At 55.9% G+C, this 131,918-nt stretch overlaps 13 protein-coding genes across 15 annotated transcripts; 4 read left to right on the top strand and 9 right to left on the bottom strand.

The window, feature by feature from the left end:
- Window positions 1–2,304: 2,304 nt before the first annotated feature.
- Window positions 2,305–4,082, bottom strand: CSF3 (colony stimulating factor 3). Its single transcript, XM_074162984.1, has 5 exons — window positions 4,067–4,082; window positions 3,522–3,688; window positions 2,982–3,089; window positions 2,687–2,833; window positions 2,305–2,493 (listed from the first exon to the last, which is right to left on the bottom strand). The coding sequence occupies exons 1-5, from the start codon at window positions 4,080–4,082 to the stop codon at window positions 2,305–2,307; spliced, it is 627 nt and encodes a 208-aa protein (XP_074019085.1).
- A 2,545-nt stretch (window positions 4,083–6,627) lies between these two features.
- On the bottom strand, window positions 6,628–11,185 carry PSMD3 (proteasome 26S subunit, non-ATPase 3). Its single transcript, XM_074162821.1, has 12 exons — window positions 10,982–11,185; window positions 10,115–10,305; window positions 9,643–9,780; window positions 9,283–9,419; window positions 9,011–9,201; window positions 8,730–8,833; window positions 8,509–8,623; window positions 8,117–8,236; window positions 7,900–8,003; window positions 7,442–7,597; window positions 7,270–7,320; window positions 6,628–7,145 (listed from the first exon to the last, which is right to left on the bottom strand). Exons 1-12 carry the CDS (start codon window positions 11,157–11,159, stop codon window positions 7,068–7,070), a joined length of 1,563 nt encoding a protein of 520 aa, XP_074018922.1. The 5' UTR covers window positions 11,160–11,185; the 3' UTR covers window positions 6,628–7,067.
- Window positions 11,186–11,705: 520 nt separating this feature from the next.
- GSDMA (gasdermin A) lies at window positions 11,706–16,903 on the bottom strand. Its single transcript, XM_074162974.1, has 9 exons — window positions 16,690–16,903; window positions 16,316–16,526; window positions 15,605–15,770; window positions 15,411–15,504; window positions 14,557–14,592; window positions 14,144–14,292; window positions 13,616–13,766; window positions 12,926–12,999; window positions 11,706–12,369 (listed from the first exon to the last, which is right to left on the bottom strand). The coding sequence occupies exons 1-9, from the start codon at window positions 16,901–16,903 to the stop codon at window positions 12,133–12,135; spliced, it is 1,332 nt and encodes a 443-aa protein (XP_074019075.1). The 3' UTR covers window positions 11,706–12,132.
- Window positions 16,904–18,684: 1,781 nt separating this feature from the next.
- Window positions 18,685–29,691, bottom strand: ORMDL3 (ORMDL sphingolipid biosynthesis regulator 3). Its single transcript, XM_074162787.1, has 4 exons — window positions 29,623–29,691; window positions 25,011–25,217; window positions 23,371–23,522; window positions 18,685–23,228 (listed from the first exon to the last, which is right to left on the bottom strand). The coding sequence occupies exons 2-4, from the start codon at window positions 25,182–25,184 to the stop codon at window positions 23,093–23,095; spliced, it is 462 nt and encodes a 153-aa protein (XP_074018888.1). The 5' UTR covers window positions 25,185–25,217; window positions 29,623–29,691; the 3' UTR covers window positions 18,685–23,092.
- Window positions 29,692–35,856: 6,165 nt separating this feature from the next.
- LRRC3C (leucine rich repeat containing 3C) lies at window positions 35,857–36,636 on the top strand. The gene has a single exon (XM_074162935.1). It carries the CDS (start codon window positions 35,857–35,859, stop codon window positions 36,634–36,636), a length of 780 nt encoding a protein of 259 aa, XP_074019036.1.
- Window positions 36,637–44,225: 7,589 nt separating this feature from the next.
- On the bottom strand, window positions 44,226–50,304 carry ZPBP2 (zona pellucida binding protein 2). 2 transcript variants are annotated; one of them, XM_074162965.1, is made up of 8 exons: window positions 50,217–50,304; window positions 49,368–49,442; window positions 48,647–48,772; window positions 47,989–48,150; window positions 46,951–47,169; window positions 45,679–45,764; window positions 44,912–45,089; window positions 44,226–44,350 (listed from the first exon to the last, which is right to left on the bottom strand). In XM_074162965.1, exons 1-8 carry the CDS (start codon window positions 50,302–50,304, stop codon window positions 44,253–44,255), a joined length of 1,032 nt encoding a protein of 343 aa, XP_074019066.1. In that variant the 3' UTR covers window positions 44,226–44,252. The 2 variants fall into 2 exon arrangements, with proteins under 2 accessions (XP_074019066.1, XP_074019065.1); XM_074162964.1 differs by having other exon boundaries at window positions 49,368–49,448; window positions 50,220–50,304.
- A 7,587-nt stretch (window positions 50,305–57,891) lies between these two features.
- Window positions 57,892–90,135, top strand: IKZF3 (IKAROS family zinc finger 3). 2 transcript variants are annotated; one of them, XM_074162610.1, is made up of 8 exons: window positions 57,892–58,116; window positions 60,881–60,934; window positions 62,198–62,308; window positions 74,894–75,154; window positions 75,847–76,014; window positions 77,722–77,838; window positions 84,104–84,220; window positions 89,432–90,135. In XM_074162610.1, the coding sequence occupies exons 1-8, from the start codon at window positions 58,014–58,016 to the stop codon at window positions 90,133–90,135; spliced, it is 1,635 nt and encodes a 544-aa protein (XP_074018711.1). In that variant the 5' UTR covers window positions 57,892–58,013. The 2 variants fall into 2 exon arrangements, with proteins under 2 accessions (XP_074018711.1, XP_074018712.1); XM_074162611.1 differs by lacking the exon at window positions 57,892–58,116 and adding an exon at window positions 69,886–69,901 and having other exon boundaries at window positions 60,889–60,934; window positions 62,198–62,313.
- Window positions 90,136–97,519: 7,384 nt separating this feature from the next.
- Window positions 97,520–100,145, bottom strand: LOC141474839 (retinol dehydrogenase 8-like). The gene is made up of 6 exons (XM_074162922.1): window positions 100,049–100,145; window positions 99,789–99,950; window positions 99,053–99,232; window positions 98,879–98,972; window positions 98,594–98,777; window positions 97,520–97,759 (listed from the first exon to the last, which is right to left on the bottom strand). Exons 1-6 carry the CDS (start codon window positions 100,143–100,145, stop codon window positions 97,520–97,522), a joined length of 957 nt encoding a protein of 318 aa, XP_074019023.1.
- A 964-nt stretch (window positions 100,146–101,109) lies between these two features.
- On the bottom strand, window positions 101,110–104,626 carry GRB7 (growth factor receptor bound protein 7). The gene is made up of 14 exons (XM_074162701.1): window positions 104,481–104,626; window positions 104,199–104,343; window positions 103,957–104,113; window positions 103,732–103,853; window positions 103,557–103,634; window positions 103,166–103,303; window positions 102,980–103,090; window positions 102,778–102,876; window positions 102,362–102,442; window positions 102,159–102,275; window positions 102,016–102,076; window positions 101,805–101,892; window positions 101,349–101,442; window positions 101,110–101,256 (listed from the first exon to the last, which is right to left on the bottom strand). Exons 1-14 carry the CDS (start codon window positions 104,624–104,626, stop codon window positions 101,110–101,112), a joined length of 1,584 nt encoding a protein of 527 aa, XP_074018802.1.
- A 4,497-nt stretch (window positions 104,627–109,123) lies between these two features.
- MIEN1 (migration and invasion enhancer 1) lies at window positions 109,124–112,196 on the top strand. Its single transcript, XM_074162812.1, has 4 exons — window positions 109,124–109,227; window positions 109,848–109,945; window positions 110,437–110,513; window positions 110,955–112,196. Exons 1-4 carry the CDS (start codon window positions 109,151–109,153, stop codon window positions 111,036–111,038), a joined length of 336 nt encoding a protein of 111 aa, XP_074018913.1. The 5' UTR covers window positions 109,124–109,150; the 3' UTR covers window positions 111,039–112,196.
- Window positions 111,285–122,576, bottom strand: ERBB2 (erb-b2 receptor tyrosine kinase 2). The gene is made up of 27 exons (XM_074162811.1): window positions 122,489–122,576; window positions 119,754–119,905; window positions 119,478–119,664; window positions 118,957–119,094; window positions 118,798–118,866; window positions 118,102–118,214; window positions 117,862–118,003; window positions 117,669–117,785; window positions 117,385–117,511; window positions 117,224–117,297; window positions 117,052–117,142; window positions 116,732–116,931; window positions 116,511–116,643; window positions 116,311–116,401; window positions 116,068–116,228; window positions 115,935–115,982; window positions 115,671–115,809; window positions 115,444–115,566; window positions 115,261–115,359; window positions 115,002–115,187; window positions 114,758–114,913; window positions 114,572–114,647; window positions 114,339–114,485; window positions 114,131–114,228; window positions 113,871–114,041; window positions 113,184–113,457; window positions 111,285–113,079 (listed from the first exon to the last, which is right to left on the bottom strand). The coding sequence occupies exons 1-27, from the start codon at window positions 122,574–122,576 to the stop codon at window positions 112,736–112,738; spliced, it is 3,744 nt and encodes a 1,247-aa protein (XP_074018912.1). The 3' UTR covers window positions 111,285–112,735.
- A 1,778-nt stretch (window positions 122,577–124,354) lies between these two features.
- On the top strand, window positions 124,355–127,682 carry PGAP3 (post-GPI attachment to proteins phospholipase 3). Its single transcript, XM_074162849.1, has 8 exons — window positions 124,355–124,553; window positions 125,337–125,434; window positions 125,521–125,673; window positions 126,135–126,197; window positions 126,341–126,402; window positions 126,543–126,679; window positions 126,786–126,990; window positions 127,619–127,682. The coding sequence occupies exons 1-8, from the start codon at window positions 124,355–124,357 to the stop codon at window positions 127,680–127,682; spliced, it is 981 nt and encodes a 326-aa protein (XP_074018950.1).
- Window positions 127,683–128,773: 1,091 nt separating this feature from the next.
- Window positions 128,774–131,108, bottom strand: PNMT (phenylethanolamine N-methyltransferase). The gene is made up of 3 exons (XM_074162937.1): window positions 130,939–131,108; window positions 130,487–130,694; window positions 128,774–129,352 (listed from the first exon to the last, which is right to left on the bottom strand). Exons 1-3 carry the CDS (start codon window positions 131,090–131,092, stop codon window positions 128,917–128,919), a joined length of 798 nt encoding a protein of 265 aa, XP_074019038.1. The 5' UTR covers window positions 131,093–131,108; the 3' UTR covers window positions 128,774–128,916.
- Between the last annotated feature and the right edge of the window lie 810 nt (window positions 131,109–131,918).

Below are 131,918 nucleotides of genomic sequence, written 5' to 3'. Positions count from 1 at the left end.
CAGCTGGATGGTGACCCCGGGGCTGCCTGACCCCGGTGTGGTCTCAGCTCTTGGCTGCTGGGCCTTTGCAGGAGGGGAGAGACCCTACTTGGGGTGGCCGTGGGTGATGGCTGGTCCTTGGCCATCACCCACCCGAGCATCCTGCCCCTTCCCGCTGCCTCCTGCGAGTCTGGCCCCGAGCTGGCACACGCCGGGTCCCGGTACGATGGTAGACGGGGAGTGGGTGAGCAGGGCGAGGGCTGCCCCGCCGGAGGGCTCGGTGCCGGTGCTGCTCCGCACCGGACCTGACTCGGGCATGAGTCCTGTGCTGAGCTGGCACCAACCTGCCCAGGCAGCTCTGCCCCACGCCGGTGGCAGCGCCCGCTGGCCCAGGGGCGGCTCTTTACCGTTAGCTCGGAGCAAAGAGCAGGACCCGATGCTCTTGGCCTTCCCAGCTCTGTCAATATTTGCAGGCGGCAGCCCCACGCTCGGCGCTTCACCTTCCGGGAAGGGGCTGGAGCGGGAGAAGGGGTTTCCTGTAAGCGCCGATAAGCCAGGGGAGGAAGGAGCGATGGCGCTCACCGGGTGCAGGCAGGGTGTGCGGCCAAAAAACCACGGGCAGCAGTGGCTTCCCCACGGTGGGATGGCGGTGGTGGGCTGGGACAGGGCAGTGGGTGGCAATGGGGCTCCAGCCTCCTGCCTGCCCCTTCCCAGGGCTGGAAAACTGGGGGGAAGGTGGGAACAGGGACCCCTTGGCACCCAGCGGAGCTCGGCTCTGTCTCTGCCGGGGCTGGGCTGAGCGCGGTGATGCCGGTGGTCATGGGACCGGTGGGAGGAAGCGGGGCTGGTGCAAGCCTGGGAGCCCAGGGACAGCCCGGGGTGGCCAAACACCCACGGGGGAGCGGGGAGAGGCCGTGGGCCAGCTGGGGGTGGCAGCGGGGGCTTGCCAGGGTCGGGGGGAGATGCCCAGGTCTCCTGGCTCTGCCGGCTTCACCGGGACACGTGTCCGTTTGCCCATCACCTTGCCCTTCTTGCTGCTGGAAGTCCCGGCCCGTCGTGGTGGTGCCGGGGGGGCTCCAGGCACATCCCGGGTGACTCTGGGGCTGATTCCCCTCCTGGTGCGGTGCCGGTGGCAGGGCTGCTCCCCGGGGCTGCCGTCCTCGGTGCAGCGCAGGCTCCGGTGCTTTCTAGGAATCAGCTCTTGCCCAAGTGGCGCTGCCGGGTGCGGGAGGAAGCTGCCACCCCCCCACCCTCCCCCGCCCCGGGCAGCTGCTTCCCGGCCCCGTGGGGGTTTGTGCCAGGAGGTCCGGGGGTGCCCGTTCCCACTGAGGCTGGGCACTGCGGAGCCCATGCCAGCGGCTGCCGTGGAAATGAGCCTGATCCCCCCTACCCCCCCGTCTCTCTGTCCCCGTGTCCCCACACCTGGGCCACGTTGCGTCCCCCCCACGCAGGTGGGAGACGGCAGGAAAAACCGACCACCTGGACTCTGGAGCAAAAATAGAGTTTGTTTCCATTTTTATTGCGGAGAGTACAAAATACACAAAATACAGTACAAAACAGGGCTCGAGAGCCCCCCCGGGGCGGGCCGTGAAATTTCCCATACACAAATACGGCTGCATGGGCCGGTGGGAGCTGCCGGCGCTGCCACGGGACCGGGGGCTGCACCGGGGCTGCGTGGGGCAGACGGGACCGTGACCCCCGAGCCAGGAAACGGGTGCAAATAAGTTAAAATTGCAGTAACACCGAGTTTGGCAGGAAAAGGGCGGGGGTGGACGCTGGCAGAGCGAAGGTGCTGGGGCTCCCCTGGAAAAACCTCATCCTGGGAGGCTGCTGCGTCCCTACGGCACCTCCGTCCTCCTCCTCGCCTAATGGCTAATAAATATTAATTAATGTAACAAAGCCTAATAGGAGTAACACCGGTTAGATCTGTCCCCGCAGGCTGCAGCCTGGGCAAGGAGATGCTGCTCTGAAGGCTCTTCGTCCACAGATGAAGAGCGTTTCCCCGTGGCCGGGTGGGATGCCACAGGGGAAACTGAGGCACGCGCGGTGCCCCCGGCAGCTCCGAACCTCATAGCAGAGATACGCTTGTGTTTAAATATTAAACAAGGGTGATGCTGTGCACAGAAACCCATGCACGGGTGCCACCGCAGGGCCAGCCGCCCTGCCGAGGGACCGATGGGCGGGGGAGCATCCCCGGCCGGATAAATATTAAATAGCGATAAATATTTAAAAAAAAAAAAAAAAAAAAAAAAAGCAGAAAAGCCGGGCGCTCCTGGGGAGGGTGGCTCAGGCTGGGACGTGAATAAATAGGGTGCGGGGCCGGCGTCAGAGGCGGGCGAGGTGCCGCAGCGCCCGGTACGCCGTCTCCAGGAACCGCTGGAAGTTGGCCAGGATGAAGAAGCCGCCGACCTGGTGGTGGAAGTGGGAGGAGAAGGCGGGGAGGGGACCGGGGGGACCCTCCGTGGGGTACGTCGCCGTGGGGTACGTCACCGTGGCCAGGCCCAGGTCCTCCATCTGCAGCCGGGCAGAGGCAGAGGCATCAGCTCCGCAGCCCGAGATACCCCGGGGAGCGCGGCAGCATCCGGGCGGTGCCCATGGAGCTGGTGCGAGCTCCGGGGATGCAGAGCCCACGTCCCCACCATGCCCTCCCCATTCCCGCAGGGATGCAGACCCCACACGTGCCCACCCCGTCCCCGCCCCCCCTCACCTGCTGCTGGATGTTGGAGGAGAGGTTGGCAGCGTCCAGCTGCAGGGTCTCCACCAGCCCGCTGTGCCCGGGCAGCAGCTCCAGGACGGCGGCCAGGGAGCCATGGTAGGTGCGGAGCCCGTCGCGGATCTGGCTGAAGCAGGACTCCTGCGGGTGGGCAGGGAGGGCAGGGGGTCAGCGGGGCTCGGCACAGCCTGGCCACCACGGCAGGGGCTTCGGGTTGCCCCAAGCAGTGGGGAAGCTGGTGGGGCTGAGACCAGCCAGCTCGTGGCAGGGATGATCTGCCGGCACTCACCGCCTGGAAGGTGCGTCGGTGGCACTGCTCCAGCGGCGCCTGCGGGATGCCCAGGTCCTGCCGCACCAGCAGCAGCTCTTCCTCCTTGCACAGCTGGAAAGTGTCACACTGTGGACGAGGGGGACAAGGTCAGGGTGGCCGGAGGACCCCACTGCCCCCCCGACACCCCATCCCTGGGGTGCAGGACCCCTCCCCAGCCCAGCCAGGAGGAGAGAGGGGATGGGGTGAACCTGCCACCTGGTGAGATGGGGATGGGACAAGAGCAAACCGTGGCGAGGTTGCCCCGGCGGGTGCGTGCCCTGGAGAGGTCCCCACATGTCCCCAGGGGAGCAGTGGGGCTGTGCGTGGTCACCAACCCCGTGGGTGCCCCAGGACCCTGGGGCTGGGCAGGGTGGCAGGAGGCCAGAGCACAGGGGACACCGCTGGCTCCCATCCTTGCGGTGCCGATAAGGGCCCGGGAGGGGAAGGTCACCTTATCTGTGACCCCGCAGCGCCCGCGGCCACCGTCCCCCCACCCCCGCTGCGGCACCCGGGACTCACCACCACGCGCTGCAGCGCGGCCACATCCCCCTTGATCTTGCGGGTGAACTCGAGGTTCTTCTGCAGGAAGAGCTGGAAGTCCTGGTCCCCCGAGAGCTCGCCCAGCGGCGCCCCGTCCAGCGCCCACCACGGCGCCCACAGCAGCGTGCCCAGCAGTGCCAGCGTGCCTGCGGGGACAGCGGTTCAGCGCCCACCCCGGGGACGCCCCCATCCCCAACCCGGCGCTGGGGTCAGGGCTCAGCACCCAGATGTTCCCCGGGGATGGTGGCACCAATGCAGCCCGGGGAAGGGGTAGAGGCTGCCCCCCCACCCCCCCCAAAGCAGGGAGAGGTTCTGGGGGAGAGCGGCGGGGCGCTCCCTGCGTCCCTATGGGGCAGCGGGCTCTGGGTGTGCGGTGACGGTGGGTGCAGCAAGTGCTGTGGGTGCTCAGGTGCGGCAGGTGCTACAGGTAGAGTGGGTTTTATGGGAGCAGTGGGAGCAGTGGGAGCAGTGGGGCAGTGGGAGCAGTGGGAGGTGTGGGAGGTGCGGGAGCCACGGGTACTCACGGGTGAGGGAGCACATGATGCCCGGCTCGGTGTCTCCTCCTCTCTGCGACCGCGGCCCAGCCGGCACAGCTCTCTCCTGCCCCTGCTCTGGGCGGCCTCATCGATTAGGGCATTTATAGCGGGCCCCGGGGATTCACACTGATGTAGCAACAGTGTCGATTGCCTCATTGTCTTAATCACCAACATGCAAATCCCAGGAGCTCGGTGCTCCCGGCCGCTGCCCACACCTCGCTGCCTGCGGGGCTTTCCCGGGGCCTCGGTGCCCCTCCGTGCCGGTGGCGGGCGCCCGGTGGAGCCCTGGCACCGGGGCAGGTTGCTGGGCACCGGGACGATGCTGGTGACTTGGTGACTCATTAACCCGCTGGCAGGGCTCCGGCCACTGCCCAGTGTCACAGGGTCACTCGCGGGTGACCAGGTGGAGGGATGGTGGCTTTTGACAGCCGGTGTCCCTCTGGGATTGTCACCAAACCCAGCCCACGTGGACATCGCCCCCGCCAGCTGCCCGAGCCCCTCACCCCGGTGTCAGGGCCGGCACCAGCGGCATCACCGTCATGCCGGTGGGACCAGCTGGAGGTCAGACCCCCTCCAGGTGAGACCCCCTCCAGGTGCCTGCCCAAGGACACGGCTCAGCGCCCCAGAGCCAGATCCTGCTCCGCTGGGTGCCGCGGGGCTGGGCCATGCTCAGTGTCCCCGTGTGCCATGTCCAGCACTCGGACACATTGGGGGCATGACCCGTCCCCCCCCCGGGGCCAGGGGCCATCCCCACCGGCCTCTTCGGGGAAGCGGCTGCCAGAGCAGCCCCTGGAGTGGGGCCGGCTGCTCCCTGCCCCGTCGCGGCCCCACCGCGCTGACGTGGGAATTTTGGCTCATGCCGGTTTCCCGCAAGTACTTCCAGGATGATCGGCTGGGCCGGTGCCAGCTGGGCCGGCTCCTGCCCGGCACGGGCCAGCTGGGGCGTGGGAGGCACCCACTCGACCCACAACCATCCGGGCAGGGCAACCCCGGGACAAGGCTGTGCCGGGGGAGTCTCGCTGCGCCACAGACCCCCTGCCTGGGCTGGGTCCCTTCACTGTCCTCCTGCGGGCCGTGGGGTCAGGGACGGGGACCCCCGTCCTCACACACCATGGAGCTCGGTGCGCCCCAGGACAGTGCCCAGCCAACAGAGACACCCCCAAACCCCAGGAGCTGCTCCCACCTCCAGCTGGGAAAGGGAACTCGCCCCGGCGGCTGCAGCCAAACCCTGAGCACCAGGCAGGGCCTCGCCCAGCACAAGGCAGGTGTTAACTCTGAAACCTAATGACGACTTCCCTTCTCAAGACCTGCCAGCACTGGTGTTCTGCCCTCAGACTGCATGAAAGGACCTCAGCGGAGCCTGTTCGTGGGATTTCCTGGGAGAAACCCCCCCTCAGCTCTGCCTCTGCCCTCCCCGGAGCCAGGGGAAGCCAGGGCCCTTCCGGAGCGGATGTCCATCGAGGGGCTTTTTCATGGTGCACCCGGGGGACCGTCCGGTTCCCCAGAGTGGAGCTGCTGCCTCAGCAGGTCACTGCTTTCAAGAATCGGGGTGGGGGGGGACGTGAATCAGCGCCTGGTGGGGCGCAAAGCCCCCGTCAGCTTTCCAAGGAAGGAAGTGGTGGCCGGAGCCGAAACCCTGTGGGTGTCAGGGGGTGGGTAGCAGAGCCAGCCCAGCACATCCCCCCCCCAGCCACACGGCCACTGCGGCCTGGCCCCGGCAACTGTCCCGGGCACCCGCCCCGCTGCGGTTCTGCCTCGTGGCCACCCTTCCTGCCCGCGGGTCCTGACCCAGGCACCCTCAGCCCCTTCCTGGCGAGTGCTTCCAGGGTGCCCCTGGGTCCCCCTGGTGCTGGATCCGACACCCCCCCAGGTACTAGCTGGGCTCTCGCCTTCCCTGCTGTGCCCTGGCAAGTGGGGTCTGGCCCGGGGACCCCAGGGGTGGGGATCAGCAGGACAGGCTGTGTCCATCGCTCTGGGGCAGCCCCACACTTCACCCTTGGCCCCTGGCTGCCAGCCCGGCACGGGTGCGCTGGGAGATTCCCAGATTTCCCCAGTGGACGGGCCCAGCTGGTCCCAGCTGCTGCCGGGACCCATCGGAAGCAGCTGCGTGTCCCCTGTCCCTGTTGCTGGTGTCCATGGGGCACGAGCAGGGCCCAGCTGGACCCCCGTGCCTTTCCCGGTGGGGTGAGGGGGTGCCAGGACTCAGCCCTTTCCCCCCCTCCCTGTGCACAGACCCCCACTCACGGTGCTGGTCCCAGTAATCCCAGTAATTACCCCAGTAACCCCCGCTCTGGCCTTTTCCCGTGGCCACAAAACGAAGCAGCTTCTGGGAAACAGGATCCCATGGCCACTGGCTTAGCTCCGGGCTGGCCCACGGGTCCCAGAGCCCCCTTACAGCCCCAGTGCTAGTCCCAGCACAGCCGGGATGTCACCTCTGGCCCCACCAGGGGTGGCCTGGGCCAGAACTGGCCCCCACTTGCCGTCCCCAGCCCCGTGGAGGCAAGCAGGTTACACAGAACCCAACAAACTCACGGCAGGGGCAGGCCAGGCTGGTGTTTTTCCAACTTTTATTTTAAAAGTCATAATTGAAGCTTAACAAAGTTTGACCCCATTATTGTTGCGAGAGCTGGGGGCACCCCACGGTCCCCACGGAGCGGTGGCGCCTGCCCCCCACCTGCCCTGGCCCCGGGAGCTCCCAATTCACGGGCTCGTCTGCGCCTCCACCGGGCTCAGCGACGACTGATCACAAGGAACCTTAAAAGAATGTTTGTTTATTGGGGAATGGGGGTTCCCGCCGCGGGTGGGCAGGGGGACGGGAGAGCGGGGCCTGCGGGCCCCAGGGAACCCCCGTGTCCCCCTCCCACGGTACAGACATGCAGGTATTTATAAAAGAAAGGCAGACGGGGGGGGAGCGGGGCTGCACGGGGGAGCTCCCCTCAGACAGCATCTTCCCTAGGGACAAATAAAAAAATACAGCCAGGCCAGAGGGTCACGGAAAACCGTCATCGTCATCCTCTGCCATCTCCTTTGCGAACTCCAGGTCCTGCTGTTCGCGCTCCCGGCGCTCCTGGAAGGCAAAGGCAGAGGTTGGTGGCAGTCGGGGGGACAGGAGCTGTGTCCTTCCCGTGGCCTCGGTGGCCGCTGGGCCGCGGCACGAGCCGTTTCTGGCAGAGGCTCGGCCGAGATCTCACCTCTGCAGATTCCAAGTCCTTGTTGTAAGATTTGGGTGGGAACCTCATGGCCTGGGGAAAACAAAACAAAAAAAAACCAAAACAAAAAGAAGGGAGAGGAGAAGCTCTGAGGTGAGAAATGCTTTAACTGTGTCCCCTCCGTCCCCCTCAGCCAGGGACCCGCCGCGCTCACCTTGACAGACATGTTGTGGATGTCGAGGCAGAACGAGATGCGCTGGTGGAAGGCCAGCTGGGGCTCCCGGGTGGAGTAAATGTCGATCATTTCCTTCGACTGGACGTAGCCCTTCTCGTGGTTAATGCTGGCCTCGATCACGCCGTCCCGAATGGCCTGCAAGCCGGAGGGCACGCGGTCAGGGCACCCGCTGTCTCCGAGGGCTGAGGCAGCAGTTTAGAGTGAAGGGAGGAGCTGGCTGCTGTGACAGGAGCGCTGGGCTCAGGACACAGCGCACAGAGAGGGGGACTTGGTGTCCTGAGGGTCCCCAACAGCGGCCTTAACCTGAAATCCAGCAACTGCCCCAGGAAGGGAGCGCTGCAGGGAGCGGGCAGAGGCAGGAGAGCGAGGGCAGCTGCAAGAACCAGGGGCTGTGGGCAGCCCGGGACCCCGAGGGACAGGATTTCAGAGGCAGATACCTTGGCGACGATGAACTCCGCATCCTCTGGACTGTCCAGCTGCAGCTTCTGGGCAATATCGGCCAGGGAGATGCGAGAATAGGAGAGGCTGATCATACGGACACCTGTGTGGGAGGAACCAGAGTGGAGCCCCCTGGGCCAGGCAGCCCCGGGCACGCCAAGCCCACGGCACCGCCTGTGACGGGGTCCCCAGACACTCCAGCGACGGTCCCCTTACCCGTCTTGATGACGTTGTGCCTCAGACGAATGATCAGGGTGTAGGTGCCGTCGGCCTGGAACTTGTCCCCAAACTGATCAAGGACTTGGTTGAACTTGGCCAGGTTCCCGGTCCTGACGGCTGGAGGAGGGAATGTGTTAATTGTGGAAAGAATGTGTTAACTGGGGAAAGAGCGAGGACTGGGGTGCAGTGGGGAGAGCGAGGCAGGGCTGATTCCCAGGCCTGTATCCACCCTGGCTTAGGGGCTGCCTCCCCCCTCCCCACATGGAGCCTATGGCTGAGTCCCATCGAGGGGAGAGGAGAGAGACACCCCCCGCTGCTCCCTCAGAGCAGGAGACATTCTCCCAAGACACCGAGAGGGACCGAGCGTGGGCAGAAGCGTCCCGACGTACCCTGGGTCAGGAGGAAGTAGGGCATCAGCGACCGCTTGAGGGAGGGTTGTCTGAACTGGAGCCTGTCCGGGATCTCCCCGAGCAGCAGCTCCACCACGATGAGCAGTTTGTGCACCTTGAGCAGAAAGAGACGGTGAATCCCCGCAGGGCCTGACCCCACGGCGGCTTCCCCCGGGGACCCGGGAGGTACCTGACCCAAAAAACATCCCATCCCCGCTCACTGTCTGCTTGAAGCCGACGGCCGTGTGCTGCGGCGCCTTCCGCAGGGCGTTCGTCATGGTCCTCCGCGCCTCCGAGTACTCCAGCTGGATGGCCTTGATGCGCCCTGCGTTCACACGGGGCAGAAGGCGAGTGAAGCCAACTGGATCCCTTGGATGGAGCTTCAAATCCTGCCTGGAAGCTCCATCTCCAGCTGCTCCAGTGGGTGCTCTGGGGAACCCGAGCCCTCGATCTCGGGTGCAGCCCGAGCCACCGGTGCCACGCGGGACCCTCTGCCTCTCACCTGTGTAATAGAGGTACCGAGCCCACTCGTTGTTGTTGGCCTGCTCGGGAAACACGGACTTGGAGACGAGCTTTTCCGCTTGGTCGTAGAGGTTGTAGTGGAGATAGTTCCTCAGCAGCAGGTTCAGGAGGGTGGCCTGCCCGTCCGCATCGTGGCGCAGCGTGGCTGTCCGTAGCCGAGCATGCAGGAAGCTGCAAGGGAAGGAGAGAGCATGACAGGGGGGAGGGAAGGCACAGCCCTGCTCAGCGGGACGCAGCCAGGAGCCCCCCTACCTCCTGACCACGTCGAGTTTATTCAGGAATTCGTAGATGCGGGAGTGGTAGTAATAACATTTTGCCACCACCAGGTCAAGGGCCCGGCGGTTTTGGGAGCTGATCTTCTGCATCAGGTCGTCAGACACTTTCTGAGCCTGCAAGAGGGGAAGAGAGGTCAGAGAAGAGGAACTGCTGCCCAGGAAGAGCAGAGACTGCCAGGGCTGCGGGGCTGAGCCTGGGGGCCGCCTCCAGACACAGCAGAAGCAAAGGGGAAAGCGCGGGCCACAGACAGGTCCCTGAGGCTCCCCAGACCCTGCCTGGTGCAGGAGCACCACAGGAAGAGCTCGGCTTCAGAACCCACAGCTCAGGGAATCTCACCTCCGGGTATCGCTTGCTGTTCATCAGGTAGATGACGAGAAGCAGCTGGAGGTAGGTCTCCACTTCTGGCAAGAGAGGGGCTGAGGCTGCCTTCCCCGTCCGCGGGCGAAACTGCAGCTCTGCTTCCGTGTCCATGGACTGGGGGAGAGAGACGTGCTGGACCCCTGTCCCTCCTGTGCTGCTGACACCCTCCCAGCGCCCCTCATGCCTCCGCCTCCAGTGAGGCCTGTCCTCAGTGACAGCTCTGCTTGAGGTGCGACACGAAAGCCAGCCCGGGATGCCAGCACTACAGTCCCATCCCTGCCAAGAGCTGCAGCGACCCATCTCATCTCACACGTGCTCCCAAGCAGCGTGTCCCAAGCGTCCCCAAGCCCCTGCTGTTCCCCGTGCCCTCGTGCCCCACACAGCGGCAGCCTGGAGGCTCCTCGGTGCGGGGAAAGGTGTCACCTCTTCCCATACCCTGCCACCGTACCTCCTCCAGGAAGCCGAGGAGAAAGTCCCGCATGGTGCTGTTGGAGGTGAAGAAGCCATTGATGGCTTTGTGAAGCACGTTGGAGTTGAGTCGGCGGGAGGTGGAGGGCAGAGCCCGCAGGGCACGCAGGACGTAGCGCGGCTCTTTCCCCGACACGGCCTTCTCCAGCTGCTTCACGTGCTCTTTGATATCTATGGGAGCGCAAGGGATGCACTGTCAGCATGCACCTCCCAGAGGCCTCTGCCAAAGGATGCACCAGAGCAAAGCCAGCACCGGGATCCCTCCAGGTACGAGGTGCCCCGTCCTGCTGCTGTTGGGTCCCTCTGTCCGCTCACGGCACCGGGGCTGTGTGGCCTCAGTGTCCTGGATGACCTGACCCAAACCCACGGCCATCCCTGCTCAGAGCAGGAGACCGGAGAAAGCCCCTCCAGAGGTCTCTTCCTCCATCACTCCCTCTATGGGCTCCATCCTCCCTCTGCAACGCCATAGGGTCCCACCACAGCATCTCTGTAGCCCCTCCCTGCCCCTCACAGCGACCATCCCAGGGTTCCCCCAAAAACACACCCCCCAACTCTTTTTCCCCACAGCGATCTCCTCATTCCCCTCCTCCAACACCTCCCTCCGACACACACCACCCCACACCTCCCTTTCCCCGCTGGGCTCTCTATCGCCCCTCCATTCCCCAGCCCCCTCTCCTGTAGGGATCTCTCACGGAGGCTGTCCCTGGTCCCTCTCGCCTCCAACCGACACTCTCCCCCCCAGATCCCCATTACAGGCACCCCTCTCGGCTACCTCCCCCCACAGGGACCCCTCTCCAGTCCTGTTCCCCTCAGCCTGGGGCCTCAGCACCACCCCCCCCCTCCTCACCCTCCAACGTGATGGCGTCAAGTTCTCGCTGCGGCTGCCGCTCCCCGCCCGTTTCGGCCGCCGTCGTCGCCGCCGCCGCCTCCTCCTGCATCTCCACGTCGGGGGGGGCGGGCGGCGGCCCGTCGGGGGGGGCCTTGGCCTTGTCGCCGCGGCGGCGGGACGCGCCCTCCTGCTTCATGGCCGGGCGCGCCGGGCCGGCCGTGACACTGCAACAACCGCGGGGCACGCCGGGAGTCGCCAGGCACGACCAGCCGCACCCTCCCTCACCCGCCAGGCCGCCGCGGTCGAGCGCCGAGCGCGACGCCACTTCGGCTCCTTCCGCCGCTCTCGCTCGGGTCTTTCCGCCACGCTCTCGGGTATTTCCGCCCCAGGTTCGGCTGTTCTCGCGCATGCGCGGGCGCGCATGCTGAGGTGAGGTGCGAGGCCCCGGCCCCGGGAGCGGCCGCCGTTTCCCTCACACGGCCGTGAGGGGCCCGGAGGCCGCGGCTCGGCTCCCCTCGTGGTCGGTGCGTGGCGTGGGCAGGCTGCTTGTGCTGGCTGTGACCCCAGAGCCATCGGTGACCGCCCAGGTGAGCAGCACTGCCCCCGGCTGAGGACATCCCCTTTCCCCGGCAGCCTGAGGGGAGCCGGGCCCGCAGGCACGCAGCGCTGCTGAGGGACTGAAAATACCTGCGGATTGGAAAAAAAAAAAACCAACACCTGCCTTTAAGAACAGCCAGTTATTCGTTATGAAATGATTCTCTTTATTTATAAATCAGTCGTCAAAGCATTTGTGGCGTTGTTGTGCAGCATTGTGGTTTGTCCTTCGCTGGCGGGGTGTGTGATTGGGGGGGTTGGGGTGCAGCTCCTCCAGGTGTGGGAGGTCCCGCAGCTTCCTCACGCTGGGGCACACAGAGATCACAGGTGCCCCAGGGTAAGCAAATTATTGCTGATTGATTCCTTTGTGCCTTATCGACTGCGGGGGCAGCCGTGTGCTAGCGTGTTTTAGGAGAAGCAAGATCACATGAAGTGCAGCTGATAGGCTTGTGATTGTTTGAGTTACTGGATTTTTCAATCTGTGTTTGTATAGGAGGAAAGAAAAATCAGTTTTGGTATCTGGCTTCCATAAGGAGCTTTCTTGCCTGAAGTCTGCTTTTTGTAATCATTTCAAATCAGCACTGAGCATTACTCAGAAGATTGAGGACGTGCAGAGACACGCACAGGGATGCTATGGCTGAGAAGGCGTCTTTCTTACAGACAACAGATCCGTCTTTCTGGAGCGTCACTCCACTCATCTCAACCATTGCAATGGTCAATTCTTGTTCTTTCTCTTGCGAGAAGGAGAGCAACCTGGCATCCACCCTGAAACTCCCCTTCTCTGCTGTGTTGTGTTCCAAGATGCTCATAACCTTTGCAACAACAACAAAAAGCAAAATCAGTATTTTAATGCTGCCATCTGCAGAAGTTGTTAAGGAAGTAAATGATCTTTCGACTTGTGAGGTGCTTTACCATCCTTAGGGGTGCATGAAATAATCCACATCTATATATGGGACTTTGCACCCTGAAAGATTATCATGCCCATGTATTCAGTTCCCAGTTTCTTGTGAATTCATTATGTACACACTGCAGTATTTCCCTGTTGTTTTTTTCTAAATCTGGAGCCAAAGAAGCCAGAAAATGCTGGCTGCCGTTTCAAGGAAAATGGTATTCAGCTGTGTCCAGTTTAATGTTTATTATCAGCAGACCAGTTGTTAGAAATCATAGGTCTTCACGTCTTGGGGGGATTTTTCTTGAAGTGAATATTTTGATCCCTGCCAAGTTTCAAGCAATTATTCCTTCCCTTCTTCCCAGCGTTACCTTAAGTTGGGATACTGCTGCCTATATCATCATCTAAATGTTGCTTTATGTAAAATAGCCCCCCCCGCCCCCTTCATTTTGAGCCAAAGGTGATGTATGTTCTCTCACCAGCTTGAGCTGTTGGGGCACAATCTTCTCTTCCAAGGACACCAGCAGTAGCAGCAGCTGATCCTCTGTTAGCTCTGCAGAATTAAAACAGGTTTGTACCAAAAAAACCCACCAAACCCCACCGATGCTTCAGAGACAGCTGGGGAGATGTGAAGGGTGACTCCCAACTGTCTTGCAGGGAATGTGGTCAGAAGTTCTTCAGATGTTTTAAACTAAATGATTAGTTTATCCCCCCTGTGAGATGAATACAGCTGTGACTGGGTACAGATGGCGGTGACATCGAGTGTAGAGACCAAGGGGGGTTGAGGGGAGGTTCAAACCATGTTTTGTGGCAGCCTTGGGAGAAGAACCCTGGAATTTGCACTGCTCTGTCTGTGAGATGGTCTTGCTGTCTTCACCCACGTCTCAAATCTGATCTCAAGCCCTCTTTTCAAGGTCCACGCTGTTCCTGGACCCAGTGGTAACTCGGCGCTCTGCGGCTCTCCAACCGTCACTGAACAGCAGCTGCTACTGACAGGGAAACCACCTTCCTTCCCACAATCTAAGGAATTATTTTAAGTAAATCCTCTGCAGGTCTCTCCCTCTGTAAGTTTCCTATATTCTGTTAGTCTTGTCGGTACAAATATATATATATATATATATATTCTGGCACTACCGGATTTCTCTATGAAAATGTCCAGAACGCCTTACCGTCTAATGCCCCAAGAATGTAGGTGATGGCTCCTGCCATCTGAAGGAGAAGTTGTCTTGAAGAATACTGTAGGATGCCCAGCAGGTCTTTTAATTCTGGGCTTTCTGTTTTCAGCTCACAACTATCAGTTCCACAAAGAACTACCTCCATCTAGGGGGGTAAGAAGAAGAAAAGTCAGGATTTGAGAGAAGGGGCTGCTGATAGTCCCTTCCAGTCTAGCTACAGAAGCATAAGAGCAGTGATGTGATCTGTCTCCCTCCCTAAGCTATTTATGGGGCTGTAATTGAGGCTTTAGCATTCATACCACCTCCAGTTAAAGGCAGAATATGAAATTTAAGTGGTGTGATACAGCCTAGCAGATTCACCTGCAGGTATTCAGGGCGTATTTTAGCAGTTGACTCTGTCCTGAGCACCTTCTTTCTTTGTGCTGAGTGAAGGATTTTTGGATTGATAGTTGTGGTACAGGAGAGTTGACTTCTTGGGCAAGAGGTATGATCATGGATGTCTCTGTATTGAACTTTACTTACTTTCTGGCTCAGTTCTTGAAAGAGATTCGTGTCTCTCATCACGGCTTTGATGGCTTCTGAAAGTATGACAGACACATCAAGAGAGAGCTTGGGGAGAATTTGACAATTCTCTGCAACTTCTGCCTCCAGAATGGCTCCTCTTGAGAAACCTGAAAACCAGAAAAAGTCCAAATATGTCAATTCCAAACTAGGCAATCCCAAAAGAAGTTCCCTGGCACCCCTAAATTTAGAATTTGAAATAATTCTATGAATATTTTCAAAAGCAATTTGCAATTTTGAGTTGGACAGTTACCATGTCTTGGGTAATAGATGGTACTCTACAGAAAACACATTGCCTTTGGAGATTTGTGTTTATTCTGAGAGATTCCATCTTGCCCAAAAAGGGGCCAAGAGTAGCAAAATACATTCCTTACCGTCAGAGACGAGACGTGTTGAGAAAATGTCAAGATCTGCAACAGGATAAAAAGTGCATTGCCGATTTAGAAAAATACTTAAAGCTGGATAGGTATTTTTTTCCCCCCCAGTGTTGTTTTTAAGGCTGAAGACACTGGTATCCCAGGTCTGAAAGGTCACGTGCAAGTCGTAGGTCAGACTGGTGTTTGTGCTCTTCTCCAGCGTGTCTTTCTTCTGCCCGTTCATTTAAAACTGGTTACTCCTAGATCTCATTCCCTGCTGTCCTGTGCCTTATGTTAAGGTCTGGGTGGGCCAGCAAGTGTGTTAAAATACATGGAAATTAAAATGTCAGCTGCTGCTCAGCAAGCTCCATGCAGGTGGAGGGGAATCAAGGCAAATGCAGTCTCTAAAATCCTGCAGCAGGTTTTGTGGATCTCAGTCCTCTCCTTCTCTACTGATCCAGCCTAAGTGTCTTTTACGCTGGTCTTCCCACTGAAGGGTCACCCACCCTTTTTTCTCCCTGGCTCTTTTCTTCTGAGCAGGAAAAGAAAAACAAACAAACCTTTGCCCTCTGCTGTTTTTCAACAGGAGCTCTGCGCTTCCTGAGCCTTACAGCTTGAGACATCCAGTATCCCTCTTTCATTTCCTTCCCAATCCCCCCCCAAAACTGCATCTTTTTCCCAAGTAGCTCTTCTAAGTTACACACTATTCATGTCCCTTTCCCAGGTGGTTTCTGTGCTCATAGTGTGTATGTTCATGTCCTTGCAGATGAGCTACAGGTGGCCATGAGGCTGCCCGATACTTCAGAAAATGCTTTTCCTCTCCTGCGTTGTTTCCTGAATGGAGAAATTGGTAATTTCTGAAAGTTACTTACACCATGATCCATCTGTGATGGCCAGCGGCATTACCCGGAATGCCAGGGTGCAGCCCTTGGGTATAGTTATGCTTTGTTTGTTCTCTCTGCTGCCCTGGTCAATGGAAAAACAAATATATCTGTTAGTAGGTGTGGGTGGCGTGCAGAGGTTTGGGGAGGACTGACTCCTGGAGAGAAATCAAGAGAAATCAAACCTTCAAACAGAATGTGGCGTAAAACCGGGCCTTCAAGCCCCCCCCCGCCTCTGTGGATTCCTTGTAGGTGGTCTCTTCTGAGGTTTCTATTGTTTCATAAACCACGTATAAACGCTGTTGTGTTTTCTGTAGTTGTTGAATGAGGGGGTGATTCATATTTATTTTTCTAAAAGAGAAAAAGGTTGCAAAGTTCTAGCTGGTTTTCTGTGTTATGACAAAAGCACTGTAGTCTGCTCAGAGCCAGAAAACTTATGCTTGCGTCCTTTCTCGTGTTGTGTGAGCCCGTGTGAATATCCTGTCGAGGGGAAAAATGGCGGAAAATGGGCTGCAATTCTTGTTGTCCTCAATGTGTTCCCCTTCTGTGTCTGAGGGGGACCGGGGGCAGCGAGACCATGGCCTTGGCAGGTCATACAGGTGATCTGCCCTGATCTCTGTGCTCCTCTCCAGGTACAAACTGAGAAAAGGTGGCTTGACTCCGTGTTGAGGTGTTCCTGCTTTCTGAATTGCAAGGAAATCTGCAAGCATTACAAAGCTGTTAAGGAATCTTTATCGCCTCTCACTCCCGTTCTCCAGAAGTATTCAGAGTCAGGGAGAATGCACGATCTGGGGTCTTATCTTAGGTTTTGGCTGTTGAAAAACCATCGCATGACCTGGTGTGGGGGATAGAGGAGGATGAGTGGGGCGCACGTTCTCCCTTTGTGTCTGCCTTACCTTGTTGTAGTCAGTGCGTCAAGTTCTTGTATCGGTATGTGGTTCTTCTCCAGCTTGATGGACCACTCTTTGGACAAGGAGATAGCTGTGTTCGCCTCTGCGCTGACAGGTTCAGCAGAAGCGCTTACGTTCCCATCAACCTTGTCGCTGACCCTTTTTGTGACTGTAAATTGCGTTGAACCTTGACGGGCTCCTTTGGGAAAGAGGGACTCTGAAATAATTGGGTGCGTTAGTTTAAGCGTGATTACACAGACTCAGCGTTGTAACTGGTAGGCACGCAACAGAGACGGGAGGTGGTAGAATTCAGCCACAAAGGGTCCAAATGTTTTGTCTGTGGAAATTGTGAGCGTAATATTGATAAATGTGGGCTTTACCTGTGCTTTTATCATCTTCTCCAGGCAGCAGCACCTCATCAAGGCTGTAAAATGCCCGTCTGTAGAAGTGAGATCGATAGAACCACTTTTCCCTTGGTGTCATCACTAGGCTGAGGGGTCTGAAATGCTCATGGTCTAAGATGCTGCGAACTGGGACCAGGTCTGTTCCCGATTCTATTTGATTGACTATGGATTGGGTGACTTTCTTAAACATCCTGCTGCAGCTGGATGAATTTTTGAACCAAAGTGAAGTGCCTGAGGAGAAGAGGCAAGATGAGTTAAGCAAAATGACTTTAAATACAAGCAGAAGGTTCTTACCAAATACCTGTTACTTTTAGTCACTAAGAAATTTTCAAAATCGATAATAGGAATTAGGAGTACGAGTGGAGGCTTGCTAACGAGGCTTGTTAAGACTCATCCCTCTTTGCTGATGAACTCCCAGTCAGTGAGTGGACCGAGAATGTGGCTTGTGGTTCCTGAGGGTACTGGTCTTCAGCGCTGGAGCCTGTGACCCTTCTTTCAATTAAGATATTTTATTGCATATACCAGTATGCACCATAATAATTTTCATTACTAAACTAGACATTGCTCCTTAACCTAGGACCTATCACGGTCCTAAATGCTTTAATCTTTTAATTAGTGCGTTGCCCTGAAGTACGTTTATAAAGGAGAAAGCTTGAGCCGTTTCTTGCTGGTTTTCACTGTGTCTGTGTTTTCCCCAGGCATGTTGTTGCCTGGCAGGCAGGAATGGGTTAGCGTTGTTTCGAAATACAGCATTAAAAAAAGTGGTTTTGTTAAAGTCTGACTTGCAAGGAAGTGAAAGTGCTGGGAGGTCACTACTGCATTGAGGGAGGGAGTAGGAGAGCTTGTTCTATAGCAAATCTCCCCCAAAATATATATATATATGTGTGTATATATATATATATGTATATAAAGAAGTAATCCCAGCAAAGCAACTTGTGTACGGCCCTGGGGCTCTGCCTGTATCCCCCGCGGAGGAGAGCTGGGTGTCTGAGAGGCAGAAACTGTTGCAGCTTGGTTTTACTCCAGAGTTGGTTCAGCTGCTTGCTTCGGTTGCTGTACTTAAGACTTGAAGGAGGACTTTAATCTACAAAGGAAAAAACATCCTCTACTTACTGAAAAGCAGAGGAGCTTTTCAACAAGGGTCTTTCCCCTCTTCTGCACCCCACTTTATCAAGTCTTGTTAGAGAGGAGATGCTGATCCCTGTTTATAGTTCCGATGAATGGATGGAGGGATATATTCCCTCTCCCTCATACCCTGCAGGGGCCTGACTTAGTCCGATTCTTCCAGAAAGACTGTCGCATCCCAGAGGATGGTGTGTTCTCCAGCTGGAGCTGGGGGAGATGGTCTTGTGTGCCTAATGTGGGATCATTTTAGTAGCGCCTACAGGACTCATTCCTTGGGAGACTTCAAAAAGAGAAAAACTGAACAAGAACACTGAACGGTTTGCTCCACCCCTCTTCCTTACCAAAAGCTTTTAAAAATGTACTTGCCTGTTTGTGGAGTCAGTGGCTTCTCCTCTATGGTCGCGGCAACGTGCAGGGCAGTCGGCTGTGGTTCTGAAGGGATACGAGCTCTGTAACGCAATGGGGCGCGGCGAGATATTCTCCCCTCCTTTCTCTTCTGAGATCCGGAAGTATTTGCTAAATTAGGGTGCAAAAAGCCTGTTGCTTGCATAATTCTTTATCCAGAAAGTTGCAGTCATTGCCCTGAGTCAACTTGTGGTGATTTGTTACAGTGGCTGTGGGTAACTTGTTCTACAGATGCATCATTCCTATCAGATTTGTTTAATTTTTAGTGTGATTCTAGTTTTCATTTATACTTCTGATCTGTTAGGGTGAGGAGCAGCGTGTTCTGGTTTAGGAGGATTTCACTAAAGCCGTGAGACAGGTAACTAATTAGGTGGGGGGGGGACAAGGGGACAACATTATGTTTCTGGTGGCGCTTTTATAGGAATCAAGCACAAGTTTTTACATTAATACTTACTTTATTAGTTTCTCTTAGAATACTGTACAAAGGAGTAATAAAAATATTCACACTTTATTTTAGAAAGTTCTCTACATGAGACTTCTGTATACACAGCAAAAAGAAGGGCTACTGGAAAAAAACCCCTAAAACTATGTACAATTTCAGAATGTTCCATTAAAAAAACCCCAACTAACTTAGCTCACTGAAACCAATCCAAGGAGGATACACATACACAAACACTTGCATGCTTAAAAGATATAGGCAATGATAAAGCAATGTAAGTCACAATAAGAAATATTAATATGTTAACAATGGTAACCAGCTGCTGTCCCCTTTTCAAGGGCCAGTACCATGCTTTATTAAAACAAACAAAAAATTAAACAACAATTTAAAAAAAAAGTACTTGGGATAAATAGCCCTAACTCTCAGGCTTTTTTTTTTTTTTTTTTTTTTTTTTTTTCTTTTTAAAGGCTTTTTCCTGCAAAGGGTTGGACTGTGTGTATCCTGTTAGAGCTGTGTGAAATGAGTCCCAAGGCGGGATCCCTAACTCGGAAGCATCGGGCTGGTGGGGTGCGATTGTGTTCTGACTTGCCTGGCACAGTGACTGTCACCCTGCATGGTCTTGAGGCTTGGTCAAGACTGGGCAGAGGGATGGCTTCTGCCAGCACCTGTGAATGGTTCAAGTGGTGGTTTTCTAAAGATTTTCTCCTTCCCCATTCATTGCAGAACAAAAAAAAGAAAAGCATTTTAAGTACCTGCTTCTCTAGTAATTGTTTCTGTGGCAGGATGGAGCCTGCCTTTAATTCTCCAGAAAACCCTAGTCACTGTACAGGAAGCCAGTACAAGTTTGAGAGGAAAATCTGTCGAGTGTGATATGATCAAAATCCCATTTAAAATCAATAATGATCAATTATCTCCTTCACCACAGGTACTTGGAGAAAATGCTACAGCCTAAAAGAATGAACGGACAATCTCTGCATGCACGTCCTGGTTCTCCACAGAAAAGGGAGGCTTCACCCTTGGATCACGTTAGCTGCAAGTACACGTCCGAAAATCCCTCATCCTGCCCACACTTTCCCCATCTCCCTTTTCTCAGAAATCAGTTATCCCATGACAGCGTTAGTGTTTTGATTATGCTTGAACTTATGCGTGTCCAAGATTAGCCTTCGAGTGCTGAACTGGCTTCTCTATTAATTTAACAAACACAAACCAGAAGTGGTTTCAGTACAGAGTTCCAGGAGACCTAGAACTATGTCTGTTGTTTCCACCCCACTGCAGAGGAGATGTGTCACCTTGAAATTCAGTCGGGTTCTGCTGGCTCCTGTGACACCGGCAGGAAGGAGCTGCGCAGCCGGCACACGAGGGAGGCTCCACCAGCAGTACCCAGGTAAACCTAACAAGTAGCAACTGCAGTTTAATTACAATTAACTTATGGTTTCTCTTCTATTTTTGATTAATTCCGATATCTACCCTTAAGACAGGATCTTAAGGAAGATACTTTTGGCTGCATAATTGTTCAAGTAATCATTAATCTTATGTAGATACTTAACACACCACATTATTAACATTAAATCTTTCTTCAGCTCTCTCACTTCTTTCCATATTTCTCCAGTTCTCATTTATGTTTCCCTTGATTGGATTAACTGTGTGAGTCCAAGTTCACTTCAGTTATTCCGTGGCAAAAATACTATTCCTGTGTTGTAAAGAATGTCCTTTGCCATGTCACATACCTCTGTAATGGCTATTTTAATCACTTGTGTGAACAAGGTAAATCAGAAAAGCTTACTATTATAATTAAGGCTTTGCCTAATGAGAAGTTTTAGACTTCAGGCTTTAAAAACTGCCTTTTAAAGAAGTTTATAATCCCATTCTGTTTTACAGTTGATCTTTAATTTAACAAAACAGAATCAGATGTCCATAGTCTCAGTTAACAGCACAAATAACATGCCTGAACCCTCAGCTGTTGTAATGCCAAGGCCTTCAAGGAAAGTATGTGAAGTGCTGTACTTCATCGAGAAAAAGCTGACCCTCCCTTCAATTTATATTAAAGCTAAAAATATCAAAACTGCTTTGACTTTGTGTAATGTGCATATACTTAGAAATAATCAGTATATGTCTGTCTATGTAGGAGTAACGTTTTCAAGCATATAGAGACTGTTTCTGTTGCAGAGAAGCTGACGGTTTTGCCCTTGTATTCTACCAAAATAAATAAATAGCTTCCTTTCCTCTGGAGATTTCCCCTGGGCGTGCGAGTCGTGTCTGCGGGCAGACATTCAGATCTGTTAAGCAACATACAGTCTGTGTTACGGGTACAGCTTCAGCCTCCTCTTAAGGACAGACCCTGCAGCTCCGAGGGCAGTGCTCGTTCTGTAGGCAGGCCGGGCACTGCCACTCTTCATTTCTTAGTCACTTCAAAAGTATTTGGCTGACTGATGAAATATCTCTTATTTTGAAAACAATATTCTTTTTTCCAAAAGTCATTGTCTAGTAGCTTAAAGAGTATATTAGCTTTAGGGTCTATAGTACCTTAACTAAAGCAGCAGTCCTTATTTCATGTTGGTTAAAAGGTTTAACACCCCCCCATCAAGTAAATTGCACATCTGTCAACCTCCCCCGCTGCAGAACAGCACTTGAGTATCAAGCTGGACTCTCTTCTCTTCCTACCTTCTTCAAAACTCCCTTTTCACTTCAAGTATTTCCACATTTCAAACATATTAGGTAATGATTCTCTGTGCATTCCAGCAGCCCTCTGAGGTACGCTAAATGTTTTTCCCTTCTCTGCAGCGGTCCAATAGGAAGTCTGAGATAGAGAAGTAAAGCAGTTTGCCTAAAACTATGCCTGGAGTAGTCCAAGATCTTACCTGCAAACCTGAAGTTCCCCTGTCCGTGTCCTACGCTCAGACCATCAAACAGAACTCAGCTATATCCGCTATGACCTCTAAAGCTAGAATTGGCTAATGCAGGAACAAAAATAGCATATTTAAAATGTTTATACCATTGTCAAAAGTGTGAGACAATATAAGCACTAAGACAACAAAAATACAGGCTTTCATGAGTCTACGGGGGAAGCACAAGGAAAAAAACCTCATTTCATCTGGCACACAACCCAAAAGAAAAACCGATTGCTTTGAACACTAGAAAGCTATTTCAGCCAGGAAATCTGAACCTGCTTTATCTGGCTGGTAACTTTAAGGGGAAAAAGGCTCAATTTTGTTCCTATACTAAATAATCCTTCTGCTGGTCGCTATTGCTCTCCCGCAGCTCCCTCACTAAGGGGCTGCTGCCGCAGCACTTGTGCCTGGAGCTGAGTGACAGACTTCCAGGTGAGCCAGAAATCAAACTCTCGCTTCCCTCTGGTCCGGTACGGAGTTAAATCCACTGGCAAATCCTGGTAACACATACACAGATTTAGGAGACTGAGGAGTTGGCCTGAGGAGAAAAATTCCAATTATAGTCACTGATTACAGCAAGCAGCTATCATTCTCTCGTTTGGCCTGTATCAATCAGCTTCTCCTGTGCTCACGCAGTCTCCGTGTGCCAAGGAGCTCAGTGGCATTTATTGTCCATCATTAAAATGGCCTGTGCCCCAGCCCTTAATCCAAAGCTCTACTTCCTGAGTGCTCACCATGCTTAAAAATTAGCGGTTTTGGGGTGGGGAGCAGAGTTCCCCGGGGAGATTCTGGTACAAGCTGAAAATAACGAAGTATGATTTAGGATCTATTGAGCTTTTTTCCTGAACCACGCGAATGGTACCGTAGAAAACTGAAAGCTTTGTCAAATTGCAGGTCGTTCCTTCCTGTACTGTTTTTAGTAGAAGAACTTCCTTTCTCAGTGGCGTAAAAGAAGATTGCAAAATAAAAATCTGTCATTCTCTTCCCACTCCCCCTCCCACTCCCCCACCCAAAAATGGAAACTCAAACCCTGAAACAATCAAGTATTGGGAAAGTCTGGCTGTATCCCTTTGAATTTCCCCCACATAGCGCTTAAAGCACCTAGCTTCAGAAAGGGAAATATATCGTAAAGTGCATTTACCACAGCAATAGTACCAGCACTAAAAGCTTTTCCCCTCATCCCTATCCTCCTCGTTCCATGTCTGGGACAGATGACGGTCTCCCCAGAACTCATCCTTGTTGTACCTTGAAGTCTCAGTGTATCTGCATCTAGTTATGACACTGGAATAAGAGAAAACCCAGCGTCAGGCATCCTGCTCTGCGCTAAACTCTACTCTGGAGCTTGTTTAGACTTATTGGGCATGAGGATCCAGCATGCGGTATATGTCTATTGGATACTGCATTTAAACAGCCGCTGTGAAACTATATCCCAGTGTGCGTGGGGGTGAGGAAGCAAGACTAGAGAGAAGGAAACCCCCCCCCTCTCCCCTGCTCCTCTTCCATTCGCTCCAGCCACAGGGTTTCAGTACTTGTTGATCCCAAAGATCCGGACTCCGTGAAACTGAGGCAGTTTGGGGATCAGGACGCTCATAAGGGAGATGGTGTTGATTATGAAGTGTATCCGGTCATACTTTGTGTAAAAGCTGGTTAGAAAATACCTGGAAAGGAGGGGGAGAGAGAGAGGGTGGGGGGGAAACTGAATTACAGCCCTGCATGTTTTTGTTTCCCAGGACGGCACGAGCAGCAGAAGCGTTGATGGGTGCCAGCGTGTGAGGCAGCTCGGCTGCCCCGAATACTCACAGGACGATCGGCATGATGGTCAGGAACTTGCGGGACGCTGTGAACTGCACGCCGTAGTCCATCTGCTCCCAGTGCGTCAGTAGCCGAGCCTTCCCCTGGTCCGGAGTCTCAAACGGGGTTCCTTTGACGGTGTGCAGGAAGATGTACATGCTCTGTAGCAAACAGAAAGGCAGCGTGAGGCACACGGAGTGTTCTCTGCGCCACCAGGGAGGTGTTCAGCTTCAGCAGGAGCTTGCACCAGCGCGCCGTTCCGCTAGAGGGATGATGGTCGCAGCTGGGGAACGCGCTGGAACTGGCAGCGAGAGTCAGGGAGGAAAGCCGGCCGCTAGCTGGGGCTAGCTCGGGCTCGGCTGTTAACGTGTGAGGCCTCTCGTTGGGCCCCTGGGCACGAGCCAAGAAGGTGGTTGCAAGATTACAGCACGGGGATCTCTGGGATCAGGAGATTAGCACGGACTCGCTCTACCGTGCCAGAGCAGCCCTAAACCCTCTCTAAAGAAGCGCTGGGAGAGCTGTAGGCAGCGAGGCTGTTACCGCTCCGATTATGAGTGAAACTCTGGAAGTGGGACACAAGTCACAGATAAACAGTAAGTGTCTGGCTATATCACATGTCTCTAAGCATAGCCATGGCTGGCCTTTAAACTCCTTTCTGTTCCCAGGGCCTAATTGTTTAAGCTGCCAGAGGAGGGGAAGGAGCTGCAGGAAAAGCAGGCAGCTTGTGAACTGGGCTCTGAGCAGCTCCAGTCGGTGGGTTTGTGAATTGTGGTTTTTTCTGTTTTTATTTTTCGCCCTGCTAGAGATGTAAATAACGTTAGCAAAAGGGTCCCCAATACGGATGTTGTTTCTGTCTCTGGAATATTCTTAGCCCGAGGTGTTATTTAAAATAAAGGATACAAAGGCAATCGCTGCCTCTCTGAAGTATTTTGTCCCCCATGGCTGAAGATGAGAGGTCTGTCCTCAGCCGCAGGACCCCAGCGTGCTAGGACTCGCACAGCAGGGTGGCAGAGGCACAGAATTGAGCAGTAAAGCCCAGCTCGCAGGGAACCGGGGTGCCCTGCACCCCCAGAACGTGCATCTGGTGCTTCCCTGTGCACCCCAGCACAGCACTCTGGCACCCACTCCTTCGGGCACCGGATCCTTAGAAAGGGAGAAGCTGTTCCTGGACTAATCTTTCACTTTAAGCAGAACAAAGTTTGCATTTTAATCTTGGTTTTGTGGGTTTTTGTGGTGTTTTTTTTTTTTTTTTTTAAACTCTGATGAGGCCAATTGAGATTGTATCAACGCAAGTAAAAGCTGTCCTGCCAGGTTCTGTGGCCTGGCACAAACCCTTCCTCTGCTGAGGGGGATGTGACAAAGGGACTTACCCTGCAGGCAAATGAATTCGGTGTCCCCTCTGAGCAGCCTCACCAGATGTTTGCTGTCTCATCCCTACCTAGGCTGGATTTAAATATATGACCTAGAGGCAAAGGTGCAGTCTGAGGGGTGAAGCTTGAGTAACTTACCCTGAATCTTTGGAAATACAGAGAAAAGAATGGTTTCAACAAGAATCCTACTAGATTGCTCTCAGAAAAAAACCCCAGCTGGTGCTGAGAGATCACCTCTCCGGGCCCCGGGAAGTCGAACCAGCCACACTGTTCCCTTACCATGTTGTGGATGATGTTGGTAAGAGTCCAAACCACGGGGACGCTGAAGAAGGGGATGCTCAGGAGCACGACGTGCAGCAGGCCGATGCCGAGGATGTAGGACAGCCAGATGCCCCGGCTGTTCATGACGCGGGTGTTCGGATTCACCTCGCTGTGTGCTGTTCCCACATTCATCTTGGCTCCGGTGTCACACGGGCACCCCTGGAACTAAAGCAGAGTCAGGTCAGTGCTCGGATCACGGTGCCCTCCATCAAGATTGCCCAGGTGAGCTCAGCACCCTGTGGCTGTTCCAGCAAACCTGAAATCTGTTGTTTTCTCTAAAAATCCCAAGTCACTTCTCTGCCCCTCACAGATCTGACGTTCCTGCGGGGAAGCTAAATCTGGGAGTGGCTGAGATTTGGGAATAACGTGTGGGAAGCCCATCTGTGACAGAAGCTACTCGTGATCTGCTGAAATGTTTTCTTGGAACCGAGAAGCCAAGGTTCAATCCCGCGATTGCCTGACGAGACTCAAACCAATACTTTTAAGCGCTTTTCTTAAGTCATTATCACTGTGTTAATCGTGGAAGCACTCGGCACATGAAGCTTCTTACGTGTTTAGGGGTTCAGCGTACTTTAGACTCAGAAAGAGAACACAAGTATTTGCAGAGTAAAGGCACGGCAGCTCTGTTATCAACAGACCTCCTAATTAGTTCTACTAAATTAACAGGGTTCTGCGCAGCTCTAGAGGCTTTTGCTCTCCTTGTCTGGCTTATGTGTTTTGCCTTCCAATTTAAGACTTAGGAGGAGGGGGAAAAAAGTAACAAAAAAAAAAATTCCCCTGCAGGGAAGGAGTGAGTTTCTTTTCGAGGAACATAAAAAGTTAAGAGGTAAGAAGGAAAAGCACATTGGGGGGGTATTTCGGTAGCAAGAGCTGCAGAAGAGCTGCCTCTTCCCCTACCTGGAAGGAGCCGCTGCTGCGTAGGAGGAACAGAGAGATGTTTTTCTAAACAATACCAGGAAGGCGAGGAAGCAAGACAGTGTCATCCTCCCCGAGCACGTCTTTGGAGCGGTGCCCTACGGGCAGCACAGGTATCAGAGCCGCTTTTTGGGCGGCCGCACCGATAGCGGCAGCGGCACCAGTCGGCTGTAAGGCTTTCTGGGAAGAAAGCTTTACTAGTTTCCAGGGATTACAGGAAACGGCCCAAATTAGAGCCGCTGTAAAGCTAAATTTCTTTACACTGAGATCAGGGAAAATCATCTTTGTCCCTGTCCCATGGAAATGTAGTTTCATTAGATAATAGGGTCTGTCCCTCCTTGTCCGGGGGACCCCAAGGCGAGAGCTGTTTCCTGATGTGTTTTTGCTGCTTTGGTTCCCACAGCTGGAAGACGGCGTCGCTGCTCTCCCCTGCTCTCAGCCTTCCGTCTCGGGAGGCGATGCCGAGCCAGATCCAACATTACTCTCTGGCTGTCGCTGCCAGCTGCTCCGAGTTCCCTCCCAGAGAGCGGAGCCTGGCTTCTTTCAGAAGCTGCCGTTCTCCCCTCTTCATTCCCAGGGCGAGGACACAAAGAACGCTCAGCCCTGCAGCTCCTGGGACGTTGGGAGTATCTTCCAAACATCTTTCAACCGTGTGGGCGGCTGTTGGCTGGGCGCTGGGGCAGCTCCGGTGAGGCAGGGCTGCTCGCCTGCCTCCGCTACCCAGGTGTCAATCGAGAGGATTATATCCAAAGAAGGTTCTTGTTACCAGAAAAGAGGTTTGCAGGTCTGCAGAGTGCTCGTTTTCTTGTCACCCATCTCCTGGGTCAAAGGATATTCCAGAGAAAAGCCTGAAGCTTGGTCTGGAAGCGGGATGTGGAGCCGGAGTTTGGCACTTCAGTCCTGGCAGGGCGAACGGCCCATCCTTAACCTGCTGTGATTCCTAAGGGCTTTCAGAAGGAAATCTAGGGATCACTAGGGGAATTTAGGGGACATCTAGGGTGAGGCATAACACAAGTCAAAAAAAGTCATGTTGTTTTAACAACCACCCCCCCCCCCCCCCAAAAAAAAAGCAAACACCCCTGTGGAATGCATAAACAGGAGCGCTGTTTGCCAGACATAGGAAATAATTCTGTGAGATATTGGTACGGCCTCGGCTGGAACACTGTCCAGGTCCGGGAGGAGCTGGAGGGAGTCCAGGGCAGAGCAGTGAGAAGGAGCAGAGGTGTAGGAAAAACATGACCCGCGAAGACAGATGGAAGGAGAGGGGTTTGTTTAGTCTGGAGGAGGCTGGAGAGAGGCCTGAGGAATAGTCTTGGAACACTGGCGTGAGGACTAGTCCTTGGACCCCGGAAGGAGCGCTGCCCTGAGGAGGGGGACAAGTGGCGCAGGGGCGTTAATTGAGACTTGGGGCAACTCGCTAACGCTGAGGGACTGGCGCTGGGATGGGCCGCACTTGGAAAGCGAGTGGTGGTCGCACTGGAGGCTTTAACATCAAGTTTCCTTAACAGTGAAAAAATTAAAGATTCCCCTTTGGAGTGGAGGGTTGACCTGGTGGCCTCTTCAGGACCCTCTTCCCTTGAAATCATGCCGTTACCCAAAGGCTACTGAAGCTGGCAGCCCTTCCTGCCCGCCCCACAGCCAGAGCTGTGCCCTGCCTCTGCGGTAATAAAGCGGAATTTCCATTTGGGGACAACCACATTAGTTTCAAAACCTAACGGGCAACTTCTCCTTGGTCCCCTCCGCAGACGGGGGCAGTTGCAGACCTGCCGCTGGGTGGCGAAGGGCCAAGCTCGGAAGCCGTGCGAGAAGCAGTTCTCCTCCCCGTGCCTCAGTTTCCTCGCTTGTAAAAAAAAGGACGAGACGGGGTGAAACGCCAGAACGTACAAGAGGTCGATTCGTTCGTGCAAGAGAGATACGGAGATGTCGAGCATCTGGTCCTACCAGGAGGACAATCCTGTGTGCTCTTCCAATTCTGAGCCTCCCCACCTTAAAGATACTTCCTCGGCGGGTCTTCTCCAGTTCGGAGCTGGTTTTTGCAGCTCTGTGCCCGGACTGCGCGCGCAGCCCTGCTCGCTGTTGCACAAGCCTGGCAGAGGGAGCGCGGGCTCCATCCCTACCCCCATCCCGCATCCCGCGGTGTTCGCTTTCTCGTTTCACACCTGGAGGAACAACACGGCGGGAGGAACCCCGGCTCTCCCCCGCAGCAGCTGGCTGCGAAACTTTGCTTTCCCACTGGTGCAGCTGGGTGGGTTTTTTTTGGGGGGGGACGGACAGAAAAGCTTTTAATGTTTCACCAGAGCGAGTGTGAAGGTCGGGACGGCGCTGACGTTGGCTGGTGTCCATCCAAGGAGGGGAAAAGTCGCAGCTGTGGTCAGAGGCACGCAGCGGGCTGGGATGGAGCCCAGCCCTTCCTCTGCCCCATCCTTGGCGTCCCGTCCCCAGCTCTGCTGGGAGAGACCCTCGTCCCGGGGCTCGGAGCGAGCATCGGGGCCACCAGCTCCGCGTCCCCCCGCTTCCGAGGAAAGGGGGAACAAAGCCACAGCAGCGTTTTCCCGCTCATTTTGTCATCCATCGGCTGCTGGAGGACCCCCACCTGCAGCACCCCAAGGCGCAGCTCCTCATTTTGCCCCCGGAGGAGCGTGGCCGCCGTCTGTGCCCGTTCCCTCAGGTTCCAGGGGCCCTCCGGCCCTCTCCGTGCTCGGCAGGGACCCCGCTCTTTCCCGGGGTGCCACAGGATCGCACCCCGTTCTGCCGCAGCCCTTGGCAGGAGCTTCACCCGGGACGGCGGAGGGAAGGAGCCGGGCGCTTATCTCGGTGGATCTTCCCCAGCGTTCAAGCTGTTATGATCCCGCGGAGCCTCCGAGGAGCCCAGATCCCTATCTCTGGCAGCAACAAGCCATCGCCGGCTCCCAAGCAGATAAATATTTTAAACCCGGCTTTGCGAGATGGCACCGGGGTTTGAAGCGGAGCACGGAGTCCAGCAGAGCTGCGGGCGAAGGCGGCTGGTCGGGGGGAGCCGAGCCAGAGCTTCGACCGAGACGGACCCCAAATCCACTCCTGTCCCCCTCCAGGAGCTCCGAGGTGCCACCGCTTTGAGCCCCGGAGCTGCCGGGTTCCTCCTCGGGAAGCCGGGAGAGCAGCCAGGGGCGGAAAGCGGGGGGCTGCGGAGCTGGGGTGCAGCTCCAGGGAGGGGAGAAGGGGGAGCCCTCCCGGGCGGGGGCGGCAGCGGCCGGGCCCTGCCCCCCCTTCCCCTTTTCTGCGGAATTTAGAGGGAAAGTTTGGAGGCCCAGGGAAGGCTGTGCCTCCGGGCGCTGGGGGTCCCGGACCCCGCGTACCCCCACTCGGGGACCCGCACCCCGCGGTGCCGGGGCCTCCCCCGCTCCCACCCGGGCTCCCCCGGGACGGCGGGGACACCCCCCCCTCCCCCACGCCCCGCACCTTCCTGGCTCCGTCTCCGCTTTTTGGGGGTGTTTTGGGGTGTTTTTCTTTCTTTCGCGACGCACCTTCCCCCGCTCCCGCCGGCCCGGCCGCCGCCGGCTCCCGGGGAGAGGGCTCGGCCTCCCCCCCGCCCCGGGCCCACCGGGCTCCGGTCCGGCCCCGTTACCCACCGGGGGGGAGCCCGGAGAAGGGGCCGCCGCTCCCGGCCCGCACTCACCGCTGCTCCGCCCGGCCCGGCCCGGCTCGGCTCGGCGGGGCCGGGGCTCTCTCCGTCGCGCACCCCGCCGGCCCCGGCTGCGCTCCCGGCGGGCACCTCGGTCCGGTCCGGCCCCCGCCGCCGGCCCCGCGGAACACCGGGAACTGTAGTCCCGGCAGCGCCGAGCGCGGCGGCCCGCCCCGGGAGAGGCGGGGCCGGGGCCGGGCTCAGCGCGGCCGGAGAGCGGAGCCGTCTCGGCACCGGGGGGCGACGCTGGGGAGGCGAGGGGGGGTCCCCTGCCCCTCCGCTGGCATGGTGGGCGGTGGCTCCTCTGGCCACGGCATCCCACCCCTGATCCCCCTGATCCCTCCCGATCCCTCTGATCCCGCTGATCCCCCTCTGATCCCGCTGATCCCCCTCTCTCCGATCCCACCTCTGCCCACCCTGAGCACCACTCGGGGGGGCTGCAGCCACCCCGCTCTGCACCCTGGGGGGGCTCAGACCGGCCTGGGGTCTTCCACCCCGCTCAGGGAGGGTCATCTCCCTTCCCTGCCGCTCTTCCCAGTGGAAAATCTCAGGAGCGGGGGCTGTGGGAGCCACCTGGGCAGGCCGGCAGCGTGCTGCCCGGGATGCCCGGCCAAGGTCAGGGGCTGGGAGCGCTGGATTCCAGCGCTGGAGGGCGGGGGGGGGAGGGGGAGACCATCTGGCCCCGCTTTTGTTTGCACAAGCATCAAAGCGCATCGCCTGGTGCTGCCACGGCCCCTCGGAGCGCGCGGCCATCTGTGCCGGGCTCTCTTTGTGCTCGCCAGCCACCGCCGGCAGCTCTTTCGCCCGGCAGCGGCGCGGGGCGCAGCGCCGTCACCCAACGGCGAAGCCACTTTGTGCCACAAACCCCCCCACCCGGAGCCACGCAGGGGTCCCGGGCCGAGCCGGCAGCGTGGTGGGTGCCCACGACGCAGCTCTGCCAGTGCCGCTCGCCGCCCCCCAGCCTTGCACGGCCGCTCCCGGCCCTCCCTGGCCACTCGGCCGAAGCCCGTTGGTGGGGTTTTGGTTTTGGTCCCCGCACCAGCGTCCCCGCGGGGCTCCCGGCCGAGCTCTGCATCCCCACCCTGTGTGCATCCCTCGGCACCAGCCGCGCATCTGGCTCCGGGCTCTCGGCCGGTGGTCGTGTGCCGGTTGGGCATGGCGAGGGCACGGAGACCCCACCGGCTACCAGGGCCGGGGTGGGTGGCCTGGGTGCCACGCGCTGGCACCGCGCTGCCGGCAGGGCACCGGGGATGATTCCCGGAGCCAGATCTCCCCGGAGCTGCTCTGGGAGAACCTCGGGCGCCACGGTACGTGGATAAAGCAGCCGCAGGGCTGCCCGTGGGCGCTGCGGCCACTGGGCAGGAGAACCCCGTCCTTGGCCAGCCTCTCCGGCGTGTGGGGCCGGGGGATCCTGCGGGAGCGGGGGGTGGTGGCGGGTGAGGTGCGGGGATGCCGGCGTGCGGAGGCGGGGGGGATCCCGCGGGAGCTGGCCCTGCTTTGCAGGAGAGCCACGCACGCACGGCAGCCTCTATTTTTATCCCCGCTCCTGCCTGACTGAGCAGCTCCCCCTGCGCGGTGACATCTAATTTAGCAGCTTCCCCGCACCCCGCTGACTCCGCACGTGAGGGGGAAGCACAATGCGACAGCTATTTTTAAACGCCCATAAATATTAATCCCTCTCTGTGATGCTGCAGCAGCCTCTCGCTGCCGGCGTGAGTGCAGGGAGGGGGGGGCACCCGCTCCGTGGGCTCCCCACACCGGATTCACCCGCCCAGGGAACCCCGGCACTGGGGGCGGGGGGTTCCCCAGGAGGGACGTCCAGCCCCATCCTCAGCCCACGCCGGCAGCTGCCTGGACCGGCGTTTCCCCGGTGCTCAGCGGGGCTGTTTCCATACGGATTCCCATATGGATTCCCAGGCCTCGCTCGCTCCCAGCCTCCCCCCCGTGCTCCCCTCCCGCTCTCCCGGGCTGCCGGTCCCGCTGCCCGGTCGATGCCGGCTATATTTAGCACCGCGGTGGCAGCAAGAAGCCGGTGCTGGCTATTTTTAGCCATTCCCGCGGTGGCTGCGGGGAAGGGTCCGCGCGGGGTCGTGCTGCACTGCAGGTGCCGGGTTTTTGGGGCTGGCGGGTGCCGTGTGGGACACCTGTGGGACACAGCCCTGGTGCTGCTCCCGCTCCCGGGGTCTCTGCCCGCTGCCGCGGTGACCCACCACCTCTCCTGCCCCTGTGTGCCACCACGGCCCCTTGATGCCCGCAGGCCCTGTCCCACGGCGGGTGTCTGTGCCGTCCGGAGCCGGCCCCAGCACCGCTCCCGCTCCGTGCACAGCTCCCGGTGGCACTGGGACTGGCGATGGGCGGCACGGGGCTTTTCTGCTCCCCAACCAAATGGGGAGACGCCAGCGGAGGTGCTCCAGAGCACTGACCGTGGCTCCCTGGCTGCTGCCGGCCGTGTCCCAGGCCAGCCCTGCCTGGTGACCCCCTGCCCCAGCCCGGCTTGGCTCGGGTGATAGAATCACAGAATGGTTTGGGTGGGAGGGGATCTTTAAAGGCCATCGATTCCAACCCCCTGCCCTGGGCAGGGACATCTCCAACCAGACCAGGTTGCTCAGAGCCCCGTCCAGCCTGGCCTTGGACGTTTCCAGGGATGGGGCATCTCCCACCTCTGGGCAACCTGGGCCGGTGTCTCACCACCCTCAGTGTAAAAATTGGGTCCCAGCCCCAGCGATGGACAGACCGGCTGGGACATCCTGAGCATGGACCTCATCCACAGCCCCACAGCCCCTCCGCACCCACGGCTGCCCTGGCGTGTGCCGACCCTCCATCCCGGCATGTGCCGACCCTCCATCCCGGCGTGTGCTGACCCCCCATCCTGGCTAACCCTCGCCGGCTGCGGCACCCTGAGCTGGGGAGCCTGGAGCAGACCGGGCACCTGCTTCCCTGCCAGCTCAGCCCTGGCCCCGTGCTCTCCTCCTGGCCGCAGCTGGAGGATGGGGGTCTCCCCGGGGGAGCGGGGGGGGGGTCCCGGGGGAGCGCCTGGCTGCGGCCCTGCCTGGCTGCGCTTCTCCCGTCAGCTTTTGTTCTCCTAATTGAGCCGAGATCCAGGCCAGGCGCCCGGTAAACGGTTTATCCTCCCTGAGCAGCAGGAGAATGTCAGCACGCAGGGCTGGGCTCTCCCTCCAAGAACCGGGGACCGGGCACCGGTGGCCGCCGCCGTCCTTGCTGTGGCACAACAAGGACACGGCCCCCGGCCCCGCCGCCCGGTGTCCCGCCGGGACGAGCAGGGAGCAGCCCCGGCCGTGCCCCGGGCACCGGGGGGAGGGGGGGGGGACGGGTCGGAGCATCGGGAGCCCTCGCCCCCCTCGGCGGTCCCGGGCTCACCGGGCCCGGCCCGGTAACGGCGGCCGCTCTCCATGGTCCTGAGCCGGGCCCGCCGGTGTCCCCGGGGCGGCGGAGTCCCCGCGCAGCGCCGAGCCCCCGCCCAGCCCAGGGACCCCCGGCCCGGGCAGCTCGGGGCTGGGCTGGGGGCCCGCTCCGGTTCCCCCGGGGGGGGGTCGGGCAGGCTCCTGCCCGCCTGCTGCCCGCCGCGGCTCGGGTTTCCCCGAGTAAGCGATGCCGGTGGCGGGCAGGGAGGGAGCACCGTGAACCCGCCGCGGGGGGGAACCCCTTCTCCCCGAGGGGCTGGGGAGGGGCGGGGGGTCCCTGGGCCACGGGGGGCGGTGGGGACAGAGCCGGGGGGTGCGCAGCGCCCGGGGGGGGAACGGGCCGGGGCCACCGGGGCTGCTTCCACACAGTGGAGGGGGGGACGCGGCGTGGAAGGGGGCGCGGTCCCCCCCGGGAGACGCTGTCGGCGGCTGCCCCGGGCTCGGGGGTCCCGGCAGCTCCTCGGCCGGGTGTCCCCGGTTCCGCCCCCCCGCGTCTGCGGTCCCGGGGCAGAGCTTCTCCCGGGGGCGGGTGGCTGGAGAAGAACCGTGTGCGGGGCCGGGGGTGCTCGGCGCTGCACGGCCCCCCCTGCGGGGCGGGCCGGGGGCGGGGAGCCCCGGGGAGGCCCGGGCGGAGGATCCCGCCCACCGGCCCCGCCGCCGCCGCCGGCTCCGGGCCCGCCGCGCTGCGCGGGGCGCGGCCGCTCCGGCCCGGGGCGCGGGGCCGCTCCGCCGCCGCGGGGCTGCGCACGGCAGGTGAGTCCGCACCGGGACCCCCCCTCCAGCCCCCGGCACCGACACCGGGCAGGGCGGGAGCCGGGGAGGGGATGGGGGGGGGTTCCCGGCAGCGCCGCGCTGAGCTGAGCTTCCCCCGGGGAAGCACCGGGGCTTCCCTCGCCCGCAACCCCCCCGGTGCCGAGCGGGGCCGGGGGGAACCCCGGGCATCCCCGGCCGCGCCGGGCGTACGGCGGGTCCTGCCGCCCGCACAGCCCGTCCTGTGTCCCCCCCGGCACCTCAACCGCCCTCCCGGGGGCTGGCGGCGACCCCCGGGGTCGGGCTGGGGACCCCCGTGCCTCGCTGTGGGCTGGGGACCCCGGCGTTGGTGGCAGGGGGCCGGTTGTGCCCGTCCTCGCTGCGGTGCGTGATCCGGAGCACCTCCGCTGGGGACCATCCGAGCCCACCCCGGGGCCCTGGGGAGCCACATCCCACCCGCGGGGGTGTCCCGGCCTCCCGGGTCCCGCGGATGAAGCACCCCCTGTCCCGGGCCCCCGGTCCCCGGCTCAGCCCGGTGGCTCTCCCCCGTGCCCGGCTCCGCGCTTGCCCCCGGCAGCGGGGGGTTGGTCCCGAGGGTTCAGTGTTTGCCCCAGGTTACTTCTGGCAGACTTGGGGGGGCCGGTACCCCGATGTGCCAGCGAAGGGCTGGGGTTCCTGGTGCCCTTCGGCTGCTCTGAGCCCCGGTCCCCGCTCGGGGACCTTGGGGAGCCCGGGGGGGGCCGGCAGCGCAGGGGTCGGCTCCGCAGTGGTGCGACCTTGGGGTGTTTCGGCGCGGTCGGGCTGCGTTACGGTGCCCAGCAGTCGGGGTCCTCCCCCGGGTGGGGGTCCTGGCTGCGCCGCCAGGGCCACCCCTTGGGTGGGCACCTCTGCCCCTCACTGGGGACCCCCCAGTCAGCACCTACAAATGGGTTTGCGGGTGGCAGGGTGCCCCAGGGAGCCGGGGGGTGCTGGGGCCAGCTGGCAGGCTTGCCCAGGACGTGCCCGGGTGGCACAGCATGGGGCTTTCCGCAGCACAGAGCTTTGCCTGACGGGGTGCCACGGGGTGCCCTTTTACGCTGGTGTCTCCTGGGGTGGTGGGGAGAGCTCTCGCATCCTGCTCGATGGCTCTGCCGCTGCAGCTCTGCCGGGGACAGCCTGGGGCCCCTGGACATGGTGGGACCCAGGGCTGGGAAAGCCGGGCATCGCGCTCGCAGGGCTCGGACGTGGCCCTTATCTGCTGCCACCACCCTGGGAACTCGCTACACGCTCAGCTCCAGCGAATTTCCTTTTTCTGTTTTTGTTTCTTTCCTGCTGACGTTTTTCCCCTCCGGAATAAAGGGCTGGATGGGGACCATGGTTACCGGGTGGTGTGGGCAGCCGGGCCCCGCGGCCGGGGTGGCACCGGGCAGGGGACAGCGGTGCCCAGTCACCCACCTGCACCGGTCCCCTCGGAAGGGGAAAACCTGACGCGTGTCTGCCTGTGCCCCGGGCGCTGCTGGGGAGCGGGAACCTGCTCTGCCTCTGCCCACACGTGTTTTCCATCGTGTTCCCCGGGGGCTGCCTGCGGCGGCTGCTTGCCGGGAGCCAGGGCTCGCCCGCTGGCGTGTCCCTCCGGCCGCCGCCGCAGGATGTGCTGGCCTTCTGCGAGCGAGCGACCAAACCGGCAGTGACCTTGGTGGGGCGGGAGCTCACCCCCGCCTCTGGCTCAGCCCAAGCCGTCTCCGTTTGTTACAGCCCAGCTGCCGGCACGCGGGAGATGGGCCTTCCCTCGGCCCCTCGGGGCCCGATCCTGCCACGCAGGAGCCCTGAGCGAGGCTGCTTGTGGTAGAGGATGGGGGGATGAGTGAGCCCTGTCCCTGTCCCTGTCCCCGTCCCATGGTCAGGCTGTACCAGGCGTGATGCTCGCAGCTGGCACAGCGCCGGTTCTGCCTCCTGGCACCCCTGGTCTGACCCTGTCCCCTTGCTGTCTCCGTCTCAGGTGCACCCAATCCAACCAAAACCACCACGGACGAGAGCCACCGGGCCAGCGGCTGCGTGAGAAAGCCAGCGTGGTACCATGCCTGCGGCAGAGGGGGTCCTCCTCCGCTCGGTGACCATGTGGCTGCTCCTGCAGAGCCTCCTCCTGGCCTCTTGCCTCCGCTCAGCTGCTGCGTTCCCCAAGGGCTGCTACCCCTCGGAAGAGGAGGGGCTGAAGACCTTCCGCTGCAGCAACGCTCGGCTGACCGAGGTCCCCAGAGACATACCCAACGACACCAACAAGCTCTTCCTGGACTCCAACCGAATCCCGTTCCTGCCCCGCGACGCCTTCCGGGACCTGCCGCTCCTGCTGGAACTGGACCTGTCCCACAATGCCATCACCAGCGTCGAGAGCGGGGCTTTCCGGGGCCTGGCAGAGCACCTGCACTCTCTGGACTTGTCTTCCAACAGGCTGGTGTCGGTCAGCAAGGATGCCTTTAGCAACCTGAAGGCCAAGGTCAACCTCTCCAACAACCCCTGGCTGTGTGACTGCCGGCTGCAGGAGCTGATCCGCACGGTGGACCTGGTGGCCGGCTCCTCGGGCGGCATCGTGTGCCACTCTTCCGCGCAGGAGGAGCACGTCGGCAAAGCTTTCCTGCAGGTGATCGCCGACACGGACTTCTGCAACGTGTACAAAAAGACCACGGACATCGCCATGCTGGTCACCATGTTCGGCTGGTTCGCCATGGTGATCTCCTACCTGGTCTACTACGTGCGGCAGAACCAGGAGGATGCCCGGCGGCACCTGGAGTATCTCAAGTCCCTGCCCAGCAAGCAGCGGAGGTCGGAGGAGTCGTCCACCATCAGCACCGTGGTGTGAGGCACCGGCATCCCGCAAGACACGGGGACGCACGGAGCTGGGGATCGGCCGCTCCGCAGGCTTGCCACGGCTGCAGGAGCAGTCGGCAACCACCGCCATCACACAGAAAGAGTCGTGGATGTTTTGTTCTCCCCGGGGAAGCGGCGTCTGGCAGCGGGAGCCGTGTCTGGTGAGTGCCAGGCTCTGGCGCAGCGAGGGGCGAAGCGGCTGCGGTCGGGGGCGGTTGTCGGCGATGAGCACAGAGCGGCCGCAGCACCCGCTGCCTCCGCGTTACGAAGGACCGGAGAGAACCCCGAGCATCCCCCGGCACGTGGCTGCTGCTCCGACCGACCTGGACATTCAGACTCCATTTAAAACTTTTATATTTCCTTTGCCGAGATCCCTCGGGGCATTAACGAAACCAGTGTTTTAATCCCTCCCCGGCTTTACCCTCGGCTGCCCGAGGGATGTTCCCGGCAGCGCCGGTGCTGGCTCCCTGCCTGGCCGGGCAGCGGGCAGGGCTGGGCCATGGGGAGGAGTGGTACGGCCAGGAGGCCAGTGCCCTGACAGGTCACTGGCCCCCGGAGGGTCACGGGCTGTGACCGCAGCCCGGCGGGACCGAAGGACAGGGCGGGAGGCAGGGACACATCGGTTGGGAAAGGCAAGAGGCAGGTTTGGGGTTGCCCTGCTCTGGCCACCCCCTCTCCTGTCTCAGCCCCCACTGTTCCCCGCTCCTTTCCCGGTGGAGTGAGGGGTGTGGGGGTCCCTTCTCAGAGATGGGGTGTCTGGGAGGCAGCCCCAGCACCTTCCCTCTTGGAGCAATGAGTTTCTGTATGAAGCAAATGGGGAATAAGAAGGAAGTGGGAAATGAGCTCCCTCCATCCCTCCACCACCGAGGGATGTGGGTGCTGATGGAGGGGCACAGAGGGGTCCAGGTGGTGGGTCCGGCCCTGCCGGGATGTCGGGGGGAGCGGGTTTCCCCTCAGTGCTCCCCGGGGACACCAGCCTGCTCCCATCTGCCGCCGGAGGAGAGTTCCAGCCCTCACTCAAGGGCTCCCAAGGCTGCCGACCGGTCACTGTGACGGGAAGCGGGGATGGAGGGAGCCCCTGCGGCTCCTCCGCCCTCTCCCCACTCCCGCGCCGCTGGCAGGAGCCTGAATCTCCCTTAAAATGCCCCAAAGTCCCTTCTTGACACTTCCAGTTATTGGGCTGCAGGTTCCTGGGGTCGGTAGGTAGAGGTGAGGCCAGGGGGGACGGAGGGGGCGCAGGGGGGGGTCAGTGCCCACCTTTGGGTGTGCGGGGTCCGAGCGGCGACTCAGAGCAAGGCCAGGGCAGACACAGCCGCTTCCAGCCGAGCGTCTGGCCCCTGCGAGAGCCGGTTGGGCTGGTTTTGCCCTTTTTTTTAGAACCAACTGAAGCGAAATTGCCTTAATTCACCAACCAAAGCTGCTTCAACACCCTCCGTGCCAGGCCAGACCCGGCCCCGGCCGCCCCGGTGCGGCGGGGGATTTATTGCCGGGTCTGGCGCAGGGAGGGCTCTGGCCCCCGCTGCTGCCCGTCCTCCGGTGCCCCGGTGCCGGTGGGTGCCATGGGATGGAGGTGGCCGGGGCAGCGGTGCCCATGCCCTTCCTCAAGTGCCTCCTCTCCCAGCGCAGACCAGGGGCTCTGCCACGCACAAACACCTCAGCCCCAGCTCCGATCCAGGCGTCCCCCCCCAGGCCCCGGGCCCGCAGCCCCACGGCAGCTCCCCCCACCCCAACACAACCGGCTGCGGGGAAAAGGGGCTGGGGGGGACCGGACCGAGCCACCGTCACCGTGACCCCAGACGCTGCCCCCCACCCTAGCCCCCCCCCACCGTGGGCATCGCTCTCGTGCCCGCGGCGTGTGGGGACACCTGGGACCATCCAACCCAATATGTGTTTTGTTTAAGGGACCTTTTACGTTCTTACTTTATATGACAATAAAGTTGGCTTTTACTTTGGAGCCCGTGCCCGGCCTGTGCTGTGTGTGCGTCTGCGGGGGGCACAGGGCGCTGCGCTGGAGCCACCCCTGTCCCCATCCTGGCCCCAAGAGAAGGGCGATGGGCGCCCACGATATCTTCCCAGAGCCACCTCCGGCTCTGCTGGGTGTTTCGGCAACACGATACCCGGTCCCTGCGGTAACCCTGCCTTCCCCTTCAATAAATGAACACCCGGCGGCTCGGCTCCCGCGGTGCGGCTCAGGTCACTGGCACGGTGCCGCTCCCCGAGCCGCGTCCTGCCGGGACGCCGTGGGGCCATCTGTGGGGACCCTGTGCCTCTCCCTCCCCTCCTGTCCCCACCGGAGCAGACCCGGGCATCGCGTGGCACACGGGGAGGGCCCACGATGGGCAGGGGGGACAAGTCCTTCCCGATGCCCGTGGTCCCCACGAGGGCCGTGGCACCCGCGGTGGCCCCGTTGCTGGTTCACTGGCACCTTTCCCTGCCCGGTGCCTGCCGAAGCGGAGGGTGAAACCCGGGACCTAACGCGGAGTGACAGCTCCCGCTGGCGGGACATTAACCTTGTTTGTCACTTGGCTGTCTCCAGACGCAGCGTGGCACGGTGTGACCACGACAGCCCGCAGACCCCGGGCTCCCGAGCAGATGGCTGCCGTCCCCCGCCCCGGTTCCCTCCCCGGGGACCCTCCTCCCGTGGCCCTGGGAGCAGCTGGGGAGGGATGGGGGATGCAGCGGGACTGGCAGCCCCGGCTGCCACCCCATCCCCGGGGTCCCACCGGTGTCCCCCCATGGGGCTCCGTAACACAGAGCCCCCAGGGGCCAGCCCAGCTCTCCTGCCCAAGGAGTAATTAGGATGGAAACCACCAGGCTCGTTACAGCCTATGCTAACGAGCAGGGGGGAAAGGAGGTGGATTCCGGTGGCAGCCCCCGCCACGAGGGAGGTCGGCTGGTTGTGGAACTGCCGCCGGCCTGCGGGGAGGGACAGGGGGGATAAAATATATAAGAAACCTTGTCAAAATCTGCAATAAGCTCCAGGGAGACAACGTGGCCTGGGACGGGCTGAATTGGACCGGATTTATAATTAGTAATATCTGATATTTAATCAGGTGTTGCAGGGAATAGGAAAGAGCAGAAAACTGGGATTACGGGACTATTTCCAGGGGGTGCCGGAGGGGTCTCAGGGGGATCACGAGGAGGTGTGGGGCCAGAGCCTGCCAGGCACCTCCCATCCCAAGGAGGGATTTTCCTCCTCTCACTATTTACTCTCCGGCGGCAAATTGCCATGGGCAAGCTCCTGCCGGGGAGCTGGGAGCCGGCGCTCGGTGCTGGGAGGGGGGCTCGGCATTAAAATCAACGCTTCTCCTTAAACCAGGAAATATAATCACCCATTTTAATACCGCATTTCTGGGTAATGCGTGCCCTGAGGTACTGTAGATTTATCTGCTGGGATCAGCAAGGGGAGAATTAGCAGCGTGACCTCCTTCTGTACCGCTCCAGCACGCCCGTAAATCTCCGTTATTAACTTCCAGGGTGCTCTGCCCACCCTGGAAAGTAATTACCTGGGCGGGTAATTAACTGGCCGGCAAGGGGAGGGCTTTTCTTCCTCTGCGGGACGGAGGAAAACGTGTCACTGGGGCAAGATTTAAGAACCGGGTCCTCGCTGGTGGTGACGCCTCTTCTGCCCGTCTGGCCCCGAACCCCCCGGGAGCTTCAGGGACCGAGTGATGCTGCTGGGACACCGGGATCCGCGTCGCACCCGGATCCGCTGGAAATTCGAGGGTTTATTGAGTTCTGGCGGGTGGCCCGGCTGCGGGTCCGTCCTTCCAGCCCCGCTGAGGGAGGCTCTGCCCCACGTTTGCTCTCGCAGGGGATCCTGTGTTTTAGGGGAAAGGTAAAGCCGGGTTTTCCTCGGCCCGTGAACGAAGCGTGTTCAGCGGCCATGGCCCCAGGCTGCATCCGGAACTTCTAACTGATTAGATTTAGAAGAGGGAAGGAAGGATGTCTAATTGTTTAATTTCCACAATTATAAAAATATTTATAAATAATTAGAACCGATGGCAGCAATTATGCTGTGATTAAAGCTGGTCTACGCTTCATCAACAGCCCTTCAGTTACGGAGCCCTATTTATTTATTTTCATCACCAAAAAAAAAAATCCATTTTTGGTGGCGTTGCTGCCAATAATGAATCCTTCTTATTCACTGCCTGCGAAGGACTCGCTAATCCGATGCTGCTGCTCGTTAGAGGAACGGTGCTGTGCAGAAAACGCGGTGGCTGGACTCGGGCAGGAGGAAATTTAATTTGGGTGGAAAGGAAATGGGAGCAGAGCTAAAAACCACCAGGTCTCTTCTGCAGATCTCCTCTCAATCTTTCCCCTTTCAGTTCAAAGCCATTACCCCTCGTCCGACCGCAACCAGCCCTGCTAAAAACCTTGTCCCCATCTTCCCCTTTAAGCACTGAAAGGCCGGGAGGGACGACACCTTTCCCTGAGCCGGGAGCCCCAGGTGTTCCCATGGCTCAGCCCTGGTCCCAGGTGTGATGAGTTGGTGAGATGGGCTGTTCTCAGGGCACCTGCTCCCCCTGCCTTCCCTTCCCACAGCCCCTCTCCTTATCTGCTGGGCAGACTGGTGATTCTCGGCGCCTTGAAGTGACCTGCAGGGCGTCGTGCTGGCATTTTGGGCAACCCTGTGCCCTGTGTGACTCTCTTCGACTTAAATTCAGAGGAGCAGCTCCCTCGTGGGGTAACGGAGATGCTGCAGGGAGTCACCAGACAACCTTCCCACTGGGTGGAGGTGTCACCGTGACACCGGCTCTGCAAGTGAGTGTTTTAACATCTGCTTGTTAAGTGTTTCTCAAGTGGTTTGTTCCAGGCTGGGAAAAGGCTGCTCCGATGTTAAAACAATGGGCTGCGGGCGGCTTCCACTTGGCAGATGATTATTTTTGTCACTCGTGGATGTTTCAAAGCCCTGGAGAGCTGTCGGTGCGGCGCCCGCGGGGAGGGCTGAGTTACCGGAGGCCTGTGCGGGGAGAGGGGCAGGAAGTTTTAAGCTCTGAATTTGTTATTTGAGAGAATTCATCCCTGCTCCCGGGCTGCCCTGATCATCCTCTGCAGAGAGCAGGATTAGAGGTGCCTGGTTGGGGCAGGTTAAGGCAGGGCTGAGCCTCGCAGGAGTGACCAGGGGTCCCCCTGCTGCGTCGAGAGTGTTGGCTACAGCCCGCGTTTCCAAGAGGAAAATGTGTAAAAACAGAGCAGAACAACAAAAAAAGAGGATTAAAAGCCAGGAGGAAGTTTCTGGCAATTCCTCGTGAGCTATCACAACTGGGGGGGGGTTAGAGAGGGGTGGTAGAAAGTAAAGGTGAGGTGAAGCGAGAGCTGATCACGGCGATTTGTAAAACCTGAAGGGCGAGTGGGGTTCGGCAGCGCGGGAGAAGGGAAGGGAAGGAACTGCCAGGGACGGCGCATCATAAATAAAAGATTCTGCCGTGTTCGGGGCGAAGGCGGAGAGAAAACTCGCGCAGGAAAGGTCAGAGTGAAGCCGTTTCACATCAGTCTTTCATGAAAGCCTCCGCAGAATTAATGACACAAACTCCTCTGCAATGCAACGCCGAAACATTTGACCTATTTTTCTACTTTTTAAGGCCCCCTGAAAAACTTGAGGCGCCGTAAGAGCTTCCTAAACCTCCAGTTTTGAGCAGGAGGAGGGAGTAAGCGTTTGTTGTGACTCGTTTGTCATTGCACTTAATACCTACTTACTGCTTTTTTCCCCTGTAACAATTTACGCGTGTGGCATTCCTCTGTTGTGAAATAGGCCAGGAGACAGCGATGGCCGAGCCCGACTGCTTAATCTGTATAAGCCTGCGCCGTGCACACAGTGTCCAGTTGGCAGCTCAGATAATCAGCCTACGGGCAGTTTAAATGCTCGTTACAGTACATTTTCTTCGTCGGTATTTAATAAGTAATGATTCTGAAAAGCTCGGAGCGTGGTCTGTGCCCGTACCATCTCCTGCTGTGTCCCTGTCAAAAGGGATAAGTCAAACTGGGTTGAATCTGGTCGATTTTTGGATGAATACCCACCAAGGAATTTCTAGACGCCATAAGAAGTTGTGGTTATTGAGTAGGAGGTGCTCTTTTGCTTGATTTAGTCCTGCATAGTGCAAAAAAAGAAAGGAACGGCTCTGTGCTGGGAATCCAGGCTGGGTTTTCCATGGCTGGGTGTGTGCAGAGTCCCCTTTGGTTGGATTTGGGGGGGGTTACACCACCCTTGCATGAGTGGCTTCAAAAGGGGCCGCGTTGGCCAGTTGTGCTTCACGATGCAAAGGAGAAAAGGAGAGTGAGAGTTCTCTGGTGTCCCTCAACAAAGTGAGGTTTGAAGGCAGTGGCTCCCGGCACGGAACAGCTTATAAAGCTTAAGAATGAGTTTTAAAAGCGTGTTTCTGGTGGCTCCACAGTGGCCTGGGAAGCCTGTGGTGGGCTGGTTGCTCCCGTGGGCTCGAACACACAGCCTGTGCTCTGCACCTTCTGGGGCTGGTGAGAACTTGGTGTTACTGGTGAGGTTCTGGAGAGTAGCACAATAATCTTTACTAACAGCCCTTTGTGAGCAAAATGATGAATTGCCGCAGATCCAGCAGCGAACCTTCAAAAGCAGATCGGAGGAAGTCTTTCCTGGGAAGGAAACTTTCCCATTATCTCAGTGCTTTGGCAATTCGTGTCTTGACTTGTTACTCATCCGGTGAACTTGTTGGGAATTTACAGCTGGAGTAAGAGGATCATCTGCTCGTACAGCACCTGGGGCCGGCAGAGCTCTGCCGCCAGGATTTGATGCAGCTGAAGGAAAAGATGCAGCAGGAGGCAGGCGGAGGGGGCTCTCCGGCCTCTCCTCTTCCCTCCCTGGGATGCACCCGCTTCTTTCTGGGGAGCAGTGGACAAGAAGAGAACCGTGAAAGCCGGGTCCTTAATTCTCCTGACTTCTGGGCTGTAGAACTTGTGATTAACCTTCTCTCTTGTTTTTGGGACCCAACTTCACTTCCCACTCATCAGCAGAGCTCCTGCTGGTAGCAGGGACACAGGAAGCCCTGAGCGGGTCAGGGTCCAATTTTGCCCAGAGCAGGCTGGAAAACTTCACACACACAGAAAGAAACGGGGAAAAACAAAGGGAAGGCCCTTTAATGCTTTTAAATTGCGAAGATTAAATACTTCTATTAAATCAGCTAGAAATTGCTCATAGAGACTCTGGCATATGTCATTATGGTACATAATTCCACTACAACTATCTGCCATCTCTCCCTGAGTTGTTTATAGCTCCTTTATGCTCCTGGAGCAAACCGTAGCACAGAGCTGCGGTGTGTCTGGTGTCACCACCGAGAAACAGACTCTTTGCACCAACAGCCATGTGACAAACATCCTTTTTTTTTTTTTTTCTTTTTTTTTTTTCACTGAATTACTCTTACCTTGCGTGACCGCTTCATTTTAGGCATCACTTTTACAGTCTAAGTGGTCCCTGAACACAGGGAAATCTAGGGGTGCCTGAGTGATGCTGTTTTGCGATTGTTCACAAAGGCGTGTAGGATTCCAGAACTGGCAGCTAAAAATGAAAAGAACATCACAAAAGCAAGAACGCTTTCACAGCTGCTCGTTGGTTTCCCAATTTCTGTTGTCAGTTTATTAGCAAGATGTTGCTCCGTACACTTTGACTTGAGGCTTTGTACAAGTCTGGCAGGTCACTTCATTGTTAGGGCTGTAAGTTCCGGGACTGCAAATCACTGCGAAGACAACAGAGTCGGCGTTTCAGCCAGTTCCCCTCAGCCTCAGCCAGGGTTAGGACCATCCCACGCCACCATCTGTCTCCCCAGTGCTGTTGGTGGGATCCCGACCTTCCCAAGCTCCTGAGCCTAAAGCTAAATACCCCGAGTAGTACCCCTGAAGCTAAATACCCCAAGCTCCAGAACCAGCCCTGGGTGCTGCTGGCAAAAGATCTTTTAAACCAGCTGCTTGTTTTCAAGCAGCACTAGCATTAAGGTAATTCTTTCTCATTCGCTCTATAACCTGAACAGTCACTCACCAGTGGCTACTAAGGAAAGAGAAAACCCACTTCATCACTTCCACTTACTCTATTTGGAAATATTTACACCTATGAGCGCACTAACAGACACCACCAGCTTGTTTTCTACTCCTATCCTTTTTTAAAAAACAGGAATGTGAATGTCTTTCCAACAGAGGAATGGAAATACCACTTTTGACACTGATATTTACCAAATACTCTTGAGAGAAACCCGTAATCAGAGCTAATGAGCTGTATTTAAACCAATGCGTTTGATATTTACCGCAGCAACTGGCGCAGTTCTTGTGGGTGATATCGTTTTTCCCGAACCCTGGTTGACAGCTGTCGATGCGGATCACTGAGAAACTGCTGTCCACGTAGTGAATTGTAGGAATAATTCGAAACTGGCGCTTCAAAGCATATGTCTGCTTATGGAAAAACTCCCCAATTCTCTCTCTTGCCTAAAATTCAGGAACATTGGAAGAAAAAAAAATAGTCAGTTGTTTTTTCCCCGATTTTAAAAACATCAGTAAATACTTTATAGTCCTGATTCCCACACACTGACCTGTCACCTTAACTGCGAGTTTTCCTTTGGCTTCACAGTGCCTGGGATCAGACCCAGTACCTGATACCGTGGTTTAACATTAAGAAGCCAGAGAGAACAGATTCTAGAAATCAGCTACAGTAGACTCACTTTAAACTGTGTTCCATTTACCAAATCATAAACCAAAGATTCAGTTTAGAGATCTAGAAGTTCAGTATACTAATATAATGTTTCTAATGATTTATTCTTAGAGGTAAATATAAAGGAAATAATAAGCCTGTTGTGGTTTTTTTTTTTTTTTTAAACTGTCTGGATCAATTTGACTTTTAAAAACCAGTTTTCCATCCTGAACTGATTTATTTGAAATCCGTGAATCGTCATTCACCATGATATTAATCCCATAAAATCTGGGGGAAGCTGGATTACTACCAGTCCAATCTGTAGATGCTAAGGCAGAAATTTGTGCTAAATACACGGAGGAGGCACAAGGGTGGCTGACACAGAACCTCTCGAACTCTCATGTTTGTCGCATCTTCACAATCGTAAGGAACCTGGTGGCAAACTTCTTTCCATCCTGGTGCAAAAGGACTTACTGTGGGCATGTGGGGGGAAAAAAGATACATTACATGTGTTGAAGAATATATTACAGTAAACTCAAACAGCTCAAGCAGGTATCTTTAGGTTTATTTAAAAAAACACTGACATTTTAAATGCATTACTGCTTTTAGCATCCCATGGTGCTCACTTCATCCTATCGTACCCTCTTAATTTTGTCTCTAATTTGTGAAGAATGGTGGGTTTTGGTTTTTTTCCACCTGTCTGAAGTCAAGGTCATGTTTTGAAACAGGTCTTTTGAGTGGGTGCATTTGAATGTTGAAAAATGAGTGACCAATAAAAGGAGGGGGAAAAAAACCAGATTTGTTCCTGTTGGTTTCTATCCTGTTACTTAAATTGCTTTGTTCCAGTAAGAGTCAGAGGTTAACCAGAAAAATAATATGGGGAAAACCACACCAAGCTGACAGGAAGAATGGAACGAAATTCTCACATAGTACCCTCAGGTTACAGAGAGGGCTGAAGTTTTATGTAAACTTAAAACCTTCGGATCCTTGGTTTGTTCTGAATGTTTATTGACGTTACTGAGGGGAAAACAGCCACAAACAGCCACAAAAAGGTTCCATAACCTGTTGGATGGCCCCTCTTGGGGCACGATGAGAACAGATAGAGGAGAGAATGTGCTCAAAGCGTTAATGAATAACTTCCTCTCCTCCGTGATAAAACATCTCTAAATTAGGGCAGCCATCAGGGCTGATTTAACTGGTTTTGCAAGGCGATATAGCCACATCAGTATTACCATAAGGGAACTGTGAGGCTCTTGCTTTTAACCTCTGTGCAGTTTCCTAGAGTCAAGCAAAACCACAGAGCTCACAGACTTATTAAAAATCAAATAATGAAAAGAAAATATGACCATTTTCTTTTTTTTTTTAAATAATAATGGGATCTCATCAGCTATCTCCTTTCAAGAATCCTTCCAAGCTGCACACCTTGAAAAGTCATGTTTCTCGCTAAGGTTGGGGGAGGTACAACGCTACAAATTTGACGTATAAACTGCATTTTAGCTCCATCTGTGGGCTAGTGAGAAAAAATACAGGGACTCCGAAAGAAAGCAGGGGAAACAGCTTCTGAAGGTACACATGGCTTTAGTGTATTTCAGACTTTGTTTATAGTACTCTCAGATTGTTCGCAAAAGTAAACAACAAACAAACACTGAAATCTGTTACCTTGAAAACTAACAAACAATTCATGCAGGAGGCCTTGATCTGGGAGCTTGACAGAATGGCATTTGCAGGAGGACTCTATGATGTGACATGTCAGATCAGAGATGATGTTGTTTAAGATTTTCTTTAGTTCCTCAAAGAAGAGGCCGTTAGCCGCTAGCTCGCACTCCCTTGTAGTAAAGCGAACAAATACCTGATATGTATGGTCAGCTTCTCTGTACGCTTCAAGAGAACAGTTTGTGTGTGAGTTCCGGGGTTTAATCACAAATTGAATCTTATACAGATCGTCTCTATCTTATCTCTATCAGTGTACTTTGGATCTGAAATACAGGCTCTTATTCAAAAGTAAACAAATAAATAAAGCTTACTCATTAACTATAACAGAACAAATCTGTCCTTGTCGCAGCTGACTCAAATAGTAAGAGACGTTTTAGTTTGAAATGTACAGGAATTTGTGTTTACGTTACCAGGAGCTGCTCCCAAATATCAAAACCAAAAAAAGGAGGCAAATAGTAAAATTACACAGAACTAACTTGTCTATAAAACTGTGTAACTGAAATGGATTGGGATTATGCAATTATGGCGTAGGAGTAAACATTTTTTAAAAATTATTTTAAAAGTTAGTGTTTCTTCAGCATTTTTGGCAGTGTTATTTTGTGGGCGGGGAGGTGATATTGGTGAGCAGTGGTTCCGAATGGTGGAAGAAGGCTGGAGTGTGCAGCTGGGGCAGAGGGCCTCAGACATGAGCTTCCTTTTCTTGGATACCACTGGAATTACTGTAGTTCACTTTGTTCTTATTAAGGGTAGAGATTATTTTATTCTTTGAGTGGCCAGATAATCTTGGTAGCAGTTATTTAAAACTTTTTCCCAAACTGGGAGGGAGTGTGTGTATGAATAAATACATATATAAAAAAATATTTTCTATTCTGGGAGAAACTGTTAACTAATTATTTCTTTTAATCAAGCCTTGCAATAATCGCGCACTTCACAAACCCACCGAAGGCGATGTGCATCAACTTACTAGTAGGTTAGCAATCTTACCATACACCATAAAATGATATGCCTCAAACATTTCTCTTTCTTCTTGTGTCGTAGTTTCTATGATTTTGTGAGAAAGAGTGCAATTGTAGGCTCCAGACATAGACTCCTTAAACCCCATCACCATCAGCTTTCCTGTTTCTGTCAGATTCACATACTTTTGCCCTAGAATAGAAACAGGAAATACTTGATTACTGGAAATGTTTGGTTTCTGATGTTCAGCTCATTTAGAACATTTGAAGATGAGATCTTGTACGTAATGACACTGATTCCTTCTATCTCAAGCATTTGAAAATTTTAGTGGGAGAAGAGAAACGCAGTCTAATGTCAGAGCTCATGGAAAAATTTGACAAAGGACTAAGTGACTGTTTGGACCCACCATCCTATTGTAGGGCGGCATCAGTAGAAACAAGGAAAATATGTGATTTCATATACAGTAATCTACTTAGCCATTTGTGGTTGACTTTTTCCCTTGTAAATAGAAAACAGAAACTATTTCTCTACCTCGGCATATTTTCCCGATTGCCTTCCCACCCCTCAAGGGGCTGTTACTAAGTTTGTGAAAAAGTACGGTACAAAGCCTGTTCTACTAGTGACTGGGGAAAAAATGGCTAAGGCAGGCAGGGTGGAAATCCTTTGTAGTCCGAACAAAGCCACTAACCTTTTAAACTTTTTCCATCTGGACCAACCCATGAATACTTGGGATCTATTAGTTCTTCATGAGAACGAGTCAAATCCATGCATACCAGAAACGGGCTGTTTGTGAACACCTTAACATAAATGGTAACTGGAATACAAGAGGACAAGGTGAATGACATGGAATGAAGTCGCCAAAATACTAATTGAAAAATAAATAAATTAATGTAACGTGAAGCTTATTTTTCGTGTCTGGGCTTGGAAAGTATAAAGTCACTGGTTTCTCTCCGGTTGCTGTTATTAATATGACGGAACTGTCCACGGCGCGGCGGGTGCTGACTGTGGGGAGGAGACAATGTCCCTCCCGCGCTGCAGAGTGACAAAAATCACCAGGTTTTCAGCCTGTTGCTGAGCAGGACCCTCGTTTAGATGTTAAACTTTCAGAAGCGCTCATAGCGCTTGGGGCAAAGCGCTTATAGCAGCCCCGAAGGTTGCTGGTCGGACGAGATGATCTAAAAGGTCCCTTCCAACCGGGGCGATTCCATGATTCTATGTATTTCCAAACCCATTTCAAACCCAAATTCAAACCCCTATTGGGATCGTATTCCGGAGTTCCCCAGCACCGTGTTTGGCGAAGCTTGGTGGTGTCGCTTCTGTGTGTGGCGTTGTCTGCATAGTTTTAAAAAGTCCAGTAAGAACTAAAAAAACAAACAAAAAAACCCAAAGATTAAAAAATACAAGTTTACCTTCATGTTTGATCCTGCCAAAAACATAATTATTTCCTATCAAATCAACGGAATTTTGCTCTTCCGTAGGTACGGCTCTCACTGTAGGGAAAAGGACTTTAGAATGTTACAGGGAGAAATTTAAATGCGTGATTGTTAACTTTTTATTTTGCCTTAGCGAGTTTCTGTCTCTTCCCTTACTTTTTTTTTTTTTTTTTTTCCCCTTTCTCCTCGCACCCTTTTCTTAAAAACAAGAGCTCTGACTTGCCCGTTTTTGTTGCTTTAGTGCCCAGGCTGCAAGCCTGGCTCTATAGAGCAGGTTCCAACCGAGCTGAGCCTTTCTCTTTACAAAAAGCCGATAAAATAGTTATATTTTGTAACTAGCAAGCTAAGGCTCCCCACGACGACCCCGAGAACCCCAGGATGGGTACAACACGGTGCCCGTGGGAGGGGTATCGAGCCTTGAAGCAGCTGTGAGCCTTTGCCTTTGGGGAAGAGGTGGGCAGATGTCTGGGCACGGGGGGTTTCCGTTACGAGAGCCCTCGGAAGAGGGGAAAACTTGTGACAATTTGTGCTTTTTCAGGCCACGGTGGCACCCCAGGCTGGCCCCGTGTGACCGCAGCCATCCAGGGCTGAGGTAAGAGGGAGAGGGCGCTGCTGGGACACACACCCCCCCCCCCGTTTATAAAGGGTTTTTATGGCTGAGGGAAGGGCCTGCAGAGCGCAACCGCTCCCCACAGAGGGCTGCCCCCGGCCCCCTCCCTCAGCCGCCCCCCCCTGAGGAACCGCCGCCGGCTGTGGGGGGGTGTGGGGGGGAGGCCGACCCCCCCCCCCCCGCCCCCATCACCACCTCCCTACCTCCTCTGGGACCGCCCCAGCCCACCACCACGGCCACCGCCGCCGCCATCCCCAGCAGCGCCCGCGGGGGGGAGCGCGGCCTCCCGCCGCCCCCCGCCATGACGCCGCCGCCGCGCGTCACCACCACCCCCCCCACACACACCCCCCCCCCCTCACCCCGGTCCTCGGCCCCAACGGCCGCCGCGCGCGCGCCGCCCAACCGCCCTGCGCGCGCCCCCGCCCGCCGCTTTCCCGCCCTTTTTTCCCTCCCCTCAGCGGCGGGGCCGGGCCGGGCGGTCCCTCGCCCCTCGCCTCACCGCAGCGCTTCGGGCAGGAAGGGGCGGGGGGGGGGGGGGGGGGGCTGTCCCCGGCTCCTCACCCTTCTCACCCACACCCCGTGCCTTTTAAACGTTCTTTTATTATTATTTTGTGGGGCTTTTTTTTTTTTTTTTTTTTTTTCCCCTCTCCTCACAGGCCTGTGAAGGGCGGTGGGGCAGCCGCCCCCCCCCGGGCTCTGGTCCTGTCACGCCTCAGCGCCAGGCTTGAGAAACTACCAGGCTGCTCCTCCACAGCGCGTAGAGAAATTTAGTTGGTTTTGGTTTTTTTTTGTTTTTTTGTTTTTTTTTTAACTCTGTAAAAGCGGCGTTTCCAGCTGTGTGGGCAAGGGTAGGAAACTCCAGGGGGACGGGGCCTGGTCTGTCTGCTCCACGCACCCAACCTGCCCCGAAACCACAGGGACGGCCTGGCTGGCGCCTCCAGCTCCAGGTTTTGAGGTGCCGGCGAGTTGTGCACGCCAGGGTGTTCTCCAGCTGCAGGTTTCTGGAGCAAGTCATTACGGGACACGTACTTTCAGCTTAAAAACAAGAAAAACATTCCTGCCGCTTGCTGTGAGAAAGACTGAAAAATAAGAGCCGGGCATATCCTGTTGGCTCAAAAACAGAGCTGAGCGCCACATTATTACTTGAAGCACTCAGTGGTTTTTAAGTCAGTTACATGTTTTGCAAGACTTGCTTATGTCTTTTAAGCTCTTAAAAGTAGAAATATTTTGTTTCTAGAGTGGGCGTTATAAAAATACTCGGGAAACAGCTGAACAAGGAGAGGAGGGAACTTCCATTTGACCACACCGCACATGGCGAGACCCCTCAAGATCAGGAACTGTGGCCAAACCTCTGGTAATTAGCTAAATCATATTTATCGTGCAGCCCCAGGCTACGCCAGGGTCCAAAATTGATGTGATAGTATTTGCATAACAAATACAGAACCAGCCAACACAGGAATGATAGTTATTTTTGTAGATAGCTGCAAAAGTTTTAATTCAATGCTTCCATGTAAAAAACCCCACCACCTAAGTTATGAGTTTTCTTTAATAAAGCATACCCCCCCCCCAAAAAAGAAGTGTGAAAAAGGAGGTAGCAAATTATTGATAGAAAATATTGTCACTCAAGCCTGGTGGCGTTTTAAATTAGCGTCCCTCTCGTTTCATGTCTTGCAAAACTCATTGCTCTACTAAATGTGTGCACTGCCTCATTATCGTACTTCTCTCTCTTTGCAGGGAAGCGGCCACGCTTTCTTCTTCCTTAGACCAAGATTTAACTCTCAAGCGGTTGGTTAAGGTGTAAGAACTATGTCAGGGTTTTCATTTTTAATTTCCTTGAGCGGCTGAGCTGTTCATAATTAGGACCACCTCAAAAGATCCAGCGTTCCCATGTGTTGAATGTTTTCAGTTTTACTCAAAGTTAACATTTCACGCTTACCCCATGTAGGCAAAATGATTCAGTTTTTAACGCGTCTGCTATAAACTAGTCATATTTCAGTCTGAACGTCCTCTGTTCCTAAGGATGTTTATAGCCTGTTGTCGTGTAACTGTCCTGCACAGCCCATCGGTCCCCAGCTTGGTGATTATTATAAAATAGTATCTTTACTATAAAGCTTTGTCTGCAGTTTTGAATCTTTATGAACTCAGGCTCCTGGCCTGTGTCTTTATTCAAATGACTCATTCCTTTTCCAGTCTATATTTCTAAGTTACAGACTGATAAATTGTTGCTACAGATTTGTAAACTTGAGGGGGAAAAACAGCAGGTTATCTTTTAAGAACAGGGTAATGGCATAGGGGCAGGATTTGACAGGGCATAATGTGAAGTTGTGTATTTATGCATTACTAGGTGTTTTTCCTAACAGCTAGAAGTCCTGTCAGTAGGAAAGAAGAGGAAAGAAAATCTATTGCAAACTTGTTGATCATGGTGTGCACAGATATTTGATCATTACAAAGGCAAATATTGTATCCTAGGAAATAAATAGAGATATTTCCAGGAGTACAGGGTCATGCGAGTCTGGGTGTTACCCGGGATGCAGAACACAAGTTTTGTCTCTCGTCTTTAAGGTGGGCGACCTAAAGCAGAGATAATGCAACGGATAATTCACCATGATGAAGATGGTGGTATTTTGTATAGGCTGGCAAAGCCAGGTCTTCTGATTCTGCCCTTGATACAAAAGCAGAGAGAAGACATGATTGAGTATCTGATGGTAAATGTGAGGGGAAAGTAAGGGTTTAAATGAGAGAACAAGTCTGGCAGTAAGAGAACATGGGCCATGAATAATTCTGGGGTGGAAAACAGAATCACACAGTAGATTCCAGGGCTTCCATAAAGTTCATAGGAGCAGGAAACCTTCCTAATTATTAAATGGTTCTGGAGGGGGAATACAGAGATTGTCTGGAACAGTGGAGAATGGAGAATTAGTCTTGATTATCCCAGCTATCTTTTATTTTTATTTTTTTTTAAGATTCTATTTCCAGGATCTTTTTCCAAGTGATGGAAAAGCATCAATTTAAGAAGCAGTCGTTGACACAACGCAGAAATTAAGTTGGAGAATCACGTTTCCATGCTGTCTTGCTGTCACACACCTGAGCTGTGGGAATACGCACTCGCTCTCTGGTTTTACCTTTAACGGATCAGGTCAGATCACGAATTTATTTGCCACTTTGTTAACTTCTAGAGCCTCAAGTGTTGTTACTGATTCTTGGACCTCTTTGTGGAAAACATGTAGCAAAAGAACAAAAATGCATTAAGCCTCCATCAATCTTCTCACCCCAAAACATAATTTTCTTAACTTTTAAAATGTAGCCGGTTTAAACGGCCAAAAGAACCTCAACCCAAAAGCATAATGTGATGAAATAAGTATAAAACTGTAACAAACAGATGCAGCAATAGCCCCGAGGGTCCCGAAGTGCCCTGGTCATGCTGAAGATCATCAGCGAACCTTCCATCTACAGCGTCTTGGGGTTGTTGTTTTTCCTTTTTCTCTCTGGCTCATCAGAGTTCAGAGCTGCAAACACAAAAGTGTGGTGTTGTCGAAGCGCGCCAGGTACGGCCTGTTCTGCGCTGATGTTCTCTGCTGATCTGAGATCTAGGCCAGCTATTATCTTTTTAGGCCTTTTCTCGGTAAATAGCTGTGGGCTTTGGGTGAAGCCAAATGCCAGGAGTAGTGCTTAGCTTGCAGATGAAGTGGAGGCTGCCTCGGTCTGGCACAGCTCGTGCTTCCTCGTGACTTGTAGATGGGTTCGGGTTGGAAGGGACCTGTAAAGGTCACCTGGTGCCACCCCTTGCCGTGGGCAGGGACATCCTGCACTGGGTCAGGGTGCTCAAAGCCCCGTCCGAGCGCTGTGTAGAGGGAGGCTCCTTTCAGACTTCCATCTTAAATGTGCAAAAGTTGTCATTTAACAATCCCCTGAGCACTGCGAGCGAAATTAATCTTCGCTTTAATTTATTGCACGATCTTGCAACTCGGTTATTTTCAAAATAGCACTGCTATTTTGATAAGAAAAACAGCTAACTTCGCGTAAGTTTTATTTTACTCTTAGCTCTGCCATCTAACGTTAATGTGCAGTTTGAGGAGTGCGATCTGCTAAGGAATAATGCAAAGAAAGCGGCATTCGTTGAGCAGCTGAGGCTGCCTCGGTGCGTTTACACGATGTGTACAGGGAGCCAGGACAAATGGCACACGAAGGAAATGAAGTCTGTAGAAAAGAAGCCTCTCTTTCTGGTGCGTGGGCATCGTGGCGCGCAATCGCCCCCCTCTTCCCCCGCCCCAGTTCTAATAAAGGCTGAGGCTGCTGGGCTCTGGGCTGTAAGGCAGGGTGAGTCAGACGCCTGCCAACGCGACATAGCTGTGTGTCGCCCTGCTGAACTCTCCATATGAATAGCTATTGTCCCTTGAGTGACCTCACCCCAGTCATCACAAATGGCTTTCCCGCCCTATTTTGGGTGTTAGTGCTTGCTTGAAAGATGAAGGGCTCCCTAAAACGCCAAGTAGTATTTTTGACTGATGGCCATAATGGGTTATGGGCCCATTTGTCTCGCTGGCGACCCTTCTGCAGAAGGGGCTGTCAAATGGCTTCCCACCTGGGAGCTGAGGGGAGATGGGGCACACTGCTTGTTGGATAACGCTCGCAAGTGGAGGTGTGAGTTGGAGGGGACAGTTGACCAAGCTCAAGATGTGGTGGGCAGCTGGGGATCCATGCCATTGCCCAGCTGCCTCGGCCCTGAGGGTAGGGTTGCTCCTGCTAGGTTGGTTTATTGCTCCTGGAGCTGCTCCCCTTGTCCCGCTCCTGACAGTATCCCTCCCTAAGGACCTGCTGTGGCTTCTTTGTGGAGCCGCCTCTGATGGTGGGGAAAGAGCTTATCTCCCATAGAATCCTAGAATCACTTAGGTTGGAAAAGACCTTTAAGATCATTGTGCCCAACCGTTAACCCAGCACTGCCAAGTCCGCCTCTAAAGCATGTCCTTCAGCACCACGACTGCCCAACTTGGTCTCATCTGCAGATTTACTGAGGGTGCACTCGATCCCCTCGTCCAGATCATCGGTAAAGACATTAAACAGACCCGGCCCCGGTACTGAGCCCTGGGGAACACCACTTGTGACAGCCACCAGCTGGATTTATCTCCATTCACCACCGCTCTCTGGGCTCGGCCATCCAGCAGGTTTTTCACCCAGCAAAGCGTATGCCTGTCCAAGCCATGAGCAGCCAGTTTCTCCAGGAGAACGCTGTGGGAAATGGTGTTGAAGTACTAAAGTGCGGGTAGTCAACATCTACAGCCTTTCCCTCGTCCACCAAGTGGGTCGCCTTGTCACAGAAGGAGACCGGGAGGCTCAAGCAGGACCTGCCCTTCGTGAACCCGTGCTGAGCGGGCTGGAGGTGCTCCTTGCAGTCCCATGCCGTTTGTCCTAGAAGAATGGCTGGGGGTCTCCCTCAGCCCCCCAAAACACACCCTCGGTGGCTGCTGTCGCGGGTTTCCCCACCGAGCAGCCACCCCTCGGCCCCGGCGGCGAGTTCCAAGGCGGGCAAGCGGCCGGGGCCGGGAGCGGGTCGGCTCCGCCGGTGGCCGCCCGGCGCCGCTCTCCGCCCGCCGAGCGCCGGGGCCGGATGCGACGGTGCCCGGGGGAGGCGAGGCCGGGGCCGGTGAGCTCCGCTGACAGTCCCCGGGCGGGCAGGTGGAGCCGGGAGCCGCGGACGGAGCATGGAAGGTGAGAAACGACCCCGCTCTTTCCCCGTCCCGGGGGTCGGGGAGAGACCAAGGTGCTGCCCCGTCCTCCCGCCGACCCCCCCCCGCTCCACCTCCCGTTCGCTGCCCGGCTGCGGCGCGGTCTGCGAACAGCCTGCAGCCCCCGGAGCCGCACGCTCTAATCGCGTGTTGCAATTAAGCAGGAAACGAACGGGGCTTTTCTCCCGTCTCTCTGTTTAATTTCAGAAGCAGCACAACGCGTATGATAAAGTCGGGCTTTAGAGCCGGCTTTATCTACTGTTCGTATTCTAGATTTTAACGAATTAAAGGGCGTGTTGGTTTCTTTTCGCTTGTAAAACCTGCATGTAACTTTCCGAGCCAGCAAAAAACGAGTTGCAGGTTAAACTTGGGCTACAGCGTAATTTGCTTTTGAAGAAGAGCAAAATGAATGGTGTTTTTAACAAGCCTGACAATCAAGCATCACTTGATTTATCTCAGAGGTGGATATTCTTATTTCAACTCGTCGTTTTAAGGACTTGAATTTAGATTCTGCTGTGTCTCGATGACTTGAGGGTTTTGGTTGTTTTAAGTTAGATGCAGTTGTCTATTTAAAAAATACATTCTCTTTTGCTAAAGGTTTTTAAAATGTTTGTATTTAAATATTTACTGTCATAGAATCTGACTCAATTGAGGCTATCTCTGCTTGACAGATGTAACTTACGAAAGAATGGGTCTGGTGGCAGTTTGGTACTTAAAAATGCAGCCTCATTTTCTTGGTCAAGTCAGGACAACTGTATAGCTCTTGTGGGAGAAGAAAGCTCTTTAGTTATGTCAGTAATTTGAGTCTCTGATTAGAGAATAAGGATGTTTCTGCCACTAAAACTGAGATTATTTGAGAAGCCTCTTTTTGTGTTCCTATTTCTTGTATGTTTAAAGTTAACATGCAAATAATCCTTCAGGGTTTAGTTCTGTATGTGGAGATTATGAGGATCAGTTAATGTGCCTGAGCTCGTTATGTTTGGGATGAAGTTAATGAAAAAGGCAGTGATGTGCTCTATCATCTCTGGATCCAGTAACTGCCAAGTGTCTCTGTTTTCATGGCTCTTGGGAAAATCTTGGTTCCACTGGAGTGGATGGGAAATTTCCCCTTAAGGACCAAGGGGTAACGCTTCTGTCCTGGAGTTTCTGTGCTCAGTGCGAGGAGGCTCAGTACGGTCACTGACCGGGAGATGGGCACTGGCAAGAGCAGGAGTCTGGGACCTGGGTCGAGGAAGCCCCAATCTACAATCTAGTGGGTTGTATCTCTTCACGTCTGGTTTATTTTTGCAACGATCACAAGAACTGATCTCATGCTCTCATTTCCATTTGCCGTACTGGGATGAACATGTTGAATTACCAGAAGATGTTCTGCTGATTTCAGAAGGTCATATGCTACAATATGAGAAAAATGTTACCCTTAGTGACACATTTCTGATCAGGATTTCTTGCCAAAAGGACACGTGCACTTAAAACACCCGTGTCATTTCAAACATTACATGGCGCTTAAGAGCACTGAGGTGTTAGAAACCCTCGTATTAAAAATGCAAAGGGTTTATTTGGTCCAGGTACCTTCTTCAGAAAGCCAATGAGACTGTAAATGCTGAAGAAGGCCGTTCAGTAAGGAAATTAGATAGGCTTTCTCTCTTAGTAATATGGTGTGGGCTGAGGGTGAAGAACGTGCTGGGGTGACACAGGGTGACAAAGGCACTGGCTCTGCTGCGAGCATTTAGGGATAAGGCTGTGGGAGTCTGCCTGCAGAGCGGAGGCCAAGATTGGTGTGTGTTTTACTTTGGCTTGTTTGTGCCTCTTAAGATGGCACAGAGACAAGGAAACAAGCTGTATTTGCTCCGTACGCTCTGGTAGAGGGACTAAGAGTATATGGGATTCAAAAAGATGTCCCCTTCGCAGTGCTGTTGGGTTGAAAAATGCAGCTGGCAGTAAAAAGGCAATGTTCTGGTTTCCACTTTGGATGCAAACAGGTAAGATTATAATAATTCAAGAAGTACCTCCTGTTCTATTGCCTACAGCTGTATTGATGATAGAAGGGTATTAGTGTTACCATTTACTTGAAAAACATTGATTTTAGGGGGGTTAAAGTACAGGTAGACTGTTTTGTTGCTTCTATTAACTGGTCAAATACCAGGATAAATTGTATTAATACATTAAAATGCCAGAGCACTTTTTTAGCAAGCTATTTGAATATTTTTGCTCACTTTGGCTATTGGCGTAGAACACAGGATGGCTAAGGATTGGTTTCAAAAGCACACGAATTTTACTTCTGCTTTGTAAATGAAAATCGTGCGTCAGCCGCAGCGCACCCAGGAGGAGCCTCTCCTTTCCATGCACCCTGGTCAGTGGATCTCTCTGAAGCTTGGGAAGACTAACGAGTTCTGTAAGTCATTTCCCACCTTGTGCTTTTCTGAACGTTAGGTAGAAATATGGTCTTATTTGTGCAGAATTGGGGATGGAAGCTTCCTAGACCTTCTCCTTCTAGCACACTTGGGGGACACAGTGAAGGATAATGTTTTGCTTGGGAAAGAGACCTGAGGTTAAATATTAAGAGACCACTAAGGCTGTAAGAAGCTGCTTGAGACTAATCTCATAAAGAAACCAGGTACCGATGAGTGGATGTTGGAGGCTTGAAAGTGATACAAAGACTGGGATATTTCTCAACAGAAAAGAGAAGCGTTACATGGCGTGTCGTTGTTGTTATCTTCTCAGAAGGATGGTCCTGCCCAGCAGCCCATTGGGGACAGGAACAAGTTATGCTCAACGAAATGTAAATAAATACGCAGAGATGATCTCAAAATTAAACAGATGAGTGTCGGAGGACTGGCTGAACGGGTCTTGCTGGGCTGTCGCAGGGCTCGGGCAGTACCATTGTCCTGGAGCTGCAGTTGGGAGCTGCTCAGGGCTCTTCACCGACTGCTCGGGGTGTTGCACTGAGCCCTGTACTCAGAAACCTGTGCTGATGCGATTTACCCAACAAGCTATAGCAAGGTCTGCATCCTTAGAGGAGTGACTGCGCTCGGGAGACGTCCTGGTTTCTAAACCGATATATTTATACCAGAATACATGCAGGATTACCTGCTTTGAAGCAGCCGCGCAGGGGCTCTAACTCTTCGTTTCAAGACCTCCTGGCAACCCTAGGGAAGGCAGAATTGCTGCAGAGTTTCCAAGCCACACCTCTCCTCCCTGCCCAGCACCTTTTTTTTTTTTTTTTTTTTTGCTTAATCCTGGGGTTTTGACCAGTTCAGTGCTTTATCACCCAAATGGGGCAACCGCACAGGATTTCTGAATGCAATTAAAGTTGAATTCAATTATTACAGAATAATGGGGATTTCGTTGTCTTGCCCAAAGCTTAGTTATTTGCACAATTACAAGGTACAATTTGAGTAATTTAAGTATATTATTGCAATATAAAATTAAAATCAATACTAGAGAGAATTTTGTTCATGTACCCTGTGTTTACTGATGTTTCCCCATCATTATTCACAGTATAAATTGGTCTGTTTGCTTCTCTGGACCGCTCTTTTCCTGGTACAATAAAATGAAAGAAAGACAAATTAAGAACAGTAACTATGGATTTCCTTGATCTTATTTATTTATTTAAAAAATGCAGATTTAGTAAATATTTGAACTTTTTGTTTTTTAATTCTGTGAGCATTTATGACACGAGGCAACATTTTTTTAGCTCTATTAAAAGACACTTAATGAAAAGCTTGCATTCATGCTAAATTTGCATGAAAGGATAGGAGCCCTAATTTAATTTTAGGATATGTTTCATAAGTGCTAATAGCTTAACAACTTGTCTGCAGTCAGGAGTTCCACCCTGAAGAGCTCAGGCCACTGCTGGATGGCTTGAATCATTAATAACTCCATCCTTAAGTGCATTGGTTTTATTCTTGCTGCTCTTTGGTAATAGCTAGCTAGGAGTAATGGGCTCTACATGTGTAATGTAACTCTCAGACCCATTATTGAGAAATGGGAGCTGGATGCTTTCATGTAGGAGACAACAAAACCAAACATTTAAAAAAGATTTGCTGGATAGTTCTCTTGTTGCTTTTTTTTTTTTTTTTTTTCTTCTCTGAGTTTGCCTTTATTTAGTTGGAGGCATCAGGATCTCTGTTCGTGCAGTTTTTTGGGTAGCCTCATCTGCTACTGGGCTGCTTTGCTGCAGAGTTAACAGGGCTTTACATTCTGACGTTGCAGAGACCACAAAAATGTTCCATATGCAGTGGTGGTAGAGATAGCTAATTATGGGGTAAATGTCACTGGTGGTTAACACCTCAGGGCCACCGCGGGTGTATTTCTGTTATGTAACTGCCAGGAATGAATTTTACCAGTCCTGGAGCTATTATTTTTTTTTTTTTTTATGTTCAAAGATGATAAAAGATTTTCTGGTATGAAAAAAAAAAAAGGCAAAAAAAGCAGGAGGAAAGAAAGGAGGAAGGAAGCAGGGAGCTGTGACACGGAAGGCTTGTATCAGTGCAAATCTCAAGACAGCAAGGTATTGAGTAAAGAGTCAACTGGACAGGTCCGATCTGTGCCTCCAGTTAAACTCGCCGGCCTAAATTTGGGCACTGGAGTGGGAGATGTAAATACCTGCAGCTCGTGTTGTCTTCAGAGCGGTCAGCGCTTTTGCAAACCAGGGCACATATGTAGTCCTCTAAAATTTTTTTTTAAAAATTCCTGATATATGATCCCTATAACAATTTTTAAATGGGAATTAGACTTGCATTCCCACGAAAACCAAGTAGATCTTGTGAAGACAACAGGGTTTTTGCTTTGTATTGGAAAGGGAATGTAAAAATACTTTGTGTTTTTTGCTTTAGAGAAATTCACTTCGTACAGAGTCACTGCCGCTGTGCTGTGCTCATGATGCAAAATGAGATGTTAAATCGAAAGTGTAAGTTATCCTGGTCTATAATTTTTTTAAGTTAGAAAATGCTCAATCCCTTTTCTGGGTACGTGCCAGTGCTCAAGATATGAAGGAGTTATACAATGGAACATAACAATTATTTAGTATTTATTTCTTTGAGAATTTTTCAGTTTTGCTTGCAGTCAAGAAAACAGGAATTTATAAGATTATAATGACTGTGTCCTGGATGGTACTAAATGTTAAGCACCTCAGACTGCTTTTCTGTCTTTTGCAGATTCACAGGCAGGTATGGACCTAAGTAATTCTCAGGAACAGCCCATGGCCGCAGGTACCGTGCCCTTCAACTTATGTTCTTTCACCCTGTCTTGCAAATTTTGTATTTAAATGGAGAAAAATATATGTATTGCAGCTTGGTTAGATTCCCGGCACATTGACTAGCACAGTCACAAATAAAGATGGACATTAAAGGCGAAAAGTAAGTTCTAGAATCGAAATAAAACTGTGGAAGTTCAATGTAATATTGGAAAATGATACTAAAGGAAATAAAAGACTGCGCAGTAGGAAAGGAAACGTTTTCAGGAGCAAGCTGGAAGTTTTGATTAGGGAAGCAAGAATAATGTGATTCTTTTGGTTGGCTGCTTTTCTGAAAATATGAAAACAAACCTCTGGTGTGAGTCAGACAAGTGTTTTACTTTCTTGTTAATCGAAAAATAAAACTTTTTTTTTCAGATCCAGTGTGATATTTAGCTTGGGAAGGATTGGGGTTTTTACTGTCCAGCTGTTAATAAGTTAAACAATTTTAACAGCAATTTCACAGGGTTACTGTGAACTTTAAAAATTCACAGGATTGTTGAAAGAAAACACTGTCAGTTTCTTAAACAAAATACTGATCTGAAACTTACAGAAATATGTGTAATATTGAGTTGGTCTGTAGCATGGATTTGACGAAAGAGGCTTTATTTGAAAAACTTCACCCAAATAAATTTCACTAGAGTTAAAAATTTTGGCTTTATTTCAGAGGAGAGAGGCTGGGATTTCTGGGCCATACTGCTGCCACAGTGAAAACTTTCTGATAATGTGGATGTTCAAAAAGACGTGCGTGAAACAAGCAGAGAAGTGCAACTGGGTTCAAAGAGGTTTCTGATGGAACGTGACTGAGCGGTTTCCTGGCCTGGGGCCAGAATGATTAATATTTTGCCCAAATGAACAAAGTAGAGCTGTGATTCCTTTTCCCTGCTCTGAAGAGCTTGCTTGCTTACCTGCTAGCAGCAGTTGTCGGAATACATATGATATAGAGAGTTACATATGCTGGATTTTATTCCTGTTTTGTTGTCATTTAGAACAGCCTAAAGAATAATTAAATCTGAGCAAAAGCTTGAGATTTAGGTGAAAGTGTGCACTGTGTTTGAGAGTTTGTAAAGAACTTCGGGAAGCAAATCTGTTCAACCAAATTGCAGCTAATTGTCTATAGGAAGAACATTGTGAGCAATATTGGGAGTTTGCAGATACTTTGAGGTAATCACCTGGAAATATTCTTCAAGCATAAATAGTTAATTATTGGTTTGTTGTTTGGGTTGGGTTTTTTTTTCAGAAGGACAGGAGGCTTTGACAGACTGTAATCTGAACAAATCCCAGGAGATGGAAAGTATGGATAATGGGGAAGACATGAAGGAACACAATCAGTCTAATGAAGAAGCAGGAGGTAAAGTGCAGATTGAATTCTGAAAAATAATAGTTATAATTTTGTCTTTTTATTCATCTGATAATGCAATGAGAGTGATTAGAAGGTTTATTCTGGATCATGGCTCTGGTTTTCCCACATGTCAGTAAAAGGAATAACAATACAATTAGTTTAGAGCATTTCAACATGCTCTAAAGGAGGAGCAAGTGTTTTCCATCAGGGAACCTCGTGCATTTTATAAAGGTCACTTTTACAGGATCTATGAAATATGGATAGCAAGAGAAAAAAGCATGTGCATATGGTGAGCTCTTTTAATGTGTGTTTGTCTTGTAGCATGCAAATTCTTAAAAGTAGTCTGCATATGAAGAATGTGTGTGCTAGGACAGCACTTCTTATTGATGATGTTCACCTACTCTGATATCTGAAAAATAACTTGGCAATTTTTTTTTTTTTTTTAAAGAAAGGACAAATTACCTCAAATTCATAGGACAGCTCAGCTCTGTAGAACTTAAAACTGTAGCAGTAATCCTGTACTTTTAAACTGTGGGTGAACAGAAGGTTGGTCAGTTTACCATGTTTATTGTTTAAATTGAACAGTAAATGCTTCCTATACAGCTCTGAAAGAAGACACAGGTATGAATAAAATATTAAAACAAGATATACTATTTTTTGTTTAAAAGTTCCTACATAAATGCATATTTCCTTATCTTAAAAAAAACAAACCTACTAGGCCCTTTTCACTTAATAGATAAAAGCAGCAGCTCCTGGACTCAGCAGTCGTACGGGCCCTCAGAGTTCAGGATTTGTGTGTGTATCTGACATAGATGCAGAGCAAGAGACTTTGAATTTCCTCCTTGATGCCAAAGCTCATAAACTGAAATCACAGCGTTAATAAACATTCCTGCCAGTGAGCTGAGTGTGTTCATTTATGCCAGTTCTCAACCACAAACAGTGAAAAATGCTGCCTGGTAAAGGATGTGGTATACGTGTACTGGGGAAAAGACATACAGTATTTTACCAGTTTCACGTTGCCTTTCAAGTACTGCGTGTCCATGGCAGTTCAGCAGTGTCAAGACAAATGATGTCTGTGGCTTTGGTTAGTAGATTTGAGGTAGTGTTTACGTATCACATGAATCAAGCGAATCACCAAAGAACTGTCTCTGGTTTGGTTGCCCAAGTAGCCTTGGTTGTTCCCTGTAACATGAATGTGATTTCTTTATTTTGTACTAAAATGAAATGTTCAGAGGTTAAACTTCTTGCATTATTAAAGATTAAACCTTTTCTATTTATTAACAAGGTACAGAACAATATAAAACACTCAAGGGGGTGCTGCACTAGCAAGAGTCCATGAGGAGGGTGAAATTAATCTCATTTAGGTGTCTCCAGCACTGGTGTCTAGAGGTGTTGTGGTATCTGGCCTTTCTTGACAGTCGATGGAGAGCAAGAACACAGATTTTCTGACCAAATTTGAGTGTCTGATTTAGGATGAAATGCCTCGTGTTCCCAGAGTAGCAGCTTCTCAGCAGGACTCTGTTTATAGTTGGTGGAGAGTAGCTTAGTACAGATACCTGCTGTGTAGAATCTAGCTTGGGCAGGTGAGTTCTGCGCTGCTTACCCTAAAAAGAGAAGTTTGATGTTTTTATTCACAGAACGTGCAAGGCTTGAGCCTTTTCTATGTCCAAGGCATCTGATCTCTCTTTTAGATCCCACAGTACTTAAAATACTCACAGCTGTGTTCCAGCTCTTTGTCCATCCCTTATGCCATTTCCACTTGTGCCAGCTCATTTCTACCTCTGCTTTCCTGGTGGCTGTGCCTTCCGCTCCTCCTCCTCACTGAGCTGTGGATACAGGAAGCCAGGGCAGGGTTTTTGACCGTACAAGAGGAATTGCTCTAACTCCTCCCCACCAGAAGCCCTGTCTATTCCCCTGGCATGCACAGCGTCATGGCATCAAGCGAGTCTTTTTTCTATTCCTTGACTGTGCCCTTCAGCTTCAGTACCATTTCTCAGGCTTTTTTCCATACATTTATGTCAGGTGCAACTTAAACACTTGTGAGAATGTTTATATTGATACTCTTATATACCATTAACTTTTTATATTGTTGCTGATCTCCTAAAGTCTCTTTACAATTTGTTCGGAAATGCAAATACTGAAAATTCACATCTCAAAGACAAGGCTATAACTATCAATAAAACTTCAGGTCTTTAATAGACTCCCTTACCGTTAGAGCATTCGTTCATTATAAAGTGAGTATGAACCTACTCAGTACCACAGAGCTCTATTTGGGTCTCACTATAGGAATACAGAGGTGATTGCTAGGAGAAAGCCGTTTTAAATGCACAAAAAAGATAGCGATGGTATCTCAGTGTAAAATGGCACAAAATGAAATACATATATTGTGTTTACTTCACTGCTTCACATAGAGTTCTCTACAGTCATTCTGATACCGGAAGCATAATAAATCTTAAATATTTAATCATGCTGCGCTAGAACTTTAGACTGTGCCTTTATCAGTAGGTGCATTTAAATTTATTCCTAACAACATCAGTTCAGTTGTTGTTGGATACTAAAATTCAGAAATAATCTTAGCTTTCATGTCATGCCTGCTGTAGAAATTGCAGATCAACAGTAGCAGCGACGTTAGTCACCGAGCAGGCCTTGTGGGTCAGTAACTATCTGTCTGTCTTCTAGATAAGTGAAACCACATTCTGACAGTGCTGCCTTGGTGGGAGTATTATCATTCGGGGATCACTAACCCTGGTAAAAATGAATATATAGTATTCTCCAGAATCAGAGAATAGAAATATCGCTAGTAGCGGTGATGGCTTTTGAGAAATGGATTATGTCCTGCCAACACCTGAGAAGTCTGTTTATTTAAAGAAAGAAAAAAAAAAAAAAAAAAAGCTGTATTTGGCACTTTTCCAGGTGTGATCACTAATACCCTCATTGCAAGAGAAATAATGAAAAACGTTTGTGTGGTCCTCATAAATGTCAATCGTGATATTCGTGATCCACCCCTTTTGTGAGTGAGTGATTCCACTTCAGCATCTTCACAACTCATCGTTGGTGACAGTCTGCAGCACAGAAATCGCGCCTTTTTTTTTAATCCTGAAGCCCTGCGTGATCCATGCCCACGGGGTTTGTTCCATCTGCTGAAGGCCATCATAAGAACATGAGGCCACTGACTCATAGAGTGAGATGAAGCCTTTGATACCCTGCTTTCCACTGCCTTAGTATGTCTGTAGCGTGTTTTTCTTCAGTACAATTATGTCTGTTTTTTCCATGTTTCGCCGAACATTGATAGTAAGTAGTGATCTTCCAGTGGCTTGGACTGTACGGTTTTGTGACTCTTGCATGATTAACAGGTGACACTCTAAATACACCGTGGGGACTTAATCATGAGACTTTGAGCAGAAGTTGGAGCCTGATCATATCTAGACGTCGTCTAACTCTAGTTTGGAGCCATTTATGCTCAATCTGCAGAAAGTGGTATTGTGACCCTTTCAAAGGGCTGCAGAAACTTCATAAAGGCACTAAAGAAACTAGTGTATAGGGCTGAGATGCCATCACAACTGGTCCTCTTTTCGGTATTAAAAAAGTGCACTTTTTCAGCAAACAATTCCGTATTTGTACTTCTCCGAGCACATGCCAAAGCGCTGGTGGACGTGTTGGTCCTTCTGTCTGTGCTGTAACCGACGGAGGTGAGATGCCGCTCAACGAAAACGATCCACGTCCTATTATAGACCCCTTGTAAAGGGGTCATACATATTTACATATATACATATTTGTACTATGATGATTGCTAAGTATAGGACAAACAACCAGGCAGAAGGCGAGAGTAATATGTTCATTAAAAGCTTGATGGAGAACAAGAGAGAAAAAAAAAATAAAAAAGAAAGAAAAAAGCCCCTTTTTTTGCCTCAAGGGAATGGAGGCTGCATGCTGTGGTGCACATGGTGTACGCTTGTCTGCAACCATAAAAATACGCCGTTCCCATGGTGCTTCCTGTATCTCGTCTGAAAAGAGACGAGCAATGAGGCAGACAGGGGAGGAGGCACTTAATTTCCCTCCTTTCTTTATGCGCCCCCAACACTGTTACTTCTGGTGGCCAAAGTTGAAGCATCCTTAATGTAAAAATTAAATAAATAGGAAAGAACATGGCTTTTTTTTTTTTTTTTTTTTAAGGGAGTCACAGTCAAGCACAAGCATTTAATTATGTCTTAATTCCCTCATCTGTTGAGGCAGACAACTTTTTGGGTGTTATGAATGTTAGTGAGCTTTCATGGTTGTGAAATAAAAAGAAATAGAAGCCACATTTGCGGTTTATGGATGCTAATTGCTGCTGCATTTAGGTGTGTGAAAGGGGGCGGTTAAAAGGCTGGAGTGAGACAGGAGAGGATGACAAACCCTCGCTTCGGCGCGCACTGAGGTTCCAGTGGTGCTGCTCGCACACGCACTTATCTGCTCGAAAAGGAAGTGCCGTTTTTTATCAGAATATTACATCTCCCAAGCCCAGATCGAGCCCTGCCGCTCATGGGACTCAGGGGTTATCTCACAACATCAGCAGCACTGTGCTGCAGAACTTCATTTAACAGGGGATTTCTGTAAGTGTTAAAACCAGGCAAGGAGTCTGTAGGGCTTAACTGTGTCAGGTCTCTGCTTGGGTGGCTCCGCATGAACTGAAAGTCGCATCTTGAGTGTTATCAACAAAAGATCCTCTTGACTTTGTTTTAGCGACGACGACGACGGCGCTGTAGTGTCAGCGGCAGGAATGCTGCCAAGCACGTTCGGTGACATCAACAGCAGCCAGTTGTGTCACCTCAGCCTGTAAATGATTGACATCACCTCGGACTATCCTGCGGGGTGGGTAGCCCAGGGCTGACACACAAACTCGGGTATTCCGATTGCACTTTTCTGATTATTTCAAGGCAGGTAATTCCTACTCTAATTAACCCATTATAGTTAGCAGAAAACAGAACTTGCTTTGGAGATGCCCTGGCTGTCGGCGTAAGCTGTCAGACCAGACAAGGTCTGGAAGGAGAATGGGTGCAGCGTTACTCAATAGACGATGGGCTCCTTTCTGTAACTTTTAAAACTGATTTTTTTCTTCAGTTGTTCTACAGTGGGCATCTCGGATTCATACAAAAGAACTCCTTCAAATTAAAGGTGGGAGAAATACTTATTCCTTTGGCATCGAAATAAAATGCAGTCCAGGGCAGATGAGTTGTGGTGTGTTCCCCCTCCTCGTCCCCAGCAGGAAATAAGTGAAAATGAAGAAAACGGCCCTAGGAACTCAAATCACATGTCACTGTAGAAAATAATCCATTTTTAGAAGTATGGGTTGGTGGAAAGGAAATCAGTTAATTAGGATGACTCACATTTTGCCCCCAAACCAGGCTGTTCATTTGGCACAAAATGTGTGAGTTTAAGGGGCAGGTTTGCTACTGTTTGTGCTGCTGGAAAGGTATCGGAAAGGAAAAATAAATCCACAAGAGTCCAAACTTCGCTAAAATGCAGCAAATAGTTCCATGAGTGTTGGAATCGATGAAGCTGGGTTTCCAGTGGGGTTGTGTCTTGTTGCTGGTGTACGTTTCTATACAAGACCAGGCTAAAAGTCAAACACAAGTGCTTAGTTATAAAAACCTCAATTTGGAGAGAATGTACTTGTAATCTACAATCCAAGTCTCAGAATCTGGATTCCAGTAGTAAATACTACTGGAATTTTTTTTTTTTTTATAGTCAAATCAAATCAATACACTCAGTTTTGTGAAGATTATGGTGTTCAAGGATTTTGAGCAACATCTTAACCAAGCTCCTGTCTCCAGTTCATAGGTGTTAAAATTCCATCGGTGTTTATCACATTCCCCTATCCTTCATATTATATTATATTTTTCTCATGTAAAACATAGCAGTATATTGCATTGTAAGGAAGACTTTTGGGAGAGGAGTTAAAAAAGGCTAAATGAAACTACACTTTCAACTTCTCGGATGTGAAGTTGATTTGAAAAAGCAGTTGACCAGAGCCCATCATGCCTGAGTGGTCGTATCAGTAATAGGTCCCTTGTTATAACTAAGGAAGGCGATTATCTGAATTTAACATGTGGCCTTTTTCAGTCTGACTGTTAGGTCCAGATGTTCTCTGATTAACTGTCTAATTGAAGTCTGATTTAACGGTTGTGATTGTATCTGGCTTTCTGGACTTAAGGAATTGTAATTTTAGAAATGTTTTCTATGAGTGATGTTACCTTAACTCTAACAGAAGGGAAGAACTCATAGTTTCATTTTTTTCTTTTTTTTTTTTTAAGAGGGAAACTTTAAAGATACTAAGATTTGAAAGGATTGTGTTAACAGGTGTCATAAACGAAACAAAATTTGTCTGGGACAGGCTTTGGGAAACCTGGGGACTGTAGGCCCAGGAATGCGAGATGGATCAGATGTCGCCCCTGAGCCGCTGTGCTCCTGTGCAGCACTGGGGGTATAGGCAGTTGAGGAAAAGCGGCAACCTATTGCCACGTTATTTAATTAAAAAAGATGAAAATAAAATCCTGTGATAGTTTTAGCATAGGACTAACCACAGTTTTGTAGCCCCCAGTCGTGTTGGCTCAGGTAATAACATTCTGCTTCCCAAAATTCTGTTTGTTGTGTCAGTTAAATGCAGTATTTTTCATTTCCTTCCCTAAGCCGTGGCCTGGTGCCGCCCGGCGCTGCTGTGTGCTTGTCCTGTTTAACTCCAGCTTTGGCAGCACTCGGGTTTGGATTATGCTTTTCCTTTATCACTGTTTTTGTTAGTATAACTTTATCATATTTTGGAAACCTTTTGAACGAAAATCCTAAAAAACCCCACTAGATTATTATTAGGCAGAAATTGGTAATAGATGGGAAATATCAGCCTGAAATTATAGATTTATACAGGAATATACATCTTTATAAGAAAAATCCTACTATTTGAATAAGATGCTTTAAGAACCAGTTACATAATTCCTGGCTCACATGAGCTTGGAGATGATGTGTGTTGTTTGATTATTTTTTTGTTGTTGTTGTAATTAATTGTACAACTAGACAAATTATACTGTTTTTTAATGACAGAAAGACACTGGTATTAATGAAGTAGAAAATACACATCCGAGTGCTTGGAAAATGATGCCTGGTTTGGTGGTGTTTTTTTTTTTTCCTTTCCAATTCTTAGTGCTACATTTCAATTTGATTTGTTTCTATTTTTGTTTCAAGTCACAATAAAAACAAGGAAGCTCATTACCATAGAGCATACACTCCACAAAGGGGAATTATGAAAGTTTCTCTCCTATTTTTAGAAGTGAAATTTCCACCAGGTGCATAGTGCACTGCTTCATTTAGGAGTTACCACTCGAGTATGCTTTATAGAGTATCTGAACAAAAGAGATGCTTGGGGGTTGTACAAAAATGGATAGCGAATGATAGGACTCAGAAAATACTGGAAGGCACAAAGATAATATAAAAACGAAGCCCATATGTCCAAGTAATAATTTTTAGTAAGTCAAGGAAGTGAAATCTATGGATTTCCAGTGAGTTGTAGAATGAAAGCCCTGAATGCGGCTCTTGGGGTTTTGGGAGCAGAAGAGCCTGCTTTGGCCCGTAGTGACACAAAAAGGGACCTCAGCTGTGGGGACACCTGAGTGGGACCTCTCCGGCGGCATCCGCGCTGTCTGAGGGAGCACTCCTGTATTGTCACCGTGTCTCCGTTACTGGTGCTGCCCCTGCTCCCTGGCCGGGAGCTGATCCGCTCCTGGTGACTGCTGCTTCCTTTGTTGGCAAACAATGATCTCACAAAAGCATTGCTGCTGCTGTAAAAGGGTGAGATATCGATGGAGTCAGTGGAGGAAACAAAGCCAAATTGGGCCAAAAAGGCTTGAGTTCCTTTCCCTTCCCTAGAACTGAATTCTTCAGTGGTGGAGAAGACAGAGATAGAGGAAAGCTGTTTTATGTCTGACTGTTGCCTCCATTAAAAAAAAATAATATCTTGTTGCTATTGTATCACTTCATATTTTATAATTCCCCATTACTTACAGTCTCCAAATTTTCAGTACATAAATTTATGCCATGTGGAATTGTTTTCTTCTTGTTATTTAAGGAAAAAAAAGCTTAGATACAGCATTGATTTTTTTTTTTTTCAGCTTACAGTTGTGCTGGGATGTACTGCAAACCTCGCTGTATTCAGTAAGGAATAGGGGGGGTGTTGCTTGGTGACATCTCTTCCCCTACAGTGCGTTAATTCCATTGTAGAGGTGTTTTTCATAAACATGCAGGATTCTGACTTTAATTTGGAAACTCCGCTGACTTTTTCAGTTTCCCCACGTACGTCTGCTCTGTTTCAGGCTGGTTTAGGTGAAGGAATCGCGCCTTCAGGGGAGGGGACCAACTCTAGTCTGTGTACGCTAGGTTTTGGGTTTATACTGCTGTTTCTGGGGACAATTTGTGGAGATAACGGCGATGAATCATCAGTTAATACCTGTCACATCCAGGTAGTCACAAGAATCCTTCAATATGCACACGTATAGACTCCCTTCTTGTTCTTCGGCATCTGAATCCTATTAACAGCTGTCAAAACCTGGTAAACTATTTATATGCTTTCCCAATTTGTTTAATTGGATAGTTAGGAAATGGCATACAAGAAAAGCTTTTCTTTTTTCTTTTTTCTTTTTTTTTTTTTTTCCTTTAGTCTGGCTGAACATCTGTAGCATTAGGGGCTCATTATCTCTGAATTGGCATAGCAAATCAGCAGCATCATTAAAATGCCACATTAAGATGATTAAGTTTCTTTGTTATCCAGTTGACTTTTTGCATGTGCTGAGGATTTCATGATTATGACCCCACTCCTTGTAAAACACTTGAGCAACATCACCCTTTTGTGCCGTTGTCTTTAATAGCTTCTGTTTTTCATTCTTTGTGCTTTTCATAACACTGCTGGCAAACTTTGCTTAACAGCAGGACAAAACTTACGGTCTTTTCTCTATATTTGATGCCAAGGTCTTGGATTAAATATAGTAATCAGGGGGTTTTTCCTTCGGAGACTTCCTCCTAGAGACAATAGCTACAATAACACTCTACCTTGTCCTAATTGTTGGCTGCTATTGACTTCTCTTTTATTCATGCATTTTATAGAACATATACAAACACTGTTCGTGTGGTGACTCAGTCTGAAGTTGCCACCACAGCTTTATTTTGGATTTTTTCCAGAACCCATTGTTTTTACAGTGTTTCAGGTGAAACAAAAATATTACTCTGGAGTATGTCTTTCATCTTGTAATCATCTCCCCAGGAAATGAAACCATGTGCATCAGCCTTAACGCATCACACTGGTACTTTGTTGTGTAAAATCTACATTTTTTTTTTTTCCTGCAGCGTATATTACCTTCATTAACTGCCTCAAGAAAAATAGTTCCCTGGCTTGGACACCATGAATGTTTTTTTCCTCTTGCAACCTCTTTGCTTTCCTAAGCACTTCTTGTTTCAACTGGGGGAACTTTGTTAGTGTTGTTGGGATAACTGTTTTTCCTCAACTAAATTTCCCTTTTTTTTTTTTTTTTCACTTGAAGTTACCGCCACCTTCCTCTTGGTTAAGTTGGACCAGTCTGGAAACTCCCTAATCTCATTACAATATGTTGATACGATTTTTTAAGTGAGAGATACAAACCTTTCCACGCAGCTGCCAATCTCCTGATCTCACAGTATTCCCTGTGCGTGCCCGTACACAGAGCAAAAGTCAGGGCTGAAAAAGGAATTTGGTTGCTTCAGAACCTCAGCAACCACCTGGTTAATTTTAGGGTGGCCTGTGCTGAGCTGTCTTCTCCTCAGACTCTGGGTGGCTGTCAGGAAGGCAGAGGAGACTCTATGAACAATAATGGGTGTGTTAGGACAGAAAAATTCCAACCCTTCTAACATCTATTTGGTTAAAAAAAGCCTCTTCCCTTCTGTTGTCTGTTGTCATCAGAGGGTGAACTTTTCCGTTGAGGTTCCTCAAATACCCACGTGCAGACGGAAAGTACTTGGTGGGATGTCACTGGAGCAGGGGTGGTGTTTGCTGGGGGGAGGCAGTGGTGGAAAAGCCGTGACCAGAATTCAGGTGTGTCCTTCTCCGCACAAAAGTATTGTGAGCAGTCAGCGTGCGATATGGAAAATGCAGAGGTCGTTATTTTCCTCGGTGGAACCATGGGATGGCTTGCCCAGTTTGTGCCAGTTGGCAAGCGCTTGCCATGGGGAACTCAGACCAGCCTTCATGCTGTGCTGCACTGGCGCAACTCCGTAAAAAAAGAGTGAAAAGCTGTGAGCTATGAACTTGCGGTGAGAAACAGTAGAAAACGGTAAAGAAGCCGTCTCAGTTGGAGGTTACAACCAGCCTCTGCTGCCAGGCAACTGCATTTGATGCAGACGAAAAGGTGAGACGTTGAGTAGAAAGTGGGAATTGAAATTGTTTCTGAAAGTACCAACAAGGTGCAGCTGCAAAGTGTACTTCCTTCTACCATGCTGTGCAGGGTGTAGCAAATTATTTTGGAACTGCCTCCTTTTGAGAGGGAAAACAACCAACCAACGAACCATCCAAAAACCCTTTTTTTTTCTGGGAGAAGAGATTCTATTGAAAGCCGCTTTCACCAACTGGCAATATTTTTTCCTTAGAGTGATGAAATGGATGCATAAACTAATTTTGAAGGATTCTTGATAGCAGGATCACCCTTGCACCCTCACGCATGAGGCTGTCAGCAGAAGGTACCTGGGGAGGAAACCCTGTTTTGGTGGAAGGAGGAATCCCCGGGCTGGGAAGCAGAGCTGGTCCTGCAGAAGGTGCAGAGAAAAACGGCCCATTTGGAGGTGACTCCAGACCTCCCCGCGACCCTCTGAGCAAACACCCAAACCTGCGTGAGCTCTTCTGGGACCAGGGCAGTCAAATCAAACTCTAAAAAAAACCATCAAGGCTAAGGGGATAAAAAAACACTCAATATGGGGAAAAAAGCCATCCTTCCGTGGATATCATCATCTAGGGAGAGCAGCAGGAGGAACCTCTGAGTTTTCCACGCTACTGTGGATTCTTGCACAGGATGAAGAAATTATCACCCACCTGTTTCTTCCACCTCCCTTCAACCCAAAGGGAGATGGATCTGTTGGGCTTAGTGCAAACACTTAGCATTGAGGAGTGATTTTTATCACTAAAATATAGCTGAAAATTTGGATTTCATGAAAGTATTGGTTGCCAGATCTGTATTTTTCAGTGTTGCTTTTATGTTGCTACCTCTTTTTCGCTGTCACCCATTGTTTGTTCTTGGCATTTGATGTGGTTTATTACTCAGAACCAGAGCTAATACATATTCAGCAGTCCGTGTTCTGTACTTTGGAGAAAGGACAAGTGATTAAGTGCCATATTTAACTGTCTAACCCTCAGTTTGAGAGAGGAGCAGGTGGCCATGAGAACAATACTTTCAAACAGGAAACTATGTATTTTATCTCTTTAGTGCTTTTCTTCACTTGGTAGCTTGAGGCATAACTCAAGTTTCAGCCATGGCCTGGCTCCTGTCTAGGTGGAAAAGTCAGCTTTAAGCAGAAAAAAAAGCTTGTCCTGTCAATTAGTAAGGATTTGAATACAAGTGCTGGTAATGCTGCAGTTAATAGTGGAAAGGAAATTCCACAACATAAGTTGGGAATCATCAGCTGTTTATACAGTGTGACCAATTTGCTTATATTTTTACATGGGAGCATTATTGTTAGTAAATTATTAGCTACTTGTTACCTCCTCCTCCTGTCAGGAAATTGCATTCATTTTAGGCAACGTCTTTGGTTTTCTCTGGACATGGCTCCAGGTGCAGGAACCTGTTCAAAGGCCGTGGATGCTGATCTTCATGAGTCCGGGTTCTTTGTCACACGCTCCCAATGTGACTTCGGACAAATCTTTTAAAGTTTCTGGGATACATTCATTTATCGGGAAGTCTTTACCCAGCCTCTGCTGGTTTTACTCACGTAGTAACCGTATGATCCAGGTGTCAAGATTATGGGATGCTCCTCACACATTTGAGATCTTTGGATAAAAACTGCAATTTGCAAGTGAAAATTAGAAATATTGGTTAGGGTTAACTGATGAGAATCGATACCATGGGAGCACTGGAAAGTCTTATTCTGGATCAGACATATTTCTTAGGCACAGGAAGATATAAGTATCCTTTTTTAATTTGTGTCTTTCTGTATTTCCAGTTCACAGGAACAGCCCGAGACACTAATTTCTATAGGCTAATTGTGGGTTGTGGGAATAAATATTTTCTTTTGAATCCTGAATAGTACCCTGTGATCGCAGGAGAAGTTCATACTGTATTATACTTCTATAATTTGTAGAAGGAAATTATGCACCGAGGGTAATTAACAGGCAGGTCAATATTTTTAAAGGTATCTAGCTGTGAGTATCATTAAGTGTACATAACCCACGATGATTCATGTCTCAACTGCATTTCTTCATCTTTGGGTGTTTAAGTAAAGCTTTTAGGAAGATTGATAATGTAATTTTATGTAATTTTTGGTGAGTTTTTTCTAAGAAACTTCATTGTGCCAAGATGAGCATTTTTTCACTTTTGTGCTTTGTTTTACCTGCAGATGATGTGGTTAAAGTGAAAGGTGAATACAGTGAGAGAGAGGAGAATGCTTTAAATTCAGAGCCTATGGAAAACCCAGAAGAAAATGAAATGCCTTACACCTATCCCAGAGAATATAACGAATATGAAAGCATTAAACTGGAAAGACATTCTGGTTCATATGACAACGTCAGGCCAGCTAGTGGAAAAATGAATTGTGATATCTGTGGATTAGCCTGCATTAGCCTCAATGTCTTGATGGTTCATAAGCGTAGCCACACTGGTAAATATCCCTCTATTATTCTTGTAAGAGCTGAATATTGAAAGGAGGATAATTTGTAATCTAGATTACCTATTTTTAAAAAGGATACCAAAATCAGGATTTCCTTGTTCAGTCTGTGATGCCACATGTGAACCCTAACAAGTTACTCACATTTCTGTGCCTCACTTTACCCATCTTTCTTCTTACCAGGATTGAATGTTAGTAAAAACATGTTTGTGAGGCATTTTAAGAATTTTGGATGAAAGGCACTATGTCATTTAAGTATTTCAGGCACAAAACACAAGTTAGATTGGTTTTGTGCTGCCATTTCCAGTCGGTATATGTATTTCTCTTTGTGCTGTACTTTGGCAACAAACAAATGAGCATCTTGGGTTTTGACCTGCAGTAAGATAAGACCTTTTTTTTTTTTTTTGTCTAAAAATTGCTAGCTTGTTGGAATCAGCCTCCTCCAGAACACTTATTTCCATGGAAAAACTGTACAGCGTTTTCAGTAGTCGTACATCTGTTACAAGATGCTCTGACACCAGAGCTGCGTGTAACTCCCACTGAAGTCAACGGAAGGGCTGTGTGTGTTGCTATAGAAAGAAATTGATCCAGTACCTCATTCTTTCCCCTTCCAAAAAGGAAAGGGTGTGAGGATAGCATGATACCCACATAACCATTAAATGTCCTTTTTTGTATGTCATTTTAAGGTGAACGGCCATTCCAGTGTAATCAGTGCGGAGCTTCCTTTACTCAGAAGGGTAACCTCCTCCGCCACATTAAACTACATACAGGGGAAAAACCTTTTAAATGTCATCTTTGCAGTTATGCCTGCCAAAGGAGGGATGCGCTAACAGGTCACTTAAGGACACATTCTGGTAAGTGACTTCAAAGACACTTCATGTGTTTTACTTGTGTGTCACTAGGACACTGGGCGTGGAAAGCAGAGAGTCAGTCAGCAAAGTTTGCTCGGCCGCTCTGGTTTTGAAGAGTCGCCGGATCGCAGTGACCGCTTGCTCTGCCTGCTGTGCTGATGGAACCATCTCAGGATGCGGCCGAAAGAGGGCACGGGGAAACCCGCTGCCGCAGCTGTGTGCTGTGAGAAACCACCAGCCTCCATGCCTGCTCGTACAAAAGAGCTCCCTTGGTGTTTTCCAATGAGGAGCGAGGCTATGCCAGCAAGCTCTGAGTCTGAGGAGTAGCACGAAGATTTGCTTTGCTGGGACTTCCTTCCAATCCTGTCCTGAGCTGCTGGGATAGCTCTGGGAGCACAATCCAGGACAGCAGGACTCTACAGCCGGTTAACGCCTCGCTGTTGCATAGTGCCATTCATCTGAAGGTCTTAACATGCCCAACAAGCGCCAGTGGTTTTTCTCAAGACTGGTAGGGTGTTCTGTCCATTTTACAGATGGGAGAAGTGGAGGCACAGAGCTGAGGTGACTTGAATAACAAGCCAGGTATAAACTGATTAGTCTTAGTTCCCCCAGTTCTGCAGGAGCCAGGTTGTGCTTACTCTTTGATTTGTGTCTATCCTGCGTTATACAGGGGCCTAGAAAGAAAACATGTGTTCTCAATGACAGATGTTATCTCTGCACTGCACTTTACAGGAAAAAAAAAGTTCAACCTCACAAAGAACCAAAGTTAAAAATGAGATTATCTGACATGGATAAATGAGATACTGATTTAATCAAGACCCAGTACAGTGGTGGTGACTGTCCCCCCACCAGCACAATGCTAAAAACATCATGCTTCAAACACATCGTGTGGTTATTGTGACTGAAGTTTTCAAGAGCTGGCTTATTAAATAGTATAAGGAAAATCTCTTCACGTGAACCGCATAATAAGTGAGCAATTGCATTAGCAGCAGGGAGTATGGTCTTTTTGCACAGCATACAATGCAACGCTAGTTGTATTTGTGCTGCAGAGGGATGATATTTTGCCTGGGTGTGTTAGAGGATGTCTGTTCCCAAAACAGTCATGAAATAATTGAGGAAGTGCTTCCGGTCCTTGTGTCTGAGGCTCTGGGGAAGGCTGCGTGGGTATCTTGAGTTTCAAATAGATTTGTTTTAGCTTAAATGAATTAGGAACATAATTCGCTTTATAATAAATGCCTTTGGAAATGAAATGAACCTCACACATGGTTTTGGTTTGGTTTAGCGGCATCAGTTTTGTGAAATCCTTGAAAAATCCTGCATAGCCAGGGCCTAGGTGAGGCAGTTAGGACAGTCGCAGTCCCGGTTTAGCAGTGGTAGAGTTGGTCTTCCCCAGGGAAGTTAAGCCGAGAGAAGTTGTCAGCCAGAGCCGGGCTCTGGGAACCCGAGCTCCCAGGGACAGTGTCTAATTGTTAGTCCTCTTCTTTTCTGGGGCAGAGCTTGGGGCTGAGGAGGGCCCTACGGGAACTCTGCGTGTCCAGGGGGGTTCACCCTCATTTTGTGATGATGACACTGCTCATCAACTTAACAGAAATTTAAAGCATTCTCCATGAGCTGAGCATACGCTATTAGTAACTGTATACTTGAATGGCAGGGAGACAGTGTTCTAGTCGTCTCTTGTGGTTATTTTATGCTGCTCTCTTATTTTTCTAGTGGAGAAGCCGTACAAGTGTGAGTTTTGTGGAAGGAGCTACAAGCAGAGGAGCTCGTTAGAGGAGCACAAGGAGCGGTGCCGCACGTATTTGCAGAATGCGGGCATGTGCGATGCTGGTGAGTTTATAACGTTACAGTGTTTTGGGGTTTTTTTTGGTACATTTCAGTTCTTAAAAAAGGGCATCTGGTAAGCTGTTAATTCACAGCCTGAGAACAGTTTTTACTACAATCATTTTCAATAACCTGAGGGGCTGTAACGTTTTATAAAAGGGTCTGGTTTAATGCATCCCTCAGGCAACTAGTTAAAGAATGCTTTTATTTTAATCACTTTTTTATTTCACAGTTACTTTGAATAAAACCTCTAAAATACCTTGTACGCAGCATTTCTGTAGGTGACTGTAGGTTTCTGTAGGGCAGTAAGTTAGATTATTCCTACATTAATGCTATTATGTGGCTTATTTTATTGGATGCCCATGGTTGTTGACAGCAGTTGTCCACGTGTCTCAGTCCGCTTGATGCTTCCTTTTCTTTAGAATAAGATCTGTTGGTCAGAATCAGTTAGAATTTGCAGAAGTTTTAGTGGCATTGATCTAGGGCATGGAAATGGGGTGATATCCTGGAGATCCCTGACCGATCAGCTTAGGGAGGGAGTGAGAGGTAAAGCAGTTATTTGAGTATAGAACTGTCTTTGAAAAAGGCTGAAAATAAAATGGATCAAAACACAGTTTTCCTTATTTTCCTTTTTACAGTCTCAGTGCTGCAGTTCTGAAAATACTTCAGTGAGAAAATAACTGCCATAATCTTTTAGCCAGCTTCACCTGAATATTTCCATTCCTAAAATGAACTTGTGTGATTTAAGTCCCACAAGATGCCAGTAAGTCAGGAAAGAGTTACTTTTCCCATTCAGAGTCAGGGAGTGGTTGTGGACTCCCGAAAGATTACGGGACTGATCTGTAGCAGAGCTGAGGCTACAATTGTAGAATTCAGGTTCTATGCAGCCTACAAACAAACAAACAAACAAACAATAACTTTAAGGAATTGAGCTTTCTACTTTTGATTGTGAATTTCAAATAGAATTTTCTTTACAAGGAAAAGTTTAGACTGAGTTTTCAGGGAAGAAAACTAAAATGTAAAAATACACGTAGAGAGATGACAAGGCCCTTTAATAATTTTTTAAAACAGAATGTATTTATTATATGATTATCAAGCAAAGATTCTGCAGGTGTCATCACAAGCTGGGCCTGAAAACCAGTGTGAAGACTCATTGATATTTGATGATGGTAATGTGTGTGCAAGAGTTCTTACCCCGTGCAGAGTGAGTCGGTTGGTGGATCAGGCTTTATGACACATACACACAAAAACCGCCATAAAGAAACAAAGATTTAACGAAGTTAGCCCACGAAAAACTATAGAAGTCTATCTTCTTTTCAGCAAATGACATGTTTTTTAGAGCATTAGTAAAAGTAAATGGTTATCAGAATGTCAGCAGGTTTTGGTTTTCATGAGAACCCTACATACTGTAACTGTGGTTTTATGTTACAGTACGTACTCCCATGATGGCAGTCGCTCTGAGATGTCCACCATGTGAAAATGGAAAACATGAGACCTACTATAGATTTCTGCTTTTAAATGATTCTCATGCTTTATATTCATTTCAGAATAGCAACAATTCACTTATCCCGAATCTGCTGTGTAGCACTCACAGCAGTGGTACTGTCTGCCTTAAATTGGTCACAGAGGAAATGTGAATTTCCAGTATGACGTGATGTGGCCGCACCCTATGCCTTTAAGACCTTCGCACTTTTAAAAATATTGCAGTGTTTTTAGTGGAGTAGTAAGTTTTATGAAAAACAGGAACCCCGGTCTTGCTGAGGCATTTCCATTCGATTCTCTGGCATCAGCACTACGTTAGGTGACAGAAGCAGTGAGAGGGAAGGCTGGAAAGGGCCTCAGGAGCTCATTTACTACATTTGACTTGGTTTTTTTTTCCCCTAAGTGTAGCATTTTGCACTTGTGTTTAGTCAACATCATTTTTTGATTTCTGACCATTTTCCTACTTATCCGCATCACGTTGAAATTTGGTGCTTTTCTGAAGTCCTTGCAGCCTTCTCACATGGAGCCATCTTTCAGCGCAAGTATGCTCTACATCCCATCGTCCAATTGTTAATTAAATGACTGAAAACCATTCTAGTTACTTTTTAGTAGGAGGTTTGCACATTCCAAACGTAGCAGTGTGGAAATATCTCTGAAAGAGAGGTTTTAGGTAACCCTCTTGCCAGAGCGTTGCTCGGTCCCTGATAACAATCTCTGGTCACATTGTTCTCATTGCACAATAACCCACCTCTCTGTTCCACTCTCCATTATTTAGTGACCACATAGAGATGCTACAGGAAGCAATGCCTCTAATTTGAGCTCAGCTTTGTACTTGAGGGTTTTGTTAACGATGCCCGCATGTTCTAAAAATTATACTCACATTTATGGTGTGACAGAAACCACATTATGGAAACAGTTCAGTACAGGCTGAATGATGGTGTGTTCGTGCTCTGGGTTGGGAGAATATCCGCCCTGTGTACCTCTACAGAGTGACGTGGTGGCCAGGTAACAGCACTGTTTTAGAGAGGCGGCTCATCAGCCAGCGATTCCAAGAAAACCTAAGTAGTCATTCAGAATGGATGAATCACATTTGCACAAAAATTTTTCTCCTGGAAGTATTTTATAAACATAAGATCTGTGCACACCACTGAGGAAGGCAACAGTCCTCGGATGCGCCCCAGAGACACCTCGGGAGGGGACCAGGGAAGGCCATGGTCAGTTGCCAGCGTTGGCTACGCAGGAGGAGGTGACCCGGCTTTAAAAGTGGTCGGGACGTTGGAGCTAAACCCCATCCCACCACTGCATGAAACACCTCGGTTGGGAGCTTGACTTCCCGTGTAATTCCAGAGGCACACGTGAGACACTGGTCAGATCCAAAGCGAAGGGAAGAGGGTGCTTTATTTGCTCTGCAGAGATTCTTTCAGCATCCTGAGAGTTTCAGCTCTTTTCTGGCCACGCAGCTGAGCCATCGGGAGTATTTAGCTTGCAGGACATAGCAGGATCTCACGCTGAAATAGGTGAAGTGCTTTGGAAGTCCACATTTTCTTTATAACTATTCATTTTTTCTCAGTGTAACTTTGAGCAAAGCACTTGGCCATTTCTGTCAGTCCAGCCTGAAATGTATTTTTAGATACATGTTATAGTTAGATAATTAGTTCTTTAAGCTAATGTCCCGATGTGCAGCGGAATCATCCGGTGGGTGAGGTAACTGAAGAGGGAGACAGGGCATGACTATTTCTCTCGGTCAAGAAGCCTTTGGTGAACTTTGAGTGGTTAAAAACAATGTTTCCTAAATACTAAATATTATTCTTGGATTGTTTAATAAGTGATACAGAAGAAGGAGGTGGGTGAGATAATTTTAAGTTAGCTTTTGGGTAGAGAGCGCAGTGTTGTGGGAGAGAACCAGTGTAACCCCCTGTGTCTCAATGGCAGCAGCTACTGCTCCCCGAAGGCTGTAGTATGAAGATATTGTCAAAGGCCTTTTGTGGCCCATAAATAGAGATATTTTTTTGTTCCTTTAGGAAAAAATGGCCGTTAGCAAGGAGTAGAAAATCTTAATGTGAAAGAAAAGCATTAAAATAAGATGGCAGACAGACATCAAGCTGGAAGATTGATATTTACAGCTGTCCCAGAATGTATTATGTAGGTCAATAGTTACTGTCTCTTCAGCAATCTCGTCTGAGTAAAGACTATTGTTACCTCCGCAGGAAGCTGCTTGTCTGCCCTCTCGACACTAATTTAATAAAGTTCCCTTGGTGGCACATAAATAACCTTGACGGGACGAGCAGTCACCGCCAGTGAGTTCGTAGGGCTGGCTGAGGGATCTACAGAAACTTCACTCCTGGAGTTCTGCCGGAAGATAGGGAAGAAGATTCTGAAAGTGTGAAATTAAAGCTTTAACAGAACATGAGTGCAACTCATGGAGTTAAAGGTTGAGAAAAGGAGGAACTAGAAGAATAAGGAAAGCGAAGAAGTGGTAGGGACCAGGGCGCTGCTTTTCTGACATGGATGAATCATGTTTTCTTTCTTCTTTTTTCAATTTACAATGTAAATTTTTGAATATACAGCACTGTTTGTATCATTATCTTGTTCAGGGTAGTTGTGGGTTGTTGGGGTTTTTAAAATTTAAATTACTATTATTAATGACTTGTGCAATGATCCTGTCAAGACTAAAGCTTTCTGGGTAGGGGCTGGTTCCAACCTTGAGCTGCAGTTCTCTAAAGATAATATAAAGAGCTCAGAAAGCACATGCCGGGTTTTGGAGCGTGAGAGTTAAACAGAAGTTCTGAAATTAAAAATCTCATGACCTTATTCTCAAGAATTAACTAGAGCTTCTGGCCAAAATCCAAAGGGATGATTATGTTCTGCCTACATGACTTTCCCTTATAGTTTCAGCTTAATCTGATGTTTTGTCTCACTCTGTGTAAACTCTTACGTAGCGTCTTGGTATTTCATGCTGGAAGCAGGTGCCTTTTAGCAGTTGATGAATGTATTTATGTAAGTCTCTAAACATACTAGAGTAATTTGGAATAAAAACCAGACCAGAAAAGCAGTCTGTTATTACTTTAAGGCATGCCCTCTGTGGTCTGGTTATCATCTATATCATGGGGTTCCAGCCTGATGAAACAGGGCTCGGGCAGAGCTGGGTTGGAGCCCTGTTATCCCATCCCTCCTGAGTCATGTTCGTAGCCAGCGGTTGTGGCATCGGGGACTTATGAAGTGCTTCACGTTTTCAAAACGCTGAACAAACATTAACAAATAGTTCTGGCTGAGGTTTGGTGAGTCATGGTTTGTGCTGACTGAAACTCCTATGATATCAATAAGAGCAATAATAAACAGGTAAAGGAGTGACTGGCTCTGAAATGTACAGGGAAGCGCTAAACACTGGGCTATGGAAGGATGATACTGTATTTTTATCACTTGCTGTACTTCGCAAACTGCAATTTAAGTCCAATTCTTAATAAAACTGCATTCAGCAGGACTGAAGTGATACCAAAGTGCTTGTATCATTTTCTTTCTCTCTTACATAGATTATGCTTCCCATATTGAGGTATGCTAGTGCCATAGTGCAGTAACACAGCAGCCAGGATTCTTTCACGGTGAGATTGGATCCTTTGTATTACCTTGGGAGAGTAAATCACCCTTCCTTGTCTTCCTTTTCCTCTACTTGGGTACCAACTCTTACGTGGGTCTGGTTTTCACCACAGAGGTCCCTAAGGCTGAAACTCTTAGTGCTACCATTTAATATAAAAGTACCACTGCCGGTACTTTGTTCTTCAGGCAAGAGCAAGCTTTTTGGGGGGAAGCCGCAGCGGTTACGTTCAGTATTAGTCTGGCAGTAGTGATATGAGGTGGCAGTCCCTCAGCTGGGCTGAGCTGGCCCTAAAGCCTCCCCGAGGTGAGAACGAGCAGTAATTTCCCCGAAACGATGGGCACCGGCAAGCGTGGCTGGAGGAGAGCTCTGGAAAACGGGAAGATCCTTAAACCAGCCAGTGGCCCGGTCTGAAGGGAGGGGTCATAGGGCACACATGTCCTTTTCCTAAAGTTAGAAATTCTGGAGGTTGCAATGAGCTTTAAAACACCTAATGCTGATGCTTACAAGTGTGCCAGAGAGAAAGGTTCTTCATGAGTTTTAGCTGTAGCGTTTAGTGATAATGACACCTGAAAAAAATAAATTAGAAGTGAATATCGAAAGATGATATTCTTTTTCTTTTAATGAAACATTGGTATGTTTTATACAAGTTTCTAAGTGATTAGTTAAGACATGTAGGTATGACTGATATCTAAAACGTGTAGCAAGAGCACTGAATGTCTGACATTGGAGTTTTGCAGCGCTGTGCCCGTCTGCAGGTGTCACACAGTCTTACTCAGAATAAAAAAGAAAGGCTGACAGAGGTTCTCTCTCCATCTACGTTTTGTAACCAACCCTTCCAGCCAGTTTATTTTACACTTCCTCTTGCTAATGAAGATGCTGGGTTTGTATGGTTTGTGCTCTCCTTGCATGAGCTGGGGACTGCAAGATCCGTCTCTGTTTCTGTGCTTGGTTCCACTGACCGCAACTGGTGCCCAAGACGCAAAGAGCAAGAACGACAGAAAAAAGCAAAACAAGTTTACATCAGATCTCCAAACTGTTTCCTCCCAGTTAGTGTGGCAAACTCCGGAGATTAAACCATTCATCTCTTCCTTTTTTTTTTTTTTTTTGTCTTTTTTTTTTTCCTTTTCACCTACGTGTTGCTTTTTGTTTTTTGTTTGTTTTTCTTTTTTTTTCTTTTCACATTTTCCAAACTAGCAAGCGTGGAGGCAAGGCACATCAAGGCAGAGATGGGGAGTGAAAGAGCCCTTGTGCTGGACAGGCTAGCGAGCAACGTGGCAAAGCGAAAAAGCTCAATGCCTCAGAAATTTATTGGTAAGAACAAAAAACCTTTTCATCTGCAACAGTTAAATATGTGCAAGTTGGTAACCTGTAGTACAATGCCTCTGCTTATTTTAAATATCCTTCTCGAGTTTATAATCTAATCTAACGCAAAAGAATAGAAATAAAGTAACTTGGATTATTCTGATAAGTTTTTAGTGATTTGTTGTAGGGTTTTGATTAAAATAAAAAAGAATATATTCTGCTAGATACTTAAACTGGGTGGGAGCTGCTATTGTGCTTTGTGTCTGTGCAGGCAATGTATAAATATATTTTATGAGCTTTTGTGTGTTGTTTTCTGTCCCTGTGCGTTTGAAATGTTCTCTGCGAGGCTCTTCACAGGGAGAGAACAGGAAGGCTCGATGCTGTTGGGAGCCGAGAGCTCTTTCTAGTCAGCAGGAGCTGAAGGTACTTGCAGGCTGCCTGTGTGGAATAAGGCCTAGAGACAGAAAAGTATTGGATTTCTGTTAGTCAGCCTGCTGAATTTGAATATGATTTTAAAAAAAATATCAAATCCTTTCTTGTGGTAATTTAAGCAACAAGATGTTTCCATAGCATTTTCTTTGCATTTAATTTTATAGGATCAGAGTTTTGCATGCTGGGGATCTTGAATACTAGTTTGGCAGGTTTTGTGTTTCAGCGAACGCCTGATCCTCTCGGCTACTCTTGTCTCATTAACTTGCCTTTTAAGAAACTAAAATGCAACTCTTGTGTCCTGAGCAAAGACCTGCCTTAGTCAGCACCTCTAGAATATTAGTACTAATAATGCCTTATTTGTTATATTCTGTATGGTTATGCGAGGTACCGACCGCTTATTTTTCTTGCTGTACCCTTTCCCTTCGGCTCGGGGGCCCGCGTGGCGGTGGGTGTTGACACCCGTGGCTGGGGAGGGGAGAAGCGTGGGGCTGGGCGTGCGGGCAGGGACCAGACCTCTCACACAGACCCACCGGAGGGACCTGCTCGGGACCTGGCTCGAACGTCCGGGGCCAAGGGCCAAACCTAGGTAGAGGTACGCAGCTAAATCCATAAAAGCAACCTTATTTTTGAAGGTAACGTAGCTCTTGCTGGATTTGGTGGGTAGCACTGGACTTTCATCGGTGAAAACTGGTAACTTTGATTTAGGACGTCTTTAATATAGCTTGAGAAAGGTCACCCTGTTATACAGGAACAAAATAACCCCAGCACGCTCCCTCGGGGTGCCCTTGGGTACTTAATATTGAAACTGTTGACTGTGTGATTTAGCCCTTCCATGTCACGCTGTGATTCAAACAGTCATACTAATGCAAATGGCTTTCAAAATCTTTAGCTACCTTTTGTTCTTTTAGCACAGAGATCGGCTTCACCCTCTCTTGTTTTACAAGGGCTGCCAATTCAATCTCTATGGGTTCTCTTAAACGCATCCTGCAGCAGGATGCAACCGCTCAGCACACGCTTAAAGTTAAGTTACCAGTGTTTTTCTGGTTTGTTTTACCAGCGTGCTGGTTATCGGATGGGGTAGATCCTTTTTCGACTCGTGACTGCGCTCGGTAGCGTGGTCTGCTGATGGCATGAACCGATAGCGCGTCCTGCATGGGGTTTTGTGGAGGAGCTGGAGGACCCAGGGCAGTTCACCTCAAGGGACAAAATAACCCGTTTCTGAAACTTAATGTTTTCTAGAACTTGTGTGGTTGGCATGTTCTTGTTAGGTAACACGTGAAAAACTCACTCCCTTGGTGCCTCTTCTCCCTGGGAAGCACGTTTGCAGGAGCAATGTCCGACCTTGCTTTGACTCCCGTGACTTTCTGAACTGTGGGTGTAGGAGTGCGAATCTGCCGGGACAGCTTTGTGATTTCTTGGGAAACGGCGTTCCCAGAACGGCTGCTGATTTTTCATTTTGGCAGGAAGAAGGGACAGAGATGTGTACTAACAAGGCAGCTTTGTTTGGCTCGTTTCTGTGAATGAAGTCTATTGATCAGAAAAAAAAAAACCCCAACCCTTTGTTATTATTTGAGGGGGCTCTGCAGAGATTCCTACGAGCACCGGGAGTCTCGCCCGCTTTATTTTTTCACATTTTCATCTTCAGGAGCCACCTCGTGTGCCCAAGTCTCAAACAGGGACACGGATCAGCAGACCCTATGTTTGGCTCTTAACCCCTGCACTGGGCCCCCCTCCAAAGGCTTCTCCTCCAAAGATTTTGTCCTCAGCTTCTCCTATAGTTAGGAGGGAATGAGGATCCGAATGGAAGTTGACGGTTCTGCGTTTCTTATTTTGCTGTGGATTTCTATTTTGTATGCTTATGGCCCAAAGCTCCAAACCCTGGCTTTTTGGACTTCCTGGTTTGGTTAATGAACAGATTATTTCTTTTTTTAAACCCAACAAATGAAAATAGCCCGGCAGAGCAGATACCCAGGCTGGTGGTGCTTCGCTGCTGTATGAAACCCTCACGGGGCTGTACCTTCGGTTGACACAAGGTGAAGTAACCAGGACCTTTCTCCCCGTTTACACCAACTGACCCACACAACTCTATTTCTTCCTTTTTAAAAACCAAGTTCTCCCTGAGAGCAGGAGTAAAAAAAAAAAAAAAAAAACGAACACCTTAATTTCCCATAGTGGTAGAAGTGCTGGTGCGGTTCTGACACGGTAACAGCCACCCTGACCCCCGGGTGTACGAGTTCTAATGAGAAATTGGCCCGCTTTGGTTAACGCGGCGGCAGGAAGCAGGTTCACTCCCTGTTTCCAGGGTCTGCACCTCGTCAGGCTGCAAAAATCTACGTACGGTTTAGGGTAAGCGAAGCGTCGCCGAGCAGCCCGTGAGCGTGTGTCACACGCTATGGCTCATGTGTGAATTTTGGAGGGGAAAGCTTTTGCATCGCACTGAGACAAGAACATTAAAAAAAAAAAAAAAAAGAGGAAAGGCGTCGTGCTAAGCAGTGGCTGCTTTGTACGGGAACACTAGAGAACCTGTACATTTCATTTTTAATGCAGTGTTTTTCAGTTTCAGCGGCTTAACTTGGAATAATCTGTTACGTTGTCCTGTTGGCTACAGGAGAGAAAACATCCGCTGCTTTCGGCACGGTCCATCCCGCTCACCCCCCGGTCTCTGAATACTCCTTTCCCTTTTCCTAAATCATTGACACCAACTTTCTCCTGGCTGGTTCCTGTCATTTTTGACACTGCTCTGGCTTTTTGTCTCCCTCCGTGGAAAGGTTTGCTGTATTTCACGAAGGGGAGACAAAATAAAGAATGAAGAGGGGTCCCCCCATCCGCTTGACTGCGCTGCGGTGCTTGGCGTTCCGGGTATAGGATTAGCACTTTCTGCGGCGCTTTCATGCAGATTCAGTCTACCTAAATATAGGCATCCTACCGAGGTATCGAAATGAGATGTGTGCTTGGCTTGGGGTGTCTGCAGAGACTGCGGGGGGGCAGAGAGAGGGAGAGAAGCCATTCTTTAGGTAGTGCCTTTTCCTCCCAAAGTACCGTAGAAACGTCGCAGGCTGGTTACAGCCCCATTTCGTGCCCTCTCGTATAAGGAGTCCCCACCTGATGTGCTGTGGCCTTTTAAAAATGTACAGCAACATGAGACATTAATGTATGTCAGAAGAGCATTTGGGTGTTGCATTTCATTTGATGTAACTGGTAATTTAAGCGAGACAGACTGGGCTATTGTGGGGACTCTCTACAAAGCCACCATGATAGTGGAAGAACAGAATATTGTCAGAGCCTCACTGATCATACGTTGCCTTTTTTGTGTCTTACCTTATGGCAGTGAATCCTAACCCCAAATTTATAGGGAGTCCTGTCTAGTTTTACTTTTGTTGCCTTTTTTTTTTTTTAATTTCAAATTTGTTCACATCTTTCACTTGCCTGGAGCTGGTTTTATGAGTCATACAAATGTGCTCTATCATTTTGTTTCCTTCTGGGTAAGGCTGGATAGCGAGTTTTTGTTGAGGGTTGGGAGCAGTTACACTCTTGTGGTTCACTAACCTTTTTTAGAGTGTTTTATAAGAGAAACGTGAGCTCCTGGTTTTCTGCCTCTGCAGTGAAACCTAATGAGTTTCATATACATTGAGTCATGGTGTTGACAGGCGACTGATAAACATCTGCACCACTCCAGTTACCGTAACTAAAAGATTAGTGGATCTGATGTTTGCAAGTCACTTGCACATGAAACATTTGGCCTGGTCCATTTTTTACTTTTTTTTATAAAGCTAGGAACAATTCTACCTTTTATGTAACCACAGAATTCGGTTACTTATTGCTAGACGTTCATAAAAAGACGTGACTTTAGTCCTTTTGGGGAGCAGTTTTATTTCCTCCTTGCAGCCGGCATGGAGAAAACTGGTTGGGATGTGCTGCCCAGCCCTCCCTCCCCTGCCCGGTCCTTGCTGGAAGAGGCATGAGCGGAATTTCAGGTACAGTCTCTTCACTCTCCTCCCCTTCTGTCTCGTCTAGAGCTTTCAGAGCTCCAGCACACCCAGAGAGGAACGCGTTTCACTCCTCTGCCGCTCGCCCCGTATCAAGTCACCCTAAATGTGGTGTTCTGTACGTACACGCAGAGCTGCCCGTGTTAGATTGTCTGAAAACCTGCGCTGAGTTCAAAGAGACCAGGCATGGTGTGGGAGGGAGCTGTAGTTGTCAGAGGGCAGTGGGGAAAAATGGCATCAGTGTCCAAGGACAGATAAAAAAAGACTCTCTCAGATGGGTAAAAGTTGTGAGAAGTGCATCAGACCTCAGCCGGGGCTTGTCTGCGGTGTTCCTGTTAGAGAGGGCCATGCTTCTCGGGGGACAAGTCAAGAACAAAAGGGTGCAGTCTTGGTACTGGAAATGGACTATTTTGGTTCATTATCCGCTAGCTCTTTTACAAGTATTTTCATTAATGATTATTTTCTAGAAAAAAAGATGTGAGAAGTTAGTCTATGGAAAATTTGATAATATTCTTCCCCTTAAGTCCTAGAATAATTACAAAAAATTAATGATGATTTGTCCGGTAAATATCCTCACGACCTCCTCTATTAGATCCTTTTGCTTTCAAAGCTTTAAAAAAAATAACAGAGGCCCCCCCAAACTCCACCCAAAAGCTATTTGTGTGTATGAACAGCCTCTTTCAGCAGAGAACATTTCATGCCTCTTTACTTTCCATAGACTACTGCCATTCAGAAAGGGCATCACGGAGTTTAAACGCTTCTCTGCCCACCCGGGTAATTTAATACCTCTCCTCTCTTGCAGGTGAGAAACGCCATAGTTTTGATGTTAATTATAATTCAAGTTTCATTTACGAGAAGGAAAGCGACATAATGCAAGGGCGCATGATGGACCAGGCCATCAACAACGCCATCACCTACCTCGGGGCCGAAGCCCTGCGCCCCCTCGTGCAGACCCCGCCGGCTCCCACCTCCGAAATGGTCCCCGTCATCAGCAGCCTGTACCCCATCCCGCTCACCCGCCCCGACCTGCCCAACGGCAGCTCGCAGGACGTGGAGAAGAGCCACGGCCACCTCAGGGACAAAAGCCTGTCCTCCGACAGAGGTCTTTCCCCAAACAACAGCGGCCAAGACTCCACAGACACTGACAGCAACCACGAGGAGCGGCAGAATCCCGCCTTCCATCAGAGCCAGGTCATCCCTGCTCAGGCCCGCAACGGCCTCCAGTCCTTGAAGGATTTCCCGAGGCCGTATGACATAATCAAGCCACCCGCCATATGCCCCCGCGACGCCTTCAAGGTCATCAACAAGGAAGGGGAAGCCATCGGCGTCTACCGCTGCGACCATTGCCGCGTCCTCTTCTTGGATTACGTGATGTTCACCATCCACATGGGCTGCCACGGGTTCCGCGACCCCTTCGAGTGCAACGTCTGCGGGTACCGAAGCCACGACCGATACGAGTTCTCCTCACACATAGCGCGAGGGGAGCACAGGGTAGTGCTCAAATAAAAGGACCCCTTTTCCACGGTCAAAGGCTTTGCTTTAGATCGGAGGGGAGGCTTGTTTGTTTGGGTTTTTTTTAATTAGTATAAAGAAATATCTTGAGTATTTTTCTATGCCAGTTTTTACATGAGTGTCACAGGAAGACGACACCTTTTTAAACCTTTTCTTACCAATAATTCAGTGTTCTGTAGCATCTCTGCCCTGCTGCTGTGGTGAGCGGTACTGTACACAATACCATTTTTATACGAACTTTATTTTTGTGAAAAATAAGAGCCATTTAGGATGTTTTTATTTTTTTAAAGTGCGTTTGTTTTTATAATGTGTGCTTTGACTCAGCGCAAAAGGCTTTTTTTCATGCTGTGCTGCCGGTTTCCCTGCTCGGTCGGATGCAGAGTCAGAAGGGCACAGGAGGAGCTTGTTCTGGCTGTTCCAGTCCCTGTGGTCTTCGAACGGCTGATCACCCAAACGAGGAGAAAAAATAATCTGGGAGGGATTATTAATTCCTCTTTAAAGGTTTTCCCCTAAATCTCAAAGAGCATGCAGCCCCACCACACTTTCATTTTTCTTACCCCTCTGTTCACTTTCTTTAAACTCACTCCCACATGCGTCTTACTCAGTAACAGCAAAAGAAGAAATGAGCCCTGTTTTGGGGCCGGGGTTTTTTACCGGTGAGCGTTTTTGGGATACCCAGTGAGCTCACTGGTTGGCTCATCCATGCACTCTGGGGGAAAATCCAGATTTTTCACTGTCGGAAAGTCCTCCTTTCTGATGGAGGCCGAGAAGGAGGATGAAACCCCGCTGCGCGTTGTGTCCCCGCTCAGCAGGAGCGGTGGCCGTGCCCTCCGGCCGGTGGCCAGCCCTGGCAGGCGGCGTCCCCGGGCTGGGAGCGGGAGTCACCCCGTCCTGGCGGCAGACACCGTGAGAATCTGCATACAGCAGTGTGTGGGAGCTGACGGCTCGATCACACCGTCTGGTTTTACGTGGGGATATCCCTCGGAGTGAAATGTGCTGTTTTGCAAGATGAGTATTTACCATTACTTTGAAGCTGGTTGTTAAAATAGTTCTTTTAATCTAATCGTTGCTCCGCAGCTGTATTATTAGTCACGGCGCTGAAGATAGGAATTTGATAACAATTTTGCTGAGTGAATGTTTATTCTTTGCAAAGTATTTTTGTATAATGTAGTTAAGTGTGTTCTGATGGACGGTTTTGCATCCATTGTATGGTTTGATATCTGTGTTGCTTTTGTACTTTTCCAGTGTGGCCGTGCCCATATCCCTGGGGATCCATCCCTTTCCGTGAGGGAAGGCAGGGGCACAGAGACCCAGGGGGAGAAGCCGAGGGTCAAGAAACGCTGAATTTCTCCCTCTGACCTGGGCTCACTCTTTTGGCTCAAATACTTTCTCCCTCCCTGAATTTTAAGGTATGAAAAAGGAAATTATATTAATTTTTCCCGATAAGGGTACGTCTGAAGAAGGATAAATTCGTCTGCGGAGTGATTGGCTCCAGTGCTGTGGAAGCGCTCGATCCTGCTGATCCTCGGGGGGAAGGAGAACTCTTTTGCCACCTTTTGTGATGGTTATAAAATAGATTTAAAGTCTTTTCCTGGAACCGGTTTCCCACCGTGAGGCACATAACAGTCAGCGGGTGGATGTTGGTTCTTCCCGCACGACCACCCGCTGTCACGGCGTCACCAACGGTTCCACCAAGGGCTCAACCCGCTCGGCTGAGGATCTGCCTGGGCTTGGGGATGCTTCAGCCAGTTCCCCAGCGTGAATCGTTCCATAACTCCATCTCTCCCGCTGCCTTCTCCCGGGGGAAGCGCCCGAGTTCCACACACATCGTGGGATGATGAAAAGGCTCCTCGTGGTTCAACAGAAACGAATGAGGTGACGCAGAGTAAAAGGTAACTTGTCACCTGCACAGGAAGCTCCTCGGGTGGCCCAGCGCATGTCACGCAGCATCCCTGGCACCCTTCTCACGCCGCCACCCGCTCCTTGAAAACACTCTCCGGATGACTGTCCCCCTCTGCAGCCTCTCAGCCACCTACCCTTCCGTCCCAGGTGAGGTGAGCAATCCACCGCTGCGCCTCCGAGCGGCTCCGCTCAGGGTTTTGGGAAGGAAAGAGGGAGGTTTTCGCGGCGTCTGGCCCAAACAGCACCGTTTTCCCCCCACGGCTCGGGCAGAGTCCACGTTTTGAGATGGGCTCAACCGAAAGTAGTTCCCGGCTCCGTCTGGAGCTGAGGAGCCGTCACCCCGTTACAGCTCTGCTGTCGAACAGTCGCATGTTGTGGAATTTCAACCCAGTCATTTATTAAAAAAAAAAAATATATATTTTTTTTTTGACGAGTGCTGTTTATCTGCTGCGTGATGCTCGCCCGGAACCGGGGCCAGAGCTGGGACTGTGTCCTCGGAAGGGGCTGGAGACCCGGACCCACCAACCCCGTGTGGTGCCAGAATCAGCCCCCTCCGTGTGTTGGGGGTCCCCCCTGGTGCAGCACATCCCATGTGTGTCCCCCCCCGAGCACCCTTCCTTGGGTGACGAGCCCCGGCTGGGCCAAGGAAGCCCCTTGGGTCGTGCCCACGGGTGGAAGGGCTCAGGCAGGTCGCTGAGCTCGGAGGAGCTTCACAAATCACCTCATCCGGGAAAAGAGAAGGGGAAAACCGGTGGCATTTGTTATGGGCCTGATTTATTCTGCTCCTGGTTGGGTTATTTCAGTACGAAACACATTTCTGTTTGAACCTTTCTCTCCGAGAGCGCTCCGGCTGCTCCGTCGGCCTCGCTCCGTGTCCGTCCTTACCGCTGAATTACACCGGAGCAGCGGGCGGCACGGGGGGGCAGGGATCGGGAAAGCGGCTCCTAGCACCGAGAAACGAGCCTTAAAAGTGCATTGAAATTTTTTTGAAAAAGTCGTTAAAACTCTGATGCATTGAAGGGACCCAGGTGCGGAAGCTGAGCCAGAGCGAGGGGGAATGGGGCCGGAGCCGCTCGCTCCTATCGCCACGCGAGGAAGCCGGTGCCCGGCGTGGTGCTGCCGGGCCGGTGGCCAGGGCTGTGGCCAACGGAGCACCCACCGGTGACTCAGCGCTGATACCCTCCCAGATGTAAAGATAACGGGGGCGGTTCCTCCCACTGCTCGAAAATGGTGTCGGGCTTTAGTTTGGGTCAACGAGCGAGCGATTCGGTCCAAGGAACCCTGCCCTTCCCTCACCTGGGGGTGTCACCGCTTTCCTGCTCTCCCCATGAGCTCCGGACACCAGTCCTGGGGGGGGGGTGGTGGGGTGGGGAATGGCCCCAGTTTGCCCTGGTAGAGCGGAAGCGATTCCCGCGGGATACCCCTGGGGTGACGTGTCTCCAGGCGCCGTCCTCCTCGCCCCGGTGTCCCCGATCACGGTCACAGCGAAGCCGGGCCCCGGTAGAAGCGTGGAGGAGCCCCGAGGTGGTGGCCTCGGCCGGGTGCAGAGCCACGGGGCTGGCAAACGGTTGTGTCCGGCTCCCTGCGGGGGATCCATCTGCAAGTGACACTGGGCCTGTAGCGGGGGGGACACTGCCCTCCCCCCGGCACGCAGGGTGTCCCCAAGCGGCCAGCGCTGGGGAAGGAGGACGGTGGAAGGGCCACGCGCCCCTCAAATTCCTCCCCGTGCACCCACGCTCTCGCCGCTCCCCCCGACGATGCCTGTGGCCATCACTGGTGTGTGTCCCCCCCCCCCCCCGGTGATCTGCGCGGGGACAGGTCTGTGACTCCCCCCCCCGCAAGAAGCGTGGGGTGAAGGTGATGCTCAGCCCCACGGTGGCTCCAGTGGGTGTGGGGTGGGCTGTTTTTTTCCGTGGGGCACCGGGGGCTGCGCCCACCGAACCGGGACACATCACTCAGACGGAAACATCCCGGGGGGGGTGCCGAGGGGGGGGAGGCTCACGCCGAACACCCCCCCCCACATCCCACCTCCCCACAGCCCTTTTTTTAGCACCTGTTTGAGCAGGGTGACGTTGTTCACGCTTATTTCATACTCTCCCGACACCTTCCACCGCAAGAGGCTGGACGGGCGTGAAACACCCAAAAGAAAAAAGGAAAGGAAAAAAAAAATAAAAAAAGCAAGTCAGAGAAGTCAGAGGATCCTGTTCTTTTTTTTTTTTTTTTTTTAATTTTATCTTCACTTCCTTCCCAGCCCGGGTGAAACGCAGGCGCCAGGAGTTATTTTCCCCTCGCCCTGACGCTGCCGGGTGGCTCTGAAGGATGCCACCTCTCTCTGATGGATGCCACCAGGAAGGGTGCCAGCGCCCGCAGCCCCGCGCCGGCCCGGGGGACGGGGGACACAGCCAGTCTCGTGGTGTATCCCCGGCCTTGGCTTTTCCCTAAATAAGAACAGTTTTTGGTGCTAAACACCCCCTCCCCCCAGCCCCCTTCTGCCTGGAACCAGAACCCCTCCGAAGCGCCGGGGTGGTGTTACGACAGAGCGATCCTTATCTGCCGATAGGAGAGGCCGGAATTGCGATAGCGCGGGGAGGAACTCCTTCCCCCGGTCGTGTCCAAACACGCTTCGTAAAAAAATCTGAAAAAATTCAGGCTTCGTAAAAAAGCCTGAAAAATCCCTATAAAACTCGTGTCCGGCGCTGAACTGCCTCCTCCGAGCATCCCGGCTGGCTCCTGCTGCCCCTCGGGAAGCGGTCGGGGCCCCCCCAGGGCTGGCAGCGCCTGGAGGGGAGAGCGGGGTGAGGAAGGACTGAGTCACCGGGGCCACCTCCTCCTCGTCCCCATTCTCCAGCCTTTCACCGAGTCACGCTCCTCCGCGTGGGCTGGGTGGCCCTGCCAGCCTCCCGCGCCCCCCAAAACCCGGGGGGGGGCAAGGCGTGAGCGGGTCACGGGGCCACCTCTGTGCCCCCTTCCCTTGGCGGGGGGGGGGGGGTGGGGGCGCCGAGTGACAGCAAGTGGGGGGGCCTTTCTCCAGCGCTGGCACGGCCGAGGGGCAGTTGGTAGCCCTGGGGCACGTGGGCTGCGAAGTGGGGTCACCGTGGCGGGGGCAGCGGGTTCATGTCACGGCTGATGGTGTCACCCCCCTCTCCGCCCCCCCCACCCTCGCTTCGCCGGGAGGGAAGTGAAGCCCCTGGGGACCCGCGCGCTCCTGCGCCACCGAGCCATTCCCTCGGCGGGGGTTATATCTGGTGCCACATTTGCATCGCGGCAAGTCAGCGCACCTGGGGGGGCAACAAAACCCTCGGGGGAGTGCGGGGACGGGGAGCGGCTGAGAATTGTCACACGCAGGGTCGCCGGGGCGAGGAAAGTCCCGGCAGATGATTGTTTTTAGAAGAAAATGCTTCCCACCCCAGCGGCTTCGGCCCCTCGGGGAGAGCCCCCCTTTCCCCCCCCCCACCGATCCCCCCAGTGGGGACACGGTGAAGGGTGGGATGGGGACGACGCTCCTCGGCTGGGGGGGTGACACTCCTGAGCTCTGCCCCGGTGCTCCACGACCAGAGAAGATGCTCCCAGGCTGGAGATGATGCTCCTCAGCACGGCCCAGGTGCCCCCCACCAATGGAGGAGCCCCCCCCCCCCCCCGACCCACCCCAGGCCACAACAGCCCCCTGTTCCCCCACCGCTTTGCCCAGGACCCCCTTCCCACCACGGGCGCTGGTGAGATGAGGGGGCCGAGGCCATCGCAGCGCTGCTGTGCCCCCGACACCCGCTGTCCCTGAGGGGCCTTGGGGACAATCCTGTCGTGTGTGTCCCCCCCCCTGCTTCAGCCCCGTTGCTGCTTCCCTGGGGACTGGGGGACACCATGGGGCTGGGGGTGTCTGGGGGCTCCTGTCCTCCCTCGGCCCCGTTTCCCACGACTCTGGCTCTGAGACGGGGAGGGGGGGCTGAGCCACAGCCGGGCCCCCCCCTCCTTGCTGCTCCCCAGGGCCAGACGCAGCCCCCCCGTCCCTGCCCCCCGGAGCGGAGAAAGTTAGTCAAATTTGCAGAAACCGCAGCTGGGGGGGGGGGTGGGGGGGAGGCTGCGTCTCTGCCGCCACTTTGATGTCACCCCTGCACGTCCCCCAGGTGCTGCGCCGTTGCCATAGCCCCGCTCCCCACCGCCCTTTGCCATTAACTTGTGCAAAAAGGGGGGGATAATGCAAAAATATTTCCTCTTCCTGCCCCCCCCCCATCTGCTGCCACCATCCTGTCCCCAAGGTGCCCAGAGCCGGCCGGGACCGGGGAGGCCACGTGCGTGGCACGGACTGATGCACGGCGCTGCAGCCGCCATCCAGCCCCTTGCAGCTGGGGCTGGGGGGTCCTGGCAGGGTTTTTTTTTTTGGGGGGGGGTGGGGTGGGGAAGGAGGGGGGGGGGGGGGCTGCACAAAGAGGGACCCCGCATCCATGCCACACGTGCATCCCTGCACCTTCCACCCCCAGGACACCGTCGAGGCCGTGGGGTGTCCCCGACTCCGGTGCGGCCGCCCCGGGAAGCGCGGTGGGAGCCAGGAAGGTTTCTGAGAAACGGCCCCGCGGGGTTGAATCATGCCGGGGCCTCCCTGCGGTTTCCCCCCCTGCTCTCACCTCCCGGCGCAGTCACGCCAGGCGCCCACACGCCAGCACCCTGCGCCCAGCCTTGGGGGGGGGGGGCACAGGCTGCACCCCCCCTCTGCTGTCACACACACCCCACCCCCCCGAGCTGCAGGGGACCCCCCTCCCCAGGGTGCTGGGGTCCCCCTGGTCTCATCCACCCTGCACCCCGCAGCCCCGCGCCCTGCACCCAGCCCTCTCCGTGCAACCCACCCCCACCCTGCACCAGTCCCTGCAGCACCTTTTGGACACCCCCCCCCCCCGCCCCGTGCACCCCCAGAGCTCCCCATGCACCCTTCTCCCCTCCCTGCACTGCCTCCTGCACCCGGCGCTGCAGCCGAGCCGCCCCCGCAGTACCCTGCAGCCCCCCCCCACCCCATGCTGTCCCAGTGCCATGGGGCGGGGGGGTGACACCATCACGCAGGACCCCTCCCACCACAGGGCATCGCTCACCCCACTGGGGAGCCCAAAGGGAAGGAGGATGTGGCCATTGCTTGTGGCCAGGTGGGGACAAATGGGCCAGGTCTTTGGGGTGTCAGGGGCTGGAGGGGGGGGTCCAGGAGAGGGAGGCAGGCGGTGGGGGTGGGGGGGCCAGCTGCCAGCCCTTCCCAGCCCCGTCACGGCCGCTGCGCTCTGGGAGGAAGCCGCTCTGCTTTTTCACCCGGCGCTGGTTAAAAATACCACTCCCGATTTTAATACAGCGGCGGCGGGTGCTATTTCAGGCTGGGAGCAGGAAGCGAAACCCCACTGCACCCCCCCACCCCCCCTGGCACCCCCCACTCCTGGTCTCCGAGCAGCCCCCCCGGGGCGAGCCGCTGTGCCCTGAGCTGCTGGTAGCCACCCGGGGGGGGCTATTTGAAGCCCAGGAGGCGGGCGCCCTCCTTCACCTTCTGTGCCTTCCATCGGAGCAGGCGGATGGCGCGCAGGCTGAGCCGCAGCACCGCGTCGTACTTGAACACCAGCTTGTAGAAGGCGTCGGTCATGAGGGCGCCGCTGGGGTCGGCGTGTTTCAGCGCGGCCATCGGCGTGTAGGCCACGTTGGTCTGGTGCCGGAAGGGCGGCCGGGCGGCCTCGATCACCCGCAGCGTGTGCTGCACGTGGGGATGTTATTGTCCCCTTCCCGTCCCCGTCTTCTCCTCGTCCCCATCTCCTTCTCCTCATTCCTATCCTGTCTGCATCCCCATTCCCATCCTCTTCCCATCCCCATCCCATTCCCATCTTCATTGCGTCCCCATCCCAACCCCTTCCTATCCCCATCCTCATCCCACCCTCTTCCCATCCCCATCTCCATCCCACCCTATCACATCCTTAACCCCATCCCATCTCTCCTCATCCCCACCCTCTTCCCATCCTCATCCCATCCCCGTTCCCATTCCCATCCCAACCCCTTTCCATCCTCATCTCCATCCCCCCATCACTTCCTTAACCCTGTCCCATTCTCTTCCCATCCCCACCCTCTTCCCATCCTCATTCCTATTCCATTCCTATTCCCATCCACATTTCTATCCCATCCCTTCCCTATTCCCATTCCCATCCCCATCCCATCCCTATCCCATCCCTTCCCTATTCCCATTCCTATTCCCATCCCAGCCCTTCCCCATCCCCATCCCTTCCCAATTCCCATTCTATCCTATCCTATCCCATCCCCATCCCCATCCCCATCCTCATCCTCATCCTCATCCTCATCCTCATCCTCATCCTCATCCTCATCCTCATCCCTGTTCCCAGCCGGGCTCAGCCCCATCAGGATGGAGCTCAGGGAGGGGAGGAAGGAGTTATGAGGGCAGGACCCCTGCCCCACTGCCAGCTGGGGGTCGCTGCTCCTCATTAGGGCTAATTGGGGCTTCTCTAAACAGCCCAGCCCAGCCAGGGGCTGCCAGGCAGGGTGGGGGGGGGTGGGAAGAGGGCAGCCCCCAGTCTGTCACCTCCGCGATGTCCTCGGGGGTCTGGCCCAGGCTGGCGAAGACATCCTTGGAGTTCCTCAGGTAGAGGTTGGTGAAGATGTCGGCTGTCTCGGGGTCGGTCCGCGAGTAGTCGGCGCGTTCGGCTTCCTCGTACACCTTTGCCTCGAACTCCGTCATCACCGGCCCCGGCTCCACCAGGCTGATCCTGCCCAGGGGGAGAAGGGGGCGCTGGGGATCCCGGCACAACCCAGACCTCCCCCCAGCCCTGGGGTGGAGGGGACACACCGCCAGCCCCCTGGCACTCACGCCACGTTGAAGCGCAGCGCCTGCACCACCAGGCTCTCGCAGAAACCCTCCACTGCGAACTTGGAGGCCGCGTAGATGTCGTTGAAGACGATGCCTGGATGGGGTAGGGAGTCCCCGTCAGGGCTTGGGGGGTGGAACTGGTCCCACCAGGGCACCCCAACCCCCTCCCCCTACCCTGCAGGCCCATGATGCTGCTGATGACCACGATGTGGCCCCCGCGGCGCCGCTTCATGTCGGGCAGCACCTCCTTGACCAGGCGGACGAGGCCGAAGAAGTTGGTGTCCATGAGGCTCTGCATGGCCGCCAGGCTCTGGCACTCCAGGGGGCCCGCCATGCCCACCCCGGCGTTGCTGACTGCGGGAACGGGGTGTCAGCGGGGGGGTCCCCTGTCTTGGGGGATCCTGTGCCCCGTGCTCAGAGGGTCCTCGATGCGTGGAAGGTCCCCAGCATGGGATGCCCTGGGTGTGGAGGGTCCCTGGTGCAGGGGGTGTCCCCAACACAGGGGGTCCCCAGTGCATAAAGGGTCCCTGGTGCGGGTTGTCACTTGCATGGAGGGGTCCACGGTGCATGGGGTCAGGGGTCCCTGGTGCTCAGGGTGTCCTTGTCACAGATGGTCCCCCAGTGCGTGGACCATCCCTGGTGCACGGGGTGTCCCCGGCTCAGAGGGTCCCCCAGTGCATGGGGTCTGGGGGTCCCTGGTGCATGGGGTGTCCCTGACACGCAGGGCACCCACCATGGGGTGCACGGAGGGTCCCCACCATGGTCCAAGCTTGACATGGACAGTCTCCAGTGCAGGGGGTGTCCCTGGTGTGGGGTGTCCCTGGTGCAAGGGGGGTCCCCAGCACGGGGCTCCCCAGTGCATGGGACCAGGGGGATGCAGTGGGAGGGGGGGGGGGGTCCCAGGGCTCACCCAGGACGTCGATGTGGCGCCCGGGGATGCTGTCGAGGCAGGCGCGGATGGAGCCCTCATCACAGACGTCCAACTGCTTGATCTCCAGCGTCCGTCCCAGCGCCGGCCCCGCCGCCGCCGCCAGCGCCCCGCTCCTGCCCACGTTCCTCATGGTGGCAATCACTGGGGGCACAGGCGGCTCAGCCCCTGCGTGGGGTCTCCCCCCAGGAATGATGGGGTCCCCGGGGGGGTGGTGTGTGGATTCCCCCCACCCCGCTCACCTCGGAAGCGGCGTTGCTTGTCCCGCGCCAGCCGGACGGCCAGCGCCAGCCCGATGCCGGAGGAGCAGCCGGTGATCAGCACCGTCTTGGGAGCCATGGCACGGCCGCGGCCCTGCTCCCCGACCCCCCCAGCCTTTAATAGCAGCTGGCCCAGCCCCCCCCCCCCAAATCCAGGCCTTTAATCCCCCCCGCCTCCTGCTAATCCCACCAGGATTTGCCGGCGGCCGCGTGGTTGAGCCGCACGTGGTGCCCGGGGCGCACAGAGGGGCCTTTGTGCGGGACCCGGGGCACCGTGGGGGCACAGAGGGACATGGGGACACTGCCAGCCCCGTGCTCGCCAGCAGTGGGGGGCTCTGGGGATGGACACCCCCCCCCCTCCCCAGCACCCCATCTTTTCCTTTAGAGGGGGTGAGGCAGGAGCTCTGAAAAAATAACCTTTATTCTTACTGGTATAAAACACGTCACAGTTCGACTGGCCTCGCGGGGACATGGGGGATGCGGCGGTGGGTGACACCCCCCCACACCCCCAAGGACCCCAACTCTGGAGCTGGAGACCCCCAACCCGCCTGACCCAGGGGTGTGGAGTGCCGGCACCCCATGGGGACACTCGGGGCCGGTGCTGGGGAGGGGGAAAGAAAGTGCTTGAGTGTGGGGGGGCCCCGGTGCCACCGGCACCCTGGGACCCTGCGGGCAGAGCTGGCACCGGGGCGCAGGGCTGGTGGCAGAGGAGCCGTCCTTTGACCCTGTGCTTGCTGTGCCAAGCTGGCCCCAGTCCTGTTGAGCCACACCAGGCTGTGCCATGCCATGCCGGGCTGTGCCAAGCCCTGCCATGCTGGTCATTCTGGGCTGTGCCAGGCTGTGCCAAGCCTTTCCAGTGGTGCTGGGCTGCGCCAAGCCCTGCCTTGCTGGTCATACCAGGCTGTGCCGAGCCGTGCCAGGCTGTTCCACACCATGCCATGCCGGGCTGTGCCAGGCTGTGCCAAGCCGTACCAGCCGGTCATGCCAGGCTGTGCCAAGCCGTGCCATGCCATCCGTGCCACAGGGTGCCGGTGATGCCGTGCTCAGAGGGCCACGCAGGTGCAGTAGTGCCGCAGCTTGCAGGGCAGGATGCCGCGGTTGATCTGGTGAAACTCCACGAGCTGGATGAGGTCAGCGAAGCGGGTCTGCCCATCGTCCATGGTGAAGTACAGCCGTCCCTCCTCCTCGCTCTGCCCGGGGGGGTGTGTGGGGGGTGTGGGTCAGGCCCTGGCACCCCCCAGCACCCCCAAGCCCCTCCCAGCCCCCCGCCGCCGGCACTCACCGGCAGGATGAGATAGTGTTTGACTCTCTGCAGGTGGCACAGGGACAGGACGAAGCCCTTGGGGTTCCGCTGGCTCTCCCGCACCAGGAAGACACTGCAAGACCCGGGGAGGGGGGGGTGTCACTGCTGGCCCTCAGCCCCCTCTGCCACCCCTGTGTCACCCCTGGGGTCCCAGGTACCTCCCCAAGCCCTGGGGTTCTGTACCTCCAGGAGCCCTGTGTCCCCCTGGGGGCCTGTAGTGTCCCCCTCCAACCCCAGGCTCCTGAACCCCTGGGGGGTTCCAATCCCCCTAGGATCCCTTGCCCCCACAGCAAGTCTCCCCCCATCTCCCAGGGGTCCTGCATCACCCCATGAACTGTAGGGCCCTATAACCCCTGGGGTGATGTACACCCCAGGGCTCTAATGTGTCGTTCCCCCCAAACCCCAGGGACCCCAGCCCCCCCGGTGTCCCCGTACCCGTCCACCAAGCCCTGACGGCCGATGAGCTGCTGGGTGTCCTCCCGGGAGATGCGCCCGTGGAACCAGGGCTGGGTGCGGTGGATGGCTGCAGGGAATCGGGTGTCAGGTGTGGGGGGAACTCCCGCCCGGGGCAGGGACCCCCCCGGGGCAGGGACCCCCCCGATCCTTGACAGAAGCAGGTGGGACCCCGTGTCTGGGCGCTGCTCACCGGCGCTGAGGGGGGAGCTCTGGCAGGCTGCCGGCAGGCTGTACCGGTGCGTCGTCTTCTTCTGGCCGTGCAAAGCAAGGAGCAGACTTTAGGATAGGTTTGGGGGGGTGGGGGGGGCTTTGCACCCCTGCACCCCAACTCACCCTCCAGGCCTGCGCCTCCTCCAGGGCCACTGTCAGCACCTCATTGGGGTTCTCGATCACCCGACCCGTGCACCCCGAGAAGTCCATGGCCACCAGCGCGTTGTCCGAGACGCTCCGCTGCGGATGATGATGAGGAGAGGGTGTGACTGGGGGGCTACCCACGGGATGGGGGCCGCAGGGGGGGCATGGGGGGTGGCACTCACCAGGGGTGTGGGGCCAATCCAGGAGGGCTGGTTCAGCCGCGCTTGTGCCTGCTGGTAGTTGCGGTAGAGCTGCATGCCATACTGGGAGGGGGAACAGCCCTGTGAGTTGGGGGGGTTCCTGTGGGACCTCTGTCCTGCAGTGGGGTGGGGGAGCATCCGCCTGGCACGGGGATGGGGACCTCCACACCCACCCACTGTGGGCATGGGGACAGCTACATCTACCCAACATGGGGATGGGGACACCTATCCTGCATCCTTTCTAGCACGGGGATGGGGACATGCACCCAGCATCTCCCCCGCATCCCCCCAGCCTCTCCCAGCAACCCCCAACATCCCCCCAGCCTCTCCCAGTATCCCCCCGGCATCCCCCCAGCATGCTATGGGGCTGGTAACACCTCGGCAGTGCCGGGCCCCACCTTGAAGAGGCGAAAAGCCGCCATCCAGCAGCTCCGGCTCTGCTCGTCCTCGCTGCAGAGCAGCTTCAGGCCCTTCACGCCGCTCCGCACCTTGTAGGGCTGCAGGGAGAGACCAGAGCCATCACGGGGGGCAGAGACCCCTTGGCAGGGGAAGGCACACGGAAGGACCGGGACCCCCCCAGCCAGGCAGGGACATCCCCACCTTGATGCAGAAACCAAACTCGGTGGGCGTCCCGTAGAGCTTCTTGCCCTGTGTCACGTAGTAGATGTTGGACTCAGTGAGGTCGGCAAAGTACTGGAGGTGTCGGGGGTCCTGGGGTGGGGGAAAACATCAGGGTTTGTCCCCATGTACCCCTCCCCCCAGCTGTGCCCCCACCCACCCCCTCACCTTGGAGGTGCCCTTGGTGGAGTAGTAGAGCCCCGAGCGGCGCAGGGAGAAGTAGAAGCGCTTCCAGACCTTTCGCCCAGCCTCCCGCAGCTGCAGGAAGCCCTGGACCTCGGGGCAGCTCCCGGAGTTGAGGAAGTTCTGGGGGGAGATGAGGGCTGAGGGGCCCGCAAGGGTCCCCATGGCACAGCGGGGTCCCCCATGGCACAGTGGAATCTCCATGGCACAGCGGGGTCCCCATGGAATGGTGGGGTCCCCGTGGCACAGCAGGGTCCCTATGGCATGGTGGGGTCTCCACGGCAGAGCAGTGACCCCACGGCACAGTGGGGTCCCCATGGCACGGTGGGGTCCCCATGGAATGGTGGGGTCCCCATGGCACAGCTGGGCACGGTACCTGGATGAGCTCGGAGTGTGCCATGCTCTTGTTCGCCTCCAGGCAGCTGGACACCATCACCTCGGGGAAGAGGGACTGCTGGGGGGGACAGGGGGGTCAGGGACGACCCACGGGGTGCTCAGGGTCCCTGTGGGGGATCTCCTGGGCCCCCGCGGGCTTTGCTCCGGCCACGTACCGCGTTGCTCTTGAAGAGCTCGTACTTGGCGAAGTTCTTGCGGAAGACGAAGCGGCTGTCGGCGCCGGGGGGCCAGGAGCTCTGCACCTCCACCACCGACTCGTGGTCCTCCAGGCACCGCTCTGCAGGGGGGGACGGGGCTCAGTGGGGTGTCCGGGGAGGGGTCCCAGTGCCACCCCCGTGCCACGCCACGTCGCGCCACGCCGTGCCGTGCCGGCAGCTCACCCAGGGCCAGATGTTGGTGCAGCTCGACCAGTGCCCAGCTGTGGTCCTGCAGCGCCCGCGTCCTCCGCACCAGCGTCTCGCAGAGCTGCCGTGCCGTCGTCCCCGCCGAGGCCTCCAGCGAGCGGCAGGCGCCGTCCTCCCCGAACACCTTCACCACCTGCCGGGGCGGCCGTCAGGGACCCCCGCATCCCCCGGGGGGCTGAGCCACCCCCTTTTCCCCAGCCCTCTGCCCCCCAACTCACGTGGGAGGTGCCTTCGCGGGGGGGTCCCTGCCCCAGGGCCGGGCTGCTGAGGATGGGCGAGTTGGAGGGGCTGCAGAGCTCGGGGAAGGGGTTGGGGATGCTGGGCAGGGACGAGGCGCGCGGTTCCTCCTCCGGGAGCTGCCGGCTGTGGGCAAAGAAGGGGTGAGCTCCCCCAGCACCGGCTCCTGCGCCCCCATCCCTATGCCTGTGCCCCCTCCTCGATCCACTGGCCCCCCCCCCAACTTTCGTGGGAGAGACCCGGGGTCCGGGCCCCCCACCCACCTGCTGCCGTGGATGAAGAGGGGCTGGGAGCGCTTGAGCTCGGGCAGCCCCTCGCCCCCGTCCCGCTCGCTGGGGACCCCCTCCTGCTCCGCGCCGCCCGGCCCGGGGGGCTCCCGGAGGCTGCTCTGCTGAGCCCCCCCGTCCATGGCATTATCTGGGGGGGGAGGAGAGAGAGTGGGTCCTGCACCACAGGAGGCTCTGGGTCCTCATCCGCTGGGCAGGGGGTCCATGGCCATGGGTGGGCAGCCCCCATGGGATGCCACACCGGGCTCCGCATTGGCCACCGCAGGCAGTGGGGGCCACGGTGCTGCCGGGGGCTGCCCACCCCTGGCACCTGCCCCGGGGGTGTTTTGCCGGCACCCAGACAAGCGGTGAGTCAGTAGCGTCGCTCAGCACCACCCTGACTGCCCCTGGCCCCCCGCGCCCCATGGGGGTCCAGCCGAGCCCCACACACCCCATGGGGGTCCGTCTGAGCCCCCTGTGGCTGCCAAGGCTCGGGGTGTCCCCGTCCCAATGCAGGAGCTGGGGGACAGGAGGGTGAGCACAGTCCCTACAAGACAACCGAGAATCCCCCCACGCCTCCCTGCCCCACGGGGACCCTCTCCAGTGCCCCCACGTCACCACGGAGAGACTGGTGGCACTGGGAGACACCAGATGAGCTGGGATGGGGACGAGATGGGCTGAGCCGAACTGGACCAAGGCAAACTGGGCTGAACTGGGCTGAGCCGTACCGGGGCCGAGCTTTACCAGGCTGAACCATGCCAGGCTGAACCATGCCAGGCTGAGCTTTACCGGGCTGAGCCATGCCGGGCTGAGCTGTGCCAGGCTGAGCTTTACTGGGCTGAGCTTTACTGGGCTGAGCTTTACCACACTGAACCATGCCAGGCTGAGTCATACTGGACTGAGCTTTACCAGGCTGTGCCATACTGGGGCTGAGCTTTACTGCGCTGAACCGTGCCAGGCTGAGCTTTACCGGGCTGTGCCGTACCAGGGTAGAGTTTTACCGGGCTGAACCGCGCCAGGCTGAGCTTTACCAGGGCTGAGCTTTACCGGGCTGAGCTGTGCCAGGCTGAGCTTTACCAGGGCTGAGCTTTACTGGGGCTGAGCTGTGCCAGGCTGAGCTCTACCAGGGCTGAGCTTTACTGGGGCTGAGCTGTGCCAGGCTGAGCTTTACCGGGCTGAGCCATGCCGGGCTGAGCGGCGGCGGGCAATGGCGGTGCCGGCGGTAGCAGGAAGCGGAGCGTGGCGGGGGCCCAGCCCAGACACCTCCTCGGGTCCGGCCAAACCAGTTCTGGCAGCCGCTCCCAGCTCCACCTCACCGCGCTGGCATCCGGGCCGGGGCGGCCGCGCCGGCAGGCCGGGGGCGAGGGAGCCAGCGCCCGCGCCCGCCGTGGGAACTGCCCCGAGCTGGACCGCCGGCACGGCCCCCCACGCTGCGGCGTCACCCCTCGCCCACGGCCGGTCGCCGGTGCCAGCACCCACGCGGTGCCGCCATGCTCAGGGGGACGTGGGGACACCGGCCGGCGCTCCGGTTTTGGCCCCAAAATGATTCTCAGTGGGGCCATAGGATGTGTACGGCTCTGGGCCAGTCCTGTCATGGCTCAGCACGGCTCGGCACGGCACAGCACAGTTGGCCCCGCCACCGGTTGCCTGGGCCAGGCAAGGGACCGTCCGGCACGTGGCACACGTAACACACGCGTGGTGCCCACAGCCATGCCGGCGGCACTCGGTAGCCACGGGCACGCACACGCCAGTCCCCACCATTCCCGGGATGCCACGCGGTGCCAGGTTAATCATTCACCCGCTGTCCGTCCCTGTCCCTCTCACCCGCCTCCTGCCACCTCAGGGTCCAAGTCCATGGCTGATGCCATCTCACGGCTGCCACCACCATCCCCATCTGATCCCTGTCCCCACCATGTCCCCATCCCTGCCAGTACGGACCCTCTACTCCATCCCCGCTCCCCCTGCCCTGGCTGCGCCGGGGGGGCTGGGCTGGTGTCCCCCCTGCCTGGCTGGTCCCTGGGGTGATCCCAGGGACACGGGGGACAGCCGGGGTCATGTGAGGTGATGCTGCCCATGGTGGGACACAGTGCAGGGCCACCCCAAGCCACACAGGGGACACCAGAGGGGCTGATGGGGGACGTGATGGGGCCCCTGGGATGGTGGCACAGCCCTGCCACCAACCCAGCAGCCCACGACCGTGGCCTCAGGTCACCCCGATGCCAGCCCTGTCCTGGTGGCCGTGATGGGACTCTGACAGGGTGGTGATGATGGTGGGGGACACAGGGTGTTCCTGAGGTCTGGAACAAACAGAGGGACCAGGGCCTTGGGGCTATGGGACAAGGGGACCAGGGCCACCAGGGTTACGGGACAGGGGACTGGAGGGTGTCAGAAGTGTAGGGCTGGGCCCCAAGGCCACCAGGGTCATGGAGCAGGGGGACCAGGGCCATTGGGTTTAGGGAACAGGGTCCCAGGGCCACCAACATTAAGGGATAGGGTCCCATGGCCACCAAGTTTAAAGGACAGGGTACCAGGACTACCAACAGTAAGGGATGGCATCCCAGGGCTGGCAGGACCGTGGGGCAGGGGGACTGGGGGATGTTGAAGTCATGGGATGGGGTCCCAGGGTCACCAGGACTATAGGGGAAGGGGGACCAGGGCTATGAGGGCTATAGGAAAGGGGTCCCAGGGCCACCAGGGCTATAGGGAAGGCAGACTGGGACCACCAAGGCTATAGAGCAGGGGGACCAGGGCCACCAAGGCCATGGGAAGGGTTCCAGGGCCACCAGGGTTATGGGTTAGGGTCCCAGGGCCACCAGGGCTATAGGGATGGGGGACCAGGGCCACCAGGGCTATAGGGCAGGGTTCCCAGGACCATCAGAGCTGTAGGGCAGGGTTCCCAGGGCCACCAGGGCTAAGGGATGGGGTCCCAGGGCCACCAGGGCTATGAGATGGGGTCCTAGGGCCCCCAGCTGTGGGCAGGGCTCCCGGTGGGTGCTGGGGTGGTGGGACAGGGCTCCCCGGGCCATGGGCCTGCGGGGCTGGGGGTGCAGAGGCTGGGGGGTGACGGCAAGGCCGTGCCGGGGCGGCAGAGGAGGAGGAAGAGCTGGGAGGAAGGTGGGAGGGAAGGCACAGGGGCACAGCCGGGGGTCTGGGGTCACGCCAGCGGGACGTGGCCACCGTCCCGGGATGGCCAGCAGCCTAACAGCGCGGGGGGCCCCCACCCCGGCCCCGCTCCTACCTGCAGGCGCCCGCCGCGTCCCGCCACCCTCCCGCCGGACCGGGGATTCCTGTTCTCCCCGGCTTTATCTACCTGCGCCAGCTCCCGCCCCCGCCTGACATCATGCCGCCCCGGGCCGGCCGCCCTGCACCCAGCCCCCCCACCCCGTCACCCAAGGGTGCCCCCAAACACCCCCCCCAGCCCGGGGATGAGGCACCCAGCCTGGCCCCGTGCCAGCACAGGGGGTGCCCAAGCCCCCACCCCCAACCCCGAACCCGCATCCCACCACCCTGTGGTGGTGATGGGGAGTTTCCCACAATGCACTGGGGTGCCCCCAGGAGCAGCTGAGCTGGGGGGGGGACACCCTCATGGTGTCTTGGGGGTGTGGGTCCGGCATGGTCCAGGTTGCCCCCCCCCCCCAAGAGTTCTCTGGCCCCAGGCTGTGGGGTTTGGGTCGGGGGTCCCCAGGGACACCACATGTGGGGGGCTGGAAGGGCCCCATGGGGTGGGGTGTTCCCACGGGGTCAGCCCAGGGACTGGGGCCGGTGGGGACACAGTGGGGGTTTGGGGGGGGGTCTTGGGGGGGGGTGTCTCATGCAGGTGTCAGCATCCCCTGGGGCTTGGAGAGAGGTGGGGACCCCATCGGGGCAGCTACGAAATGGGAGGGGGCAGCAGGAGATGTGGGGGTCCTGTAGAGGATCTAGGGGAGTCGTGGGGAACAGAGGGTGGGGTCCCTCGAGGGTCTCCATGGGTGCTGGGTGGGGGGTCACGTGGGGGCTGTGGGTGTCCCCATGGGGCCACAGGGGACCCTATGGGGAAACGAGTGTCCCCGCGGGTGCTGTGGGAGTATCCGTGGGGTGGTGGCAGCTCCGTGGGTGGCCCCATGGGTCTGTGGGTGGCCCCATAAGGGGTGTGGGTGTCCCCATACGGGGGTGTGTCCCCATTGGGGTGGGGGGGGGGTGTTTGTATGTCCACATGGGTTGTATGGGGTCCCACGGGGCCACAGAGTCCCCAGAGGGGTCCCCGTGGGGGGCTCAAGGGGTCCCTGTGGGGGACACTGAGGGCTCCATGGGGGTCTCGTGGGTGACCCCCTGGGGGCTGTGCGGGTCCCGAGGCCCTACAGGACTCCCACGGGGGTTTGGAGGGTGTCCGTGGGGGGTCCCCATGAGGCGCAGTGAGGGTCCCATGGGTCTGTGGGAATCCCCATGGTGCTATAAAGTTCCGGCGCGGGTTGATGGGTATCCCCACGGGGGTCGGTGGGTGTCCCGCGGGGGTCGCTGCGGGTCCCCGGCGGGCGGGGGCGGCCCGGCCGCTGTGCGCTCCTCCCGCCGCCAGGTGGCGCAGCGGCTCCCGCCCAGAGCAGCCGCGAGGAGCGGCGCCGCGCGGCCGGAAGCGCCGCGTCACGTGGGGGGCACCCGGAAGCGGCGGGCGAGCGGCGGGACCGGCGGCGATGAGCGACGGGGCCGAGGCGGCGGCGGCGGCCGGGGCTGAGGCCGAGCGGCGGGTCCGCATCGTGGTGGAGTATTGGTGAGCGCCGGGCCAGGGCTCCTTCCCCCGGTGCCGCACCGCTGCCTGCGGCGGGGGGGGGGGGGTCGCGGCGGCTCCGGGGGCGAAGAACCGGGGGGAATGGTGGGGCCGAGGGGCCTTCAGGGGCGGGAGGGAGCCGGAGGGGTGGGGGGGTCTGGGGAAGGGGATACTGGGGTACTGGAGGCAGCAGCTGGGGGAACTAGGACGGGGCTTTTGCGGGGTGCTGAGGGGGCTTTCAGGCGTGGGGGGGCCTGGGGGTGGGAGCTGATGGAGGGGCTCGGGGGGGAGGGCTAGGGGTTCTGCGCGGGGCAGGGAGCTGCACAGGAGTGTGGGGGTCGAGGGGAATGGGATACGGGGGGGCTGAGGGGTGTAGGGAGCTGGGGGGCTCGTGGGGAGCAGTGAGAGGGTGCAGGGGGGTTGGAGGGTGTTGGGGATGGAGGTTCGCGGGGTTGAGGGCTTATTGTGGAGGGGGTGGGGGTACAGGCAGCAGCAGGGGAGGCGGGTGCTGGGGGGCTGCTTGGTTTGGGGCAGGGTTGGACACGGAGCGTCTGGGTGAGGGGTGCTGTTGGGGGCTCCCGGCGGCGAGGCCCCAGCTCTCACCCGCTTCTCCCCACCCCCAGCGAGCCCTGTGGCTTCGAGCCCACGTACCAGGAGCTGGCGAGCGCCGTGAAGGAGGAGTACCCCGACATCGAGATCGAGTCCAGGTTGGGGGGCACAGGTAAGGGCCTGTGGCGGCCGGCACCATGCAGGGGTAACTGCTGGGGTGTGCTGCGGTTGGGGGGACCCCGGCCTGCCCCCGCCGCGGTGCTGGGTACCAGCCCCGTGTTTGGGGAGGGCTGAGCTGGTGCAAACCTGGCAGTGAGGCTGGGGGGGGTTGTGCCTTGCTCGCCTGAGCGCTGCGTATCACAGGGGCTGCCCCTCGCCGAGCTCTGGGGGGAGTGTGCAGAGACTCTGGAGCCTGGGGGTCTGCCAGAAGCAGGACAGGAGCCCCCACAAGCTCTCCAGGGGTGCACTGTGCGCTCTGCCAGCCTGGTCCTGCTGCTGGGGTATGGCCTGGTGGGTCTGGGGGTACCACCGTGGTGTTCCTGCCTCCTGGACAGTCGTGCTGGGGGTCGGTGTGGCAGGAAGGGCTGCAGGTCAGGCCTGGGGGTTGGCAGCACCACACGGGGCAGGAGCACAGCTTACAGTTCGGCCCTGTGTGCTTTTAAGGTGCTTTCGAGATTGAGATCAACGGGCAGCTCGTCTTCTCCAAGCTGGAGAACGGAGGCTTTCCCTACGAGAAGGACGTAAGTACCTGGCTGCGCAGGGTCCTTGCATCCGCTGGGCTGGTACCCACGGGGAGATCTGGTTTTGCAGTGAGCTCCCCGGTTTCTCCCCTCAATGTCTCCATTTCATCACCCGCCAGCTCTGCCCGAGCTCCGCTGATGCCTCACAACCCCATCGAGTGTTTTCCCCCTTCCTGCCACCCTGCCAGGACCTACTCTGGGTCCTGCTGTGGTGTGGTGTGAGCCTGAGCTGCTGCTCCTGTGGGGAGAGCGGGGACGGTTCCTGGAGCTCCTGGCTCAGCCTGGCCGTGATTTCAGCCCACGGCGCTGCCTGACCTCCACGTGTTGCATCCAAGTGCTCCCGACCGCTGCGTTTCCCCCCTCCCCGAGCGCTCCTTCCCCCCCCCAAACCACGCAGCGAGGCCAACCCGGAACGTGACTCCCTCCCCTCTGTCTCCTCAGCTGATCGAAGCGATTCGCAGAGCGAGGAATGGGGAACCGCTGGAGAAAATCACCAACAGCCGCCCCCCCTGCGTTATCCTGTAACCCGGTGCCCAGCTGGGATCTCCTGGCCCCCCCGGCGTCCCCCGGCTTCGCTCCTCACTGCCTTCGTTAGCTTCCTGTATGACCGGGGTTGTCTGGGGAGTGTGAGAGCGTAAGGAGCCTCCCGGGAAATGCCACCGTGGCACTGGGGGGGAGAGCTGGGATGGGCAGAGCCATGGTACTGGTGTCACTGGGCTGCCCATGCTGGGGGGGCCGTTCTGGCCCATCCCTTTGGGTCGGGTCCCCTCTGTGCATGGGGTAACTGTGGCGTGGGGTGGATCCTCTGCCTCCCTTTGCCTTCCCCCTTCCTCTGTGCTTGCCTCCCCCCGCACCCAGCAGTGCGGGGGGGGGTGTCTCTCCCCTCCCTCAGCCACAGGGGATTTGGGGGGGGCCCCCCACAAACGCTCTGCCCAGCCCTCGGGGGAGGCGGAGCGGGCATTGGAAGGGACTTTGCAGCTCCAGCTCTCCCAGCAGGTTAAAGCCGAGGCAAAACCACTTGCTGTAAACTTGAGTGTGATTCGTTAATGATTAAAGTCTCTCCTGTCACTGTTTAAACCGGCGCGAGGGCAGCAGCGACCGGCTGCCCCGGCCGGGCATGGGAACCCCAGCTCGCCTCTGTCCCCACGGCCAAGAGGTTTCTTTAACGGCCGTGAGCTTCGCCCCCCCCTTCCCTGTTCTCAGGCTCTCGGCTCTCGCTTTCTGCCTGTAATGACCCTGCCCTTCGCCACGGGGCGGTTGAGCCAAAGCAGAGGGGCCCCCTATTTATTCTATACTGTGTATAAACCCAACGGCCCGGTGCTGAATAAAGGAGAGAGGAGAACGTGGGCCCCCCGGCTGTCCCTCGAGAACGGGTGTTGGGCATCGAGGCGCGAAAGCGGGGTGAAATCAGGTCCCGTCTCCTCCAGCCTGCCTTGCCCTTGGCCAGTGGCCAGGCGGGACCAGGACTTCTACCCTCCAGGTAAGCAGGTCCTGCCCTTCGCTGCCTCCTCGGGTGGTGGCAGCTGAGGCCAGGAGGGGACACGACAGTCCCCAGGAGACAGGGCTGGCTCTCCGGCCCTGTGCCAGCCCACGGTGGAAAAGAAGGAACCACGCAGACAAGCGGAGTAGAAAAAAAAACAAAAAAAAAAAACCCAATGTACAATTATCAAATATACATCTCGGTGCGATACAGTCGGCTTCAAAAGAATCCAGGAGGAGCCGGGACAGGGGCCCGGTGTCCGCCTGCTCTCAGTGCAAGTCCGTGTGTCCCAGTGCCGCTGGGGTGCCGGCAGGGAGGGCGGTGGCAAGGTTTGCGGGATGAGCCGGACCGGGACAGCCCCGGAGAGGTGGGTGGTGGTGGAGGAACCTTTGGGGTGACAATGGCGCGGTGTCCTTCTCCGGGGCTGAGCTCCTTGGGCTGTTCCCGGTCGCAGTCTGAGCACTCAGCGTGGCTTGTGGGTCACCCCTGCCGGTGGCCAGCTCCGGGGGGGGGGTACCCAGAGCAATACCTGGCACAAAGGGTGACCCCTCTCTGTCCCCATGCGTGCTGCTGCACTGTCCCACAGTGTCCTGGGCTCTCCCAGCCCTCTGTAGCCGGTGTCACCCTCCGGCGTTAGCCACCGGGCAGAGGGGACAGCCACCGGCCCCACATCTGTGCCTTGCTGTGCCGTCCCTCCCTGAGCTGCCTCGGCGAAGTGGGGGGGGGTCTCCACAGCCCGGTCCTACACGGCCACGTCGTCGGGGCCAGCCAGGCCAAGGTACTCGGGGTTCTCGGCCGTGGGTGTCGTGCCAGGGCCACCCTCGGGGCCACCGGCCTTGGGGGGGTCCTGGTTCCAGTAGTAGGGGTTGTCGAAGGCTTGGCTGAAGGGGCTGGGGGCGGGGGGGCTGAGGGGCGCCAGGTACTCGGGGTTCTCCACGGCGTGGCCGAAGGGCCCCGGGAAGGGGTGCTTGGCTTCCTTGATGAGCCCGTTCTTACCCTGGTGGCCCTTGGGCTTGTCCGGCGGGGATGGGGGTGAGTGGGGGTACCGGGGAGGTGACCGCTGTTCCCCGGCCTGATTCACGTACTCTGCGGTGACAAGGGAGGCGTTAGGGGCCACCGTGGCTGGGTGACGGGGCGGGCAGGTAGCCCCCAGGGAAGGATGCCCGCTCAGCCACTCATCCCCTCCCTACCTGGCATGGTGGGGCAGGGGGCCGGGGCGGTGAAGCCCTCGGGGTCCATACCCTCGCTGTCCTCGGCCACCAGCAGGGTGGGATCCTCGCTGTACCGCGGCAGGGTGCCAGGCTCCCGCCCCGACGGGCTCTGCAGGGCCACCTTGGCACCGCCATCCCCCTCCGGCACCTCCGGCACAGGACCCTCTGGTCCCTCCGGCAGGCCCTGGGGGGGGAAGGGGAAGGCGGCCAAGCCCTCGCCCTCCTCCACGTCAACTGGGGTCTCCGCCGTGCTCTGGAGTCAGGGAGTCAGAGAATATTTTGGGTGGGAGGGGACCTTTAAAGGCCGTTGAGTCCCACCCCCTGCCATGAGCAGAGACATCTCCAGCCAGACCAGGTTGCTCAGAGCCCCGTCCAACCTGCCCTGGGATGTTTATGTTTCCAGGGATGGGGCATCTCCCACCTCTGGGCAACCTGGGCTGGTGTCTCACCACCCTCCGTGAAAAAAAATTCTGCCTTTAGATCTAAATTGGACGCTTTCAGCCCACACCGAGGACCCTGGTGTGGGACAGGGTCCCCGGGCAGCACAGGGTGGGTGTTTGCACCCCACATCCCCCCCCCCAGCATGGACGTGTGCTGGGCACTGGGTCACCCCACACCTCTGCCAGGAAAAGGCGGGGGCTCCCGCCTGGCCCCCAGCCCACCTACCCGGGTGGAGGAGATGCGGCTGCGGTAGGTGGTGGAGGTCTCGGCGCTGAAGAAGCCCTGGTGAGGGACCAGGTACTCCTCGGCGTCCACCAGGTCGTCCATGTCCTCCTCCTCCAGCAGGGCCCGGTAGAAGGTGCTGTCGATGGAGCCGGGCAGCCCAGCCATATCGTTCTGGTGACAAGGACAGCGGGGTCAGTGTCCGCACCGAGGTGCTGGCAGCGGCGGGGGGGAGGGACAGGACCCCCCAAGGACCCACGTACTTGGATGACTACGAAGCGCTGGGGGTCCCGGGCCATGCGGGAGAACTCGGTGACCAGCTCCCGAAACTTGGGCCGGCACTCGGAGTCGATCATCCAGCCTGGGGCAGAGATGGGTGCCATCAGGGCTGGGATGAGGTGCCACCACGATGCCCTGTCCCCGTGCCGTGTCCTTGTGTGTCCCCCCCCCCGCCTCTCCTCCACACCGTACATTTCACCATGATCATGTAGACGTCGATGGTGCAGATGGGTGGCTGTGGCAGCCTCTCCCCCTTCTCCAGCAGGTCGGGGATCTCCCGCGCAGGGATCCCATCGTAGGGCTTCGCCCCAAAGGTCATCAGCTCCCACACGGTGACACCTGGGGGGGGACGGGGACAGGGGTGAGCGGTGGCTCAGATCCCCCCTGCCGGTGCTGAGCCCGGGGATGGTGTTGCCCCGACGTACCGTAGCTCCAGACATCGCTCTGGTGCGTGAAGCGCCGGCGGAGGATGGACTCCAGCGCCATCCACTTGATGGGGACCTGGGACAGAGGACAACGGAGAGGTGAGCAGGACCTGGGGGGGGTCTGGCCATCCCACAGGGGAAGCATGGTGGTGCCCACCACCCTGTCCCCGCGTCCCCAAGCCCCACCTTGCCGCCGTCAGCGTGGTACTCGGTCTCATCGATGTCGAGCAGCCGGGCCAGCCCAAAGTCCGTGATCTTGACGTGGTTGGGGCTCTTGACGAGGACGTTGCGAGCGGCCAGGTCCCGGTGCACCAGCCGTACCTCCTCCAGGTAACTCATCCCCTGGGGGGCGGCATGTGTCAGGCTGGCCAGGGCCACCCCGTGGCCCCCTCCACCCCCCAGCTCCCCAAAGACACCCCCCCCATCCTACCTTGGCGATCTGCACACACCAGTTGAGCAGGTCCTGGGAGCCAATGCGGTCCTTGTTCTCCCGCACATAGTCCAGAAGGCAACCGTAGGGCATCAGCTGGGTCACCAGCTGCACCGTGGAGGTCAAGCAGATGCCCAGCAGCCGGGACACGTAGGGGCTGCCCACCCCCGCCATCACGTAGGCCTCCTGTGGGCACGGGGAGGGGTGTCAGGCTGGGTGGGGGCCACCACTGGCACCGCTTGCCCACCGGCACACTCACGTCCAGGATCTCCTTGTTGGCTTTGGGCGACGTGTTCTCCCGCAAGACCTTGATGGCCACCGGGATCTTCACGCTCTCCCCATCAGGGATCCAGATGCCCTGGGAGGGGGGGAACACGGGTGAGGGGGTGCGGAGCGGGGAGGGTCCCAGCACCCTGGTAGTGCCCCCCCCTCAACCCCTCACCTTATAGACAGTGCCAAAAGCACCAGAACCCAAAACTTTCACTTTCTTGAGCTCTGTCTCCTTGAGGATCCGCATCTGGGCCTGGTTGGGGAGGGCTCCGCTGGGCGTCAGCGGCTCCACCAGCTGCGGGCACAGATGGGTGAGGAGGGGGTGGGCTCCTGGCACCCCCTTGGCACCGGGGGTCCATGTCCTGTCCCCAGGAGAGCCGCGTGTCCCCACGTCCCCACCTCGGTCTCCTGCAGTAGGCGCCTCATGGTGTGTTTCCGCTCCTGCTGCCGCCGGCGCTTGACGCAGACGACGGTGATGAGGAGGAGGACGACGACCAGCAGAGCCCCCACCACGCCGGCGATGATGGATGTCACCTGGCTGCAGGACAGGAGGTGACCGGGGTGGGGGAGATGGTGACGGGGTGGGGGTCCTGGCTTGAGGAACCTTCCCCCCAGGCACCCGGGGTGGGGTGTCAGGGTGGCACAGGGCATCCGCACTCGTACCTTGGCTTCTGGTCCACGGGACAACCGTCCTCATCCCGGATCGTGCACCTGGGGACACAACGTGCAGCAGCCCCCCCGTCAGCAGCCCCCCGGGACCCCCTGCCCACCCCCGGGACCCCCTCCCCAGACTCACGAGTGGGTGCAGTTGGTGGGGCAGAGCTGGCACACGCCATCTTCGTCCGGGTACTTCCAGATGGGCACAAAGGAGGCGTCTGCCTTCACCCCGCTGGGGCAGCGCCGCACGCACTGCTGCGCGTCCTTGTAGTGGGCACAAGCCACGCACTGGTCCGCCTCCTGCAGGACCAGGGGTGTGTGTGAGGAACCCAGGCATCCGGGGCCACCCCCCTGACCCCCAGATGTCCCCCCGCATCCTCACCGATCCGAAGCAGGTCTCGGTGCCGTTCTGGGGCTGGCACTCGGGGTGACAGGGCAGGCACCGCGTCCCGTTGGCGTGTTCCCGGACGGCTCTGCAGGACGAAGGGAGCGTGGGGTGGGCACAGGGATGGGGTCCCGGACCCTCTCCTGCAGCAGAGGAGGGGGTGGCTCTGCCCGCCGTCCCCGGGGCTCATTGCTCACCCGTCCAGGAGGTTGCAGGAGGCGACGCACTCCTGGCCACGCAGGAAGCGCTCGCAGGCGACGCACTGGGTCGGGCCGGGACCCCAGCAGTGCCCGTGGGCGCAGAGGTGGAAGCAGACCAGCCCCTCGCTCTCTGGGGGGGGGGGGAACACAGTGAGGAACGGGGTGGTGGGGGATGATGACGGTCCCCTAGCTCCCCCCAGCCCCGTCCCCCTGCTTACCGCACTGCTCGGGGGCCCTGTTGTGGGTCTGGAAGAGGCGCTGGCGGGGGTTGCGGAAGATGCTGTCCCAGGGCACCTTCTGGAGGAAGCAGAGCTGGGGGTTGTGGTGGACGAGCACCATCCCGCTGCTGATCTCCTGCAGGGCGCGGAGCCCCAGCGCCTGCACCTCCAGGTCCCGCAGCGTCAGCGAGTAGGCGCCGCTGCCGAGACACCGCCGGGTGAGCGCCTGGTGTGTGTGTCCCCCCCCCCGCTGCCTCCAACGCTGTGTCCCCATGTCCCCGTCTCCCCCGCCCCTCTCCCACGTCCCTGTCCCCGCTCACTTGTGCAGCACGCGGCCCCGGATGACCCGCAGGTTTTGGAAGACACCCAGGTCCTGCAAGCTGGGTGGCCAGGCGGCGATGTAGAGGAAGCCTGCGGGGACCCAAGCGTCACCACCTCGTGTCCACGCCCCCGCATCTGCAGCCCCCCCTCCTCAGGTCCCCCCGCTCTCACCCGTCAGCTCCTCCAGGCTCTCGAAGATCTGCAGCAGTTTGGGGTCCAGGGGCGGCGTGTTGGTGCTGGGGTCCCTGCCGGGGATGACGGGAGGAGGTTGGAGGGGCTGGGGGTCGCGGTGGCCACCCGTGGGCTCGTGGGGGGGGGACCAGGGTGCTTACCCGGTGAAGGTCTCGGGCAGGAAGGCCAGGCTGCCGAAGATCTTGGTGCAGCCGGTGAAGTGCCGGATGTTGGAGGCGTTCACGGCGCGGACGCCCTTGAGGAAATCCACTCCCAGCCCGTAGCACACTGCGGGGGGGGGCACAGCAGGGCTGGGGTGCTCCGCCAGGACCCCCGCTCCTCCCAAAACACTCACTGCTCCCACCCTGCCAGCCATGGAGGGACCCCAGGACCCCTGGGGTCCCCAGAGCCCCCCCCAGGTGCCAGGGAGGGGGGCGATGCTCACCCTCCGGACAGGGCTTGCTGCACTTCTCGCACTTCTGGACGTTGTTGACGGTGACCTCCTGGCTGTTCTGGGGGCACACCAGGGTGCAGGACCCCACCTCTGTCGCGAGGTAGTTATCTGGAGGTGCAGAGGTGGGGGGGTCAGGGCCACGGTGGCTCAGCACCGGACCCCCCCCCGTCAGTGTGATGCTCACAGGGACACTGGCTGACGCAGCTGGCACCGAAGGTGTAGCGCCCGTCGGGGTTGGGCACCGACTCGAAGGTGTCCGAGTTGTAGATGACGAGGGGGGGACAGTGCAGCTCGCAGATCCCGCTGCGGTTGAAATTCAGGCACGCCTGGGGTGGGGGAACGGGATGACACAGGGTTGGTGTGAGACCCCAGAATCCCATCCCACCCCACCCCGGGACCCCCATCCCCAGTCCCCGGAGCGCACCAGGCAGTCGGAGTGCTTGGGGCCGGTGCAGCCGGCGGCGCACTGCTCGTGGCAGCAGTCGGTCGGCTTCTTGCCCTTGCAGCGCGGGCAGCCATGGCAGATGCTGTTGGTCACTTGGGGGGCGGGAGGGGGAGGCGGAGAGAGGGACATGGTGGGGACAGAGACCCCGATGGATACCCCCCACAAAGGGATGTGGGGATCCCCAGGGTGAGATGCTGGGGGGTAGGTGGGTTCTCAGGGCAGGGATTTGAAGGGGTCCCTGCGGGGGGGGGATTAGGGGCCAAGTGGGGGCAGTGAGGCAGGGATTGGGTGGGGGAAGTAGGGATCCCCAGGGCAGGGATTTGGGGGGGCCTTGTGATGGGGACTTGGGTGCCAAGTGGGGGCAGTGGGACAGGGATCTGCTGGGGGGGGGGGGGGGGGGCGGCAAGTGGGGATCCCCAGGGCAGGGATTTGGGGGGACAAGTGGGGGTCTCCAGAGCAGGGATTCTGGGGAGCCCATGGGGAGTTGGGGGGCTGCAAGCAGAAGGTCCAGGAGGTCTCTGGGGCCAGGATTTAGGTGGCAAATAGGGGGGTCAATGGGGCAGGGACATGTGAAGGTGGGGTTCCCAGGGATTTTGGAGGAGCCTGTGGGGCAGGGGCTTTGGGGGTCCCTGAGGGGGGCAAGGGGGCAGAGCCGGCTGCAGGCCCCGTACTCACGTGTCTGGCAGTCCTGCGGCCCCTCGCCCCAGCAGTGCCCCTCGGCACACAGCGCCTGGCAGTCGGGACCTGCAACAGGGGAAGCCGTGAGCAGGCGATGCTGGGGGGGGGGTGGTAACCCCCAAACCCCCCTCCCCGAGCCGGGGTGCGGGTGCTCACAGCTGCGGGTGCGGATGGTCTCCACCTGGGTCTCCTCGCGGAGCTCGTTGTGCCGGTGGAAGATGTCAGACCAGAGGATGGTCTCCTGGAAGCAGAGCTGGGGGTTCCCCTTGATGTTCACCCCCCCCTTCAGGATCTCTGTGTGGGGACAGGCGTGGGGGGGGGGGGGGTGTCAGCATGGGGATGGGGGGGAGCTCCCACCCCATGGGGACACCCAGCCCTGGGCAGGGACCTCCCACCCCATGGGGACACCCAGCCCTGGATGTGGGGTGGCTGTAGCCCCCCTTGGGGACTCCAAGTCCTGCATGGGGACCTGCCACCCTATGGGGACAATCCAGCCCCAGGGAGGGACTGTTGGGGACCAGCAGCTCCATGTGGGACCGGCAGCCCTGGGCAGGGACTAGGCAGGGGCCAGTAGCCCCCTGCACCCACCCCAGGCAGCTCCCAGCCCTAGGAGCACCAACCCGCAGCCCCAAACACCCCGTGCCCAGAGTCACCACCCCGGGGAGGGGGTCCCCGACCTGTGAGGTGCCGCATGCCCAGCTGGCGCAGCCCCGTGGTGCCGGTGGGGCCGGCGTTGTCCACCACGGCCAGGGCATAACGCTCGTCGAAGAGCTGCGTCCCCCGGATGATGCGCAGGTTCTGCAGCTCCAGCTGGCTCACTTGGTTCTTCGCGATCAGCACGTACCCCTGCACCTCCTTGATGTCCTGGGGACGAGGGGACAGCGGTGAGGGGCCGGTCGGACCCCCGCCATGCCCCCACCCCCCCGGGGTGCTTCTTCCCCCCCCCCACACACCTTGAGGAAGGCGGTGTCGGCGTCGGGGGGCAAGTAGGTGAGCTCCAGGTTGCCCTGCACCACCTGGCAGCCCTGGTAGAGGTGCCGCAGGGTCTCGTAGTGGCTCTCGGGGCTGGAGGGACTCAGCAGCTTCATGTCGGTCCCCGTGCAGACTGCGGGGGACGGAGCGGGAGCTCAGCGGGTCCCCTCGCCCAGCCCCTCCTCGCCCCCGCAGCAAACCCCTCCGCAGGAAACACCGCGGATCCGGCGGCGGCGGCCGTTTATCTCCGGGGCTGCTCCCAACAGCTTCCGATGGGCTTCCTGGATGGCCGCTGCCCCGGCACGCGGCAAAGCTGCTCCCGCTTTGGCAACCGGCCCCGCACGAGGGACAACCGGGGGCCGATGTTGCCCCGTGCCCGTGGTGGGCGTCGGGTGCTGCTGGGACCCATGGCCGTGCCGGGGGCCGGAGCGGGGGGCCAGAGGCAGGAATGCTCTGCCCACGCCGGCGGGGGGGCCACAGCGAGACAAGACCCGATTGTTGAGCGGCGACGGCTGCCCGAGCCCGGCCAGCCCCATCCCGCGGGGGGCTACTGGCTGGGGGGGGGGGGGGACACGGACCATCCCCGGGGCATCAGGGTGGGTGGGGGGTGCAGGGTGGGGGCCCCGGGCTGGGTGAGTGAGTCACGGCGGCGGGTGGCACGGGGCCCCCGGCCGCCCGCTCCCGGCAGGAACCGCCTTTTCAGGTCAGGCGTGTTTGGGGAGCAGCGGTGACGCAGGGCTGGCGGGCATGGCCCAGCCCCGGCGCGCCCGCGGCCCCCGGCGCCCCACCACCGCGCCGGGACGAACCCCTACACCGGACCCCGGCATGGCTCCGACACCCACCCTGGCACAGCTCCGACACCCACCCACCCTGCCACCATCCCGGTGCCACCAGCGTCCCCAGCACGGGGCGGGGGGACACCGAGGCACACGGGGGTCAGGCAGGGGTTTGGCGTCCCGGTCCCCGGTTGGAGGGGGCTGCCGGCCGCGCCGCGGCTGAGTGACAGCCCCCGGTGCCGGCAGCTGCCTGCACGGCGTCACGGCCGGGGGACTGGGCTGGCAGCCACCTCCGCTGCCTGCTCCAGGGCCGCCGAGCCAAGGAGACCCCCCTGGGCACAGCCAGGGTGGGGAAAGCGACCCAAATCTGGGGTTCGGCTCTCGCCCCACTGCGGTGGCCTCGGCTGTGGAGTGGAGGGTCCCCATGGGAGGAAACCGCGGCGGGCGGCCAAAGCTCAAAGTCTGCCCTCCGTCTGCCCCACGGCGCGGGCAGAGGCGAAGGGCAGGCGGGACGGGTGAATGGCGGCAGGGACCGACGCCGGTGGGATCCCGGCTCCGTCCCGTGGGCTCCGGCCCTGCCTGCTCCCCCGGGTCCCCGGCCGGGCGCCGGGAAGCGAAGTCGGTGATCCCTCCCGCAGTGCCACCGCGGATCGCCCCGTCTGCCCGCAGGCAACCACCGACGTGACTGGCAAAGCCCACGGGGCTGCCCGGGTGCTCCCCTGAGATACGGCTACCGGTCACCCCCCCCCGGCCAGCACATGGATCCAGCCCCAGGGACGGGGTTGGGGCTGCAGGGACAGGCAGGGGACGTGCTCAGAGGACTCTTCCTCTGAGCAGGGGGAGCCGTGGGGTGCCAGGAGTGGAGGGGACGCAGCGTGTCCCCACGTCCCTGCCCCATGACCCCACACCGGCTCGGTCTCATCGGGCATTTACTTCCCAAGCCCCCCCCCCCCCCCCACCCCAGTGCCAGACCTGCCCCCCAACACGGGGCTGCGCAGAGGCAGCAGGCCCGGAGCAGGCAACCAGCCGGTGGCTTTTGGGGGCTGCTGATGGGCCACCAGCCCGGTGGTCGTCCCCACCGTCCCGGCCGAGGCCTGGGGACAAGCAGGGCTCCTGCCCCGGCTGCTCCCGCTCCCTCCCGGGCTGGGCAGGGTGCGGCACGTCGAGAATGTGGATGGGAGCGACGGGGACGCACCCACCACCCACCCACCCACCCGCTCCGTGGGGCACCGCGCCTGCCCTGCGCCCCGAAACCTCCCCGCGGCCCCGGGACGGGAACCCCTGGAAGTTGGGGTTCCACACACCACCCCCCCCATCCCCGGGTGTTACGGGAGCCCTGGGAGCAGCTGCAGCCGGCGGGGGGGGGGTCCCCCCACTCGGGGAGGCACCGGGTCCCCCAAACTCCTCCCGGGGCAGTGGACCCGGGGGTCATCCCGCTCAGGGTGGGGGGGTCGGGGCGCAGCGGGACGCGCACCCCCGTCGGCCCAGCGCTTCCCAGTGCAGCCCCTGCGGGGACGCGCTGCCCGGAGAAAAGGGGGGGGAACCGAGGGGGCAACGCGGCGGGGGGGTCGAGGAGGGAGGGTCCCGTCGCTTTCAACCGAGCAACCCGCGGGCACGACGGACCCCGCAGCCCGGTGCCCCCCCTCCAGTCCCCTCCCGTTGCTCCCCAGTCCCTTCCCGGTGCTCCCCGGTTCCCTCCCGCTGCCCCCGGTGACCTCCCGGTCTCCTCCCGGTCCCTTCCCGGTGCCGATCTCTCCCGTGCAAAACTTTGCACAAAGTCCCACCGACGCTCCCGCGGCCCGCTGTCGTCCCCCCCCCAACACCGGGTCCCCGCTGTCGTGTGTGTGTGTGTGTGTGTGTGTGCGTGTGTGTGTGTTTGTGTGTGTGTTCCCCCCCCCCCCCGCCCCCGGTCCCCGCCGTCCCGCTCCGGTGGGACCCACCTTCGGCGGCGGCGGCGGGGCAGCGGGCGGCGAGCAGGAGCCCGGCGAGCAGGAGCCCGGGGCGGAGGCAGCCCCCGGCGGGGATCATGGTGCTCAGCGCGGGCCGCGGCCCACGGCCCCCGCCGGCCGCTCCGGGAAAGTTTGCGGTGCGGGAGCCGCCGCCTCCCGCCGCTCCCGGGCTCCGCCTCGCGGGGCCGCGCCGCGATCCCGGCCCCGGGCGAGGGCGCGCCCCCCTCCCCCCCCCCGCCTCCCCTCACACCCCCCCTCCGCGCGCGCTCCCGCTGCACCGGACACCCCCCTCCTCCCGCCACCCCCCCCCCCCGAGCACCGGGGACACCCCCATCCACCGGGAGCACCGGGGACACACACACACGCACTCACACACCCCGCTTCGGAGCTGGGGGCTGCCCCGGTTGCAGCGCACCCCCCGCTCGGTGTGGACCCCCCCCTATCCCACCGCTGCCCCCCTCGTCCCGGGGGGGGGGGCTGCACCGGCTGCAGGGAGGGGGGGGGGGTGCGGTGGCTGCATGGGGGGGGGAGGGAGGGGGCGGACACGACCCCCATTCCTGTCCCCCCACCTGCCCCACTGGGGCTGTGATTGTCACCGGTGGAGGAGGAGGGGGGACAGTGATGCTACTCCCGGGTCTGGGGATGGGGGGGTACAGTCCCGGGGGTGGGGGGGATGCGCCTGGCACCCAGGGGTGGTCCTGGGGTACAGGGACAGTCCTGGGGTACAGGGACAGTCCTGGAGTATGGGGACAGTCCCTTGGGAGGGACTGGGCCATGCTGGTTCTATACTGGGGGTGTCACTGGGCCATGCTGGTTCTATACTGGCAGGGGGTGTCACTGGGCCATGCTGGTTCTGTACTGGGGGGGTCACTGGGCCATGCTGGTTCTATACTGTGGGGGGTGTCACTGGGCCATGCTGGTTCTATACTGGGGGAGTCACTGGGCCATGCTGGTGGCTATTGGGCCATTCTGGGGTCATGCTGGGAGGCACTGGGCTGGGGTACAGGGACAGCCCAGGGCAGGGGGGACAGTCCAGCGGCATCCCATGGGTCCCCAGTGAGGTGGCCTGGAGCTGGCGTTTGTCCCCCCACCCCTGGGGCACAAGCCACGGGGGCACCTTCACCTCCTGCTCCAGTGCAGGGCCGGGGGGGGGACACAACACGGGGATGTAGGGTCCCCCGGCACATCGCACCCCGCCACTGGGACCCCTGGCCGGGTGGGCCGGGCCAGGACCCCCGCATGGCGCCGGTTCTCCCCGCCACGTCCCCATCGGGCACCCCATCCCGTGCCGCCACACGAGCCACCGTGGCCACCCGCAGCCCCCCCGAGGGCACCCGGCTGGGCCAGAGAAGGGACCCCAACGCTGGGGGGGGCAAGGAGTGCCGTCTGCCCAGGCTCCGTGGGGACAGGAGCGGGAAGCCACCCCAAGCCAGGATGGTGGCCCAGGGGGGCAGCGCGTCCCTCCTGTCCCCAGCCAGGGCACCCGGCCTGGGGGTCCTCGCCCCACGGCCCTCGCCGGGTGGTCCCGCATGGCCGGGAGGCCTGCACCGTCCCCCCGAGGCGGGGACAGCCCAGGCCGCGCTGCCCAAAGCCCAGGCCTGGCCCCGAGCCCCGCACCCCCTCGGGGTCCCCGCACCCCCCCCCGGGGCTGGAACCCCCAGGACACGGTGTGCGGGGGGGATATATCCCATGAGCCTCTGCGGAGAGCGCTCGTGGGGAGGGTGGATATATCCCATGAGCCTCCCGCCCTGGGGGAATGTATCCCATCATCCCCGCGCAGGCGCTATATCCCATAGTGACCCGCGCCGCCCCCGTTTCCGGGGTGGGCCGGAAGTGGCGGGGCCGGGCCGGGCGGCGATGGCGGCCGGCGGCGCGGCACGGACCGCGCTGCTGCTGCTGCTGGGGGCGGCGGCGGCGCCGGGCCCGGCCCGGGGCTCGCAGGGGGACCGGGAGCCGCTGTACCGGGAGTGCCTGAGCCGCTGCGAGCGGCAGAACTGCTCGGGGGCGGCGCTGCGGCACTTCCGCGCCCGCCAGCCGCTCTACATGGGCCTGACAGGTACCGCCCCCCTCCCGCGCCCATTGGCTGTCGGGCCCTGCCCCGCCCACAATGGCCCGATAGGCCCCGCCCATCGAGGAGGCATCGCCCACCAGAAGGCCACGCCCCCTCGCAGAGGCCACGCCTCCACGCCGGGTTGCTGGGCGGGCGGGGCTGGGGCGTGCGGCCGTACTGGGAGGCACTGGGATGGACTGGGCTGTCCTGAGGCCTGGCTGGGGGGTTCTGGGCCGTACTGGGGCCGGTCTGAGAGGCACTGGGGGGTGCTGGGCTGGGCTGGGAGGCACCGGGGTGTGCTGGACCATACTGGGGCTGGGCTGGGAGGCACTTGGGGGGTTCTGGGCTGTACTGGGGCCGGTCTGGGGGATCACTGGGCCATGCTGGGGGATCACTGGGCCATTCTGGAGGGACTCTGAGCCATGCCAGAGGCTGCTGGGCTTTGCTGGGGGAGGTGCTGGCCTCTGTTAGGCCATTTTAGGGGGTCACTGGACCATTTTGGGGAGTACAGCGGGCCATACTGGGGGTTGCTGGGCCATGGTACTGGGAACCACGTGGGGAAGGCTGGGTGCCCTGCCTGCCCAGCGCAGTGGGGGTCCCCCAGCTGTACGGGGTGAACACCCCACCCCCCCCCGGCTCCCCCTCACCCCAGCTGGGTCCTAGCACTCCCAGCACCCACCATGGTCTGACCATGCAGCCTGATGGTCCATACTGGGAGGGACTGGGGGGCACTCAGTGACCGGGGCAGGGGCTGTGCTGGCCGCCCTCTCCCACCGCTTTATCTCCCAGGCTGGACCTGCCGCGATGACTGCAAGTACGAGTGCATGTGGCTGACGGTGCGGCTCTACGTCCAGGGTGGCCACAAGGTGCCCCAGTTCCACGGGAAGGTGAGCAGTGGGGGAGCCGGGGAGGGGGGAAGGGGGGGAGTCGGGGTCTCCCTCTGCCCCCCTGACGCCACCGTTCTCCCTTGCAGTGGCCCTTCTCCCGGTTCCTGTTCTTCCAGGAGCCGGCCTCCGCCTTCGCCTCCTTCCTCAACGGCCTGGCCAGCTTCATCATGCTGCTGCGCTACAAAGCCGCCGTCCCCCCGGCGTCCCCCATGTACCCCACCTGCGTCGCCTTCGCCTGGGTGAATGTCACCCCCCCACTCCTTCCCCTCCCCGGGGGGGGGGGGCCTGTGCTGCACCCCACATCTTTGCTGCTCTCCCTGGGGGTCTTGCAGCCCTCGTGGTCTCCCCTCGCTGCTCTCTCTGGGGGTCTCCTGGCACCCCTTGTGGTCTCCTCTCATTGCAGGGCCCCCCCCCCTAGGGTGATGGGGGGGCTTTGGGGGGCCGGCAGCACTTTCCGGGTGTCCCCTGCCGTGGCGTGGGGTCCCGAGGGCATTTTGCTCAGCAAACCCCCGCACAGCTCCGGCTGCCGGCACCTCCGCATCGAATTTGCAGGGCACTCGTCTTCACTAATGAGGGTGACGAGCTGCTGGGGGGGGGGAAATGTGACCCAGCCGGGGAGCTGGCACTTAAATGGCAGCGGGGGTCACTCAGCATCTTCCCCCCCCCCCAACCAAACTCCGGGTTTCCATCTCTCCCTCAGGTCTCCTTAAACGCCTGGTTCTGGTCCACCGTTTTCCACACGAGGGACACGGCTGTGACGGAGGTGAGTGGCCGTGGGTTTGTCACCCTCTGTCCCCTCTCTCCTGTTGCCCAGCCCTACTTGGGGAGGGGGGTGTGTGTGTGTGTGTGTGCTTGGGACCGCCCCCCCCTCCCCCCCGAGTGGCTCACCTGGCCCCAATCCTGCAGAAACTGGATTATTTCTGCGCTTCGGCTGTCGTCCTGCACTCCGTCTACCTGTGCTGTGTCAGGTGAGCCCCCCCAGCGCCGTGGGGCAGCGAGCCGTGGGGCAGGGCGCTGAGGACACATGGCCTGTCCTCGGGGGGCCATGAGCGACCCCTTCCTCCTCACACCCTCCCCCCCCCCCGCCCACCTCCCCCCCACCTCCCAGGACGCTGGGGCTGCAGCGGCCAGCCTTAATCAGCATCTTCAGGGCCTTCCTCCTCCTCTTCCTCGCCTGCCACATCTCCTACCTGACCCTCGTCCGCTTCGACTACGGCTACAACATGGTTGCCAACGCGGCCATCGGTGAGGCCGGCACTGGGGGTGTCAAGGGGGGGGGGGGTTGGAGGCAGGTTGAGGGGGAGCTGTACCCCACAGGTGTGTGTGTGTTCCCCCCGCCTCCTCTTTCCAGGGCTCCTGAACCTGGCGTGGTGGCTGCGGTGGTGCCTGCGGAACCGCCCCCGCCTGCCCCACGTCTGGAAGTGCGCGGCCGTGGTGCTGCTGCTGCAGGGGCTGGCGCTGCTGGAGCTCCTCGACTTCCCCCCCCTCTTCTGGGTGCTGGACGCCCACGCGCTCTGGCACATCGGCACCATCCCCCTCAACGTCCTCTTCTACAGGTCAGTGACACCCCCCCACACACACACCCCTTCCCCAGCATCCCCCCCCCCCCCCCTTTAAAACATGGGTCCTGGGTGCCCCGGTCTTGCCCACAGGGTGGTGGGTGCCCCTCTTTTGAACCCAGGGTTCTGGGGGTCCCTCTGTTTCCCTTGGGGTGCCCACCCTTGGAACTGAGGTGCCGGGGACCCCGCTCCCACCCACAGGGTGATGAGTGACCCCCTCTTGAACCTGGGGTTCTGGGGGTCCCTCTGTTTCCCTCAGGGTGCTGGGAACCAGTGCTGGGTTCTCCCCTTTTGAAATTAGGGTGCTAAGGGCTCCCCTTTGGTCCATGGAGTGTTCGGTGCCCCCCTCTGTTTCCCATGGGGTGCTGGGGTCCCCTCTCTTGCCCATGGGGTGTGCAGGGACCCCCTCTTGAAATCGGGGTGCTGAGGGCCCCCTTTGGTCCATGGGGTGCCGGAGGGACCTCCCCCGCTGCTCCCCGGGGCCTGGCTTTGCTCAGTGGGGGGTTTGGGGTCCCCCCCTCTCCCCACCCAGCACCAACAGCCAGAGGCACCCAAGGCTGTGGGGCTGGGGTGCTCTGGTCCTCCCCTCCCCCCCCAGCCCCCACCTTTCCCCGCCTCTCCCCAGTTTCCTGATGGATGACAGCCTCTACCTCCTGAAGGCCAACTCCGACCTCTTCAAAGCTGACTAGAGCTGCCGGGGGGGGAGCGCGGCCCTTCGCCCCCCCCCGGGGTCCTGCCCTGCCCTGTGCCAAGCGAACCCCCGCCCCCCCCCGGCCACGGGCTCCTTCCCCCGGTTGCCTTCTGAGGTTTGCTTTTCTCTCCATATCCCCCCGCCTCCCCCATCTCCCCTCCCCGGGGTGCAGGGGGGGCCGGGCACCCCCACTGCTGGTTGCACAGGGGCTGAGGGCAGCTGAGACCCCCCCTTGGGCCCCCCCCCTCCGGCTGTCGGTGCTGAGCCAGGGGCCCTCCCTGCCGTGGAGCCCGGCAGCCGCGAGGTGGCAATGGCTGCTGGAGCCACGGTGCTGGGGGCGGGGGGGGGGGGGGGACACACACAACACACATGTGAGTGGCCGGGGGGGGGGGCCCTGTGTGCACAGTGGGGGGCTGTGGGGGGCCTTGCTGGGACCTGCTGGCTGCTGGCTGGCTTTTGCAGGGAGGGGTGGGGTGTAACGTGTGGGGCTGGAGCGGTGCCTTGGGGCTGGGGGTGCCCCCCCCTCTGCCAGAGGGGCTGTGCCCCCCCCGCGGATGTGCCCCCCTCCCGCACCTGAGTGTGCTGTGGGATGTGAATAAAGCTGAGTTCAACCTGGCCCCTGCCTGGCTGTCACACACCCCCCCTGCCCCATCCCTGCCCCATGGGCACACTGTCCCCTGCTCTGTTCCGCCCCCTGCCCCCTGCCCAGCCCCACTGTGGCCCCCCCCCCCCCATGTCTGCCTTGCCATCCCTGCCCCCTCAGTGTGCCTCATTCCCATTACTGTCACCCCGTGGTGCACCCCATTTCTCACCCTGCTCTTGCCCCCATGTGCCCCCCCTGTCCTTCCCCATATGTGCCCCGTGCCCCCCCCCCCCCAGTGTGCCCCAAACCCCCCTCCATCTGCCCCCTATCCCCATGCCACGCACCCCAAACCCCTCCCATCCCACCCCCCGTCCTCACCCTCTCCTGAGCCCCCATCGCAGCCTCCTCTCTGCCCCCGCCAGATCCCTGACACCCCCCTCCAGGACCCATAGGTGCCCCCCACCCAGGGACACCCCCCATCCCCACATCCCCAAGGCGATGCCAGTCCATGCCATGGAGCTGGGGCTTTACTGGGGGCGACACGGGGCTGGAGCAGGGGTTGGAGCTGGGGGTACCGGGTTTGGGGTGAGGGGGGCAGGTCTCCCCCTGGGGTGGGGAGGGTCTTGGGGGGGGGGGGGGGGGGAGTCCTTCAGGCTTCCATCGGCTTCTGCGCGTGGGCGAAGAAGACGCCGTCGACGTCGTCCACGCCGGTGCGGAGGGCGGGCGGCATGGCGTAGGAGCGGAAGTCGCGGAGGGCGAAGCCGGCGCCGGCCAAAGCCGAGCGGACGTCGTCCTCCGCCAGCGGCACCACGGGCAGGCGGGCGGCCCCCGCCAGGTAGAAGGATTCCCCCAGGGCCCCCAGCAGCAACGCGTGGCCCCCCGGCCGCAGCAGCGAGCCCACGTGGGCCAGCGCCCGGGCGAAGGCGTCGCGGTCGGGGCTGACGGCCTCCAGGCAGAAGGCGGAGAGCAGCGCGTCGGCCGGGGGGCTCAGCGGGGCGCCCAGGGGGTCCGGCCGGTGCACGTCGATGGGCAGGATGCGCCGCAGCCGCCCCCGCAGCCGCCGCTCCTTCTCCTGCCAGGGCTCCCTGCGGGGAGGGGGGTGTCAGCGGGGACAGGATCCCATGGAGGGGGGGGCATCCCCTAGGGATTGGCCTGGCACCCACGGGGATGGGGTCCTGCAGGGATGAGCCCAGAGTCGGCAGGGACATGGGGACAGGATCCCACAGGGATCAACCCAGAAACACAGGGACATGGGGATGGGATCACACAGGGACATGGGGACAGGATCCCACAGGGATCAACCCAAAAACACAGGGACGTGGGGATGGGATCCCACAGGGATCAACCCAAAAACACAGGGACATGGGGATGGGATCACACAGGGACATGGGGACAGGATCCCACAGGGATCAACCCAGAAACACAGGGACATGGGGATGGGATCCCACAGGGATCAACCCAGAAACACAGGAACGTGGGGACAGGATCCCACAGGGATGTGGGAATGGCATCCACCCAGCACCCACAGAGAAGTGGGGGTGGGATCCTGCAGGGATCAACCCAGCATCCACAGGGACATGGGGAGATGGTCCCGTGGGCAGTTGGGGCTGGGATCCTGCAGGGAGCAGCCGGACATCCACGGGGAGACAGGATATGGCATGGATCAGGGTATCCTGATATATACGGCATCTGCAGGGACATGGGAGAGTGTCCCACGGGGATCAACCCAGCACACACGTGTGTGGGGGGCATGTGGGGCTGGGATCCTGCAGGGAGCAACCCAGCACCCACAGGGACACAGGGCTGGGATCTTGCAGGGATCAGGCCAGCACTGGTAAGGACATGGGAAAGTGATCCTAGAGGGACTTGGGGACAATCCTGCAGGGATCAGCTCAGCATCCTCAGGGATGTGGGGCTGTGATCCCATGGAATCTGGGACACGATCCTATAGGGATCAGCCCAGCATCCTCAGGGACACGGGGCTGTGATCCCATGGGATTTGGGACACAATCCCACAGGGATCGACTCAGCATCTGCAGGGACATGGGGCTGTGATCCCATGGGATGTGGGGACACGATGCTGCAGGGGTCAGCTCAGCATCCGTAGGGATGGGGTGCTGTGATCCCATGGGTCATACAGCCCAGATCCTACCCCCCACTGGGTCACCCACCACCCGGGGTCCCCCCCATCCCCACCCCACCCCCCCCAGTAGCCCTACCCGCGTCCCTCGATCTTGCAGACATGCCGGATGAAGGGGCTCCAGTCGAAGGTGCCGGGCTCCCCCCGTGCCCAGCGCCCCAGCTCCTCCCGGTTCACCGCCAGGTAGTCGGTGGCCACGATCTCCTCGAAGTGGTCGCAGGCGCTCAGCAGCTGGTAGATGGTGGGGCCCGAGCCCACGTCGATCAGCGTGCGCCCGCGGATCTCACCTGGGGAGGGGGGTGGGCAGGACATGGAAAGGGGGGGGGGGGTCCCACACCGAGCCGGGCACTGGTGGGGGACGGAGTCAACTGGGAAAGGAGGGGGTCCCACCCTGGGAAGGCACTGGGGAGAGGGGAGATGGGTGGGGTAGCAGGGAGATGGGTGTCGAGGTGCTCTCCCACCCCGTGCCTCAGTTTCCCCACCCCAGGTTGGGGATTGGGAGGGGGGTGTGTTTCCCCGCTGCCCCCTCACCGCTGGCGAAGGTCTCGGCCAGGCATCGCAGCTTCCAGGGCACCACGAACTCCTCGGAGGAGAAGTCTGCCCGGGGGGGCAGGTAGTTGTTCTGGAGGTAGGCGCGGGGGTCGAAGCGCTCGTAGCCCTCCCGGAGGGCGGCCAGGCTGCTCATGGCGAGGGGCTGCGGCGGCGGCACCCGCCCGCCCCCAAACCCGCCTTATATCCCCGGCCGGGCTCGCGGGGGGGTGGCACGGTGAGCGATGGCGATGGTGGCCATCCATCGTGGCTAACCAGGTTATCGCCAGCGCCCCAGGGCCGGGGGACGCGGTTGGCGCTGCCGGATCCGGCCCTGCGCTGAGCAATAAAACTCTCCTCCAATTGGGGGGGGGAGACGGGGGGGACACGACAGGATCCAGGACTCCTGGGTCCAGTCCCTGCGGCCTGAAGGTTTTCCCCCCGCCGCCCCCCGAAATGTGGGTGTCCTGGTGGTGACTTCCCCCCCCCCCGCCTTGGGAATGTCCCAGAGGATGGGGATGGAGATGGGAAGGGGTTGGGGTGGGGAGAGGACTGGGTTTAGGATGGGGGCCCATCTGAGCTCTCCCTTGATGCCTTCATCATGAGTGAGATGAGTGTGCTGGTCCTCAGCCCAGACCCTGGCATCTCCCAGTGCTCCCAGTGAGCCCAGAGCCCTGGGATAACTGGCAGGATGGGACCCACGGACAGGGATGAAGTTGGGATGGGGAGAGGACTGGGATTAAGATGGTGGTGGGGGGTATCTGAGCTCTCCCTGTTGCCTGCATCATCAGTGAGCTGAGTGTGCTTGTCCTCAGCCCAGACCCTGGCAGGAGCCAGCACCACCAACCCTGCCAGCTCCCAGTACTCCCAGTGCGCCCAGTACCCTGCGATAAAGGGCAGGATGGGACTGACTTATGGGGCTGGGGGGTTGGTTTAAAGACCCACCTCCCCCAAATCCCATCTGTGCTGGAGCTGGAGGTGGA

Source organism: Numenius arquata, chromosome 23, assembly GCF_964106895.1.
Source record: "Numenius arquata chromosome 23, bNumArq3.hap1.1, whole genome shotgun sequence".
In the NCBI taxonomy this organism is placed as follows: Eukaryota; Metazoa; Chordata; class Aves; order Charadriiformes; family Scolopacidae; genus Numenius; species Numenius arquata.
Note: the sequence above shows the minus strand (reverse complement) of the source record. Positions and strands in the feature narration are given on the sequence as shown.

Coding starts and splice junctions, on each gene's coding strand:
- CSF3 (XM_074162984.1), bottom strand. Junction 2,834..2,981: donor ACCGACGCACCTTCCAGGCG/GTGAGTGCCGGC, acceptor GCCCACCCGCAG/GAGTCCTGCTTCAGCCAGAT. Junction 2,494..2,686: donor CCTCCAACATCCAGCAGCAG/GTGAGGGGGGGC, acceptor GCCCGGCTGCAG/ATGGAGGACCTGGGCCTGGC.
- PSMD3 (XM_074162821.1), bottom strand. CDS start 11,159: ATGAAGCAGGAGGGCGCGTCCCGCCGCCGCGGCGACAAGGCCAAGGCC. Junction 8,624..8,729: donor CCGTCGGCTTCAAGCAGACA/GTGAGCGGGGAT, acceptor TTTCTGCTCAAG/GTGCACAAACTGCTCATCGT. Junction 7,146..7,269: donor AGGACTTGGAATCTGCAGAG/GTGAGATCTCGG, acceptor TTTGCCTTCCAG/GAGCGCCGGGAGCGCGAACA.
- GSDMA (XM_074162974.1), bottom strand. CDS start 16,903: ATGTTTAAGAAAGTCACCCAATCCATAGTCAATCAAATAGAATCGGGA. Junction 15,771..16,315: donor GACGCACTGACTACAACAAG/GTAAGGCAGACA, acceptor TTTCTCTTTTAG/AAAAATAAATATGAATCACC. Junction 13,000..13,615: donor CATTCTTGGGGCATTAGACG/GTAAGGCGTTCT, acceptor TTAATTCTGCAG/AGCTAACAGAGGATCAGCTG.
- ORMDL3 (XM_074162787.1), bottom strand. CDS start 25,184: ATGAATGTGGGAACAGCACACAGCGAGGTGAATCCGAACACCCGCGTC. Junction 23,523..25,010: donor CCAACATCATCCACAACATG/GTAAGGGAACAG, acceptor TGTTTGCTACAG/AGCATGTACATCTTCCTGCA. Junction 23,229..23,370: donor ACCATCATGCCGATCGTCCT/GTGAGTATTCGG, acceptor CCTCCTTTCCAG/GTATTTTCTAACCAGCTTTT.
- LRRC3C (XM_074162935.1), top strand. CDS start 35,857: ATGCCTGCGGCAGAGGGGGTCCTCCTCCGCTCGGTGACCATGTGGCTG.
- ZPBP2 (XM_074162964.1), bottom strand. CDS start 50,304: ATGGCGGGGGGCGGCGGGAGGCCGCGCTCCCCCCCGCGGGCGCTGCTG. Junction 45,765..46,950: donor ATTGTTTGTTAGTTTTCAAG/GTAACAGATTTC, acceptor ACATGCCCACAG/TAAGTCCTTTTGCACCAGGA. Junction 44,351..44,911: donor GAACTGCGCCAGTTGCTGCG/GTAAATATCAAA, acceptor TTGTCTTCGCAG/TGATTTGCAGTCCCGGAACT.
- IKZF3 (XM_074162610.1), top strand. CDS start 58,014: ATGAAAATCGTGCGTCAGCCGCAGCGCACCCAGGAGGAGCCTCTCCTT. Junction 62,309..74,893: donor GTCTAATGAAGAAGCAGGAG/GTAAAGTGCAGA, acceptor TTTTACCTGCAG/ATGATGTGGTTAAAGTGAAA. Junction 75,155..75,846: donor TCATAAGCGTAGCCACACTG/GTAAATATCCCT, acceptor TGTCATTTTAAG/GTGAACGGCCATTCCAGTGT.
- LOC141474839 (XM_074162922.1), bottom strand. CDS start 100,145: ATGGCTCCCAAGACGGTGCTGATCACCGGCTGCTCCTCCGGCATCGGG. Junction 99,951..100,048: donor CAAGCAACGCCGCTTCCGAG/GTGAGCGGGGTG, acceptor CTGTGCCCCCAG/TGATTGCCACCATGAGGAAC. Junction 98,778..98,878: donor GCGCTGCGCTTCAACGTGGC/GTGAGTGCCAGG, acceptor CCCCCTGGGCAG/GATCAGCCTGGTGGAGCCGG.
- GRB7 (XM_074162701.1), bottom strand. CDS start 104,626: ATGGACGGGGGGGCTCAGCAGAGCAGCCTCCGGGAGCCCCCCGGGCCG. Junction 104,114..104,198: donor CCCGCGAAGGCACCTCCCAC/GTGAGTTGGGGG, acceptor CCGCCCCGGCAG/GTGGTGAAGGTGTTCGGGGA. Junction 101,257..101,348: donor AACACTATCTCATCCTGCCG/GTGAGTGCCGGC, acceptor CCCCCCGGGCAG/AGCGAGGAGGAGGGACGGCT.
- MIEN1 (XM_074162812.1), top strand. CDS start 109,151: ATGAGCGACGGGGCCGAGGCGGCGGCGGCGGCCGGGGCTGAGGCCGAG. Junction 109,946..110,436: donor GTCCAGGTTGGGGGGCACAG/GTAAGGGCCTGT, acceptor TGTGCTTTTAAG/GTGCTTTCGAGATTGAGATC. Junction 110,514..110,954: donor GCTTTCCCTACGAGAAGGAC/GTAAGTACCTGG, acceptor CTGTCTCCTCAG/CTGATCGAAGCGATTCGCAG.
- ERBB2 (XM_074162811.1), bottom strand. CDS start 122,576: ATGATCCCCGCCGGGGGCTGCCTCCGCCCCGGGCTCCTGCTCGCCGGG. Junction 116,932..117,051: donor CGGGGCCGCGTGCTGCACAA/GTGAGCGGGGAC, acceptor GTGTCTCGGCAG/CGGCGCCTACTCGCTGACGC. Junction 116,229..116,310: donor CCGAGACCTGCTTCGGATCG/GTGAGGATGCGG, acceptor CTGGTCCTGCAG/GAGGCGGACCAGTGCGTGGC.
- PGAP3 (XM_074162849.1), top strand. CDS start 124,355: ATGGCGGCCGGCGGCGCGGCACGGACCGCGCTGCTGCTGCTGCTGGGG. Junction 126,403..126,542: donor GTCTACCTGTGCTGTGTCAG/GTGAGCCCCCCC, acceptor CCCACCTCCCAG/GACGCTGGGGCTGCAGCGGC. Junction 126,991..127,618: donor CTCAACGTCCTCTTCTACAG/GTCAGTGACACC, acceptor GCCTCTCCCCAG/TTTCCTGATGGATGACAGCC.
- PNMT (XM_074162937.1), bottom strand. CDS start 131,092: ATGAGCAGCCTGGCCGCCCTCCGGGAGGGCTACGAGCGCTTCGACCCC. Junction 130,695..130,938: donor GGCCGAGACCTTCGCCAGCG/GTGAGGGGGCAG, acceptor CCCCCTCCCCAG/GTGAGATCCGCGGGCGCACG. Junction 129,353..130,486: donor TGCAAGATCGAGGGACGCGG/GTAGGGCTACTG, acceptor CCCTCCCCGCAG/GGAGCCCTGGCAGGAGAAGG.